This window comes from Ostrea edulis, chromosome 2 (genome assembly GCF_947568905.1).
Source record: "Ostrea edulis chromosome 2, xbOstEdul1.1, whole genome shotgun sequence".
NCBI classification, from domain to species: domain Eukaryota; kingdom Metazoa; phylum Mollusca; class Bivalvia; order Ostreida; family Ostreidae; genus Ostrea; species Ostrea edulis.
In genome coordinates, this window is record NC_079165.1 from 31,089,445 (window position 1) to 31,190,544 (window position 101,100).

A 101,100-nucleotide genomic window follows, 5' to 3' on the forward strand; every position below is an offset into this window, starting at 1 on the left:
TTCATTTTAGCTGATGTGTTTTGATTTTAGCCTGTGGAAGAAAAAGTTACTTTCAACCACTGGTTGGCAGAGGGAAAACAGAAGTGTTTCTAAAATGGCCTAAATTTTAAAGTATAATATTTTTACATAGTTTTCACCCCCACCCCCCACACACCCACTGATACTATTTATTCATTAGTCGACAGCTTATTTATGGTACAAAGCAAAATCATTATTAAAATAAAGTATGGTGAAATTAGCTTAAGTAACCAATACTTATTTATGATTTATTCACACAAACTTACCTGCACCGCCACCCTAATCCGAGATTCCTCTGACTCTTACCCCCGCTTTTATATTTGACATGTGCGGAGGAGAGTCAGAGCGGACTCCATATTGAAAAGTGGGAATTCAGCGACACCTGTTGGTGTCGCTGCTTTACCTACCTCTTACAACTTTATTTCGCGGATCTATCTTCCAAGACGTGAGAATTCAGTTAACGGAAGATAAATCTATAAATAGATCATGATTAATACGATGCTATCGCCGTTTAAACGGCCCTAACACCGACAAATGGAGCATCACTTGAATTAGGTCGCCGCCTCGCCATTTGATTTCTTTGCGCATGACGTCAGCACATGTAAACACAAAATTTCATCGTTTAAACAGCGATAGCATCGTATTAATCATGATGTATTTGTAGAATAATCTTCCGATAACTGAATCCTCGCGTCTTGGAAGATGGGTCCGCGAAATAAAGTTGTAAGAGGTAGGTAAAGCAGCGACACCAGCTGGTGTCGCTGAATTCCCACTTTTCAATATGGAGTCCGCTCTGACTCTCCCCCGCAGAAGTCACAAAATAAAAGCGGGGTTAAGAGTCAGAGGAATCTCGGATTACGCCACCCATACTGGCCATAGCATTTTTCCACAAGCATGTTGCTCATCCCAAATGTTAATGATATGTGCCCATATCCGGTTCGTATATCCAATACAACTGACCGAGTGATCTGGGAAAACACATGTAGTATTCCTCATCCACTCCAAAGAACTCTGATGATATGAAACAACCGTTCCAACGTGTGATTGTGAAAATAGACACAGGTGCAGGCGGGCCTTGCGTCATGGATTTCCCGCAATGTGATTTGTTTAAGGAGCATAAATATCTAGCTACCGATTTCTTATAGTCATTCACATAAATTGTCTTTGAAACTTCTTCACATGGAATATTTGTCCATAAAGAAATGTTACAAAACGGCATCGTCTGTCTTCAAACCGCCAACTCGTATGACATGTTGTCATGTTTCCCCAAATAATCGTATCTTTAACACTAAAGAGTTAGCAAAGGGAGATAATAAAATCGTCAATCTGCTAGATCGTACGTAGTTTTTAAAAATCTGTAACTAATTTGTAAACATGTTTCCAAATGATGTTTTTTTATTTCTTTTACTGTCCATACTATTGACTTTATGTATCTATTAATCTTTAATGACAGAGTGTCCGATAATTAATTTTTATGACCATTTTCATTAGTGCTCTTTATAAAGAAAACAACGGGAAAATATTTTTGAAACCGAATATCCTTTCAGCCGATTAAAAATCTTAAGAAGGATTCAAAGTGAAATTTTTTATTGGATCAAGTACAAAACATGATTTTCTTCAAAATCAGCAATTTTTCAAGAGATTTTAAATTTATAGCTGTGCCACTTATTTTTCATTTTGCATGATTCTTACGTGGACTGCTACTTAATAACAACAGTTGCGCTATCCTTGTATTGCTCGACCTCTCTGCGGCTTTTGATGTCATAGACTACAATATCCTATTGCAACATATGGACAACATGTTTGGTATCATTGGATCTGCATTGAAATGGATTAAATCCTAGCTTAGTGATATATATCAACGTGTTGCCGTCAATTCATCGTTGTCCGATGCTTGTCCCCTCGAATGTGGTGTACCGCAAGGCTCAGTCCTGGGTCCGAGACTCTACTGTCTTTTCTCAAAACCCTTAGGGGAAGTATGCAAATGGCATGATATAAAGTATCATATATACGCCGATGACACCTAGATCTATATCATCGTTGAACCTGGTGACAATTGGACCGATATGTCTATTCATCTTTCGTAAAAAAAAAATTAAAAAAAAATTAGGTGTATTCTTTGACAAACCCTTACCATGGAAAAACACTGTCTCTCTATTTCCCGCTCAGCATATGTGGACATTCGCAGAATTGGCAGTATTCGTCCATTTATCAATGATGAAGTATGTAAAAGTCTAGTAAACTCGTTAGTTACATCCAGATTAGATTACGGAAATGCATTGCTTCATGGTGTTCATTCTCAACACACCAGCAAACTTCAGAAGGCACAGAACACAGTTGCAAGATTTATAACAGGCTAAAAAAAATCCGACCATATTACTCCTGTTCTAATAGATCATAACTGGCTCCCAGTTGAATACAGAATTCAATATAAGATCCTTCTTCATACTTTCAAATCTCTCAACAACCTATCTCCAGTTTACATAAAGGATATCCTTACAGTTTACAACCCCACACGATCACGAAGATACGAATCTCTGCATCTTCTCCAGGTACCTCGGACACGTACGAAAACATGGGGATCGACTTTAATAATAATAATGTGCGGCATTTATATAGCGCATTATATAATTTGTAATTTAAGCGCTTGAACAATGTAAAATGTAAAACATGATAAGATTAATCAGAGCATAAAATATAACATCCAACTAAGATAAAACAATTTAAACATTACGAGTTCATGCGACAAACCAGCCTTTACTTTAAAAAAGAATATATTACAAAATATGGTTATAAGATTTCCTATAAATATATGTTTTGAGGTTTGTCTTAAAACTTTTGACAGTGCCACACGAACGGATGTCTATCGGTAAACTGTTCCATAGTGTGGCAGCTGTTACATCAAACTTTAGGATAAGGTCGCATCGAGCCTCTGAAACTCCCTGCCTTTTAAATTCAGACAGTGTATTTCACAGTCTAGTTTTAAAGCGGATCTCAAATCGCATCTTTTTAGATCAGCTTTTAATTTTTAAAAAATATTTTTTTACATACTTAGTGCTCTTACATTACAGCTCTTACAGTGCTGTTACAAAAAACCTTTAGATGGTATCTGAACTGTAGTTTGTTATCATACATATGTCCTTTCTATGCATTTGATTATTCCTAAGGGTTGTTAATATGTTATTAGGGTAATTATATCATTACGTTAGGCGCTGTAAATTAATGATGATAATAGTTATGCATTTTAATTCTCACACTATGAATATCTTATTCACATGTATGTGCACATCAATTTTATATTATCTTTTCGCTCACATTTGTAAAGCACTTTAGAAAACTAATGTTGATAGGGCGCTATATAAATCTTTTAATTACAATTACAAAGTCCCAGGTAAGAAAAAGATGATATAACGAAAAGTGATCAATCTCATAACTCCTACAAGCAATACAAAATAGAGAGTTGGGCAAACACGGACCCTTGGACATACCTGAGATGGAATCAGGTGGCTAGGGGGAGAAAGAATCCACTGTCGACTGGTCACACCCGCCGTGAGCTCTATATCCCAATCAGGTAAACGGAGTAATCCGCAGTCAAAATCAGTGTGCCAAGAACGGCCTAACAATCGCTAGATTTGTCGGTACAATAAATCACTACGCATACTCGAAGTCATTACATGTAGTTTCGTTTGATATGATTTTGATATTCGTTTATTTCGTCATACAGTTTTGGGATTCCATAATAAAGATATCATTCAATGAGATAACAATGTCCATTATCATGTTTTTGTTTGTTTGGTTTTTTTTTTCGGGGGGGGGGGCGATATACATGTACCACCTCGCCATTATTCAAACCACAGCGTAATGCTTGGACGAAGAATGGGACTATTTCGTTGGCAGGAGTAATTTATTCTACTTGTGAATGAGTCCGTAAAAATGTTTCTATCTAACGTTTCATTTACCACAGAAAAAGAAACAGAAGTGAAAGTCGTATAGGAAAGGTGAAGATAACGAACAGCGATCAATCTCATAACTCCTCTATGTCATGTAATGCCTCCAGGATATCTGGTTTTAAAATTACATATAATTTCAAAAGTAAGGAAAAGCGGTCCGTACTCTATTTATACAAGACGTGGAAGTCTAACAGAGCAATGAAACTACGTAGTACAGACTACCATTAAGTACATATTCAATCTCATACTTCAAACATAATAACTATCCCATGTCAATCTGGTTTTCTTGTAAACTGTTATGAAATTTGTTGAAATTATAAGATCTCGCCATCACCTGTGATTTTGTAAAAGTGGAGTATGAAGTTTTTTCTATGGAAATTTCAGAACATCATAATGTCTGGGTTTCTGTTGGTATGTACATAGCATGGTTTCCTGCACAGGCACCTGAAGTATGGATATTACTACCCCCCTTTAATATTTTTGGTGGCAATAATTTCTCTGAAATGTGTGAATTCTTGGTCTATCTCATCCCTCTTTCGATTCATGTAATCGTTTCACGCTTTTTGTAAGCTTTAGAGATTGACCTTCTACCGGTATAATAAAATACGCTTTTTGTAAGCTTTAGAGATTGACCTTCTACCGGTATAATAAAATACACCTGGATCCCCACGGGATTTTATACAAAAGAAAGGCATGCTGCCCTTTGTAAAAGTTTCCAAACAAAATCCTTAAATGAATTAAAAAAAAGACCCCATCTACCATCTGGAATTCCGTCTAATACCGGCGACTTTTTATCTTCCATATAATATCTGCTTCTTCACGTTCCTTAATAGACTCCCGAAATGGTTTTTCGTTTACAATTTACCTTTTCCTATCAAAACTGCTTGGTTGTCATCAAAGTGATTAGTGTCGTAGATATGTTAGTAGAAATTACACTCCATTTAATACATATAATATGTATATATATTGTTTACATTATTTGGATACATTTCATGAAAGTAAATACATAACATTCACCGAATTAGGTACCATAAATTAAGGGAAAATAAACAAAAGATATAAAACCAGTGTACAACACCAGGTGTGATAAACAATCAAAAGGTAAACCAAATGTTCCCTAACAACCAGGTGTGATAAAAACAAAATCAAAAGGTATAAACGAACTGTCTCCATGCAGACAGACGGCCTATGTTGTTAAAACTTCCAGTAGAGCAGCAAGTCTGATTTAGGTAGGAATGACATCACGTCCGAATGTAAGATCCAATTCATCTTTCAACATTTGTGCTTTTCTCTTGATTGTGTGAGGGACACTGGTTTGTTTTGCGATGTAATACTTCATCTTTTTATAGTAACCTTCTGCCATTTTAAATTCCCTCCGTTTTGTTTGAAATTCGGTAATTTTTTTGTCCAAATCGTCTTCCATCAAAAGCCAGTACAGACGCAGTGGAACTTGGTGGATGCTTGGATCGCTGATACTATTCGGACGAAGTGAGCGGAGGGTTTCTTTCTCCATCTGACGAACATGACTTAGTTTTGTGTTCATGTTATATTTCCTACATACATCCTTCATTGCGATATCATTCATCTTCTTGATGACTCTTTTCGCATCTTCTCTGATAGAACCATCGGGATGTCTTTCATAGTCTATAAACCGAGCTTTTGATCTCCAACTCAAAACAAAACTGTCTCCTTCACTGTCAAGTTTTTCTAAAAGTTCGTTCAGCTCTTTCCGGATGAGTTCTGTTTTTAAGCGGTTTATGAGCGGTGACATAGCAGAAGCATCACTGTAGTGTATTCTTTGCAGACCACGAATTTCATCTTTGTCCTCTTCAAAGTCATTTATGCTAGTGTTTGTGGAGTAAGTGGCATTTATGTTAGCACAAATGCCTTTTGCGATGGCATCAACTCTTTCTCGTCTCTGCGTTTTCATGCTTTGGTCAATGAAGTAGAATATCTCTTCGTGAACTCTGTCCTCGAACTTCTTTTGTAATTTGTTCTCTTCTAGATACCTTCATATAATTCATTTAAAAATTTACTTTTAAGATTTATAAAAATTACAAATATAAACATCCATTTTATAACGTGAAATATAGTTATTTCTAACTTGAAATGTGATATGCTGTTTTAAATGTCTAAATTGGTACTTTTTCTGGTTTTCATAGACTTCTGGTACAATTGCTGTGACGTCACCAGCCGCATACTGTATCATTTCCTCTGTCATTGGCCGTTTTGCCCAAAGATCGCCAGTCATTTTCATCCATTCGCTCTTAAATAGGGAAAATATTTAATTTTAAATATCAAGTTGTTTATCGGCGTACCTATTCATGTGTAGCCATTGCGTACAAAGATGCCATGCCAGAAATATATATACTGCAATGGTCTGAATTATTGATAAAAGAAATACCTTATTGATGCAGATTGCATACATTTATAAGTTTTATACCTGTAAATCTTCTTTGTGTTCCGACACGCCTTTCTTCCCTGAATATTTCTCACAAATGACATCCAATTTAAGAAGAGGCGCCAACTTACGTCCTTGGTGTTCTTGGATCACAAGATTTGCGACCTGTTTAGAAATAGATATCCTGCATTCAATAATATCGACGGATCTTTATCATGTAGCAACTGCGACCTAAGTGATCTAATTTCACCTAAATATTGAAAGAAAGATTTTAGACACCTGCAAGTTTCTTATTGAAAGTTTTCTCCCATATATCAACGGTGCCGATCCAGATACAGTATGAAATACGAATACTTCAAACATTTCCAATTTCCCCAAATTACCAGGCGTTCCTGACGTAGAGGGCACGTATCAGAGAGAGAGAGAGAGAGAGAGAGAGAGAGAGAGAGAGAGAGAGAGAGAGAGAGACTGAACAAAGGAGATACGTAAAGTGTGTACCTGTGTGTCAAAGACATTTTGAAGAGTCACATTGAATTGATAGTACAACGCCGCACTGTCATTTGCACACGACTGGATCACCTGAATAAATTAAACAATATCAGCTTCAGTAAAGCATTCCATTACTTATAGTAAAAATCACGAATACAGATATGTAAAGGAAAAAATAGGAAATCAGTTTTGCACTTTGTGTGAAGAAAAGACATGATAAGAAGAACATGCTTCGTGAATTTGGATGATTAAGGTCGGCAGATACACAAAATTCTACAGAAAGAAATATCATGGGATGTTTTCTCTAAAAACATCAAACGCACCAGTAACGTGAAGATATTAAGATTATGTGAAAGTTTTGATTGTTTTGTTTTACGTCCCATCGATAATTTTTCACTCATATTAAGACGTCACCAGCTGTAAGTGAAGTGTCACAAATTTAGACCTGTGTTGAGCGCTCAGGGCCGTAGCAGTGAGGGTTCGTTATCGTGCCAACGCCTGTCTGGACACGTGACCTACGTTTTTAAAGTCATATCTGAAAGACCCGTTATTCTCACCTCTAAATACCGAGCGTTTGGCGAAGTCCTGTGCAATCACTACCTATGTTAACGTCTTAGGTTTAACGCGACCATGGCACGAGCGGGGCTCGAACTCACGGCCTCCTGGTTACGAAGCGAAGTTTTGGGTGTTTTCAAAGTTTTCACGTTACGGATTTGAATTTCAATAGAAATATGAAGATTCAGGTTAGGATGTAGTGCAAGAATAAGAATGAAGTTCAGGGAAAATGGACATACGTTTCATCAATAATAAAACATGCATGTACACACAACTTCACATTTATCTATGAGTTATTTATATGGCGTATCTAATCTACTTAAGGTATTCAATGTATAACGAAAGGATAACGAACAATATTGAAAGATTTAAATCAAAATAAATGTTTATTGTTAAATAATGCTGAAAGTGAAGTAGATTCAATTCACATGACAATTTAATGATTAGAAGCTGCCTAATTTGCAACTGAGACTTTTTGGAAGAGTTATTCGCCCTTGGTAAAAATAAGAACAATATAATTTTCTAATAGATATGTGCGGTAAATGATTAATTTTATTTCATCTTTTCATAAAGAGAAAGTGTATATAACTTTTTACCAAGAGATGTGTATGAAAATATAATTTTAAGAAATATTTTAATAAAACATGTTCTTCCCATAAACTTCAATATAAAATTTTAGGTGAAATAAATCAAGCAGCAATCCATATTTTGAGAATTTCTATGGTGGATTATTTTTATTTGATGAACCCTTCAAAATGATATCATGATTAGAACAATCCCTCCAGCCATTTACCAGACATGAAATATAATCATTATACATTGGATATATATTTTAAGGTACGTAACATTCCTCATTGCATTCATAATTAAAATGTATTGATTGATTGTTTAACTATGTTAACGCTCGAGAATCTTTCATACTGCACTTGATTGACACCTGTGACCTAGACCAGATTCTAGATGTTCTATTTTTAGAACGATGTTGTCATAGTGGAATAGAAAGATGATACCATTATACTCGACGTTCTAGAAAGGACGGCTCTTGAAGCTTCATTATTGTAGAAATGGACATGTTAATAAGCACTTGTTCAGCATTCTACAAGCACTATACGGAGTTACATTTGAGAATTGGATTGGGCTTAGCGACCGATTTTTTATATTCTCGATTGTGAATTCAGTTCGGTCTTAAACCAGCATCGGATAGTGTTTTTGTGAACTAGATCTACTGTAAGTTAGTAATATTTTTCATTGATGTAATTTTCTGTAAATAATCGTAAATAAAGTGTTAAATCTTTAAATTGTTTGTGATGGATTTCTGCTGACATTCTGTTATTTTGATACATAACACAAATAAGTAATACAATTACCTTCACAATAGCAATCGACTCCAGAAGTTGTCCCAATTTCCCCCCTTTCAACAGATCTTTATTACGTTGAATATCGAACAAATAGACGTCCCCGGAATAAGTACCCACTTGTACCAGAGTCAGAGGACCGTCTCTGCCTAGTGACACCCCTTCGCAGTCCACAGCCAGAACCTCTTCACGTGACAAGATGTCAACTACCTGACGGCAACGACTGATGTCCTCAATCACTTCCGGTTTCTTTGCCATGTTTTTCTGGTTTTAGGACATGTATTGTTTTAGAAACAGATGAGTAAATAACAACATACATGTACATGTAAGAATATTTTGTTCCATAAACCATATACACTAGTAAATGCAGGCAAGTGAATAAAGATAATATTCTCCCCCTCATCTTTTATAAGCTTGTATCACTATTCATTGCACCGGAAGTTTTGTAAGTCTTGTACCTTGTATAAAATCATATTTAAAAGAGTATATGTTAGTGCTAATCAAAATATAACAATTATATGTACTATCTAATTCACTTTTATAATTTCAAGATATTTAAAAGTTATCGTAACACACTAGTGATCAACTGGATTAAATCATCGGTGGTCATATAGTTCTGTTGGTAGAACATCTGATGGATTATATTTCGTATAATCATTTGACTATTATTGGGGTATAGGTAAGAAAAAGAACCTGTTTAGAAAGAATGTTTTACGTAGAATTCTTCTAGTAAAAGAAAGAGAGAGGATTTTGTTTTACATTTTTCAAATGTAAGGTGGTTTGAATACGATTTTAATTGATGGCACATATATCAACGACTGATTGATAATTAACAGTAGATATAAAAAGAGCACATGAGTAGAGAATGCAGGGACCCGGGTTCGAATTCTGGTTTGGTTTGATGCAATTTTTCATTCCTGTTACATTTCGTGCCATAGACCTGTCCCTGAATTAGGCAGATGATAAAGTTCTGATGGGTAAATACATTAACGGAGGGAGAAATACGGCGGTCAACTGGGTTCGATCCCCGGAGGCCAGACAGTTGGTAGAGCAGATGACTATATAATGCAGAGGACCAGTCTTCGACCCACTGGATTTCCCCCATCCTGTTAGACAGAAATTTATCAAATGAAAGAAAATGAGCAAGCTCACATACCCTACTCCGCCACAATAAATGACAATGCTATGCATAAAATGCAACCCTTTACATCTTAGTGTTTATTTGGATGGCAGCATTTTGAGAATATGGAATTGGCATTACACGTACATCATGTCTTTTTTGTCGTTGAACGTATATGTGGTTTGTACAGGAGCTAAATGTCTATGTTCAAAAGGAGAATAACTCCCAGAAAAAATAAATCAGAATTTCTTGTAAATAACTACAAAGTTTCCTAAAATTCTGTTGAGCGATTTCAGAGGATTTTCGCTGACAAGAACAGGACTGACGGACTGGTCAAAAACATTATATTCTCCGCAACTCGTTTGGCGGGGATATAAATACAGTGTGCTTAATGCTATTTCATAGATGGATTAATCGTGCCATGTGCTGGCAACTAAATTATAAATTACTTTTGAAACGTTGCTGAAGAAAAAGATTTGAAACTTCATTTTGCTAACTTTGATTGGAACATGTTACTCCTTATGCACACGGCTTCACAAGTTTTATATTATATGGTATAAATTGGTCAAAAACTAGCTTGATTTCTTAAATAACGAAATTCTATAATAGACCATAATTTCCTTTATGGCATTGAATTAATAGTGCAGATTACTATACTTTTAATTACGCAATTCATTATTAAATAGGAAATCGCTACAAATGTTGTATATTTACCTTGCTCTTTCATGAATAAATAAGATTTATTTTTAGAATCGAGTCATAAATTTTTCAGACTATTTTCTGAAAAGGTCTTTTCATACGAGTTAAATGACCTGAACCATCATAATGCAGAAGAAAAGTATCTTCAATCTATAATCTGAACAACCTAGCAACCTAATAATCTTTGGTAATTCATTAATAAATCGTTCTAGCCGATAATTATAACAAACCAGAAACGTGAGATAAAAATAGAACACTCCAAATACATGTACCTACCGTAATTCCCAAAAAAAAATGTCGAAATATATCTGTAAATGTTTTATCAGTTTGGGTGTATTCAGTTTCCTAACCACTGATTACACCTGAAATATAAAATCACTTTCATTATCACTTTCTTTATATTTACCAAGGATTCGAGGTATTTTTAGACAACAGGATTTTTATTATTTATCTACGTGCAATCAAGGTTGCACAGGGATGTTATACACATCCTGGGTAACGACTTTATACCTATAAATCTTTCATATCGCAACACCAGCTTTTTTTTCTGTTGACCTAAATATGTTGATTAATTTTACACTATAAGATATAGACAGTTTTCATTTTTATTAGCATTACATGATCTCTAAATACGTAAAAACACCACCAGTAAACGATCATTCAAAGTCATTCTTTTCCGAAGATAAAAAGACGTGATAGTTTGCATTTTTTTCAACAGTTAAATACCGGTAACCATGCCTCTCTCTATTGATTAAAGAGTTTTTTTTATAAATGAAAGAAAGGTACTTAAGGTTAACATGGTGTAAACTTCAAACTAGACAGGATTTTTTCAGTATCTAGTGTGACTTGCGTTCACATGAATGAAGGACTGTAGGTGTCTTTGTAAGCCCCTAATCAAACGTTGTATTTCCTGCAGTGCCTGTGTCAGTTCATCTAATGTTTGAATTGACGGTGTCCTTTGACAAACTCGGCGACCAATGATGTTCCAAAGTTTGGCCAGGGCATATTAATGTCGCAACTGAGTCTCTACGCAAGTAACCCTGCACAGCACGATTACAATGTGGTAGGACATGTCATACATGAAAACTGGGCTTGGTCGAAGGTGATTTCAAAATTAGACACAATACATGTACATGAAGAAAGAGTTACCATTGGGGCTACATGTAGGTTCCAACGTTGGCGAACTTGACACCATTATATACACGTTGCTTTGTGGTTGAATGTAAGTAAATGTCTCTCTTTATGGGTCTTCTTGCACCATAGCCAAATGACTTCAGTAGAGTCTGAACTTTTCTCGTTGAAAGCAAACGATGTGGCAACCATTTCCTTTTTAAAATTGAGCTATTGATTAGAACGTCTAACCATCCTTGTTTTTTTTCTCCGGAACAGATTTGTTTTACAGGGTTTTAACACGATCTTTGATGTCATTTTGTTAACTGCCACTTTCCGACAAATCTACAGATGGTTTAGGTTGATGAGGGTACCCTCTTCATGGCCAATTTGTCTCAATGACATGTATACATATTCCCTCATTCCAATAATCTGCCATCGGATTGGATTTGAGACTTGCGGAGGACCCATTTCGATCTGCAAGAAAAGTAAACCTAATTTGTCAAACTGTACAAGTTAAAATATAAATCATAGCATAATGTACAAAATTTGCAATTCTGTAAGTGATTACAATAGCAGCAAGGGCGATTCTCGGCCAACAGAGTGGACAACAGACAATTAAATACAGGTATACTGTAATTCAAAATTATTGCTGTTTTCAAAATTGTTATAAAGGATTCAATTTCGTGTTGCAATGCCTTTTCCCATGTGTATGTTTCAAAGGTAACCAATTCCGTGGGGATCCGGGTTAGAATAGGTCCTCAGTACCCCTTGTTTGTCGTAGAAGGCGACTAAATGGGGCGGTCCTTCGGATGAGACCGCAAAAACCGAGGTCCCGTGTCACAGCAGGTGTGGCACGATAAAGATCCCTCCCTGCTCAAAAGCCATAAGCGCCGAACATAGGCCGAAATTTTGCAGCCCTTGACCGGCAGTGGTGACGTCTCCATATGAGTGAAATATTCTCGAGAGGGACGTTAAACACACAGGCACTCGACGTTTAGCTGCATTACTTAAAATATTCGGAGAAAAGTTCGATATAATATAATAATTAGACCCCTACCGTTTAGAAACAACTCTGTCAAGGTCTTACCTCTCGCATCGTCATGGTGAACTGGAAATAAAGTCCATTTATCGGCTACAATCAACCGTCAAACATCGTCTACTGCTTCTCAAATGCGAGAAATCGCTGAAAGGTGGACGTACGTTGACATAATTTTGGGATAGCCCTTTTTTCATTGGTCAATAAAATTAAAAATAGTAAATATTATAATTAGCAGTAAATATGTACTAGAGAGCGAGGTAATATATCTTGAACACTATTCTATGAATATATACTTTATTTTATTTTTTAAACGTTAAACATGATAACTTCACTTATTCATGCATTCGTTGTATTAAAATTAGCCTAGTTGAAAGTAAATGTCATTACGTATTTAAAAGAAAACTTCAAAATTGAATTCACACGCACGTGCGCCTACACGTGGGTATACTCTCAAACGTACACAGTGACATTTATACATCTAAATGTCCTGTCCTGCTTATCTGTAAATTTTCAGTGTTGTGACTATGGGTGACAAAACGTGGGTCATGAGCATTTCCAATGTTATTTGGTAATGTGATAAATTTCCCGTGCCAGCCTGTTTGCAGGACTCTGCAACTACCCTGCATAATGTAGTCTCGCTTTCCCCAGACTCTCGCCCTCGAGACTTTGCACGAGCGAGAGTCTGGTACGATAGCTATTTAATTTTTGCAACCAGTAGAGGGCGCTAAACAAAGAAAATAATGACAACAACAATGGCGACTCCCAAGAAAGAACATGACCGGATTTACTTTTCTAATAAGGATATTTGCGTTTGTTGTTCCTCAAAAAGCAAACAGAGATATTTCGTTGTGAAGATTGACAAAAGTAAAGGTCCGGCATTTGATTTAGTTAGTTACTTCTACCAGAAAGACATTAGCTTGGAAGAAAACATCGGGAACTTCACCTGTATATCATGCTTCAAGTTGCTGGAGCGAATCAAAGATATGGACTGCAGGCGCTCACATTTACATAATAAAGTTATGTCAGCCTCTCAAACTTTCAAAGTGATTACGGTGAAGAAACGTACTATTAATGAAAAAGAAGGTCACACGCCTCGGATGTCAAAGCTTCCGGATCTGAAATCCACCCCAGTCTATTGTCAGAGACTTGAAGTTGAACTGCCAGGTAGGCTAATCTACACTGATACAAAATGATATAATTTATCGTAGTTATAACATATTTCAGGAATGTAGACTATGATTTGAAGAGCGATGTTTTGTAACATTCATTACTTTGGATATTGCCAAGTTCATTGAATTTATTTGCTCTTAATTTTCAGTATCCCCCCTATTACAGAACCATATGATAACATTGGTTAGTAGTATGATGTCCATGGCACTATACTAAAGGTTTAGGCAGAGTCAATATGGCCACATGCTGAAAATTTACTTTACATTCATGGGAAAAACTGAAATGCATGGTTTTGCTGTCCCGGCTCATGGGTCAGGGGTTCGTACCAGGGTTGGGCGGTTAAAACCGCCCCTGGTTTTAACCGTCACGGTCAATACTCCCCAAGTGATCAATACTGGTCAATAATGGTCAATTGTGATTTAAACTGTCCATTTTCCTATTTTTGTACATTTCTTGCAAAGATATAGATAAATTAAGTCTTTTGCATTATATGGATCAATTGTTGATTATTAATATTTTTCATTAGATAATCAAATGTAATTTCATAATTTAATATATTTGGTTTGCTGAAACTGACCGAAATATCTACAGTACCTACTAGAGGGTCACAGTTCTATAGCAAAGCTTGACAATTTGGAGACAGACCTCTTAATACATGTACCTGGACAGATTAAGAATAAAGGTAGCTGGGCATTACCTGAGCACAGGAAGCAGAGTAGACAGGTGTTAATAAGCATAGGCTGGGACCAGTGTGCCTGTTATTGTTATGAAAACATCACCAACCCACCCCCTCAAATCTTTATTCAACAGTTAAAATGAAGATTGATGAAACAAAACTTATAGGTAGTTCTTGTTAAACTAAGGAATTAGAACAGAAACTTTGACATCATCCCTAATTCAACAGTCATTTGTACATTATTTATTTAATATTATGACTTATAAGTATATTATAAACTGATAGTGCATGTTATGAATTACAATAGTTACCATAATGGTCACTTTATTTAAAATAAATAACACAGACTATAATGACAAAATAATTTTCAATCGACCTGTAGTGACCGGTTATAACCACCTGCCCTGTCAATACTCATATTGACCACTTTTTTGCCAACCCTGGTCCGTACCTGGGGGGGGGGGGGTTGTAAAAAAACAAAAACAGTGTCTGTAGTGTTGGTAAAATTTAATGTCCCCTTTCTCCATATGAAAAAAGTAAATTATGTCCTTTTCTTTTTCAGGCTCTCTTAAAAAAACACCCAAACCACCAGCTAGGAGTAAGCTTGCGTCAAGGTCATTATTTTCTCCCACTACAAAGAAAGAAACAGATAGTCTTGCTGTGCCTCTCTCACCTTTAAGGAGCAAACAAGTACATGATAAAAAGAACGTGCAGATTTCTCGTAAAGCAAAACTCAAACATACAGTGTCATTTCGTTCATCAAATCTTGTTGAACAGCTGCTGCCATTTACAAAGGCTCTGGCCAATGGTAGTATCAGAAAGGCGTGTGCCTTACTTTTGAATTCTGATGATAAAGCAGTGAAAGAAAGTGCACAAAAGGCATTTCAAATTGTGGTAGATAGAGAGTGTAGTAGCTTTTCTAAGCATGATATGGACATTAACCTCAAGAAGACAGAAACCAGTGATTTGGAGACTTTTGACTTGAAGAAACTTCAACAAGATTTTGAAATCCATGCACCCTTTTTATGGGCTTGTGCTTCTCAGGCAGGAACATCACAACACAGCAAATCATTTGACTGTGTTAAAGTTTGTGCAGCTTTGTGTGTCCTGATTCAGGGGAGATCAAGAATTTTGAATTCTCTTCAACATGCTGTAGCCATAGCAATGTATAACAATCAGTTGCAAAAAAATGGATTCTTAGTGTTATCAAAATTAGGATTTTCTGTATCGCATGCAACAATGAATACAAAGTTGAATCTTGCTAAAACACAAAATGAGAAACTTATGAAAACTTATAAAGGAAGTTTGGAGAACTCTGTTGTATGCAAGAGCAATGTTGATAGGATTGTAGCTGAGCACACATATGCAACTGAAAGCTCATCAACTAGTGGAGTGAATGAACATTCATATGCAATGTACAATGTAGAACCACAGGAAGACAGTGCACCTCTGGGTTACAGATTCAATCTTGATAATCTGGACTTTCATATCCAAGTTCGAGAAATGACAAAAGAGCATCAAAATGTTTCTCGACATTATACACAAATTATGGCCTTGGTAGATCGGGTAAACTGTGAACATTTGTCAGATGAGCCAGTTGGAGATTTGTTGAATGTGGACAACAGTGAATTTTTTCCCACAGTGGAAGATAACTACACCTTGAGAAAAGACATGATACATGTTGTTTCAAACATTCTTGTGGAAAATCTACCATCCTTTGAAGTGTTTAAGAACATTTACCCTACACACTTCTCGCACATTTATTCCAACGAAATGGCAAAGAAATCAACAGTGGTATATCCCTCACTAAACATTTTTGTTGAAAGTTCATTTAGTTCATTATTTACAAGATTTGAATTCGTTTTGATGTTGTAATATAATTGGTAAATAAAAACACATATATTTTTACATTCATTGTATTTCTCATCATTGAAATACATTGGAAATCTACACGAGTAATACACTCGAAATCTTGTCACAGCGTATGAATACACAACAGTAGTCTGCTACATGTAAACACTGTAAATAGAAAATACATGAAGTTAAAATGGATGATGGATTCCAACCTGATTTCATTTCAAATTTTGAGGATATGGACACCTTAGAGCTGTTATCTGAAACAGATTTTGATTCCTTGCTGGTGAAATTACCAAAAAGCAGTAACTTTTAAATATGTAAATCTACATGTAGAAGAAAAACCTTAATTGCCTGAAATACCCAATTCCTCTGATCAGCCACAAGCAAAATTACAATTAAAAGTATCTTACTTCGATTTAAATCTTTTGAGAGTGAAACAGTCTAACACCATTATCAGACACTTTCATTCCATAATTTTAAAATTTTCCTTTTCCAACTTTTTGAATAGAGAATGTAAGTGAAAATGAATTGAAATGTAATTAAAGATACTTGACTTTTTAAATTTAGTAAAGATGCATTAAATTACTTGTAATCCCCCCTACCATCTCATTATACATACTTGTAATTGAAAGCAAAGTCAGTTATAAATATATTCAATTACTTTTTTAATTAACCCATCCCTGTTCATGTTTGCTGTGGTTTAATTAGAAATCAGTCCTTTCCTAACCCTGAGTAGTTAATTACTAACATATTGAGATGTCTAATACAAAATATTTGTTATTTTGCAGTATTTTGATGCATGTTTTTGTTAAAATGTTTCTTGTTCCTTGTTGCAGTTCCTTTCTTTTTTTTGATGTAGAATCAGCAGTGTTTTATTGCAGTACTTCTTGCATTCAGTTAGTAACATGCAGTCGGTAAGCATTTATAGTTAAGAAGTTTCAATGTAAGTACTATTATGGGTACACTCAAAATGTATATTGACACATCCATCAAAATAAAACTTAATTCAACTGTTTCATCATTATTAATGTAAGTTATTAATTTCATTTTACAAACTTAATGTAAACATGGTAATTTAAGGAATATTTTGCTTAACATTTACTGCTAACTGTTGATTTCATTTTTTAATATTAACTTTATGGAATTTGTAGATTCCACTGGGCATCTTGCTTAAGAATGAAAATAAAACCAATGATATGATTGAGATCCTTGAGCACCTGCAACAGTATGTCCCTGGAGCCAGATCAGATGCTGAAATGGAACATATTCATGAAAGGTTAATGGTTTTGTTTTTAACATGTTTAATAATGTGGGAAAAATTTATTAGCATGCAGTAAGTATTTATATTTTATGACAAATTGATAATTGGTTTTCAGAGAGGACAGAAATCCCCAAATGCGGGCAATTCCAGTTGGAGGTGACCAACTAACTTGTGAGAGGATAAGAGGTGCTCATATGGCCCGTCTTGATGCTGATAGCCAAGAGGAAAGATTGGAGGGATTGATAACGATGGTTGAAGACTTTCATGAGAAGATAAACTTTCTACAGGTAATGCAATGAAATTTAAAGGTGCAATCATATGTCTTTTTCATTTGAAACATGTCTTTCACTTTGCTGATACTGCATAAAAGCTAAATGAATATGTTGTAAAAGCAGAATGGGCTGCACCGAAATTGTGAATTTTGCAACCCAAGGGTTCTGACTTGAATGCAGGACCAGAATTGTTATATAATGTTGATATAACTTATATACAAAGGTAATATTAGGATTTAGCTTTGATATGTACAACAGGAAATTTTTTTATAGGAATTTCTTGCTTAAAACATTACATTTTTTCAGGCAATGATGGATAGATTCTACAAAACAGCCAGTGCAAGAGAAGCAGGAACGTTATACCAACTAAGAAATACCATCAATAGGAGAAATGTGGTCAAAAACGTGAGTGCCGATTATCATGCTGTTGGATCTTTCATTGATTTAGTGACAAGTGCACATGTGATTGCAGCAGCTTTGAAAGCATTTGGCATGTCAAATATTGAAGACCCATGTCCAAAAATCCCTATGTTTACTGATCAAGCTGATGAAGGTTCAAGGAAGAGACTTTTGGATAAAATAGTTGGGGATATGGTGGACACGTTTTTCTTGAACAGCCTAGCAGTAACAGTGAATAGAATTGAGGGTAATGAGAATGGCATTGAGGGGCCAGTTACTGATGATGGTGTGTATAATTATGCAACAAATGTAACCAAATACGGACTTTTGAGAAAAATTTCTGTTTTGGCCACCAGAAGCGGAGATGGCATTCGACAAATAAGGCACTGGAAATATGCCCTGTTAGTGTATGACCTATCACACAAGATAAAATACAGACTTGAATCATTCCTTCTTTTAGCTGGTGTGAATGCAGTCTTCACAGAAAAGCAAAGACATCAGGTTATTTGGAACCGTTTTGTAAATTTGTCTGGTGGAAAGGATAAAAATCTAGATGGCGATTACGTGATGGAGTTGCTCAACAAGTACGCAAAAGGCCGAGTTAAATTACTAGGACCAAATCAAACACCGGAAGTTGTAGACAGAATAGGCAAAACCATGATGTTTTGTCATAATGTGAATGAAAAGCTGGAAAGAGAAATTGGTGTCCATCCAGGAGGAACTGCTCATGCACAAAGAGATAAAACACAAGATATCAGAGCTGTTGTGAACCAGTTAAAAAATGCGGACGTATTTTCTGTTATTAGTGGTAGGCGACATAACTCTTTCAATGAACAGTTTGACATGTTCCACAATGTAGATTCACAAGTCCTTCATAAGTGGTTAAATGACAAGAAACTGGAGTATTCAAATGGAAAGTATGCATTTTAACTGACTTGATACATGTAAATGTGCTGAACACTAGTGAAAAATTGTGTAGAATTATTTTTTCACTTTAGAGTAAAATTAGCTCTAAACATGTTAACTCTGAGAATTTTGCTTTGCTGTAAAAATATGTTCTTATGAAAAAGAATGGCTGTATATCCACAATACATTTTGTTCTTTTGTATGGGTAAATAAGTTTGCATATTTAAATGCCTTGCTGATGTTTGTTCTAAAATTATGTCCGGGTCTGGAGATAATATAAAACTTGTACCATACTCATACTTAGCCATGTTTGTTTTGAGTACACTTCCTGTATACTTGAACAAATTTGAGCATGACTCCATTTGAGTATGATTTTATAATTTTTTTTTATAACTTTCACTTTTGAGTACGATTTAGAGCACTGAGTTTGAGCTTGAGTATGAAAATGTGCTCCAAAATGTTTTATAACCTCCAGGCCAGATCAAACTATGTACGAACCCAATATAAGGAATGTAAGCCTCTCAAACAATACACAGACATTTTTTGATAAGAATGTTTATTGAGACAGTGCTTTGTGTCACATGTATGAAAATGGGGTGTACAATCAGGAATAATACCTGAAGTTATGAAAATCATCAATGTTACTTCTCTGTTTACTGTATACATATATATCAGAGATAAAGACCTTCTAAAGCACTTTGAATCAACATCTACTTGGACCCTTTACATATTAATCTGGAATAAATGTAGACCAGTTATTTCATCATCATGTATTAAATGTTGGGGCCAGATGAAAATGAAACTATGGTAAATAAATCAATCATCAAGTATTTCATCAATAATATCCATCACTGATCTTGCAAGATGTCTGTCAAATATGTACTCTGACAATAAATCGTCAACACTACCTATATAGTGAACATTATTTACAATGGAATCAATTAATGAATTGCTCAGTCCAGTTAGAATGCCAACATTCAGTAAAGATGGAACATTATCCTCTAGACAGGTTTCTCTATACTCCTTAAGTTGTGCATGTATTTGGATGCGCTGCGATTCAGCCACAGTACGACAAATCACTAAGTCACATTTTGAGGCTACGGAACACAAAGCATTATCATCTTCCAAGTCAGAAAGAAGGGCATCATGCAGTGTTGGACAATTTAAACAATCACATGTACGAAAACAAATATCACAGCACAAATGTTTTGGAAGTACTGGTAAAGTTTTGGCAACATCAGGTGTGAAGTATTCTTCCAATAGAGCTCTCCTACATGTGTCAGCAGTTGCATATGACCTCAACAGGCCGACTGCAGGATTCAAACATATTTGATCACATTAATTTTTTGACCAGCAGGTAAGTTTGAGCTTCTAGAACACGTTTATGATAAAAAAAAAAATTTTTAAAATTCTTAAGATTTTGGGGGTGGGGGGCCATTTTTCAACTTTTCTTTAACAAACCTTACCAACTTAAATCGGCCGTAAAAAATTTATTCCGCGTGATATTTTAACCAACTTGGTGTCAAAATGTAGGTAATTATGTGTACTATAGATTGAAAATAAGTTTCATAACATTTTTTAAAGGTTTCGAGGAGACGCTGGGTCGTTTTTACACCCACCCCTATTTTTTTTTTTTAAAAATTCACTTTTGACCGTCTATAAAAATTTTATTTGGTATACTACAATAAAAAACTACATATCAATGGATAGATATTTGTAATACCTATCCAACAACACCAAGTTTGTAAAGATCGATTAATAAATACGGAAGTTATAAGACCGCAAAGTCCGAATTTGTACGAAAACCGAAAAATTTCATATCGATGTCACTTTGAGTGCCTGTATCTCAGGTATCGGATGCGACAGAACAATGGCACCTATTTTCCTGTTTAGGTACATCCTTTGGACATTTTATGTTAAAATTGGGAGGAGATAAAGTTCTGATTTCAAGGAGAAGCTGGGTCATTTTTAAACCCTACCCCCCTTTTTTTTTAAATTTTCGGGTTTTGACGCTTCCTCATCATCTTTGCATGTAAAATTTTATATTTCTTTTTTCATAATTAGGTAGATCTATTCAATACCTATCGTTTGATACCAAGTTTGTTTATTTCTATGCATAAATACGATCCCCAGAGCCCGTGATATCGGCGCTTCCGCGCGAAATTTAATTTTTGAAAAGAAGTCCCTTTTCGCGCGCCTATATCTCCGTTCAATAGGCCCCCAAAATGATCTACTTAGTATCAAAAGTTGCTAAATTTATTAGGCAACATTGTATTAAAATTGCAGGCCAAAATATTTTTGAATTCAAGGCGAGGGCGGGTGATTTTTGTAACCTACCCCCAATTTTTTTTCCCGGTAATTATTTTGACCGCTTATAATTTGAGCTAGGATGCTTGGATTTTATTGAGTATTATATCAATGGAAAGGCCTTGTCAATACCTACAATTAGACACCAAGTTTGTATAATTCCATTGATAAATGAATATTTTATAAAGGATTGAAAATGGAAATTTTCGAAAAATTAACGGAAGTGTCCTATATAAATCTACTCTTTGTCTGATGTTTGATATCATATTGGAAACAAATTAGCATGCAATTATAGCCCAATAATGTATGTTTGTGGGAAAAAAAAAATTTTGAAAATCGGTTAAGAAATGGAGGCACAAATTGAAATTCATTACAGCGAACAAATCGCAAAAACGAATAGCCGCGGAATTCCGGCTCTGTGCCATATTCAATCCCTTCTGGTACCCATACCAATTAAGATATCGTCATTTTGAAATTTCTAATGGAAAGAGCACCCCATTTACTACTAAATAGCAGTTCTAAACTTTATTTTACTATTAAAATTAAGAAATCGCAGACGCCCGGAAAAGGGGACAAATTAACGGCGATTTTGACCAAAAGGATTTTTTTCGCATTTTTGACACGAGTTAAAAGGTTCATTAATGTAATTACTAATAATGTTTTGATATTAATCAAGAGACAGGAAACATGTAAACAGATTAGGAGAATTTCAAAGACTACTTATAAGAAATAAAAGTTTAACTGCCGTTCAAAATAGCAAATACATCAAAAATTCAATGAAAAAATGTTTATGGGTACCCCGGTATTTTAGCTCTAGGGAGATTACCCAGGAAGGTAGAGACATGTTCTACCCCTCAAAATACTCTAAAAGAATGTATCTATTTGGGAAAACTAAATTAAAGTCGATTAATTAACCCTCCGAGGCAGAAATCACCGTCCAATTTGCCGCATCTACCGAAAATACGGAAAATGCTTTCCAGGTCCGCAGGGGGTCCCGCATTCGCTCCGGGGTGCCTATACGGAGCTAGATAGAGCACTGCTGATATTTTTGTTAGAAAGAGCATGAAATTCTAAGCAGGGTACCATGTTCGATTGCTTTTTTAAAGCCCTTTTAGGGCCATAGAAAGGGCGGCTCTATATAGACTCTAAAGCGGATTTCTATATGAAAGGGGTAGCCCTCGGTATTTTAGCTCTACGGGGACTATCCTAGTAAGTATAAACATGTTCTACCCCTCAAAATACTCTAAAAGAATGTATCTATTTGGGAAAACTAAATTAAAGTCGATTAATTAACTCTACGAGGAAGAAATCACCGTCCAATTTGCCGCATCTACCGAAAATACGGAAAATGCTTTCCAGGTCCGCAGGGGGTCCCGCATTCGCTCCGGGGTGCCTATACGGAGCTAGATAGAGCACTGCTGATATTTTTGTTAGAAAGAGCATGAAATTCTAAGCAGGGTACCATGTTCGATTGTTTTTTTCAAGCCCCTTTAGGGCCATAGAAAGGGCGGCTCTATATAGACTCTAAAGCGGATTTCTTTATGAAAGGGGTAGCCCTCGGTATTTTAGCTCTACGGGGACTACCCTAGTAAGTATAGACATGTTCTACCCCTCAAAATACTCTAAAGGAATGTATCTATGTGGGAAAAATAAATAAAAGTCGATTAATTAACCCTCCGAGGCAGAAATCACCGTCCAATTTGCCGCATCTACCGAAAATACGGAAAATGCTTTCCAGGTCCGCAGGGGGTCCCGCATTCGCTCCGGGGTGCCTATACGGAGCTAGATAGAGCACTGCTGATATTTTTGTTAGAAAGAGCATGAAATTCTAAGCAGGGTACCATGTTCGATTGTTTTTTTCAAGCCCCTTTAGGGCCATAGAAAGGGCGGCTCTATATAGACTCTAAAGCGGATTTCTATATGAAAGGGGTAGCCCTCGGTATTTTAGCTCTACGGGGACTACCCTAGTAAGTATAGACATGTTCTACCCCTCAAAATACTCTAAAGGAATGTATCTATGTGGGAAAAATAAATAAAAGTCGATTAATTAACCCTCCGAGGCAGAAATCACCGTCCAATTTGCCGCATCTACCGAAAATACGGAAAATGCTTTCCAGGTCCGCAGGGGGTCCCGCATTCGCTCCGGGGTGCCTATACGGAGCTAGATAGAGCACTGCTGATATTTTTGTTAGAAAGAGCATGAAATTCTAAGCAGGGTACCATGTTCGATTGTTTTTTTCAAGCCCCTTTAGGGCCATAGAAAGGACGGCTCTATATAGGCTCTAAAGCGGATTTCTATATGAAAGGGGTAGCCCTCGGTATTTTAGCTCTACGGGGACTACATAGGTAGGTACGGACATGTTATACCCACCAAAAGAATCATAAAGAATGTATCTATTTGGGAAAAAGAAAGTAAAGTCGATTAATTAACTCTACGAGGAAGAAAAAGCCGTCCAATTTGCCGCATTTGCTGAAAATAGCGAAATTCGCGTTGTGGGCCGCAGGGGTCCTGCATTCGCCTCGAGGTGCCTATACGGAGCTAGATAGAGCCACGCCGATATTTTTGTTAGAAAGAACATTAAATTCTAAGCAGGGTACCATGTTCGATTGTTTTTTTCAAGCCCCTTTAGGGCCATAGAAAGGACGGCTCTATATAGACTCTAAAGCGGATTTCTATACGAAAGGGGTAGCCCTCGGTATTTTAGCTCTACGGGGACTACCCTAGTAAGTATAGACATGTTCTACCCCTCAAAATACTCTAAAGGAATGTATCTATGTGGGAAAAATAAATAAAAGTCGATTAATTAACCCTCCGAGGCAGAAATCACCGTCCAATTTGCCGCATCTACTGAAAATACGGAAAATGCTTTCCAGGTCCGCAGGGGGTCCCGCATTCGCTCCGGGGTGCCTATACGGAGCTAGATAGAGCACTGCTGATATTTTTGTTAGAAAGAGCATGAAATTCTAAGCAGGGTACCATGTTCGATTGCTTTTTTGAAGCCCCTTTAGGGCCATAGAAAGGACGGCTCTATATAGACTCTAAAGCGGATTTCTATATGAAAGGGGTAGCCCTCGGTATTTTAGCTCTACGGGGACTATCCTAATAAGTATAGACATGTTCTACCCCTCAAAATACTTTAAAAGAATGTATCTATTTGGGAAAACTAAATTAAAGTCGATTAATTAACCCTCCGAGGCAGAAATCACCGTCCAATTTGCCGCATCTACCGAAAATACGGAAAATGCTTTCCAGGTCCGCAGGGGGTCCCGCATTCGCTCCGGGGTGCCTATACGGAGCTAGATAGAGCACTGCTGATATTTTTGTTAGAAAGAGCATGAAATTCTAAGCAGGGTACCATGTTCGATTGTTTTTTTTCAAGCCCCTTTAGGGCCATAGAAAGGGCGGCTCTATATAGACTCTAAAGCGGATTTCTATATGAAAGGGGTAGCCCTCGGTATTTTAGCTCTACGGGGACTACCCTAGTAAGTATAGACATGTTCTACCCCTCAAAATACTCTAAAGGAATGTATCTATGTAAGAAAAATAAATTAAAGTCGATTAATTAACCCTCCGAGGTAGAAATCACCGTCCAATTTGCCGCATCTACCGAAAATACGGAAAATGCTTTCCAGGTCCGCAGGGGGTCCCGCATTCGCTCCGGGGTGCCTATACGGAGCTAGATAGAGCACTGCTGATATTTTTGTTAGAAAGAGCATGAAATTCTAAGCAGGGTACCATGTTCGATTGCTTTTTTGAAGCCCCTTTAGGGCCATAGAAAGGACGGCTCTATATAGACTCTAAAGCGGATTTCTATATGAAAGGGGTAGCCCTCGGTATTTTAGCTGTACGGGGACTATCCTAGTAAGTATAGACATGTTCTACCCCTCAAAATACTCTAAAAGAATGTATCTATTTGGGAAAACTAAATTAAAGTCGATTAATTAACCCTCCGAGGCAGAAATCACCGTCCAATTTGCCGCATCTACCGAAAATACGGAAAATGCTTTCCAGGTCCGCAGGGGGTCCCGCATTCGCTCCGGGGTGCCTATACGGAGCTAGATAGAGCACTGCTGATATTTTTGTTAGAAAGAGCATGAAATTCTAAGCAGGGTACCATGTTCGATTGCTTTTTTGAAGCCCCTTTAGGGCCATAGAATGGACGGCTCTATATAGACTCTAAAGCGGATTTCTATATGAAAGGGGTAGCCCTCGGTATTTTAGCTGTACGGGGACTATCCTAGTAAGTATAGACATGTTCTACCCCTCAAAATACTCTAAAAGAATGTATCTATTTGGGAAAACTAAATTAAAGTCGATTAATTAACCCTCCGAGGCAGAAATCACCGTCCAATTTGCCGCATCTACCGAAAATACGGAAAATGCTTTCCAGGTCCGCAGGGGGTCCCGCATTCGCTCCGGGGTGCCTATACGGAGCTAGATAGAGCACTGCTGATATTTTTGTTAGAAAGAGCATGAAATTCTAAGCAGGGTACCATGTTCGATTGTCTTTTTCAGCCCCTTCAGGGCCACAGAGAGGACGGCTCTATAAAGACTCCAAGGGGGATTTCCATATGAAAGGGGTAGGCCTCTGTATTTTAGCTCTACGGGGACTACATAGGTAGGTACGGTCATGTTATACCCACCAAAAGAATCATAAAGAATGTATCTATTTGGGAAAAAGAAATTGAAGTCGATTAATTAACTCTACGAGGAAGAAAAAGCCGTCCAATTTGCCGCATTTGCTGAAAATAGCGAAATTCGCGTTGTGGGCCGCAGGGGTCCTGCATTCGCCTCGAGGTGCCTATACGGAGCTAGATAGAGCCACGTCGATATTTTTGTTAGAAAGAGCATTAAATTCTAAGCAGGGTACTATGTTCGATTGTCTTTTTCAGCCCCTTTAGGGCCACAGAGAGGACGGCTCTATAAAGACTCCAAGGGGGATTTCCACATGAAAGGGGTAGGCCTCTGTATTTTAGCTCTACGCGGACTACTCGGGTAGATAGGGACATGTTCTACCTACCAAAAGATTTCTAAAGATTGTATCTATTTGGGTAAAATAAATAAAAGTCGATCAAATAACCCTCCGACGAAGAAATGGCCGTCCAATTTGCCGCATCTACTGAAAATACGGAAAATGCTTTCCAGGTCCGCGGGGGTCCCGCATTCGCGCCGGGGTGCCTATACGGAGCTAGATAGAGCACTGCTGATATTTTTGTTAGAAAGAGCATGAAATTCTAAGAAGGGTACCATGTTCGATTGTTTTTTTCAAGCCCCTTTAGGGCCATAGAAAGGGCGGCTCTATATAGACTCTAAAGCGGATTTCTATATGAAAGGGGTAGCCCTCGGTATTTTAGCTCTACGGGGACTACCCTAGTAAGTATAGACATGTACTACCCCTCAAAATACTCTAAAATAATGTATCTATTTGGGAAAAATAAATAAAAGTCGATTGATTAAACCTCCGAGGCAGAAATCACCGTCCAATTTGCCGCATCTACTGAAAATACGGAAAATGCTTTCCAGGTCCGCGGGGGGCCCGCATTCGCCTCGAGGTGCCTATACAGAGCTAGATAGAGCCACGCCGATATTTTTGTTAGAAAGAACATTAAATTCTAAGCAGGGTACCATGTTCGATTGTCTTTTTCAGCCCCTTCAGGGCCACAGAGAGGACGGCTCTATAAAGACTCCAAGGGGGATTTCCATATGAAAGGGGTAGGCCTCTGTATTTTAGCTCTACGGGGACTATATAGGTAGGTACGGTCATGTTATACCCACCAAAAGAATCATAAAGAATGTATCTATTTGGGAAAAAGAAATTGAAGTCGATTAATTAACTCTACGAGGAAGAAAAAGCCGTCCAATTTGCCGCATTTGCTGAAAATAGCGAAATTCGCGTTGTGGGCCGCAGGGGTCCTGCATTCGCCTCGAGGTGCCTATACGGAGCTAGATAGAGCCACGTCGATATTTTTGTTAGAAAGAGCATTAAATTCTAAGCAGGGTACTATGTTCGATTGTCTTTTTCAGCCCCTTTAGGGCCACAGAGAGGACGGCTCTATAAAGACTCCAAGGGGGATTTCCATATGAAAGGGGTAGGCCTCTGTATTTTAGCTCTACGCGGACTACTCGGGTAGATAGGGACATGTTCTACCTACCAAAAGATTTCTAAAGATTGTATCTATTTGGGTAAAATAAATAAAAGTCGATCAAATAACCCTCCGACGAAGAAATGGCCGTCCAATTTGCCGCATCTACTGAAAATACGGAAAATGCTTTCCAGGTCCGCGGGGGTCCCGCATTCGCGCCGGGGTGCCTATACGGAGCTAGATAGAGCACTGCTGATATTTTTGTTAGAAAGGGCATGAAATTCTAAGCAGGGTACCATGTTCGATTGTTTTTTTCAAGCCCCTTTAGGGCAATAGAAAGGGCGGCTCTATATAGACTCTAAAGCGGATTTCTATATGAAAGGGGTAGCCCTCGGTATTTTAGCTCTACGGGGACTACCCTAGTAAGTATAGACATGTTCTACCCCTCAAAATACTCTAAAAGAATGTATGTATTTGGGAAAAATAAATTAAAGTCGATTAATTAACCCTCCGAGGAAGAAATCACCGTCCAATTTGCCGCATCTACCGAAAATACGGAAAATGCTTTCCAGGTCCGCGGGGGTCCCGCATTCGCTCCGGGGTGCCTATACGGAGCTAGATAAAGCACTGCTGATATTTTTATTAGAAAGAGCATTAAATTCTAAGCAGGGTAGCATATTGGGTTGTTTTTTACAGCCCTTATGGGGCCAGAGAGAGTGCGTCTCTATAGAGACTCTAAACAGAGCAGAAGGGGTAGCCCTCCATATTTTAGCTCTACGGGGACTACCGCGGTAGTTAAAGACATGTTCTATGCACCAAAAGATTCATAAAGAATGTATCTATGTGGGAAAAATAAATTAAATTCGATGATCTAACTCTCCGAGGAAGAAATGACCGTCCAATTTGCCATATCTACCGAAAATACCGAAATTCGCTTCCTGGGCTGCGGGGGGTGGGGCGCATTCGCGTCGGGGTGCCTATACGGATCTAGATAGAGCAATGCTGATATTTTGGTTGTAAAGAGCATTAAATTCTAAGCAGGGTAGCATATTTGGTTGGTTTTTTGGCGGCCTCTTTAGGGCCATAGGGAGGAGCGGAGCGGCCATCGAGGACAGCTCGCTTTCTCGGCAGCAGCAAAATCAGAGACATCATTTGCCGAGGCGAGGAGGGGAGCGACCGTTGAGGACAGTTCGCTTTCTCGGCAGCAGCAAAATCAGAGAAACATCATCTGCCGAGGCGAGGAGGGGGGCGACCGTGGAGGACAGCTCGTTTTCTCGGCAGCAGCAAAATCAGACATCATCTGCCGAGGAGCAGGGCGGCCGTCGAGGGGAGCGCTGATCTCTCAGTGGTCTACTGTGTTTTTCGTATTGTAGGTGTATTTGTATTATTAACAAAAATTTAATTCTATATTCGATTGAATTGGTATATTAATGATACTGTAAAAAGTGTTTCCTCATCTAGGCACGAGCGGGACGATCTTGGCACGTGCCAGGTAATTTACAGGTAGCGTTGTTTATTCTGAGGCACGCGCCCTTGTGTATTCCAGGTAAATCCACCTCATGCAGGCACGTGCCAGGTAATCCAGTGGTAAACTTTTATTCTAAAGCACATGTCCTCTTTTATATCATGGAAAACAGTACGAAATACTTTTTAGATTAAATAGCTAGAATAATATATAGCTTCACATATTTCTATTCATCTTTTTATTGAGAGGGGTAGACTATCCCCACTGAAAAATCGAATTTTTTATTTATCAAGGTATGTTTAAGTTCTTTATATCATTTTATTCCACGTGAGAAGACGAGAAAAATGATATCAATATCATAATTATATCTTTAAAAATAAAAGTTCCAGTTCTCAATATGTGTGGAGAACCTGGAGTCGGCCTTTTTTTTTTATGTGGCAAATTCTGACACAAAAAAGGCCGTCTCCAGGTTTTCCGATCCAAAACCCAGATATCTATACATTAAAGTGTTCGTCTCGACGAGACGAGAAAGAATATGTAATTAGAATTTCAGTGGCTCCAAAAATAAAAAAGTTATTGACTGAAAACTTTAGGAATTGGACTTAGACTTTTTGTCGAGGAGTAAAATGCAATCCTTATAGGGGGTGATTGTCTTATTATACACACTACAGCATTGTTTCTTACACCATTTTTCTCGTCTCAACGAGACGAAGACAATGGTATCAAACACAAGGAAATTGAACAATAAATAAGAATTTCACAGGCAAATAGGTAGTCATTTTTATCGTTCCTAGCAGAATATCCTCCTGTCAAAAATCAAATTTTTTATTTATTAAAGTATTTTAAAGTTCTTTATATCATTTTATTCCACGTGAGAAGACGAGAAAAATGATATCAATATCATAATTATATCTTTAAAAATAAAAGTTCCAGTTCTCAATATGTGTGGAGAACCTGGAGTCGGCCTTTTTTTTTTATGTGGCAGATTCTGACACAAAAAAGGCCGACTCCAGGTTTTCCGATCCAAAACCCAGATATCTATACATTGAATTGTTCGTCTCGACGAGACGAGAAAGAATATGTAATTAGAATTTCAGTGGCTCCAAAAATAAAAAAGTTATTGACTGAAAACTTTAGGAATTGGACTTAGACTTTTTGTCGAGGAGTAAAATGCAATCCTTATAGGGGGTGATTGTCTTATTATACACACTACAGCATTGTTTCTTACACCATTTTTCTCGTCTCAACGAGACGAAGACAATGGTATCAAACACAAGGAAATTGAACAATAAATAAGAATTTCACAGGCAAATAGGTAGTCATTTTTATCGTTCCTAGCAGAATATCCTCCTGTCAAAAATCGAATTTTTTATTTATTAAAGTATGTTAAAGTTCTTTATATCATTTTATTACACGTGAGAAGACGAGAAAAATGATATCAATATCAAATTTATAGCTTTATAAATAAAAGTTCCAGCTCTCAACATGTGTCGGAAACCTGGAGTCGGTTTTTTTTCCATGGCATATTCTGCCATAGTTGAGGCCGACTTTAGGTTTCCCAATCCAAAACCCAGATATCTATACATTAAAGTGTTCGTCTCGACGAGACGAGAAAGAATATGTAATTAGAATTTCTGTGGCTCCAAAAATAAAAAAGTTATTGACTGAAAACTTTAGGAATTGGACTTAGACTTTTTGTCGACGAGTAAAATGCAATCCTTATAGGGGGTGATTGTCTTATTATACACACTACAGCATTGTTTCTTACACCATTTTTCTCGTCTCAACGAGACGAAGACAATGATATCAAACACAAGGAAATTGAACAATAAATAAGAATTTCACAGGCAAATAGGTAGTCATTTTTATCGTTCCTAGCAGAATATCCTCCTGTCAAAAATCAAATTTTTTATTTATTAAAGTATTTTAAAGTTCTTTATATCATTTTATTCCACGTGAGAAGACGAGAAAAATGATATCAATATCATAATTATATCTTTAAAAATAAAAGTTCCAGCTCTCAATATGTGTGGAGAACCTGGAGTCGGTTTTTTTTTTTTATGTGGCAGATTCTGACACAAAAAAGGCCGACTCCAGGTTTTCCGATCCAAAACCCAGATATCTATACATTAAAGTGTTCGTCTCGACGAGACGAGAAAGAATATGTAATTAGAATTTCAGTGGCTCCAAAAATAAAAAAGTTATTGACTGAAAACTTTAGGAATTGGACTTAGACTTTTTGTCGACGAGTAAAATGCAATCCTTATAGGGGGTGATTGTCTTATTATACACACTACAGCATTGTTTCTTACACCATTTTTCTCGTCTCAACGAGACGAAGACAATGATATAAAACACAAGGAAATTGAACAATAAATAAGAATTTCACAGGCAAATAGGTAGTCATTTTTATCGTTCCTAGCAGAATATCCTCCTGTCAAAAATCAAATTTTTTATTTATTAAAGTATTTTAAAGTTCTTTATATCATTTTATTCCACGTGAGAAGACGAGAAAAATGATATCAATATCATAATTATTGCTTTAAAAATAAAAGTTCCAGTTCTCAATATGTGTGGAGAACCTGGAGTCGGCCTTTTTTTTTATGTGGCAGATTCTGACACAAAAAAGGCCGACTCCAGGTTTTCCGATCCAAAACCCAGATATCTATACATTAAATTGTTCGTCTCGACGAGACGAGAAAGAATATGTAATTAGAATTTTAGTGGCTCCAAAAATAAAAAAGTTATTGACTGAAAACTTTAGGAATTGGACTTAGACTTTTTGTCAAGTAGAAATTAGTCCCTTCAGGGGCTTCATGTCATTTATACTCGACCTACAACAGTGTGCTTTACATCATTTTCTTTGTCTCATTGAGACGAGAAAGAATATGTAATTTAAAAATATGTAGGGTGGATAATGAAAATTTTATGCCTCAAACCTTTTACAATTTGGACTTAGTCATTTTACAGCGAGTGATAAAAAATGCTTTTTGGGGCTGATTTCCTTATTTATTGTCACACCTTAATGTTTCTTATATCATTGTTTTCGTCTCAATGAGGCGAATCAGGTGATATCAGGGTCTTATTTCTAGCTTGATAAATATAATGATGAGACCCCAAAAGCATTTTCAGTCATTCGTCGGAAAAAGTCTAAGTCCCAAATCAGGTTATCTGGGGTCAACATTTTTATTATTCATGTTACATAAAATATGATTATATATTCCTTCTCGTCTCCTCAAGACAAAAAAAATGATGTAAAGATCTTTTAAATATCCTGAATAATAAAGTTTTAGGACATGAATATGTTTTTCTTATTTACCCTCCTAAAAGGGACATAATCTCAATAGGAATGTCAAATATTTCAGGTGGCAAAATTTTTATTACTTGAGCTATGACATTGTGCTTTATATCATTTTTTTCGTCTCAAAAAGACGAGAAAGAACATGTAATTAAAATAAATGTAGGATGAAAAATGAAAATTTTATGCCCTAAACCTTTTACAATTTGGACTTAGTCATTTTACAGCGAGTGATAAAAAATGCTTTTGGGGGCTCATTTCCTTATTTATTATCACACCTTAATGTTTCTTATCTCATTTTTTTCGTCTCAATGAGGCGAACCAGGTGATACCAAGTTCTTATTTCTAGCTTGATAAATAAAATTATGAGCCCCCAAAAGCATTTTCAGTCATTCGTCGGAAAAAGTCTAAGTCCCAAATCAGGTTATCTGGGGTCAACATTTTTATTATTCATGTTACATAAAATATGATTATATATTCCTTCTCGTCTCCTCAAGACGAAAACAATGATGTAAAGATCTTTTAAATATCCTGAATAATAAAGTTTTAGGACATGAATATGTCTTTGTTATTTACCCTCCTAAAAGGGACATGATCTCAATAGGAATGTCAAGCATTTCAGGGAGTAAAAATCTTATTACTTGAGCTATGACATTGTGCTTTATATCATTTTCTTCGTCTCAAAAAGACGAGAAAGAACATGTAATTAAAATAAATGTAGGATGAAAAATGAAAATTTTATGCCCTAAACCTTTTACAATTTGGACTTAGTCATTTTACAGCGAGTGATAAAAAATGCTTTTGGGGGCTCATTTCCTTATTTATTATCACACCTTAATGTTTCTTATCTCATTTTTTTCGTCTCAATGAGGCGAACCAGGTGATACCAAGTTCTTATTTCTAGCTTGATAAATAAAATTATGAGCCCCCAAAAGCATTTTCAGTCATTCGTCGGAAAAAGTCTAAGTCCCAAATCAGGTTATCTGGGGTCAACATTTTTATTATTCATGTTACATAAAATATGATTATATATTCCTTCTCGTCTCCTCAAGACGAAAACAATGATGTAAAGATCTTTTAAATATCCTGAATAATAAAGTTTTAGGACATGAATATGTCTTTGTTATTTACCCTCCTAAAAGGGACATGATCTCAATAGGAATGTCAAGCATTTCAGGGAGTAAAAATCTTATTACTTGAGCTATGACATTGTGCTTTATATCATTTTCTTCGTCTCAAAAAGACGAGAAAGAACATGTAATTAAAATAAATGTAGGATGAAAAATGAAAATGTTATGCCCTAAACCTTTTACAATTTGGACTTAGTCATTTTACAGCGAGTGATAAAAAATGCTTTTGGGGGCTCATTTCCTTATTTATAATCACACCTTAATGTTTCTTATCTCATTTTTTTCGTCTCAATGAGGCGAATCAGGTTATATCAAGTTCATATTTCTAGCTTGATAAATATAATTATGAGCCCCCAAAAGCATTTTCAGTCATTTGTCTGAAAAAGTCTAAGTCCCAAATCAGGTTATCTGGGGTCAAAATCTTTATTATTCATGTTACATAAAATATGATTATATATTTCTTTTCGTCTCAAAAAACCGAGAAAGACTATGGTAACAAAATATTTTTTGGATGACAAATACAGGACTGAGGGCTAACCCTAATTTTAAATCTCGCAGAGCTAGGGTTATGGCCCGTGCCTAGGTTTGGGGGTACCCTTTGGTCGGAAAAAATATTTGATGGCATATTCTTTTTCGCCTCATTGAGACGAAGAAAATGGTATAAAGCTCAATGCCATAGCTCAATTAATGAAAATTTGGCTTTCAAAAATCTACTAATTTCCTTATAAGGCATAAGCCTTAATACTCTTATAAGGAAATTAATAGATTATTGGAAGCCATATTTTTATTTATTGAGCTATGATATTGAGTTTGATATCATTCTTTTCGTCTCAAAAAGGCGAAAAAGACTATGGTAACAAAATATTTTTTGGATGACAAATACAGGACTGAGGGCTAACCCTAATTTTAAATCTCGCAGAGCTAGGGTTATGGCCCGTGCCTAGGTTTGGGGGTACCCTTTGGTCGGAAAAAATATTTGATGGCATATTCTTTTTCGCCTCATTGAGACGAAGAAAATGGTATAAAGCTCAATGTCATAGCTCAATCAATGAAAATTTGGCTTTCAAAAATCTACTAATTTCCTTATAAGGCATAAGCCTAATACTCTTATAAGGAAATTAATAGATTATTGGAAGCCATATTTTCATTTATTGGGCTATGATATTGAGTTTGATATCATTCTTTTCGTCTCAAAAAGGCGAAAAAGACTATGGTAACAAAATATTTTTTGGATGACAAATACAGGACTGAGGGCTAACCCTAATTTTAAATCTCGCAGAGCTAGGGTTATGGCCCGTGCCTAGGTTTGGGGGTACCCTTTGGTCGGAAAAAATATTTGATGGCATATTCTTTTTCGCCTCATTGAGACGAAGAAAATGGTATAAAGCTCAATGTCATAGCTCAATCAATGAAAATTTGGCTTTCAAAAATCTACTAATTTCCTTATAAGGCATAAGCCTAATACTCTTATAAGGAAATTAATAGATTATTGGAAGTCATATTTTCATTTATTGAGCTATGATATTGAGTTTGATATCATTCTCTTCGTCTCGAAAAGACGAGAAAGAATATGTAATTAAAATAAATGTAGGGTGGATAATGAAAATTTTATGCCCTAAACCTTTTTCAATTTGGACTTAGTCATTTTACAGCGAGTGATAAAAAATGCTTTTGGGGGCTCATTTCCTTATTTATTATCCCATCTTAATGTTTCTTAGATCATTTTTTCCCTCTCAATGAGGCGAAACAGGTTATATCAAGTTCATATTTCTAGCTTGATCAATAAGATGATGAGTCCCAAAAAGCATTTTAAGTTAATTGTCGAAAAAAGTCTAAGTCCAAAATCAAGTTTTCAAGAGTAGAATTTTCAATATTCAAGCTACAGCAGATCTGATTACATGTTCATTCTCGTCTTTTCAAGCCGAAAAAGATAGTATAAAGATCTATTACATTACTTGAAAAATAGAGGTTTTTTTACTTTAATAGGATATTTCTTATTTCACCTGTTAATGTCAAAGTATATGCATAGATATTTGGGGGTCAACTTTTCATTTCTTAAGTTATATGAGTGTGCTTTATATCATCGTTTTCGTCTTAAAAAGACGAGAAAGAATATGTAATTAAAATAAATGTAGGATGAAAAATGAAAATTTTATGCCCTAAACCTTTTACAATTTGGACTTAGTCATTTTACAGCGAGTGATAAAAAATGCTTTTGGGGGCTCATTTCCTTATTTATTATCACACCTTAATGTTTCTTATATCATGTTTTTCGTCTCAATGAGGCGAACCAGGTGATACCAAGTTCTTATTTCTAGCTTGATAAATAAAATTATGAGCCCCCAAAAGCATTTTCAGTCATTCGTCGGAAAAAGTCTAAGTCCCAAATCAGGTTATCTGGGGTCAAATTTTTTATTATTCATGTTACATAAAATATGATTATATATTCCTTCTCGTCTCCTCAAGACGAAAAAAATGATGTAAAGATCTTTTAAATATCCTGAATAATAAAGTTTTAGGACATGAATATGTCTTTGTTATTTACCCTCCTAAAAGGGACATAATCTCAATAGGAATGTCAAGTATTTCAGGTGGCAAAATTTTTATTACTTGAGCTATGACATTGTGCTTTATATCATTTTTTTCGTCTTAAAAAGACGAGAAAGAATATGTAATTAAAATAAGTGTAGGATGGATGATGAAAATGTTATGCCCTAAACCTTTTACAATTTGGACTTAGTCATTTTACATCGAGTGATAAAAAAAAGTCCCCCACACCAGCGTACTGGTGCAGAGGACAAGTTATTGGGAGAGAAAAAAAGTCCCCCACACCAGCGTACTGGTGCAGAGGACAAGTTATTGGGAGAAAAACTATCTTTAACAGGAGACTTAGTGATATAAAGCAGTTCCTATTTGAGCTATATGTGCATTCCGGAGGCTAAAGTCCAAAATCAATTATGGCCACCTAAAATTAATATTCTTCAAGATACCCCAAATCTGATTGTATATTATTTGGGCCTCTTTTGAGACGAACAAATTGATATAAAGAACTCTGATGTACTACAATAAATAAAGAAAAAAAAAATTTTGTGTCAGATTTTGCCACGCTCAATGAATTATATAGGAAATGCACAGTTTTTGGTATGTGAAATTTTTATTAACTACTCAATAGTAAAGTACCTTATAGCCCCTTATTCGTCTCAATGAGACAAAGAGAATGATATCAACTTTGTTTACCTAAGTCTATGTATAAGTAAACCACAGTCCAGAAATTGGTATTTTTCCCTCGTCGGAAAAAACTCTAAGTCCAAATAACAAAGATTTTGGGGTGTAAAATCTTTATTTATCACCCTAGCAATTATTTGATGACATATTCTTTCTCGTCTCGTGAAGGCGAACAACATGATATAAGACACTATAGGATAGGACCATTAATAAATATTTGGTCCCCCAAAAGGTATGTATTCTCTATATAATTCATTGTGCGTGTCAGAATTTGCCACTTAGGTCATATTTTTTTTATTGATGGTCCTATCTCAAAGTTCTTTATATCATTTTGTTCGTCTCGTTGAGACGAAAAGAATGATATAAAGAACTTTGAGATAGCTTGATCAATGAAAGTTTTTCCTATTTGGCTTATATATGTCTCGGACGCTAAAGTCCAAAATCAATTATGGCCACCTAAAATTAATATTCTTCAAGATACCCCAAATCTGATTGTATATTATTTGGGCCTCTTTTGAGACGAACAAATTGATATAAAGAACTCTGATGTACTACAATAAATAAAGGAAAAAAAAATTTTGTGTCAGATTTTGCCACGCTCAATGAATTATATAGGAAATGCACAGTTTTTGGGGGACCAAATCTTTATTAATGCTCCTATCCCATGATATCTTATATCATTGTATTCGTCTCAACGAGACGAGAAAGAATATCTAATCAAATAATAGTTAGGGTGATAAATAAAAATTTCGTCCCCCAAAAACTTGTGAATTTGGACTTAGAGTTTTTTCGAGGAGTGAAAAATACAGGTTTTTGGGTTGTGGTTTTCTTATACATAGACCTAGCTATATGAAGTTGATACCATTCTCTTCGTCTCACTGAGACGAAGAAGATGATATAAGATACTTTAAGATAGAGTAATAAATAAAGATTTCACATCCGAAAAACTGTGCATTTTCCTGCATTTCTGTCGGCGTGGCCAAATTTCCCTCATCGGCCATATTTTTTTTATTTATTGCCCAATCTCAAAGTTCTTTATATCATTTTCTTCGTCTCAACGAGACGAACAAGAATATGTAATTATATTTCTGATAGGATAAGTATTGAGCGTTTTCTGACCGAATAAGTGAGATTTTCCTCGGTCTCCGGATTTCCCGGACTCTGCTCCGGATAGGGCGGGGGCATATAATGGGAAACCCCCTCTCCAAGGTGGGAATAGGCTCCCCTTATGATACATACCCATAATAATGCTCAACACCCTCGTTAAAGGCCTCCACGGGGCGTGTGGCGGATTGTGACACGAAGTTTTTCCGATTTTGTCCGGATCATTTCCGGTCCGGGAGAGGAAATTTCCGAAAACCAAGACCATGGTCCGATAGCCCACCTCCAAGTCTCCCCATGTACCAAATTGCATTGAAAAATAATAACAACTACTATGTTTTTTAGAGGGCTGAAAATGGCTATATTTTAACTAAAAAGCCCCACCCCCGGGGCGGGGGTGGGGGTAGAAAATCGAAAACCCCCCTCCGAGGTCGGACGAAGTTCCCCTAACCATATATACCCATACCAATACCCTAACCCATATAACGAGGCCTCCAGGGGGCGTGTGTCACAATCCGCCACGCCAGCGTGGCGAAATCCGCCACGAAAAAGGCTAAAGACGGCCTCATTTTATCATCTGTTGCAGTTTTGCTGATGTCCATTCCATGGTAATATAAAATGGACATGGCTTCCCTACCATCCCGACCACCTCTCCCAAATTCTTGCATAAACTCCTCAATAGACCTTGGTGCTCCCCAGTTTATTACCATATCTATATCAGGAACATTAACTCCCAAGCCAAAAGCAGATGTACAAACAACTACCCTAATCTTACTCTCAGGTTTTGGGAATTCACTCATGACTATTTTCTTGCATTTGTTTGACGTTGAATGGTGATACATAGCAAATAGTCTGTTTTTAGCACATTTAACACCACAATATGCATTGTCTTTCAGAAGATCATCGAAAAGTTTGAACAACACTGAACATGACTTAATACTGCGACAATAAATCACAGTCTTTGGGCATTGTTGCTTTTGAATCTTCAGGCATTCAATTAGCCACGAAAAAGCAGTTTTCCCTTCGCGAGGTGCTTTAACACAATTCAGAAGTATGTTTTTCCTGTCACAATTTCCAACGATGACATTTGCTTTCTCCATGCAAAGTTTTTTCATTATTGACAACCTGGAACTTGGTGAAGCTGTTGCTGTCAATGCAAGCATGTTAGCAGATGGCAAAATGCTCCTTAGCTCTGCTAACCTCCCATAATCTGTGCGAAACTCATCTCCCCTGTAATAAAAGAGGGAAGCATTGAATGATCAAGATGAATTGTGGAAAGCTGACAAAACACTATTCCAAAATCTACATAGATATAAAGTAAAACGGCTAGTTGTATGAAATTACCTAACATATCCTCATTCTTTATGTTTATAACATTACCAAAGAATTATTTATCAAAGTAAATACATGAATTCCACATTTAAGAATAATTAGTTTCAGTTACCATTGTTCCACGCAATGTGCTTCGTCCACAACAATGGCTGCTACTCTGGATTGGTATATGTCAGTGGAAAATAGCTGTCTCCATTCCCCATGAAAAAGAGACTCCGGGCTCATCATGATGATAGGAACTGTTCCACTTTCCAGTTCTTTCAGAGTTTCTGAAATATCAATTCAAGTATACATTCTAAACTGATAAAAGTCTAGTGTGATTTTTTTAAAAAAAATGAGGCAAAGCATATTTAATCGATTTTACATTTTATACAGTCTGGGTGATTTTACATATACAGTATAATCTGTCTAAACCGGCTATGTGTGGTTCCAAAGAAATTGGCCGGTTTGCACAGAGTCCGGAGTGCAGAATGTTGACAAGAATGAAAGTTGCTTCCCTTGTATTCACTATCTATACATACGTGTGTAATGATTGCTAACGTTTTAATATATCGCAAAAGAATTCAAAATGTAAAAATATAAATGTCAGTGTTTTATGGTCGTGCTCATTTGAAAAAGTTGACAGGTTGGTCATCGTGGGGTGGCTGGTTTAAATGCGATAATTAGAGCTAATTACGAGCAGTTGGGACCTTGTGTACACCGAATACAATTGACCGCAACAATTAGGGTGGTGTATCATCGAGGGGCCGATTTACACAGGATAATTAAAGTTAATTGATAGCAGTTGGGACTGTGTAAGCCGGCCGATATACAGAATACGCAGTATCCGGAGTACAGGGAATTATTAATAAAGGATTTGTTAAAGAAATGTTAGGGACTATATTTTATGGCCGGAATTGACAGAGCGCCGGAGTACTCAGAGGCCGGTTTGGACAAATTATACTGTACCATAACTTGTGTAATGATGTTGTGTGTGTTTCAAAAATCTAAGAGATATCAATAAAAAAACACCCCAATAATTTGGTGTCCCAAAATGTTGATAAAATTGTCAGGAGTGAAACACAATTTGTGGATTGGCAATCAGGTTACACATTGTAAAATCATCATACTTTTCTATGCTTCAACACACACAGGGACGCTGACAGGGTAGTAGACAGTGAACAACAAAAAGGAATTCTCTTTTCATGAGAAATCTTAAAATGTGGTATTGTAACGTGTAGCGGTCACCCAGCCAAGTGCTGATCACGAGACATTCTACCACATTACTAGAAAAGCTAGCTTACTAACGAGGTAGTACAAGTTCCCTCTTATACTGTCCGCTACAGTATTGTTATGAACTCTAATTAAAAAATGTTGTTGTGGTTACTTCAAGTATAAAGTTTAAACACATTCAAAAGTAATGCAACTTTTTGGCTTTACTACTGCACTTCAAATTCAACCTAGAGTTGCAATCAAGCTATTTTAAATAGCTTAATAAAGCTATATAGCTAAATCAAGAGATTGTGCTGGACCTGTGAGATGTTCACAATGATTCAATGTACATCATAAATTGTTCAACACAGAATTGAACTCATTGAGGAGAAATTTATTCAGTTATGGAAAGATTTATTCACAATAATATCAAAAAGTTCTCATAATGAGGAGGAAAGAAGTGTTTTTAATTATATGAATTGGTGAATAACTGCTGTAAGAAATTTTGTAACATTAATAATGATAAAAAGTTGATATGGCCCATGACAAATGAAAATGCACAAATACTCAAACAAATCGGTAAAATGATTTTAAAAACAGGAATATAGAATACTAAGGATTGTATAACTATACTTCTGTGTGTAATTTACTCCTTGTCGATTTCAAATAAACACATCTAGAAATAAGCTGTCTCGAATACTTAGGGTACAAGACTGTCAATCTGATTGACTTGGCAAAGGCACCGTCCCTTGGTACTCCCTGTATTCGTGACAACATTTTATAATATTGTTTTATTTTCCTACCCATATAACATGATCCTTGTTGTACAGCGCATTTTCAATCAGTATTATAAGCCAACTCCAAGACCAACATCAATGTAGAAACCCTTAACATGTATATATAGTATACATCTGTATATTGTATTGTGTAGTTCTATTTTACTGTATACAATACTGTAAGTAAGCTGTTTTGAATATTTAACATGTGTATATGGTATGCATGTGTACATATTGTGGTATCATGTATTTATTTTTGTGTATGTACTATAAATAAACTGTCTTAAACACTTAGGGTACAAGACTGTCAGTCTGATCGACTTGGCTCAGGCACTGTCCCTAAGTATGTAAACTCTCTGTGTTTGTGACAACATATCTTTTATAATAATGTTTTACTTTACTTCCCATATAGCAAACTTGTTGTACAGCACATTTTCAATCAGTATTGTGATGAGAACTCAAGGCCTATGTCAATGTAGAAACCCTTAACATGTGTATATGGTACACATGTGTAAACTGTATCATGAAGTTATAATGTTTAATTGTTAAAATTGCATATGCCCCCTAAGGGCTCTTGATTGGTGAATAAATAAATATAATCTATCTATCTATCTATCTGTATGTGTGTGTGTGTGTGTGTAGATGAGATGTTTAGTTTTTAAATACATGATTAAATTTATGAATACCCATAATAATAGGGTGTTAGCCACTAACAGGTGAAATAAAGTGTTCTGATTTTTACCATAGTCCATACATATGATTCTACTCTCAATTTCAATAAGGATAATCAGCAAAATCTACTATGTAGACATCCCGCTGATGACAACACACACACTGCACTCTAGTCATAATAATAAAGGCCTATTTGTGTAACACTCACCTTGCGTTTGTGCATTGCCAGCGTACACACAGCGTATCCCACTCTCTTCAATGTTGACAACCTGATCCTCCATCAGCGCTACCAGTGGCGAAATAACAATGACCACTGTGCATGAAACGTCTTTGAACTCGTCGACAAGAGTTGGTATGAGAGAATAAACAATTGTCTTTCCGTATCCTGTTGGTAATACCGCTAGTACGTCTTTGTTGTATACAACGATGTCTTTTAGTATCGATAACTGAAGAGTTTTCAGTTGAAAATTCAAGTTTCGCCTTTGTAAACACACTTTCACAGCTTCTCCAAACTTCTGTTCCTCCATTTTTCTCAATCAGCCAATCAGAAACAATACCGAATTTTCAGTAGGCCTCGATTTGAAATCACAAAAATTAAATAGCTATCGTACCAGACTCTCGCTCGTGCAAAGTCTCGAGGGCGAGAGTCTGGGGAAAGCGAGACTATGCATAATGCAGTGCCCTCCCTCCCCCCCCCCCCCCGCACAAGCGTCAGAGGGTACATTAGCAAGGGAATTCTCATTTGCATAATTATGTCAACTTCCGGCCACCTTTTAACGATTTTTCGCGTTTAAGAAAAGCAGGTGACCCAAGAGTTACTTGCCCCTGATCATAGATAGAAAGATAAGTCGTACGACTAATGTGTAATCGATGTCGAATGAGAGAAACTTACAGAAGTTTTACCACCCCCCCCCCTCTTAACTATTTGAATTTGAATTTTATCCGAAATCAATCTTTTGATCTCGCCTTTTACAGTTTTTGATATAAAATTTCTTACTGTTTTTAACATCTGAGAGAATTAGGATTTGATTAATTATGTTAATTAAATAATACTCTGTACGCTTTCTATCAAATCGCATTTCTCTCCATATTGCGTTCATTGCTTCATTTATTTCTTACATTTTTAATATTTAAGCTAATTCGGGTTTAATTAGTAATCTTAATTAGCAAAAAATCCCAACTATTTTCTTGCCTTCTTCATCGTAAAGGCATTCCTTTACGAAGTATTATTCGACGTACGACTTATCTTTCTATCTATAATCAGGGGCAAGTAACTCGTGGGTCACCTGCTCTTCAGGGATACTATCTAAGACAACTGAATTAGCATCAATTATTGCCAAATTTGCACAGCAGGTGCTTGTGTCATTAATTAACAATATATCCCAAGCAGACACGGAGAGGAGTAAGATAACTGACGAAAATAAGCGTTTAATTCCCCTTGGAATTATCATGATTTCTATTGAAATCTGTGGCAAAATATGCATCACTAGTGGTACTTTTTAAAATGATAAAACTTTGCAGAAAATTAAAATATTCGCATTAAAATGGTTTCATTAGTAAGGGGAAAGATGAAACTTTACAATACAGCTAATTATCAATTTTAAATTTACGTGCGGTAGTTTTGACATTGCTAATTATTCAAATTTTCAGGTGTATTAAACATTAAATTTCATGAAAATAGTATATTTTTAGTACTTTACAGGTGTCTGCATTTGGTCAATTTGGTACCACAATATAACCCATTAATTATACTAAGCAGATTAGCCAGAGTTGAAACTCACTGGTGATTAGTGATTAAGAAAACGGTCCTTTATTCTGCCTGGGGTTGTGTACATTTGTCCACTCTTCAAAGCAGGGGGTGACCATTTACGAAGATCAAATGCTGTATAAAACAAATAAATAAAACTATAATTTTGGGGAGTAATATTAAGTGTTAAACATGTTTAAAATTCACATCTACAATAGCTATCTAACTGTTCATTACAAGAAATTATGGGGAAGAATAACTTAAAGAATCTGTCCAAATTTTACTTCAGAAAAGGAAATACTCCACATAACAAAGGTGGAAAGTGCAGTGATTCTCAGTTACGAGTATCCAAAAGGCCCAGGACAGTTAGACTATCTCATGACAGATTTTCAGAGATGGTGACTTCAAATAATTACGAACAAACCATGCGACTTATTGATGCAGAGGGGAGGGACACCAATATGATGATTTTACGACCCAAAGGAAGGGACTCAAATTATTGACACTTACACGAGTGTAGTAGCAGGAAGCACCGAAGCTGAAAATTATAGACTTTTACATAATAAGAAAACGTCCGATCTGTGGAACATTGCCTTTCAAGATCACCAGAAGAAAAAACCAACCTGTGATGCTCATTTGGACTGGGACCACACAAAACAGGAGAAACGGGGCCTGGCCTGGATTCTGTGTCTACGTTGCACCAACTGTGGGTACCAGAGTCCTCGCCAAAAGTTGTACAAGGAAGTAGAGTCTACTAGGCCGGGTAGAAAAGCCGCCCAACTTAATGTAGCAATGTCCCTGGGGCAAATGGGCACCAGCCTTACGACCGAGGGAATGCGGGGAATGTTCCTGACAGCCAACGTCCTTCCTGCTTCAGCCAGCAGCATGCAGGAGACTGCTAATAAAGTAAGCAAAAAAGTAGCCCAGGTCAACAAAATGAGTATGAAGAAGATTAGAAGTGAATTACAAGAAAAAAATGTGATATGCGGACTTCCTGATACTACACCGATTCGTGCCGAGGGGGATGCCAGATACAACTCCATGTTTAGTGGGGTGGGGAGAACGCCGTTCCAGGCGGCGACTCAAGTGACATACACAATGTGTGAAAATGTTACAACAAGGAAAAAAATTGTTTCTGTATATTGTGGAAATAAACTCTGCAAACAGGGTGAAGTTTTGAGGAGAAGGGGGATCCAAGTAACTTGTCCGAACCATGATAATTGCACAGCAAACTTACCAGCCGACACAAATATCGGAGATGAGAAGAAGTGGGCCGGTGAGTGTATTGATGAAATGAGGACCGATTCCAGTCCTTTATCCGTGTCTTACCTGACAACCGATGGGGACAGTTCCGCATCCCTGGGTGCAGTTGAAAAACAGGGGAAGCCCATTGAAAATTTAAAAGACTTGAGACATTTTTTCGAGTCGCAAAGAAAACAAATATGCAAAGCTGCATTCAGTGCTACAATGTTTCTAGGCCGGACCAAAGTTGATCGCGAATCCATGAAAAAAAGATTTGCACAAGATTTGAAATTGAGATGCAGGACGGAATATGAAAATGGTTACCAACACTTTGGAGGCGATCAGCAAAAAATGGTGAGGGCCATGTCGTATGCCGCCGACGCGATAATATCCTGCTACAAAGGGGACTGTGGTAAACCGTGCCAGAGGCATTCTTTTGCGTGCCGGGGCCTGAAAAAGAATAAATGGAAATCTTCCGTATTGCCAAAAGACTTCAGTGTGCATATGAATGACAGTGATGAGCAGCTACTTAGAGACTGTATAAATTTAACTTTAGGGCCTAAACATTTATGTCGAATAAAATTTCACACCTCAACTCAGAAATGTGAATCTGTAAATAGGGCTTATTTAAAAACAAATGCAAAATGTATAACCTATAGTAGAAACTTTGAACCAAGAATCCATAGAGTTGTACATGGTATTAATGAGGGTCATGGGAATTCTACTTTGCAGTTGTGCGAGGCTGTAGGAGCACCTGTTGTCAAGGGAAGCCGGGCGGCACATCACCTGAAACAGCAGCAAAATAGGCAAAATTATTTCCGGCAAAGGGAATGTTCTAAAATCTATAAATCTAAAAGGAAATATAACAGAAAATTAAAATATCAATTGTATGATCAGAGACGAGAAAATACTTATTGTAAATCATCAACAGACCCAAAATTACCTCGGAAAGCGCAGAAGCACCGTGAACATGATTATCATAAACGTTAGGAACTTTTTTAAATGCATAATATACATGTACTTACATCTATTTAGAATATACAGTCTGGATATAGACCATGTTTATTACAACGTTTCGGGTGTAACATTTTACATTTTTGTCTGTTGTTGTTTATACGCTGTGGCTCGTAAGAGAGATGCTCAAAGCATATACAATGTGTATTGTGACAGAGGTGTGAAATATGCATATGTCTTTGAAATATATCTAAATTGCCTGTGTGTGCTATGTAGGACAATCTGTGTACATATATTCTTGATTTCCTAACTGCACCGGGCATTAAAACGGTTGTTTGTATGTATTTACATCTAGGACTACTGTGATTGAAAAGTCGACATTGTGTATTGCGTAATATCTGTGAATTATGTAATAAAAATCGTTTTTGTTCTTCAAACCACGTGTTTTGATCTACAGCAGCCATGCTACGAGCATAGAAAGGGAGAGCAGTCAGAAAAACAGGAAATAATGAAATTGACAATTTCCTTCAAGGTATCACACCGGTAATTATTTTCACTATATGTTCCTATGAAGGAAAAAATTTTATTAAAAATCAGTTTATCAAATTCGTGTCCAATAATTCAGCAAGGATTGTTATATGTTACCTGTCACATCTGCCGACACCAGAAAAATGATACCCTACGCGGCATTTTCTCAATTTTTTTCTCCGCAAACACGACCACCCCCAAATCCACGTGTTTTCCATGTGCTTGTAAACAACCTGTGTGCGCCCCAGGAAGTCGTCTTATCAACTCACAGCAAATAGTTCCCTTGTAAACAAGTGATTATTTCTACAAATTAGATAAAATTTCCTTATCAGGGGTACAAAATGTAAGAAAAACAAATAAGGGGAAATGAAAAAAATCGCGCACGGAAAAAAATATTTCTTTTAAATGTATGGAACTACAATTGACTAAGTTCATTTCGATTGGTCAATTACCGGTGTGATACCTCTAGTCATCACCGTTTATGAAGCAGTAGACGATGGTTGACGGTTGATTATAGCCGATAAATGGACTTTATTTCCAGTTCACCATGACGATGCGAGAGGTAAGACCTTGACAGAGTTGCTTCTAAACGGTAGGGGTCTAATTATCATATTATATCGAACTTTTCTCCGAAATTTTCAAGCGATGCAGCTGGTAAAAAAGAAAACCAAGATGTCGGCGTGATATACCTTGTGAATATTATGTTTACAGGAAGACAATTTTTTTTTATCATAGATATTTAAAACGTCGAGTGCCTGTGGTTAAACAATATTCAATCAAAGGTAACCAAATGGTATTACATTTAATTACCGTCCGCCAGCAGGCGATCGGTTAATGGTATGAAAGTTTTAAGTGGCAGTGTGTTTGTGCGAGGCTGAATTTGATACAATAGTAACAATGATATCGTGTTTTTAGGTTTTTATATCAATGGAATAATTTGTATTTTGGAAGTATGTCACCCAGTGCTGTAATAGAGTTTGAAGAGCTATCATTAAATACCTATGTTTTTATTTCATTTTTTTGTAGCACTTTTTTAAAGAATTGTCATGAAGTTATATATATGTATACTTTGTCTTTAGCAATCTTTTCAAAATATGTTTGATTTGAGTTTGTACACAAAAAAAATACTACGAAATTTCGGTTTTAGCAGGCACGCATGAAAACGCGTTTTACATTATGCCAAGGGATCCTGCCCCAGAAATGGTTTGCGGCCGATTTTAACGCCTGCGTCAATAATATTTTGTTCTTTAGTTATTAAGATAAAAAAATTCATGTCAGAAATTTTAGGTCTGCGATTTTTTTTTGTTTTTTTAAAAATAAAATTGAGGGGGGGGGGGGGGGGGTACTTTTAGTAAATTTGAAATCACAAAGTTTTCTCAACTCAATTACATGAAAACGTATGACATTTCAACACTTTACACGACCATTCCTCACGATAAATTAAAGAGTAGACTTTTAGACATCATAGACAATTGCTTCTTCAATAAAAATGAATAAAAGGAATTCAAAACTTACTTTGTTAAACACCCTTTTGATTCTACACACAAAATATTTTGATGTTGATATTAAAAAGAAGCTAGAGTTCCTCATTGACAATATCTCCGTAGACTTTGGTGGTAAGGTCTTTCAACGGTCTGTTGGAATTTCCATGGTCACGAATTGTGCTCGATCCTTTATTAGCTGACCTGTTTTTATATTATTACGAGTCATAATTTATTGAAAGCTTTTGAATGAGAAGAAAAAACCTCGTGTTGTGGCCTTCAAATCGACATTTAGATATACGATGTTTTATCTATTAACAATTATCATTTTCATTCATATGCCAATTCGATATATCGAAGTATATTCGAAATAAAAGACACCACAGTCTTCCACGCCTGCTTCATACTCAGATATTTTATTGAACATTTATGTTAACAACAAACTAACAATTCAACTTGATGACAAACGGGATGACTTCAGCTTCAGCTAAAATTTAAAATGGAACTAAAAAAGAGGGGGTTGGAGACCAAATATTTTAATTATTGGCGAAAATATTGAATTTTTATACCAAATTTCGAGTCAATTAATTTAAAGTTCTTTAAGAATCGTTGTTCTATTTGGAAAAATTTATCAACCAAATTAGTAAATTACAACATTTGATCAAGTTCCAAGTCTCAACTACTTGTATCATAAATTATAAAACTGAAATACACGTATAGGAGTGTAAAAATAGATGATATATTAGATAAAACAGGAACTGTAATATCACACAGATTTAGAACTTTTTGATTAATCAATCCTTCCGCCACAAAATATAGTCCCTGCAAAACCCTTTCATAATTTGAATTGACACAATTTTTTTCAACTGAATAGGGTTCAGTAATATATGTGTAATATGTTTGCACCAATGGGATCAGCATTGAACCAGTAAATACTTAGTTGTAGCATGCAAGGTGAAGATAACGAACAGTGATCAATCTCATAACTCCTACAAGCAATACAAAATAGATAGTTGGGCAAACACGGACCCCCGGACACACCAGAGGTGGGATCAGGTGCCTAGGAGGAGTAAACATGCAGTTGTGCTCAAAAGCTCAGGAGCTAACTTCCTTAATTTGATGTGCGCAATAATTTAATTGATGCACACATCAAATTCAATTCATGCGTGCATTAAACCAATGATTTGATGGTCTCTTTAATTCAATTGAGGATATATTTTTAATTATTTACAGCGATATCGTACAAGGAATTAATGTGGGCAACAATGCTATTAAAGAGAGCAACAATAATTCAATTGTGGGTATGTTGAATTAAAGATTTACCATATTAGATTGTTGCTCTCTCTAAAAAAAAAAATTATTCTGGGCATCAATTGAATTAATGATATCAGAGAGCAATAATTGAATTACTCCGCGCATTCATTGAATTGATGCGGGCAATAATTCAATTTAATAGATCGCATTGGGTCAAATGCTGTCCGACGTGTTTCATACCGAGCCGTTCTTGGCACACTGATTTTGACTGCGGATAACTCCGTTTACCTGATCAGGAAATGGGGCTTACGGCGGGTGTGACCGGTCAACAGGGGATGCTTACTCCTCCTAGGCACCTGATCCCACCTCTGGTGTGTCCAGGGGTCCGTGTTTGCCCAACTATCTATTTTGTATTGCTTGTAGGAGTTATGATATTGATCACTGTTCGTTATCTTCACCTTGCATCGATAATTCAATTATTGCCTGGGTTAGTTAAAATTATTGCTCTCTTCAATAGAACTGCAGCGCGCATCAATTCGATTGATTTCGATATATTTGAAGAGCGCAACAAATCAATTAATGCGTACATCAATTCAGCAGAATAATTAATGCTACCAATAATTCAATCAGTGCAGACAAGGATTAAGAATTGAAGATATCATTCATTGATTTAATAGATCTTTACTTGAATTTTTGCGCCCAACAAATGAATTATATATTCAAATTATTAAAGCTATCTTCATTATTTTAGTTTATGTTAATTTGGCACTTCCTACACCTTTGACAGACAGACTGACACCGCGCATTACTGGGTGAGCGTAGAACCGGAAAATATGGTTTTTGACTGTTACAGTAAGGTAATTTCTGCGTAGTTGCTTTTTTTTTTGCTGATTGTGTTGAAATTGGCGTGTTTTGTTTTGTTAGGGGGGGGGGGACATACAACTCCATGTAGCTTTAAATTCATTACAGGGGTTCCAACAGCCTCGTTTAAAATCAGCATTTCGCAAATTCTATGGTCGTTATAACGATCTAGTTTGCCAATACAACCTATCATTGGGTCAAATGCTGTCTGACGTGTTTAATGCCGATTGTTAGGCCGTTCTTGGCACATCGATTTTGACTACGGATAACTCCGTTTATCTGATCAAGATATAGGGCTTACGGCGAGTGTGACCGGCGACAGGGGATGCTTACTCCTCCTAGGCACCTGACCCAACCTCTGGTATATCCAGGGGTCCGTGTTTGCCCAACTCTCGATTTTGTATTGCTTATAGGAGTTATGAGATTGATTACTGTTCGTTATCTTCACCTTTCATGTATCCATTTTAACGTACACGCAATATGTACTGTTTAAAGGGTAGTATATCCATAATCCATATATGGTAATACCTTTTATTATATAGCTAATAAATAGTCTATTATAAAATCTGCGTAAAATCTAGAGAATGTTAGCGTTCAATATCCTGAGAATTTATTGAACGCTAACTTTGCATTACATAAATACGGAACTTTCGGGATGTGCCGGAACGACCGATTATATTTGACTTTTATACACCACGGTCACGTGATAATAACCAATTGTAGGGCAAAGTTGACATTGATACAAATTGTGTTTCGCTAGCAGTCGGTCCGTAAAGAGCTATAGCGATGTCCTATGATGACGATCCAAGTCACTATTTGTGCTTAATACCTGGGAGTAAGTTAGATGAAAGGGAAAAGGCGTATTTAGATGCGTATCATTGGATGCAAGGCGTGAAGTTTTACCGACATCCTCAAGATATTTTTTATTTCCCTCGCCAACTCACATAATTTAATCAAATGCATTTTCCTATAAAATGGTTGTAGTGATTCCTTACTTTCGAAGATAGCATTTAAATGCAGGAATTTGATAGTAAATGAAGTATTCCATGCTTGTTTACTTAGTTGTTATTGTAATCCGGAAGTGACATGCCCTACAAATTACGTTCAACGCGCGATAAAAGTCAGAGTGGATCCGTATCTCGAAAGTCCCGTATTGTATGCGCCCGAAACATTCCGAGTATGAGCGTTCAATATTGACGTTACCGTAACGACGTAAACAAGCCAAAATGGCAGACGACGGTCCTCCGAATCTGACAGAGCCGGTATTTGATATTTACTTACTGTACATAAATTATGATGTCCCCATTTACAAAATCAGTTTGCTTTATGCATTAATGACGGGTTAAATATTGAACAGTTAAGAAATGCATGCTGTTATTGCACAGCTGCACCTTCACCTTAGATGCCAATATTGATGAATTCTCGTCTATTTTGGAGTAGTTTGAGTGAAAAGGGATATAATTAAACAACTAAATACTTTAGCTATATAATAAAAGGGTTATTGAACTTATATAGGTGAATATTCGCAAGCTCGTGCAATTTTACAGCCAACTCGTGCCAATATTCACCAATATAAGTTCAATAACCCTATAGTATGTTTTAGTAAAACCATCACGGTAAAACCAGAAGACTGTTCTGTGGGTTGCAAAGGAAAGTTGTATTTTTCAAAACGGCTACATAAAAGAAAACATGTTTTCCGAAAATGATAACATTTTAAAGTGGGTTTTTTTCTGTACCTGGGGTAACGATGTCCTTTAATGCTGACGTCAAACATACAAGTAATAAGCAACTTAAAATAGAAGTACAGATAAGAGTTGGTATATATACATATATATTTCAATTTTCTCCAACCGCCTATAGTGGGTGAAAAACCAAGGAAAAGTAAGTTTATAGATATATTTAAAAAAAAATGAACCATGCAAAAGAAAGTTTGTAGAAGTAGTTTTAAAATATTCCACTCAACTCATTTTGTTTTTTAAATGGTATATATAGGTGTGATGTGTAGACCGAATAATTATCAGGTTTACCATTTAAAAAACTTAGGTATATGCCCAATAAAATATTCATTTTCTTGCTATGAATATAAGATCGGTCGCAGTAGCCAAAAGTTAGGACAATCGTTTCGTAACCAGGAGGTACCGGGTTGATTCTCGCTTTCGGCGCCATGTCAAACCTAAGACCATTAACATGGATAGTGACTGATTCTTCGCCAAGTACCCAGCATTAGAAGGGAAGCGTCAATCGGCTAAAACTTAAGAGCGGGGGTCCTGTGTCACACAAGGAATCCTTACTGCTACGACGTCGAGCACCTTGCTTAGGTCAAAATTTGTGGCACGTCACTTACAGTTCATGGCGTCTTTGTATGAGTGAAAATTACTTGAATGGAAAAAAACATGAAGGAAACAACAACACAGAACTGAATCGTTTAGTTTAGACCACATCAGATGTGATGGCAAAACAGTAATGAAAGGTTTTAAACGAATTAAACTATTAGTTAATCTTTCACACTGTTTCCTAACTAATAATACCGGTTAGCCAATAAAGATATTCAAAATAAGGATTTTAAATAGGTTGCACACAGTTTTTAATGTATTAAAAAACACCTTGACTTTTTGTGTGCGAAAAGTGGTATGAACAAATGTTAAAGTAGTTCTTTCCTTATACATGTAATATTCTTCGTATGTACAATCGTCAAATAACTAGTTTTGATACAAAAATGATATTTTCATACAACCAACCTGTCATTACGTTGAATACTGTCTGACGTGTTTCATACCAATGTTAGGCCACTGAGACCTAAGTATAGGCCTAACTTTGTGGAACTCCACCTGCAACTGGGGACGTCTCAATATGAATGAAGATTCTCGAAGGGATGTAAAACAAACAAAAAGGTTTTTTGACTTGCCTACATGTAGGTGGTCTAGCGCGCTGCTAGGAGATTTGGATCAGCTCAATCCCAGGCAGGGGAGGAAGTGGGTATCCATATGTAGTGAATTTCTCTGCGCTTTACTTTGAAATATTTCTTTATATAGAACAGTTATATTTATTTAAGAGTTCATTGCAATATCTGTGCTTTATACAGTATTTCAAATGTAGCGTGTATCTTGTATGATCCTCTTTAGGATTCCAGATTCTACAACTGATTTTAGAAAATGTACACCGTTAATACTTTGTAGCTTTATGTTCAACACAATAGGAGTATAAACATCAGAACATTCGCTTTGTTTAAGAACTTGCATAATGGAAACAAAAGTATTAATCTATTAATTACAACGAAAATAATCTACAGTGTTTGAACCTTTACAAGCTATCTTTCCAGTTAAAAATCGCCAACGCGTCCATTTACAATTAACAGCGTAATATATTTGCACATTTCTTATAAAAGTTTGTCGTTCCAATTCTGAAAATATTCATTGTTTCTTTCCGGATTTTCATTTATAAAGATGGCTTCAATTTCCATGGTTTCAAAAATTTCACAAAATTGATAATTTTTTTCAGTATCAATGTTATCAATTTCTATGCTTTCTAGTTGGAGCTTTGAAGTCATCTGCTAGAATAACACGTTTATCATCAGAAGCTAATTACTGCATGATCAGCATTTCTAACTCAGTTGTACTAAACGAATATTTGGGGGATGTAACAAATATCTTGTTAATTTTCATAGTTATAATTTATTTTAAAAATTAGAACGTCTATCTGAGTCTTCTATATAAAATCACAGCTAAAGGACTCTAAAATCTCCTATTTGCAAACAAAACATATTAAAAACACAACAACAAATATAAATTCATATACAATAAGTGACAGCTGGTATCCCTCTTTCGATGGTGAAATCATACTCCATATGAGAGGCTTTAATAAGCCATTAATTTAACAGAATCTGGCTTGCGTTTACGGAACATGTCCACTAGTTAAAGTGTGAATTGCTTCCGAGAGCGTGAATGACACACAGTGAATAAGTGTGGATGATGATTATAATTACAATGGAAACAAGTCCAACTTTCCATTGTTTAATATACGTACTACATGCCAACATATTACATACAAAGTTTCACCTGTCAGATAGCACATCACAATTTCACCAAAAATACCATTACATTGGCGCACACAACAGTCTAAGTGGAAGCGTGGATGGTATGGCCGCATTGTGAATCCGAACCAGGGAAGATAACCGGATACCGACTAAACAGCGTAAAACAGGCAAATCGGTGGCCCCGTGGTACTCACTGGCGCCGGAAGTCCAAATGTGTGGATGACATAAAGGACTTGGAATGGTTTTGGATCTATCTGATCTCCCTGTTCGTCTGGGGGATTGCTGCTGGGTAATAGTGCCGGTACTTCCACGTACCACACAAGGCACTCTAGACACAGTCTCCCCTCCGTTTAAAAGAAGTGGAGAGAGAAACCAAGTCATGCTGAGGCTAGTGATTCACCAATCCATATTTTACATTGTACCGTAGACAAATTCACTGACTTAGAATGGCGATCAGCTTCGCACACTGACAGCCCTCCGTCGTAAAAGACAGATGGGGGAGGAACAACAGGCCAGATGAAATCCTAATATTCCTTTTTTATCTCCCTGGTCCGCAGCACGTCGACAATGCGACGGAGAAAGCGGTAAGAAGAATGGCAAGGTCTTCCTACAGACTGGATCGGGTATCTAGCCAAGTACCAGAGGCGTTGAATCTATAAAGATAAAAAAGGCTAAGCGCAGATTATTGCAACTATGGAAGTGCAAACTGACATGTAAAGTAGTAAGATGAAAAAAGGGGGTTGGTGGGTGAGTTTATGGCTGCTGATCTCTTTGTTGATGATGACGGAAAAGGAAGTACAGGGTGATGCAAGATGAAGATAACGAACAGTGATCAATCTCATGATATGAAATTGGCTGCACGAATATCAAGTCTTATCAGGCCTCAGACAAAATTGTTGAAATCTAATTGGTCAGATCTTGGTCACATGACGCCGTGAAAAAAACCGTATCATGCGAGTAAAATCCGTATTGGGCGAGTAATTTTATTTATCGTCGGGTTCGACTTGCAGCCGTGTCAAAAGGAAAGACATTTGACTAAGTTGTATGATATAGACCCCCACATATACAGTTAGAGGTCTTCGACGTGATAAATTCGTTACACAGTTAGTTAGTGACCTGATACGGAAAAATACATGGCGTGAAAAGAAAACCCGTATCGGGCTCGGCTTCGCCTCGCCCGATACGGATTTTTTTTTCCACACCATGTATTTTTCCGTATCAGGTCACTAACTAACTGTGTAACTAATAGTACTTTACCAAATTCTTGTATTGGTATTATGTAAAAAGGACTGCCTGTATGACAAGAAATACCCGTGTGATATCGTAAATTAAAATTGATTATTTTGATATGGGAATAAAATAATCAACATTAAATAAAATGTCGGCGTAGCGATCCACCTTAAAGCTGATAACGTCTTGAAATGGGTGAAAATTTGTTGAAACTTCAATCAATCAACTACTGAAATATAAAGTAATTTTCCAAACTAATCGAAATTTGCTTTGCTTCTGAATTTAAAAAATTCTAAAAATTACTGAAGGTGTTCCCAGGAATTGGAGATATAAATTTCCAGACTAATTTGAATTTTATATCACAGCAAAAGTTCTTCCAATTCAAAATATTATACTATGGAGAATTGAAATTAAGATAATTCAGCTCTGAACAATTACAACATTTGTAAATCACTCAATACCAAAAGAGACGTAATAAATGAAATCGTAATAAATAAAACCTCTCATTTTCTTATCATTGTAATCAGATGACAGAAACAACGCCAAAAATTGTCGTGCAAACCAGCCACTGTCGTCAAGTTGTTTCCACCTTGTCACGTGAGAGTGTGCTGGCGGTGGATTGCGAGGGGATACAGTTGGGCGTGGACGGTCCCTTGACTCTAGTGCAAGTGGGAACCTACAGTGGAGCCGTATACCTTTTCGATATACATGAAAACAAAAATCTTCTGATTGATGGTCGCCTGAAATCTTTACTGGAATCAAGCGAAATTGTAAAGGTATAAACTAGAAGTAAATAGATCTGTTTGACTTTTAACAACTCACACATCCCTATAATTCTTTATATATCATTTCACACATTTCTACATAATAACCGATACCAAGGGCTCTTTGCATCAGACAAACAATACCGGTATTGCTTCAAGTCGCATTCATCGCATTATTCAAATGAACGTTGCCAACTGGCAATTTTTGGCATCCTCTTTCAATTGGCGGTAACGTGGCAACGTACATGGAAGCGCCCTAAAACACGATGACGTGGTATAAGCCCCATTTTGAGACTTCACCTATTGTCAAATTGTCAACTATTGCGCTACTTTATAACAAACCATATTCTCTCTCACTCAATCTAAAATATTTTGATGAATGCGGACTAACTAATCCAAGGAATTGCCACAAGAGGAATATTAAACCTTATTTTAATATACAAGTACTTTTAGTATGCGTCTAAATATTTTTTACTCACAAAGTAAATCTATATCACTCAGTCTTGTTAACACATGGTAATGAGCAAAACGAAAATGCATCCCTCATTAATACAACATCAATTTTACAGGTGATGCACGCCTGTACAAGCGACAGCGCCGCATTGTTTCATCAATTTGATGTGACTTTACAGAATGTGTTCGATACTCAGGTATAACTGAAATAAAGTATGTAGTTCAATGGTCACGTCTCCAGTAGGTACAGGTATATACGTAATAATGTGTGTAATTCATTGTTCAATGTCACAGGCAATTATATCACTTGAGATCGAATTTACCATAGTAACACAACTCTGTGAAGGTGCATCATACGAAAATAATATCACCGAATGAGTTCCTATAAACAACGTTACTATATATATAAGTATCGGCTCAATCCCTGACGGTCGACTTATCATCCTCTGCCTGAGTTTTACATGGAACTGTACTTAATTACCCAAACAGGATTAAAGGACCCATAACGATTTAGAAAATCAAATACTAATTTCCATCAATGAAAGGTGAAGATAACGAACAGTGATCAATCTCATAAATCCCATAAACAATACAAAATATATAGTTTGGCAAACACGGACCCCTGGACACACCAGAGGTGGGATCAGGTGCCTAGGAGAAGAAAGCATTCCCTGTCAACCGGTCACACTCGCCGTGAGCCCAGAGAATTATCCGTAGTTAAACCAGTGTGCCACGAACGGTCTAACAATATTAATTCATTATAGTACATAAATTATGCTAATAACAATTCTCTTTAAAGATACGAATGTCTTATTATGTCTATTTTACCCAAACCACATTAACACAGGTTTTGACAATTTATAATAATGAAATTAATTTGGGTAGTTAGTGGCACCGGTCAAAATGGCTGTGATAATTCAGTGACTTGGAGGTAATACGGACTTGAGTTATTTATTCAAATAATTTGATGGGATTTGGCAGCAGGCTTAGCCTATATAAGCCATCTCCCTAATGATTGAACAGGATGTACATGTACTTCAATTTAGGAATTGGGATAGGAAATTCAACTTAGAAATGATATCTTATGCTGCACATTCTATGTAATAGCGTGTTGCAATGCTCAAACATTCTGTTTAGTCGTATAGTGCCAGGTGCCAGCTAAAAGTCGACCAAAAAAGAATAGGCAATTTTCCGAATTTATTTCTGCACATCTTGGGAAGTATACGGAATTTCGGGATGAACTTTGGTTGTTATGTAGATTGATTGTGTATGAATATATTAGAATACAGAGTAGAATTTTATACCATTTCATGATTTGGTTGATCGTTTTTACATCGGCGAACTTGGGTATCCTATATTTAGAGTTATATATCTTTACTCTTTAATAATTGATTCGAATCCAAGCGATACAATTGGCTGTGTTCAATAAAACACGTTCTATTTGTATTCTTAGCGAAAGTGTCTATAAATCTTAAATACCTATAAACTTCTACCGATAGCAGCACTCTGTTGGCAATGTTTGACTAATGTTTGTTTTTTTTGTATACCTGTACCCCCCAAGATTGCAGATATTATCCTAGAAGAAGAAAAAGGACGCCTTCTTGCCCCAGTGCTGAAATTACAAACCTTGTGTGAAAAGTATTCCTCAGGTGAAAAAGTGTCCGAAAATAAAGAAGAACTAAAGGTGAAAATATAAATCAATCTGAGGTATATTCATGATTAATAAAACGTTCTGTCGTAATATTTTCAGTTCTCATCCGCTTAATTTATTTCTATTTTTCTCAGACTAAATGGACGAAAGGACAAAGCGATTTTTGGGCGTTGCGACCTTTAACAGACGAAATGATTTCATATGCGGCTGGTGATGTGAGGTCGCTGATACCGGAAGTTTACGAAGAACTTAATCGGTAAGAGACAATAGATAAGTATAATGGAGTTTCCCATGAATATTTTGATTTTATACCAAGTTATATGTTCTCTCTATATGTACTTTCATTTTATATCAGATTAAATGTAGTGCTAATAATATATCTTAGCATGGTCGAGGAGAAAAGACTATTGGAAACTTTTCGAGAACGAGTTTTGGAGAACATCAACATTACCATAGACAAAGAAGCAAAGACAAAGAGACGAGAACGAGTAGAGAACTATACAATGCAAATCATCGATTCCATCATTGAAAAATGGCACCCAAGCACCAAACTCGAGGACTTACCAGAGGATGGTGACGAGGTACGCGCACTGAAAAGGATTGACATTGTTAAAGCGAACAAGAAGGGAACATTTATTGATCGGCTGAAAACGGAGAGCGTTCGAAGTGATCTGAACAAATTAGACGATGAACTTTCAGCACAGGGAAGCGAGTACGTCGTGAGCATATTTACTCAGAAGTTTCTTGCCAGCGTTACATGTCATCGAAATAAAACTATAGCAAAGCAAGCAAAGAACATTGAAGGAAGAATACACGAAATTATACTCGAAGATATTGCAACAAAGTGCAGTATGGATACAAGTCTTAGCCATATAACAAAGAGCGAGAAGGCGGTGTTGAGAACTCTGAATCCAGGGAGTACATGCGATGACAACTTCCACCCTATAGTCCTTCGGCTATACTGGAATTTAATGGAGGAGGATTTGGATAGGAACAACAATGTACTCGATAAAAAGGGGAAGGACTTCAAAATGAAAGAAAAACATTATAAAAAAATTAAATTCTTTATAGCCAGCGGGACAGATGTGCCCAAAGTTTTGAAAGAAAAAGGCCGAAAATTAAAGCGTAAACTCGACTCTACGTTCGGAAAGAATGTAGTACCTCGCTGAAAAAGAAAGGTTTTAAAACGATTCATCACATAACATGAACAAGAATTATTCAATGTCACAATTCATCTCAATTATTTCCGGTTTTGATATTGTTTTTATTTGTTTGATTTTTTTTATCTTGAGTTTCAAATAACAGGAACAAAAGCAAAAATAATGAAATAAACATGGAACAATATGAACAGCACAAAGTATACAATGTACATGTACATACATGTAATCAATTGTACATACATATCTACAGATATAATTTATTATGTAATTGCATTATGAAAGCAAATCATCTTTTGACCTTTGATACCTTTGTTTTTTCATTTCTTGAACATTATCATATGTAATCAACTGTCATATAGGAGAGGGCGTACTAAGTTTTAAGAACTTGTGCTCAATCCTTTTGTTAAAACATCTAGACATTACGATATGTTCAAATCAAATTGTTTGTGTTTTGTTGATTTTTTTTAATCTAGTGTTTCAAATTACAGGAACAAAAGCAAAAATAATAAAATAATCATGAAACAGTATAAACATTACAAACTATACGGTGCACATGTATACACCAAGACTGGAAATCACTAGTGAACATCAAGACTAAAAATCACCAGCGAATACCAAGACTGGAAATAGCGAACAAGACTGGAAATAGCGAACAAGACTGGAAATAGCGAACAAGACTGGAAATCACTAGCGAACAACAAGACTGGAAATCACTAGTGAACACCAAGACTGGAAATCACTAGCGAACATCAGTGAACAAACTCATCGTCAGTCGTATCAAGAATTCTAGCCACATATGAAATGTTTTTAGATATGTTAACGTTGCTGTTTCTTAATTTTTGATAGTTTTCTGTTTGTTTGTATTTTGTTTCATGTCTCATCTGAGAATGTTCCACTCGTGTAGAGACGTCACCAGCCTCTGTGTGTGAGAATGCAATGACTAATTCCAAGACGTTTAAGTATACTATAAGAACCTGAAGTTTCTAATGTACTCGATTAATATGATTCATGTTATCCATTTCATACGGTGCATAAAATGTATTGCTACTAAAATACAATTGTTCCAAATAAACTTTGAGACCAACACACCAAATAAAGCTTTTTCATAATTCCGTCTTATATTGGTATATTTTATTCACACTGTTCGCCATAATTCCAAATGTGCAAACTTCACTAGAAACGAAAATCTCTTCTACAGTGAGACCCCCAATTTTAATAAAAAAGAAAGTATTTTAGTGTATTTTTTAGTTTAATTTGACACGAAAAATACTTATGAAATTATAATTCAGTGAATTAATGGTAATTTATATTATAAATCCAAAATAAAGTTCAACATTTCTCTCAAAATTTCATGCGCATTTTTACATGCTGATGACAGTGATTATGGATCTCAAAAAAAGTGGTGGGTCTGGATTTCATATTTAATTAAACAGTCTACGTTTCTCAATAATACCTGTATTTATCTCATACGTGTGGTGTATATTGCAAGTGAGATAAAGAATTAGCTTCCGGTCCGAACTACTTTTGACACTGTCCCTGCTTGGATGACATATATTCTGTGTTTATGCATATCGACGCATGAAATAAAGCGTATAACTTGTTATTTTGTATTTATTTAGAATTTCTTTTATAGCAAAATTAAAATGATGTTGCCCCCACTGACATATAATGCAAGTTACCGGCCATAAAAATGTCAACTCGATCAATAACTAGGCCTACTCAAAAATTACAATCAGAAAACAAAAAGATGTCCAAACTAATAATATCGACAAGGAATCAACCGCCTACTGGACAAGCCTAATCGAAAGTACTTCGACATGCTGCTGTACCAAGTATCCACAAGCACAGTCTCTTTTCTCTGGAGCCATATTGAATGTGCTATAATCTCAACAGCTTTACTTACTAGGGTTAAAGTGCCTCAGGATTTCCTCTCGCCCTCAGATCCAAAGAAACCACGTGAATAAAATCCAAACACTTCTACTTTTCATTGTAAACTGTTGAACATTCTAATAACGCTGCATTAAAATATTACTTTCCTTGATCGTTGTTAGCCTACACTTGTTTATTTCAAAAAGACGCCGACATCAAACTTTTATCAGAAGGTCAGGCCTACGTCAAAAAATAAATACTCGGTCAACAGTTGTTATTTTGTTGGAATGGCAAAACCATTATTAATTATAAACTATAATCCCTTCTAAAACAATTTTCATCCATGATTTCTTTTATAAAAGTGCCCCTTTGTACTGTATATGAAAGGATTATATGCGCACTATTTTTTCCCGCGTAAGGAAGACTGATAAATCAGACGTCTGAGCCACGGATTCAAAACAAATTCAATCAGCTGTTTTTACAATACTGGGGATCATCTCAAAATTAAGCGAAAAGAAGACGTATGAGATAAATAGAACATCTATAATTGCGTGTTTTGATATTTTGATTTATCCAACTCGCGAATAAATACACTATATCAACTCGTTGGATAAACCAAATATCAAAACACGCAATATAGATATCCTCTATATATCTTTCGTGACATTTCACGTACAATTCACTTTCATTCTATCTCGTTTCTACACAAGATATTGTCGTACATTAGCATGCCTGATTTAGAGTTAGTATATTTTGATAGTTCCTAGTTGTTGCAAATGAAAATATAAAATCAGCTCTCATGCATTGCAACAGTTTGTAGATATGGAAATTACAAAGTTATTGTAGCAAAGAAGGGCGAAAATGCTTGGGATCGAACCCCAGGCCCTTGCATTACTAGTTAGGTTAATATAACCACTGATCTATCCAGGCTGACATATGAAGTATGGTAATATTACTACATCGTAAAATTCAAACCTATTTCGGAAATCATACAAGAATTTTTCATATCGAGATGTCACGCATCTCCTTAAACCCCACTGAGAAAACCGGTTTCTTATAGTATTTTGCAGAATTATATATAAAAATGGAGAGCATAAAAACTTTTTCGTTATCATTTAAGCTTTAAAACTCACAGGTTACTCTTGAGGAAAGGACTGGAGGTAAGAAAACTTGCTGGCGTCGAGTGTAGGTCCGCATAAATTTATAAGACTTTAAAAAAAGATCTGTAATGAAAATTGGTAACTTGCGGTCTACCATATCCGCTAGCCAAGGCTTTCTAATACGCTACTATCCTCCTTAGTTAGCGAAAATTTAATAAAACTACGACAGATGCTTTGTGAGTAGAGAGTAACTAATACATGTAATATTTATCGTATCAACACCTACCGCGAAACAGGACCTCCGATTTAAGGTCATATCCAAAAGAGCAGCGAGACATATATAACCTATCCATAATAATTCTTTCACATCATAGGAAAAGTTCTCTAGTTTAGCCAATCTGAATTTATCGCTATTAGTCAAATTATTAAGTTTTTAACCTGTGAATGAAAAAATTACGTTTTATACATGGTTTTAGCAATCTTGAGCTAGAATATAAACAACATGAAGATGTTTGCATGCTCTTTTGACATTTTGTAACATTTTTGTTCGTGTTCGATGATTCTTATTTTTTTCCTATAATGTTATTCCTTTTATAAACATGTGGCTGTACCCTAACCCGGGGGATCAAGAAACTTACATCCACACTACAATAGACAACTGACAGAATTAATAATTTCCTCTATAATTCTGAATGTAAAAAAAGTATACCTATAAATAGTGACCCCCATCTAGATCAAAGCACTTAACTCTATCCTACCTGAAGATTTTGCATATTGTTCAGATAAATTATATTCTTGTCCTTGTGAAATTTGTAAAATATTTGTCTAATGTTAGTATTATCTATGTTAAAAAGTGGACTCCATTTGAGGGTTTAATATGAAGAAAGTAAGGCCCTATTTTAGCCTTACCTTGACCAAAACTCGAAACTAATACAACCCCCAATGGTTGCTGCAAGTATTTCTATAGCTAACAGCATTATAGACAGGAAAACGTGTTTTGACGTCACTTATTACATCATTTGAAAATTTGACTCCAAAAATAAAATTTTTCTAACAATTCTAAACAATTGTGATAACATTCCTACAATGAAATGTCCAGATTATTTTACACATCCTATTCTCTTACTCCTGTTCACTTTTGATGATTTTAAAATTCTAAATAGCTTTTTAAAAAAATCCAATTCCAAACCCCAAGAAGTATGAATTGTAATAATTCTAATGATGCATTGAAACCTAATCCACGAACTGTATTACGATTTCAGAATTCACCACATATCTGATAATGGAAAATAAATTCATCATGATCTGCATGAAAACCAGGAATATTTTGGCAAAAATTGCTACATTATTTTCCCTACTCATCTGAATTTAAAATCATTGAAGTTAGCTGAGTACTTCATTTGCCATGACATATAAAAGTACACAGATATCTTAATTCATGTGTTTTGAAAACAAAACGGTGCAGTCAGCATTAACATGGTTTTTTTTCTCTCTCCATAGAATTTTATAAATGTGTAAGTAACAAGAGTGAAAATATAGTTTTCCGTAGATTTTCATGTATTATTGAGTATCTTTTTGTGTAAACCACGAAATCTCAAGCACTGAAGAGGAATTAAAAGTGTATCAATTCCCTAGATATTGTCCGTATGATCTTTAGACGGAAATTAATTTAATTCCATGGTAAGTTTAATGGTAACATTCTGTAAATCTGATTTTATTCTGATTTTCACGGGAGGTAACTCTCCAATGTCACACCTCTCTACTACTTTGACATTTAAAAAAAAGGTTCCCTCTATTAAGATTTCGCTAAGTATGAAAAAAAATTCATTGACAAATAATTTGTTCGTGGCACGGGTAGAATAATTTTGTTGACAAGAGGATAGTATTTACTCCAGCTGTGAATCATCAACAAATACCTACCAAAATTATTAAGAAATTAAACCGAAAGTGAATGTGGCATAGAAACACATTTTAGGCTTGATAGATTGTGTTATCGGTCTAGACTTTAAAAATACACAAAACTAGAAATCTGGTCACTTAAGAATTTTAATTAAATTTAATGGTGTTTTTCATCCATATTTACCCAGTATTCAAACGCATATATTTATTGTGCGTTTTGTTTCACGTGTATATGTTGTAATGAATAATTCAATACAGGAATAAACTAACTTTTTCTATCGAGATTTATCATTTCTTCACCCAAGTTTAAATTTGTTATTAATATTTAAATTTGTTTTCAAAATTCAAAATGTTGAGTGTCTATACATTCGTTCTCCTTTGTATATTTTAAATGGGTAAGGAAGAGGTAGCTGCCAAACTTGATAAAGCGAAACTAGGACGTGTTCAATGGGTAAACAAAAGGACAATCCTGTAACATCAAGAGATATGAAGATTTCAGAAAATAAATACCTGTATGTAGTTAATATAGAAAGTCATTACACCTAGAATAACCCGTGATTTAAAATAGAAATTACGATCAGGTTAATTTTGTTTGCGATAAGAATGCTGGTATATAAGTTTCTCCATTTTAAATACATGTAGTATTCAGAATTTATATACATGTAGTGAATGGAGAATCAAGCAACAGTAAGTCAATAAAAATAAAAATACTTTGAAAATATTTCACTTAAAAAGCTAAAATTTGTATCACAAATATGCGGATACATATTCCTTTAGAAGTTATAAAACTAAAACTAAAATCATAAAATGCAAATCAAATTGAACTAATTCTTTATTTTTTATTTAATCCGAGTTACAACTACTGAAGATATATATATATATATATATATATATATATATATATATATATATATATATTCTTTCACTGTGAAATATTCATATGAAATACAGTGAATATATCTATATATATATTCTTTCACTGTGAAATATTCATATGAAATACAGTGAAATGTGTTTCTTGACTTTTATTGTTGGGTAGATTTACTGTATCAAATATTGAATTTTTAAAATTTATATATTGTGATTTTTTTCTATGCTATAGATAAACAACATTTTAATTTATCTACCTATTGTTAACGTTTTAATTTTTCGATAGTTTTATTTTTTGGATTCAATCCATCACTCCAAAATTAAAGTATATCGTTTTAAATTTCTTCAACGAAGTCAAAAAAATCTATCCGCTTTCTTTCTATAATTTTCCGCACTTATTAGTGTTAGAGAATATTTTACCAGTGTTGAAAAGATCTTTTAAGTTTTTTAAGATTGAAAAATAAAATGATAGAGGAGTTGGCTTTAAATTACATGTGTGTGCATGTATTCACTCGTTATTGTCTTTGTTCGTGTGCTTGATACACATGTACGCATGTACATATTGGAATAAAAATGCAAATATTGTCATACGCCTTTATAAATATGTTATCAGTTAACACACGAATGTCAAGTAAATAGGTCCAAATCTGTATCATCTTTAAAAAAAAATCTATCATTGATATGGCTATACACATTTATCCAGTAGGTTGTGTTCACTAAGCCTTGGGATTTTGAATAAATAGCTTTTCTTCTTTAGAATTTAGATACATTCAAATAATTTCCCTTACGCCTCTTACAGAATGTTTCACTTGTGTATGTTTATAGACTCGCCAGGTATTGAGTCACTAATATAGACAGGTATAATCATAGACCGTTATCAACCATGCCCATTGTCCCCAATTGTGGATCCACAAAATGTATCTTGAATTCCCAATGTCACAAGAATTTTGTCAAAAATCAATTTTCAAAAGCAGTTAAATTTCGCTTTATAATTGAAAGTGAAAGAAATAAAAATTTCGGGAATTTTTTAAAAGCCAGTTTTGTTGTAATAAATTGGAGGCAATTCATTAGATTTGAATGTTTCAGAATATGATAATGGAAACTAAAGTAATTATAATTAATTCTGAAATATCTATAAACAATATATAATCTATATAAGCATATATAATTTCATTATAACCTCAAATAAGATAGGGCATGATTAATAAAACCATGATCCTAAACATATAATTTACCCTAGATGACACAACCAAATACAGAAATTATCGTACAAACCAGCCACTGTCGTCAAGTTGTTTCCACCTTGTCACGTGAGAGTGTGCTGGCGGTGGATTGCGAGGGGATACAGTTGGGCGTGGACGGTCCCTTGACTCTAGTGCAAGTGGGAACCTACACTGGAGCCGTATACCTTTTCGATATACATGAAAACAAAAAGCTTCTGACGGATGGTCGCCTGAAATCTTTACTGGAATCAAGCCAAATTGTAAAGGTATTGTGTGTGTGTGTGTGTGTGAAAACGTATATTGTTATACCCCTATAAAACAGTTCCTATATAACTCCTTACCAAAAACGTCCAACATTTCGACTGTTCTGGCAACTGTTGGACTGGGAACTGTTAAAATCGACTGTTGACCGATGACGTCATATGGCGCTAACTCGAGTTATCTTTTCGTGCCGTTTGGATAAAGAGAAATGATGGGTGCACATTTTGTGACAGCAACGGAAGATGAAATTCATTTAATTCTTCAAAGTAGGGACAGCAAGAACATAGAACAATTATTTGTTCATTTTCTAGAATCAATTGTATCAGATGAAGTTTACTTATTTTCATTTTATTCGTGTTAAGGCTATACGCAAGTCACATGATTCTTGGGTCTGCTGATTTGTTTACGTTATGGCGAGGTTCACCGAATTGACTGGTCATGGAATACAGAATTTAGTTGATGAAAAGCAGAGCAGATACACGAAAAATATAATTATTAATTAGGATGTTGGGTTAACACATGGTAATGAGCAAAACGAAAATGCATCCCTCATTAATACAACATCAATTTTACAGGTGATGCACGCCTGTACAAGCGACAGCGCCGCATTGTTTCATCAATTTGATGTGACTTTACAGAATGTGTTCGATACTCAGGTATAACTGAAATAAAGTATGTAGTTCAATGGTCACGTCTCCAGTAGGTACAGGTATATACGTAATAATGTGTGTAATTCATTGTTCAATGTCACAGGCAATTATATCACTTGAGATCGAATTTACCATAGTAACACAACTCTGTGAAGGTGCATCATACGAAAATAATATCACCGAATGAGTTCCTATAAACAACGTTACTATATATATAAGTATCGGCTCAATCCCTGACGGTCGACTTATCATCCTCTGCCTGAGTTTTACATGGAACTGTACTTAATTACCCAAACAGGATTAAAGGACCCATAACGATTTAGAAAATCAAATACTAATTTCCATCAATGAAAGGTGAAGATAACGAACAGTGATCAATCTCATAAATCCCATAAACAATACAAAATATATAGTTTGGCAAACACGGACCCCTGGACACACCAGAGGTGGGATCAGGTGCCTAGGAGAAGAAAGCATTCCCTGTCAACCGGTCACACTCGCCGTGAGCCCAGAGAATTATCCGTAGTTAAACCAGTGTGCCACGAACGGTCTAACAATATTAATTCATTATAGTACATAAATTATGCTAATAACAATTCTCTTTAAAGATACGAATGTCTTATTATGTCTATTTTACCCAAACCACATTAACACAGGTTTTGACAATTTATAATAATGAAATTAATTTGGGTAGTTAGTGGCACCGGTCAAAATGGCTGTGATAATTCAGTGACTTGGAGGTAATACGGACTTGAGTTATTTATTCAAATAATTTGATGGGATTTGGCAGCAGGCTTAGCCTATATAAGCCATCTCCCTAATGATTGAACAGGATGTACATGTACTTCAATTTAGGAATTGGGATAGGAAATTCAACTTAGAAATGATATCTTATGCTGCACATTCTATGTAATAGCGTGTTGCAATGCTCAAACATTCTGTTTAGTCGTATAGTGCCAGGTGCCAGCTAAAAGTCGACCAAAAAAGAATAGGCAATTTTCCGAATTTATTTCTGCACATCTTGGGAAGTATACGGAATTTCGGGATGAACTTTGGTTGTTATGTAGATTGATTGTGTATGAATATATTAGAATACAGAGTAGAATTTTATACCATTTCATGATTTGGTTGATCGTTTTTACATCGGCGAACTTGGGTATCCTATATTTAGAGTTATATATCTTTACTCTTTAATAATTGATTCGAATCCAAGCGATACAATTGGCTGTGTTCAATAAAACACGTTCTATTTGTATTCTTAGCGAAAGTGTCTATAAATCTTAAATACCTATAAACTTCTACCGATAGCAGCACTCTGTTGGCAATGTTTGACTAATGTTTGTTTTTTTTGTATACCTGTACCCCCCAAGATTGCAGATATTATCCTAGAAGAAGAAAAAGGACGCCTTCTTGCCCCAGTGCTGAAATTACAAACCTTGTGTGAAAAGTATTCCTCAGGTGAAAAAGTGTCCGAAAATAAAGAAGAACTAAAGGTGAAAATATAAATCAATCTGAGGTATATTCATGATTAATAAAACGTTCTGTCGTAATATTTTCAGTTCTCATCCGCTTAATTTATTTCTATTTTTCTCAGACTAAATGGACGAAAGGACAAAGCGATTTTTGGGCGTTGCGACCTTTAACAGACGAAATGATTTCATATGCGGCTGGTGATGTGAGGTCGCTGATACCGGAAGTTTACGAAGAACTTAATCGGTAAGAGACAATAGATAAGTATAATGGAGTTTCCCATGAATATTTTGATTTTATACCAAGTTATATGTTCTCTCTATATGTACTTTCATTTTATATCAGATTAAATGTAGTGCTAATAATATATCTTAGCATGGTCGAGGAGAAAAGACTATTGGAAACTTTTCGAGAACGAGTTTTGGAGAACATCAACATTACCATAGACAAAGAAGCAAAGACAAAGAGACGAGAACGAGTAGAGAACTATACAATGCAAATCATCGATTCCATCATTGAAAAATGGCACCCAAGCACCAAACTCGAGGACTTACCAGAGGATGGTGACGAGGTACGCGCACTGAAAAGGATTGACATTGTTAAAGCGAACAAGAAGGGAACATTTATTGATCGGCTGAAAACGGAGAGCGTTCGAAGTGATCTGAACAAATTAGACGATGAACTTTCAGCACAGGGAAGCGAGTACGTCGTGAGCATATTTACTCAGAAGTTTCTTGCCAGCGTTACATGTCATCGAAATAAAACTATAGCAAAGCAAGCAAAGAACATTGAAGGAAGAATACACGAAATTATACTCGAAGATATTGCAACAAAGTGCAGTATGGATACAAGTCTTAGCCATATAACAAAGAGCGAGAAGGCGGTGTTGAGAACTCTGAATCCAGGGAGTACATGCGATGACAACTTCCACCCTATAGTCCTTCGGCTATACTGGAATTTAATGGAGGAGGATTTGGATAGGAACAACAATGTACTCGATAAAAAGGGGAAGGACTTCAAAATGAAAGAAAAACATTATAAAAAATTTAAATTCTTTATAGCCAGCGGGACAGATGTGCCCAAAGTTTTGAAAGAAAAAGGCCGAAAATTAAAGCGTAAACTCGACTCTACGTTCGGAAAGAATGTAGTACCTCGCTGAAAAAGAAAGGTTTTAAAACGATTCATCACATAACATGAACAAGAATTATTCAATGTCACAATTCATCTCAATTATTTCCGGTTTTGATATTGTTTTTATTTGTTTGATTTTTTTTATCTTGAGTTTCAAATAACAGGAACAAAAGCAAAAATAATGAAATAAACATGGAACAATATGAACAGCACAAAGTATACAATGTACATGTACATACATGTAATCAATTGTACATACATATCTACAGATATAATTTATTATGTAATTGCATTATGAAAGCAAATCATCTTTTGACCTTTGATACCTTTGTTTTTTCATTTCTTGAACATTATCATATGTAATCAACTGTCATATAGGAGAGGGCGTACTAAGTTTTAAGAACTTGTGCTCAATCCTTTTGTTAAAACATCTAGACATTACGATATGTTCAAATCAAATTGTTTGTGTTTTGTTGATTTTTTTTAATCTAGTGTTTCAAATTACAGGAACAAAAGCAAAAATAATAAAATAATCATGAAACAGTATAAACATTACAAACTATACGGTGCACATGTATACACCAAGACTGGAAATCACTAGTGAACATCAAGACTAAAAATCACCAGCGAATACCAAGACTGGAAATAGCGAACAAGACTGGAAATAGCGAACAAGACTGGAAATAGCGAACAACAAGACTGGAAATCACTAGCGAACAACAAGACTGGAAATCACTAGTGAACACCAAGACTGGAAATCACTAGCGAACATCAGTGAACAAACTCATCGTCAGTCGTATCAAGAATTCTAGCCACATATGAAATGTTTTTAGATATGTTAACGTTGCTGTTTCTTAATTTTTGATAGTTTTCTGTTTGTTTGTATTTTGTTTCATGTCTCATCTGAGAATGTTCCACTCGTGTAGAGACGTCACCAGCCTCTGTGTGTGAGAATGCAATGACTAATTCCAAGACGTTTAAGTATACTATAAGAACCTGAAGTTTCTAATGTACTCGATTAATATGATTCATGTTATCCATTTCATACGGTGCATAAAATGTATTGCTACTAAAATACAATTGTTCCAAATAAACTTTGAGACCAACACACCAAATAAAGCTTTTTCATAATTCCGTCTTATATTGGTATATTTTATTCACACTGTTCGCCATAATTCCAAATGTGCAAACTTCACTAGAAACGAAAATCTCTTCTACAGTGAGACCCCCAATTTTAATAAAAAAGAAAGTATTTTAGTGTATTTTTTAGTTTAATTTGACACGAAAAATACTTATGAAATTATAATTCAGTGAATTAATGGTAATTTATATTATAAATCCAAAATAAAGTTCAACATTTCTCTCAAAATTTCATGCGCATTTTTACATGCTGATGACAGTGATTATGGATCTCAAAAAAAGTGGTGGGTCAGGATTTCATATTTAATTAAACAGTCTACGTTTCTCAATAATACCTGTATTTATCTCATACGTGTGGTGTATATTGCAAGTGAGATAAAGAATTAGCTTCCGGTCCGAACTACTTTTGACACTGTCCCTGCTTGGATGACATATATTCTGTGTTTATGCATATCGACGCATGAAATAAAGCGTATAACTTGTTATTTTGTATTTATTTAGAATTTCTTTTATAGCAAAATTAAAATGATGTTGCCCCCACTGACATATAATGCAAGTTACCGGCCATAAAAATGTCAACTCGATCAATAACTAGGCCTACTCAAAAATTACAATCAGAAAACAAAAAGATGTCCAAACTAATAATATCGACAAGGAATCAACCGCCTACTGGACAAGCCTAATCGAAAGTACTTCGACATGCTGCTGTACCAAGTATCCACAAGCACAGTCTCTTTTCTCTGGAGCCATATTGAATGTGCTATAATCTCAACAGCTTTACTTACTAGGGTTAAAGTGCCTCAGGATTTCCTCTCGCCCTCAGATCCAAAGAAACCACGTGAATAAAATCCAAACACTTCTACTTTTCATTGTAAACTGTTGAACATTCTAATAACGCTGCATTAAAATATTACTTTCCTTGATCGTTGTTAGCCTACACTTGTTTATTTCAAAAAGACGCCGACATCAAACTTTTATCAGAAGGTCAGGCCTACGTCAAAAAATAAATACTCGGTCAACAGTTGTTATTTTGTTGGAATGGCAAAACCATTATTAATTATAAACTATAATCCCTTCTAAAACAATTTTCATCCATGATTTCTTTTATAAAAGTGCCCCTTTGTACTGTATATGAAAGGATTATATGCGCACTATTTTTTCCCGCGTAAGGAAGACTGATAAATCAGACGTCTGAGCCACGGATTCAAAACAAATTCAATCAGCTGTTTTTACAATACTGGGGATCATCTCAAAATTAAGCGAAAAGAAGACGTATGAGATAAATAGAACATCTATAATTGCGTGTTTTGATATTTTGATTTATCCAACTCGCGAATAAATACACTATATCAACTCGTTGGATAAACCAAATATCAAAACACGCAATATAGATATCCTCTATATATCTTTCGTGACATTTCACGTACAATTCACTTTCATTCTATCTCGTTTCTACACAAGATATTGTCGTACATTAGCATGCCTGATTTAGAGTTAGTATATTTTGATAGTTCCTAGTTGTTGCAAATGAAAATATAAAATCAGCTCTCATGCATTGCAACAGTTTGTAGATATGGAAATTACAAAGTTATTGTAGCAAAGAAGGGCGAAAATGCTTGGGATCGAACCCCAGGCCCTTGCATTACTAGTTAGGTTAATATAACCACTGATCTATCCAGGCTGACATATGAAGTATGGTAATATTACTACATCGTAAAATTCAAACCTATTTCGGAAATCATACAAGAATTTTTCATATCGAGATGTCACGCATCTCCTTAAACCCCACTGAGAAAACCGGTTTCTTATAGTATTTTGCAGAATTATATATAAAAATGGAGAGCATAAAAACTTTTTCGTTATCATTTAAGCTTTAAAACTCACAGGTTACTCTTGAGGAAAGGACTGGAGGTAAGAAAACTTGCTGGCGTCGAGTGTAGGTCCGCATAAATTTATAAGACTTTAAAAAAAGATCTGTAATGAAAATTGGTAACTTGCGGTCTACCATATCCGCTAGCCAAGGCTTTCTAATACGCTACTATCCTCCTTAGTTAGCGAAAATTTAATAAAACTACGACAGATGCTTTGTGAGTAGAGAGTAACTAATACATGTAATATTTATCGTATCAACACCTACCGCGAAACAGGACCTCCGATTTAAGGTCATATCCAAAAGAGCAGCGAGACATATATAACCTATCCATAATAATTCTTTCACATCATAGGAAAAGTTCTCTAGTTTAGCCAATCTGAATTTATCGCTATTAGTCAAATTATTAAGTTTTTAACCTGTGAATGAAAAAATTACGTTTTATACATGGTTTTAGCAATCTTGAGCTAGAATATAAACAACATGAAGATGTTTGCATGCTCTTTTGACATTTTGTAACATTTTTGTTCGTGTTCGATGATTCTTATTTTTTTCCTATAATGTTATTCCTTTTATAAACATGTGGCTGTACCCTAACCCGGGGGATCAAGAAACTTACATCCACACTACAATAGACAACTGACAGAATTAATAATTTCCTCTATAATTCTGAATGTAAAAAAAGTATACCTATAAATAGTGACCCCCATCTAGATCAAAGCACTTAACTCTATCCTACCTGAAGATTTTGCATATTGTTCAGATAAATTATATTCTTGTCCTTGTGAAATTTGTAAAATATTTGTCTAATGTTAGTATTATCTATGTTAAAAAGTGGACTCCATTTGAGGGTTTAATATGAAGAAAGTAAGGCCCTATTTTAGCCTTACCTTGACCAAAACTCGAAACTAATACAACCCCCAATGGTTGCTGCAAGTATTTCTATAGCTAACAGCATTATAGACAGGAAAACGTGTTTTGACGTCACTTATTACATCATTTGAAAATTTGACTCCAAAAATAAAATTTTTCTAACAATTCTAAACAATTGTGATAACATTCCTACAATGAAATGTCCAGATTATTTTACACATCCTATTCTCTTACTCCTGTTCACTTTTGATGATTTTAAAATTCTAAATAGCTTTTTAAAAAAATCCAATTCCAAACCCCAAGAAGTATGAATTGTAATAATTCTAATGATGCATTGAAACCTAATCCACGAACTGTATTACGATTTCAGAATTCACCACATATCTGATAATGGAAAATAAATTCATCATGATCTGCATGAAAACCAGGAATATTTTGGCAAAAATTGCTACATTATTTTCCCTACTCATCTGAATTTAAAATCATTGAAGTTAGCTGAGTACTTCATTTGCCATGACATATAAAAGTACACAGATATCTTAATTCATGTGTTTTGAAAACAAAACGGTGCAGTCAGCATTAACATGGTTTTTTTTCTCTCTCCATAGAATTTTATAAATGTGTAAGTAACAAGAGTGAAAATATAGTTTTCCGTAGATTTTCATGTATTATTGAGTATCTTTTTGTGTAAACCACGAAATCTCAAGCACTGAAGAGGAATTAAAAGTGTATCAATTCCCTAGATATTGTCCGTATGATCTTTAGACGGAAATTAATTTAATTCCATGGTAAGTTTAATGGTAACATTCTGTAAATCTGATTTTATTCTGATTTTCACGGGAGGTAACTCTCCAATGTCACACCTCTCTACTACTTTGACATTTAAAAAAAAGGTTCCCTCTATTAAGATTTCGCTAAGTATGAAAAAAAATTCATTGACAAATAATTTGTTCGTGGCACGGGTAGAATAATTTTGTTGACAAGAGGATAGTATTTACTCCAGCTGTGAATCATCAACAAATACCTACCAAAATTATTAAGAAATTAAACCGAAAGTGAATGTGGCATAGAAACACATTTTAGGCTTGATAGATTGTGTTATCGGTCTAGACTTTAAAAATACACAAAACTAGAAATCTGGTCACTTAAGAATTTTAATTAAATTTAATGGTGTTTTTCATCCATATTTACCCAGTATTCAAACGCATATATTTATTGTGCGTTTTGTTTCACGTGTATATGTTGTAATGAATAATTCAATACAGGAATAAACTAACTTTTTCTATCGAGATTTATCATTTCTTCACCCAAGTTTAAATTTGTTATTAATATTTAAATTTGTTTTCAAAATTCAAAATGTTGAGTGTCTATACATTCGTTCTCCTTTGTATATTTTAAATGGGTAAGGAAGAGGTAGCTGCCAAACTTGATAAAGCGAAACTAGGACGTGTTCAATGGGTAAACAAAAGGACAATCCTGTAACATCAAGAGATATGAAGATTTCAGAAAATAAATACCTGTATGTAGTTAATATAGAAAGTCATTACACCTAGAATAACCCGTGATTTAAAATAGAAATTACGATCAGGTTAATTTTTTTTGCGATAAGAATGCTGGTATATAAGTTTCTCCATTTTAAATACATGTAGTATTCAGAATTTATATACATGTAGTGAATGGAGAATCAAGCAACAGTAAGTCAATAAAAATAAAAATACTTTGAAAATATTTCACTTAAAAAGCTAAAATTTGTATCACAAATATGCGGATACATATTCCTTTAGAAGTTATAAAACTAAAACTAAAATCATAAAATGCAAATCAAATTGAACTAATTCTTTATTTTTTATTTAATCCGAGTTACAACTACTGAAGATATATATATATATATATATATATATATATATATATATATATATATTCTTTCACTGTGAAATATTCATATGAAATACAGTGAATATATCTATATATATATTCTTTCACTGTGAAATATTCATATGAAATACAGTGAAATGTGTTTCTTGACTTTTATTGTTGGGTAGATTTACTGTATCAAATATTGAATTTTTAAAATTTATATATTGTGATTTTTTTCTATGCTATAGATAAACAACATTTTAATTTATCTACCTATTGTTAACGTTTTAATTTTTCGATAGTTTTATTTTTTGGATTCAATCCATCACTCCAAAATTAAAGTATATCGTTTTAAATTTCTTCAACGAAGTCAAAAAAATCTATCCGCTTTCTTTCTATAATTTTCCGCACTTATTAGTGTTAGAGAATATTTTACCAGTGTTGAAAAGATCTTTTAAGTTTTTTAAGATTGAAAAATAAAATGATAGAGGAGTTGGCTTTAAATTACATGTGTGTGCATGTATTCACTCGTTATTGTCTTTGTTCGTGTGCTTGATACACATGTACGCATGTACATATTGGAATAAAAATGCAAATATTGTCATACGCCTTTATAAATATGTTATCAGTTAACACACGAATGTCAAGTAAATAGGTCCAAATCTGTATCATCTTTAAAAAAAAATCTATCATTGATATGGCTATACACATTTATCCAGTAGGTTGTGTTCACTAAGCCTTGGGATTTTGAATAAATAGCTTTTCTTCTTTAGAATTTAGATACATTCAAATAATTTCCCTTACGCCTCTTACAGAATGTTTCACTTGTGTATGTTTATAGACTCGCCAGGTATTGAGTCACTAATATAGACAGGTATAATCATAGACCGTTATCAACCATGCCCATTGTCCCCAATTGTGGATCCACAAAATGTATCTTGAATTCCCAATGTCACAAGAATTTTGTCAAAAATCAATTTTCAAAAGCAGTTAAATTTCGCTTTATAATTGAAAGTGAAAGAAATAAAAATTTCGGGAATTTTTTAAAAGCCAGTTTTGTTGTAATAAATTGGAGGCAATTCATTAGATTTGAATGTTTCAGAATATGATAATGGAAACTAAAGTAATTATAATTAATTCTGAAATATCTATAAACAATATATAATCTATATAAGCATATATAATTTCATTATAACCTCAAATAAGATAGGGCATGATTAATAAAACCATGATCCTAAACATATAATTTACCCTAGATGACACAACCAAATACAGAAATTATCGTACAAACCAGCCACTGTCGTCAAGTTGTTTCCACCTTGTCACGTGAGAGTGTGCTGGCGGTGGATTGCGAGGGGATACAGTTGGGCGTGGACGGTCCCTTGACTCTAGTGCAAGTGGGAACCTACACTGGAGCCGTATACCTTTTCGATATACATGAAAACAAAAAGCTTCTGACGGATGGTCGCCTGAAATCTTTACTGGAATCAAGCCAAATTGTAAAGGTATTGTGTGTGTGTGTGTGTGTGAAAACGTATATTGTTATACCCCTATAAAACAGTTCCTATATAACTCCTTACCAAAAACGTCCAACATTTCGACTGTTCTGGCAACTGTTGGACTGGGAACTGTTAAAATCGACTGTTGACCGATGACGTCATATGGCGCTAACTCGAGTTATCTTTTCGTGCCGTTTGGATAAAGAGAAATGATGGGTGCACATTTTGTGACAGCAACGGAAGATGAAATTCATTTAATTCTTCAAAGTAGGGACAGCAAGAACATAGAACAATTATTTGTTCATTTTCTAGAATCAATTGTATCAGATGAAGTTTACTTATTTTCATTTTATTCGTGTTAAGGCTATACGCAAGTCACATGATTCTTGGGTCTGCTGATTTGTTTACGTTATGGCGAGGTTCACCGAATTGACTGGTCATGGAATACAGAATTTAGTTGATGAAAAGCAGAGCAGATACACGAAAAATATAATTATTAATTAGGATGTTGGGTATGTTTTCTTTCAAACTAGTGGAATCGGTGATAATTGTACGCAATCACACCGTCCCGTTTAAAGTCAACAAACCAGACCGTGCACCTAGTAAAAACAACCTTAAAAATGAGGGTGTATAACAAAACAGTTATTAACTGGGTCCTCGGACAACAGCTGTTTTGTTTGACCCTCGAACGGATCGGTTACCCTCAGCCTACGGCCTCGGGCAACAGACCCGTTCTCGGGTCAAACAAAACAGCTGTTGTCCTCGAACCCAGTCAATAACTAACTTTATGGTCATACTGAAGAAATTTACATCACTTTTACAGGTGATGCACGCCTGCACCAGCGACAGCGCCGCATTGTTTCATCAATTCAATGTGACTTTACAGAATGTGTTCGATACTCAGGTACACTATCATAACACTGTATATAATTGGTAACATTGTACAGATTAATTCCATGCTCAGAGGAAGTAGTTTTTTATCCTTGGGAAAATACAGTAGATAATCGTGGATTTGTGCATAACACACACTCACAAGATGTTATGCATTGTCATTATCGTTATAACGATCAAACCTGTCATTAGGTCGAATGCTGTCTGACATGTTTCATATCAATTGTTGGACTGTTTGTTTTATATGTAAAGTAATTCTGACATGGATAACTCGGTTTACCTGATCAAGATGTAGGGGTTACGGCGTGTGTGACCGGTCAACAGGAGATGCTTTAGGCATGATGTGTCCACAGGAGTCCGTGTTTGTCCTGCTGTTAATTGTTTATTCTTTATTGGAATTGTAAATTGATAACTGGACGTTATTTTTACATATACATTAGAACCAGTAGATCACGGCAGTTCTAGTAATGGTCAATAGTCTTTGATTAACAAATCTATGTGTATATGTTAGGTTGCAGATATTGTCATAGAAGAACAAAATGGACGTCTTCTTGCCCCAGTCCTGAAATTACAGACCTTGTGCGAAAAGTATTCAGATGGAGGCAAAGTCTCAGAAAATAAAGATGAACTAAAGGTAGATACACATTGATATATAACGCGGGTTGATAAAAGTTGTGTGTGTTGTATATTCCTTGTAATCCCGAGCCCGAGGCGCACAGTACAGTCAATCCCCGATATAGAATAAAGAGAAAAATCCCAATAACTGTTTCTTTCTTTGCTGTTTTCATCAACACTGTGACAATTCACTCGTTAATTGTGATATTCAGAGAACTAATAGTAAAATTCTTGAAATGAGACAAAGAGGCATTTGGGTGACTTGTTGAATTTAAAAATTGAAGTCACAAAACAAAATGTTCAAATCAATATCTGAGAGTAGAGAGTGCTGCAAAGATGATAATCTGGTGGTAGAATGACAAGAGGCTGAATAGTCCTAGACGAGATTCTCTACTTTTCAAAGCCATACCCATCTGCAACTTTTGTCTATCTGACACCCGTTGATAAACAAAACATACACTTTGAAGTCTCGTTACAGCCATGATTTGTGACTCCGCACAATTTTGACGTAATAAAATGGTTACACCAGTCACTCGATGTGATTAGTATACGCACTATTGTTACAGTTTTGTCATAAATCAACAGAGCAAATCTCCCTACTGGCTTACATACAAACCGTGCCTCATCACAATAGGAATGCCTTGGGTATTGCCACCTACGACCCGACTTCATGTCAGGTTTGGATACATACTTCTCGTGCGAAGACACGGGACAATACATTGATCCTGGTTCTTCAGGTGTAACACAGATAAATTTTCTTTATCCTTCTTTGTTTTTTTCTCTCGACAAGTAATATAATCGCATTAGAACGCTTAATAAACCAATCAAATCAGTAGTGTGGTAAATACCAGTATCAAACTCCCGGTACCTCAGTGGTAGACCGTTCGCTTCGTAACCGTGAGGTCGCGTCAAACCTATGACGTTCACATGGGTAGTGACTGCTTCTTCGCTAAACGCTCGGCATTTAGTAGTGAGAATCACAGGTCATTCGGATGTGAGTTTAAAAACGGAGGTCCCTTGTCACGGCAGGCATTGGCACGTTAGAGAACCCTCACTGCTACGGCCCTGAGTGCTAAGCATATATCTGATTTTGTGGTACATATACTTCACCTACAGCTGGTGACATCTCCATATGACTAGTGAAAAATTATCGATGCCTTTTGTCGACATGTTGCTCAGTTCTGATCAATTTATTTCTACTTTTTTCAGACAAAGTGGACGAAAGGACAAAACGATTTTTGGGCATTGCGACCTTTAACAGATGAAATGATTTCATATGCAGCTGGTGATGTGAGGTCGCTGATACCGGAAGTTTACGAAGAACTAAAGCGGTAAGAGACAACAGATAAATACAATGGAGTTTCCCATGAGTATTTTGATTTTATACCAAGTCATGTGTTCTCTCTATATGTACTTTCATTTTATATGATAATCAGATTAAGTGCAGTACAAAATATTATTTTAGCATGATCGAAAAGAATAGACTATTGGAAACTTTTCGAGAACGAGTTTTAGAGAACATCAACATTACCATAGACGAAGAAGCAAAGACAAAGAGACGAAAACGAGTAGAGAACTATACAATGCAAATCATCGATTCCATCATTGAAAAATGGGAACCAAGCACCAAACTCGAGGACTTACCAGAGGATGGTGACGAAGTACGCGCACTGAAAAGGATTGACGATAGAGATGCTCGCAAAAAGTCAGAATTTATTGACCGGTTAAAAACGGAAATTATCCAAAATGATCTGAAAGAATTGGATGATGAACTTACATCTGAGGGAAGCGAGCATATCGTAAAAAGGTATACACTTCCATTTCTTTCAAGAACTGTAAACCATCCAAACAAAGCAATGGGAAAGCAAGCAAAGCAATTGAAAGACAAAGTACAGAAAATCCTTCTGAACGACATTGAGTCAAAATGCAGCACTGAAACAAGGCTTAGCCATTTAACAAACAGCGAGAAGGATGTGTTGAGGTCCTTGAAACCAAGTAGCACATACGATGACGACTTTCCCGAAATCGTTCTTCGTTTATACTGGATTTTAATGGAAGAAGATTTGGAGAGAATGTATGACTTGTTGGCGGACAAAGGGAAAGACTTCAAAATGAAAGACCACTATTATAGAAAAATTAAATACTTCATTGCCAGAGGGACAGATGTACCAGTGGTTTTGAAAGAAAAGGCCCGAAAATTAAAACGAAGACTCGATTCAACATTTGGACGCGACGTAGTACCGCGCTGAGAATATTTTAAGACTGTTATATCATTTTGATATGTAACACATTATACTCCTTTTAATTAAGATGTGTTATAATTATTATTAAGATAGGGCAAAACAGTGACTTGAAAAATAAATTGATAAATACTTGGTAAATCTTAAATAGCCGACCCTTATTACAAATGCGTCAAAATCATGCGAGGGTTCTTTTCATGGACAGGGAAATGTTACCTTCCTAAAAATCAATGATACCAGATGATGATTACCTCATAACCCTGTTCATATTTCGCTGAGATTAATTCATGTCTGAAATCCAGTGTTTTTAATAGTGATATCAATGTTTTAAGTAAAACGTGGGATTACTACGCAAAAGGTGAATTTATGAAAAAACAACGAGTAAAAAGTTTTGTTTTTCAAAACGCTTAAAATGCAAAATTTTTATGGACTTAATACGTCATGGTAATATGAAGTCCGGAAACTTACCTCAATATTACTCCTTTGTGCTCTCGCACTAATACAGACGCATTTTATCATCATATACACTTACACAGATCTTCAATGCTTAACCCCCCCCCCCCCAAAAAAAAACCCCACCAACCATACAGATGAAATTCATTCTGAACACGTTTTTGGAATTGAACGGGAATTCGAAAATGAAGGAAATTATCTATTTGATCATAATTTGTAATATATAATGGACAGATACTATGTTGTGTACTAGGCCTACTTATATTCAATTGACACCTGTGACATAGATTGTTCTAGAGAGTTGGATTTTACTTCTTGTTGTATGCTGCTTGCACTCGATTAACACCTGTGACCTAGATTGTTCTAGAGCTCATGTTTAGTAGAAATATGACGTAATGGTTGCACCATTGTCTTTCAAGATTGTACTAGAAAATTCATTCCTACTATAAGTACAATGAAAAACTCTGATTTAAAAAAACTCTTGGCATGTTTGGATTATTTCATACCTAATTTTGTGTGTGCATGGGTTTTCAAATTTATTGTTTACCTACCGTAAGTTAGTATTTTGCTATTGTTACAAATTTCTTTCAATTATTCATTGTAAATAAATCTTATTAATTGTTTGATTACCTTTGTTAGTAAATTCTGCTGCTGTATTATCAAGGGTAATTCTGATCCATAACCGTTTGCCTTGGCCTCTTGTGTACATCGTGGGATTTCCCGGCAGATATCATACACAATGAACGCGTTATTTGTTGAAACAATAAAATAATTATCATATACACCCTCAGATATCCGGACGCTTCAGTTTCCTCACGATTTGTTTGGGAGCGGATATTTTTAACGTTATTTTGTCTGGTTTTCCCCGGAATTCCGCGTTTCGGGCGGTCTTATTTTCAAACCTCAAAAAGCATTTTTACAGTATATATTTGGTTTATTTATCTTTAATTGGTTTTCAACTCTAACCATCTTTGCGAACTTTGGTGTTAATTGTTGTAAACATACTGATCCGTGCGTCTGTCTTTCTCTTTTAATAAGATCACCTATTATCCATTACTCATTGCGAAGATATTAGGTACACTAGACTCTCACTTGTCTTGACCTGTCTTCTTGTCGAAGTAAATTAACTTAAATTAATTTCAATCCTTTAATTTCCATTTCAAAGTTTGACCAGTAAAATCGAAAATATTCTGTAACAGGAAGGGAGAAAATGCAACGGACCAGACCGGGATTCGAACCCGGATCTCCTAAATCTCTGGTCAGGTGCTCTACCAACTGAACAATTTGGTCACCGGCGATCAAACCCGTCTGACCACAACATTTCTTCCCCTCAAATGTCCCCAGTCTCCACATATTGAAGACATCAACCTAGGATTTTCACCTGTCAGTTCCAGGGGATGGTCGGCATCAGAAAAAGAGAAAATGTAAATCTCCCTTTCTGTCACATTATTTTCATAATGCTGTTTGTAGACCTGACACCGTAGTTTCATAACGATGACTCCCTATACACTATTTTACATATACTTCATTATTTGACCACATGTATTTTGATGATATCATAATACTACAATCGATGAAAACTTGAATCTTTATAGTCACTAATGTGATTAGCGGAAGTATTTGGGTTAGTGTGGATGAGTGTTTAAATTTAAGCTGTATGGTCCGATGTAACTTATCTATTATATTTTGTACAAAATTACTTTAAAACAGATTAATTAAATTATTTTTGAAAGTTATTAACATTGATAGGATTATATGAAAAGTAAAAATAGCGGGTACGCCTTTTACATTAGCCGCTCGTTAAGCGTCCATAAATAGCCCCAGTCGCATCAAGGGAATTCCAAGGTAATGTATATGACGCCTAAATTTAGGTCTGAAAGAGCATAAAACAAAACGAACTACTAAGATGTATTTGATATTTTTATTTCGAAATTTGGACGGTCCAACCATAACAACTTTATGATGACGGTCTTCACCCTAATGACAGCTTGCTGGGGATAAATTCAAACCAGTTCCAGACTGCTTTTAAATAGGCTTGGCGAGTTTAGTTATTAAAAAAAAGACATGATTATAATCTGTTGATCATAAAGTCTCCCCAACCGATAACTGTCTCTATTTGCATTATCTTTAAAATACATGTAGCAGTTTTATTGACAGTGAAACACACACACACAAAAATATTGCCATTGAAAAAAGTGAACAAAAAGATATAAGAAGCTGAAGGTGAGCTAAAGCTATTACCTCATTCCGTTTGACACATAATAGTGAAGGTTTAAATTGAAAATTTTGAGATATACGTTTTCACATGCGCAAGACACAAATGTCATATAAGAAAGGTCACAGGTTAAGGTCATTGCAGTAACTTGACCTTGATATTAGTTGATAAATTCCATCATCCAATCATCATTATTGGTGATCCAATGTCTCTATCAGTTAACGTGCTGAAGTTATACAACTTTTTAAGATTAATGTGACTGTCGTCACTTGATCTTAAAACCCATTTGTTTGTTTCTTACGTCCTGTCAAGAATTTTTCACTCATATGGAGACGTCACCAGCTGTAGGTGAAGTACCACAAATTCAGACCTATGCTTAACGCTCTGGGCCGTAGCAGTGAGGGTTCTTTATCGTGCCAATGCCTGCCGTGACACGGGACCTCCGTTATTAAATTGGTATCCGAAAGATCCGTGATTCTCACTTCTAGATGCCGAGAGCACAAACGGGGCTCGAACTCAACCACCCCCAGGTTGCGAAGCGAGCGCTCTACTACTGAACTACCACGACCGCTTGAACTCATTTGTAGGTATCCTATATACCGGTATCTCATTACAAGTATGTAACATACATTGTCATGTCAAGGGAGTCAGTTAACCCCAGAAAGCCATTTATAGGCCTCATCATCCCTCACTGTTGAAGATCCCATGTCTCCATTAATCCAGGTTCTGAAGTTATACCAGTTCGTATGATCAAGGTCAGAAGTCAAGGCCACCGGAGTTGGTTAACCTTGAAACAAGTTTGTTGTTGCTACCACCCCTTGTCATTGCTGAAAATTGCGAGACTATTTTTCTAGGTACATCTACATGTGTATGAAATTAAATGTTTAACCATAAGAGTTCCCCGTTACACCCCATCCCAATTGATCCCATCAAAAGGTGCCTAAACCCCTTCAATCTGCCTCAGTACCCCTTCCTTGTTGTAAGGGGCGGATGAGACCGCAGAAACCGAGGCCCACAACAAATGTGGCACGATATAGATACCTCCCTGTTCAAAGGCCATAAGCGCCGAGCACAGGACTACATTTTACAGCCCTTCCAGTGGCGGATTTAAGACCCCACCCCCCTCCCCTCTAAAATTTTCAAACTTAAAGTAAATCGTGGTTTCTTGTTTAGATTGATTGAATATTGTTTAACGTCCCTCTTGAGAATATTTCACTCATATGGAGACGTCACCACTGCCGGTGAAGGGCTGCAAAATTTAGGCCTAGATGCTCGGCACTTATGGCCATTGAACAGGGAGGGGTCTTTATCGTGCCACACCTGCTGTGGCACGGGACCTCGGTTTTTGTGGTCTCATCCGAAGGACTGCCCCATTTAGTCACCTCTTACGACAAGCAAGGGGTACTAAGGACCTATTCTAACCCGGATCCCCACGGGACTCTTGTTTAGAAAAATGTACTAAACAATAAAATCTTGTTTAGGGGAGATCGGATCACGTGATGGAGTAGTACTGACACAGGTGAAAGAGCTCCGCTTATTTCATCAAATTTTGTTCTATTTTTGACGTTCATAAGCCGGATTTTTTAAATATTTGGAATCTGATTGACACTACTGTGATACTTTAAAACGCATGTGAGTATTTTGGATACTTTTTGGAAGATATTGTGAATCTTTGTGTCTATCGTGATTACTACTCAATGGCGGACAATAAGCAAAAGAAAGAGAAAAAAGCAGATAGAAAGCAAACGGAAATTCTGAAAACACCGGAGAGAAAATTGGTGCAGTTAAATCTACACAGTGTTCCTCAAGCCGTTAGAAGTTCCACATTGTCTGAAAAAGCGTCGGCTAAAAAACAGAAGAGAACAGACAGCTCAGATATGGACTCTCCATCAGGCGGGGCCCATCCAGGTGCATTAAATATTTCAATGGACTTGAAATTGATTCAGGACAGTTTGTCGGAAATTAGAGGCAATATGGTGAACAAAATAGAAATCAAAGACATTGTGTCCTCTATTCTATTGAAATTTAATAGGATTAAATTATTATTTATAAACAAGATGTACTTTCTACCTTACTGTTTGCTTGTCTCTGTATAATTATTATTTACTAGTAATTGGTTGTATAACAAGACATAATTAAAAAATCTTGTTGGGCAGTGTTTCTAATTATAGATGTTTTGGTCAGTAGGAGAGATAGAATTGACCAATGAGATAAGAGCAACCAGGGGCATTGATGCCTAGAGGGGGAGTCTGTAATTGTTTCATTTCATACTTAAGACGCTTGTGTTTGCAGCTACCCACCCTCCGTCCCCATCAGCATCCCTGGTTCTCTATGGGGCTACTTAATTCTAGGCGTTCATTCCAGGGGAATTCTACCCCCAAGTCTTTGTTTGGTTTTGCTTATTATTACGGTATATACCACAGTTTTATCATCACATATAACTTATTGTACATAGGTAGTTTGTTAAATGTTTAATAGAATTTGACTAGTAAGTAGTGTTTTCTTAGACTAACAGTTTTATGCCTACTGGGAATCAGTACCAGGAATACGTTATCGCTCCTGGGTTCAGCTCAGAGTACTTCTTCCCTTTCGTTGCCTGCTGGGATCAGCCCCGGGCATGGTCCGCTCGTTCTCTGATGCCTGCTGGGATCAGCCCCGGGCATGGTTCACTTTCTTTGATGCCTGCTGGGATCAGCCCCGGGCATGGTTCACTTGTTCTGTGATGTCTGTTGGGATCAGCCCCAGGCATACAATCCTGGGATCAGCCCAGAGTGCAGTCTGCGTGTATTGACCCTAGGCAGGGTTGTTAACTCTTTTACTTCAGACAGTTTTGATGATAGGATCAAGCCAGATATTGTTATTAATAATAGATTGCTAAGAAAGAAATGAGTAGCCCCCAAGACGCCAAATTATTAGTTATTGTAGTTGTAGTATGTGTATATGTACAAACATTATATGGCAGCATTGTTTATATGTAGTGATGTTTGGGTTTGTAAAGACCCAAACAAATTTTTTTTAAACTGTACTCTTCTGGTTGATTGTTTATAAAGAGGAGATAAAAAAGGAAAAGAAAGAGGAAATCATTGCAGTCGTGAAAAGCACAATTCTGACAGAAATGAAAGAAAACACCACAAAAGAAATCAAAGCCGATGTAAAGAAAGAATTTGAACAAAAACTTGAGAACAATACGAAAAAATTTAAAGGGCACGTTAGAGAGATCTCAGACGGCTTCAACCTTGACTTTGAGACGCTACGTGAGAAGTTAGGTGACCGAGCACGGGAGCTACGAGGTATGAAAGAAAATCTTAAAATACTGCAGAGTAGAGCAGACAGTGCGATTAGCCTTGCAAATCAAAATCAGCAATACTTTCAAAAAAGTAACATAAAGTTCCTGCGGTGGGAGGAAAAACAGGATGAAAACTTGCGTGAAGACTTGTACAAAATCCTCAGAGTCGGTCAATATAGATTTGGCACCTGCAGATATTGTGGCCATTCATCGGGTACCAGGTGGAGTGAGGGACGGTCCAATACCGGTAATAGCCAAATTTCGTGACCCAGAGACAAAAATAAGAGTGATAAAGAATTGGTCACAGGAAAGAGTGAAGAAACACTTCATTATGCACGATCATATATTCATATTACACCCATGAATGCCAAACTCATACGGGACCTAAACGAAGACTCTAGGATTCATTCAGCAAGGTACTTCAATGGTAAATTGTTCGCCATCGATAGTAGCGGAAACAGACATAAATTCGACATTTTGGATGATGTGAATGAGAAACTTAAACACCGGCGCTAGTGTGTTTATTCTTGCGGAGACAAACCTAAAATCCGCGCCTGTATTTTGTCATCGGGATCGGGACTCAAACTAAATACATTCGGGATCAAAGTTAAGGTTTTGTTTACAAGTGTGGAAGATGTGTGAAAGTGGTCGAGAGTATTTTTTGTTTACAAATAAAGATGCTAACTTTTTTTTTTAAATGTATGCAAGGTGAAGATAACGAACAGTGATCAATCTGTCTGTAAATGTCTGCTTACAATATCCATTAGCAATTATGCAATGCTTTATGTTATATATTAGTCTTTTTTACTTTAGAAAATGTTGATTCCATAAAAATTGCTACTGTGAATTGCCAGGGCTTGGCTACATTATCAAAAAATTTATGGTCCAAACATTGATAGTCCTGAGTTTTATGAATATGTTCGTGAGGTATTTTTAGAACTGGATAATGAGTATTATATACTTTTAGGAGATTTTAATCTTGCACTAAGCCCAGATATTGATACAAATAATTATACTTCAATAAATAACCCAAAAGCAAGGAAGAAATTATTAGAAATTATGGATGACTTACAACTTCTAGATTATTTTAGAATTTTGAATCCTGATAGACGGGTTTATACATGGCATAAAAAGACACCCTTAAAACAGGGTCGTCTAGATTACATTTTAATCTCTGAAAGTTTGTCCAATTCTGTGGAAACATACTTAATTAAACCTGGTTATAGATCAGGGGCCCGTTTTACAAAAGGTCGTAAGTCTTAAAATTAGTCGTAAGACATAACTTGCGATGTGAGACCGTTTTACAAAGATTTAGGATTTACGAGTTACGATGAAATTCGGCCTTAAGTCTACGACCGCCCGGGGGCGACCCTATGTCCCAAGTTTTGTCGCAAGTGCTCCATAAAATATTTGTTACTATGGTTATTAAAATAATTCAACATGGCTGCATTTCTAATGTTTAATGTTATGAATGAGACTCATAAAAAACGTGTGCTGCGGGTGTTTCGCGATAGAAATAATCCGTTGGACTACCTCAGTGATGTTGAGGTAGTCGAGATGTATCGTTTGCCTAGGCGGTATCTCTACGAGTTAGCAGATTTAGTGCGGGGAGACGTAGAGCATCCTACAAACCTAAGCAAGGCTGTACCCGCTGTTATTCGAGTACATACCATGATTCATTATTGTCTGCACACATAAAGGCCTGTACTGCCTCCTTTGTTTACTACAATGCGTCACTTCCTCTAATGACTGCGTCACACAAAATGTGGTATTTCCGTCAGTGCGCGGATCAAACAAATGTAGCAAGTGTGTGCCATAGGACCCATTGCAATGTTTTTTACAATGTTTGTATATTCCCACATAGACCATACTTTTTCCAATGATCATGATGATGTTGACTACTTCAAGCATTTTAAAAAAGAATATGCATGTCATATCAGATCTTATTTCGACACACCCATCCACGTAGGTCTAGTTATGTACGCCTATATTATACATGTATGCACTTACATGTACTAGTACATCATTTATATGCACGGTGTTATCCAATATCATGGTAGATTTATACCAATTATTAGTATGTATGAGAAAGACACTGTATTGGGGAAAAAATTGTGAGTGAATTAATCCCTAACCCTTTTCCACGTCCGCCCCCATCCATTAAATTATCAGTTAGGCCTATTAGTATGTTTGTAATGTATTTCAAATGGAAAAAGAAATTGTGAGTGAATTAATTAATTAATAACTACATTCCCCCATTATACCAGTTATTAGTATTTATGAAAAAATAGACGGTGTTGCATTTTTTTTTAACGTGTGGTTGAATGCCCCCCCCCCCCCCCCCCCTTAACAAGTACCATCATCCATCATATTGCTTGTTATATAGCCATTAACGAACTGCAAAGATTCACCTTTCCGTCCTATATTAGACCACTTGATACAGCCACGTACCTGTAAAATTATGATTTTATATCGCCTAGTATATCATGTATATTATAATACACAAGAATAACTCTTATTTAAAATCTAACTTTTAAAAAATCAAGTTAATTTCCTTGATATTGGAAATCTGTAACTAATATTAAGATAATTAGGAATATATATAATTGGAGATCAAATAATAAGTCTAATTATTCATATAATATGCATGCAATAGCACAACTAACTTATAATTAGCAATCTGACACCACCCCCCTCCCACCTTAGTCTTGTAACTCGAATATAAATGTATGTGCATTTGTATATACACTGAGTGGCCAAAAGTATTGCAACAAACATGGCTGACGTCATCACAATGTAAATAACAGCTGCATGGAAAAAACCAACTTTCAATGAAATAAACATTATTTATTTACCATTTTTTTCTAGTATTTTGTTTGCAAAGTCTTTCTGAATAATAACTTGTCGTAGTCTTGAAGATATCGAAGCATGGAAGCTACGGATATATGTTTGAGAGAGGTCATCCCAAATTTTTGTCACTGCAGCCATTAGGTCATCCTGGTTTTTAATATCATCAAACTCACGGGACAGTTTGATTTTGATACAACGCCAGACATTTTCAATGACATTAAGGTCCGGGGACTGTGCAGGCCAGTTGAATTTTGGAATACCGTTTTCTTATTTTCAAGTACTGGTCTGTCTAGAGGAGTGGGGGTGGAATTATCGTCTTGGAAAATAAATTGCTGATTTCCAAAAATTTTGCTAACAACAGGCCATAAGTGATTATCCAGCAATTCAATATGTCTTGCTGAGTTTAGATTTCTATCAACAGGTACACGAACACCAATACCATAATAGGTAATACACCCCTAAAACATACAACTTACTCTCACGGGCGTTTTGCGTTAGTTCAGATGGTAAGGTTTCCTCTTCTCGGACGATTTTCTCCACAAACTTACAGAGTTATTTTGTCCAATGACTACCCGTGTTTCGTCTGAGAAAATAACTTTCTACCACTGTTCAGGTTTCCAATGTCTTTTCCTCGGCACCATAAAATTCGGCGTTGTTTGTTGACTTTAGCGATTGTAAGCGTTTTCTGAATGTTGCCCCTCCTGTATCCTTCCTGGTGTAACTTACGACGAACAGTTCTCATGGACACATTTGTACCTTCATTCCTATTAAAAGTTGATGTAATGTCTTGAAGAAATTGTCTTCTGTTAGTTTTCAGAAAGCGATAAAGTTTCCGATCACCCTTCTCATCTATCACTCGGGGCCTTCCTCTCCGGGGATCGTTTTTAACACTTTCTTTTTGTTGGAATGTTTTCAAAACTCGTCCAGCAGTGCTTCTATGGATTCCCAATGATTCACTAATTTTGTTGTCATTAAATCCCTTTGAATTTAGAATTACAATCCTTTCCTTTAGGTCCTTTGACAATTCTCTCTCATTCTTCGACATTGTTTTCATTCGATACCTTACCGGAAATCGTCTGCTACTTTGAATTACAAACGGTTCCCCATATAATTCGTACCCTAGTTAATTCGCATACCTGACATCACGACCCAAGCTTACTTTGTTACGCGTCAGCAATAAAAATAAAATTTGAAGCGAGTAAACTTGTGATGACGTCAGCCATGGTTGTTGCAATACTTTTGGCCACTCAGTGTACAATGTATGTAAAAACAAAATGCTTGCTCATAACATACTATGCAGTAATTAAGAATTGTTTATATGTACATGTATTGATCAGCTTCAAATGGTTAACATTCAATTAACAGGTTTTGGCTACAGTAAGGTGCCTAACTACCCCCCCCCCCTTGATTTATTTTGGCGATATTTTCTTTAAAGTGTGTGGATTCCCTGTCTATCCCATCCCAATTTAGGTATCGTTTCACTGTTAGTATGAATTAGTAGTTTATTAACTAATGTATCAATTAAGATTGTATGCCAACATGTTTGGTAAATCAATAGATTGAATTGAATAAATTTATTTCGCTTAATTAGCAATGCAAATATATAATTCAAAGTTAATTTGCTCCGATTTTCTTTCCTCCCCAGTGTCTGCGCGTCAAAGCGTCGGGTTTCGCGCGATATCTATGTTCAATTCTACAACTTCATGCGCTGAAGAGTTCCATATACGACTTGCGACAAAAGAATTTACGATAATACGATTGCGATACGTTTTGTAAAACGGTCCTACGATCTGTCGTAAGTTCTTCAAATTTAGGACTTAGGACTTAAGATTTACGACTTTTTGTAAAACGGGCCCCTGATCACTCCATAGTTGTAGAATTAAAATTTAACTCTTTTAAAAGGGGATGTGGACTTTGGAAATTCAATAATAGTCTTCTTTCAGATAAAGAATATGTGCAGAAAGTCAAAGAAACTATTCATAAAGTCTGTAGACATATAGTAAAAGTGACACGGATAACACAAGATCTATTGATGATAGTATACTATTGGAGGTTTTACTTATGGAAATAAGGGGTGTTACTATTTCATACTCTTCCTACAAGAAAAAACAAAGGGAAAAGCAAGAAATATCTCTACTTGAAGAAATAGGTCACTTAGAAACTGAGGAAAACATAGACTTGCATCTTATTGAAGAAAAGAGGTTGATTTTAGAAAACTTCAGAAAAGAAAATATGGAAGGTCATATCATAAGATCTAAAGCTAGATGGATAGAGGAAGGGGGAAAACCCACAAGGTATTTCTGCAATCTGGAAAAACGCAATTATTTAAATAAAACTATTAAAAAAGTTGAAGGAAATGGTATGATCTATGAACAGGCGGATATACTAATGAAGTTAAATGTTTTTACCAAACTCTATATACAAATAAAGATTCAGAACTTTTAGATTTAGATCTTAACAAAATTATTAAAAATTGTGTTCCAAAGTTGGACAAAAATATTTCAGAGTCTTTGGAAAGAACAATATCTGAAAAAGAAGTGTTTGAAGTATTAAAAAATATGAAAAACAATAAATCTCCAGGTAGTGATAGATATAGTGTAGAATTTTTCAATTTTTTTTTGGACAGATATGAAAGAACTCATATTAAAATCTGTTAACTGTATTTTCTCCAAAAAAGAGCTTCCCATCTCTCAGCAATTGGGGATTATTTCATGTTTGTCTAAAGGTGATAAATCTAGACACTTTTTAAAAAACTGGCGACCTATTACATTGTTAAATGTCTTGTATAAACTTATTTCAGGTTGTCTTAGTAACAGAATCAAGTCTACTTTAGATCATCTTATTTCAGACACCCAGTCTGGATTTATAAAAGGAAGATACATTGGAGAAAATACCAGATTTATCTATGATCTTATGCATTATACAGAAAGTAAAAATATGCCAGGACTATTTGTTTTAATTGATTTTGAAAAAGCTTTTGACTCAATTTCATGGTCATTTATATATAAAGTATTAAGATATTTCGGTTTTGGTGAATACATTATTGAATGGGTGAAGATTCTTAATACAAATTTTAGGGCTGCAGTGTTACAGAGTGGGTTTTTATCTATTCAATTCAATATTGAGAGGGGCTGTAGATAAGGCAACCCTGTTGCACCTTATTTGTTCCTCCTTTGTGCAGAAATTCTTGCAATTTTAATTAAACAAAATAAGGATATAAAAGGTATTGTGATATGTGATAAGGAACACAAAATAAGTCAATATGCAGATGATACATCACTTGCTCTTGATGGGACACCTAAGTCACTTTTTACAGCATTAGATACCTTAGATTTTTTCTCTAAACTTTCTGGTTTAAAGGTAAACAACTCAAAAAAAAAAACTGTTTGGATCGGATCTAAAAAGTTTTCAAATCAGGTCTTTCATCACACTAGATGGAAACTTGACTGGGGTTCAACAACTTTCAATTTATTAGGTATTAACTTTTCAGTAGACTTACAACAAATTACAGATTTAAACTACAACATACAGATTCCTAAAATAAAGAGCATGCTACAACATTGGAAAAGGCGAGTTCTAACACCATTTGGTCGGGTTACAGTGGTTAAAACATTAATTATTCCGAAAATAAACCATTTATTTCATGTAATAAAATCCTTTGACAAAAATTTCTACAAGGAAACCTATCCCAGCATTCCTGTGTGGTATAATTCAAATATTAGAGTGGGTATGAAAACACTGTTTATCAAAAGCTGGTATAAAAAAGGTGTAAAACTCATAGACGATTTCCTAGATGACAAAGGGAATCTTTTATCACATAACCTTTTTCAACATAAATTTGATATCCAAGTTTGTATATTACAATATAACAGTGTATTGAGTGCAATATCAACTCATCTGAAATTGTTTGAAAACAAAGGTTTATTCAATAGATCTTTTACATCTTATATTCCATTATATTATAAACCTTTGATTTTGCAAACTAAATGTACTAAATCTGTTTACAAACAGTTAAATGTAAACCATGATATACCTACTTCTGTTTCAAAGTGGAATTTAGATCTGGTAGCTTATGGAATAGAGATATGTGTTAAGGATGTTTTTACTGTATGTTTTAAGACTACCAAGGACTCTACTATCCAATGGTTACAATATAGATTACTTCATAGAATTCTGCCTGTCAATTATTATTTTAAAAAAATCAATGTTGTGTCTTTTGATTGTTGTACCTTTTGTAATGATGAAGTTGAGACAATTCAACACGTTTTCATTGGCTGTGAAAAAGTATCTATATTATGGAGCAATTTGAGCATGCACATTTATAGAACAACTTCCAAAAGAATAGGTTTTAATGTACTTTTAATATTTTATTAGGTGAACTCCCATTGTCGAAAGGCAACAGAATTATAAACTTCCTTATCCTATATACAAAACAATATATTTTTTCTTGTTTAAAAAAACCCCCCAAATTGCCAAGATTCTTGGACTTATTGTTCTATCTATACACCAAATACAAGGTTGAAAAATGTATCGCGTATCAGAATTTAGAAATACAAAAATACCTGGCATGTATGGAAAACACTTTTTGACAACATAAAAAAATCATAATTTTGCTATTTCTAGCAATATTTTTCTCTCTCTACTTTTGAAGCCACATGCACTTTTATCTATTTACTCGAGCTCTGTATTGTTATCATTTTTCTCTTACAATTATATTAAAAATGTAAGCACTTACAGGTACCAACAAAAGTATGAGTGTGAGTATGAAAGTGTGGGAAAGTGGTTAGAAAAAAATGACAAATTTTCTTCTGTCTTATGTCAATATTTGTGAAATAAAAAATTTATAAATAATAATTAAAAAAAAAAAAATCTTGTTTAGAAAAATGTACTAAACGATAAAAGAAGCAATGATTTCTTCCACTCCCGGAGAAATAAATGACAAAATCTTTTGATTTCGTGAATTACTTTATTAAGAGAAGTTAATTTCCCCCAAAAAATCTTTATAATTTGCGTCATTTTATTATTTTCACCTTATTAAAAACAAGATGTGTTTGTGAAACACAAATGCCCCCGATAATGGCCAATTCCAAAGTCACAAGGGCAAATATCTTGGTACCAGTAAAAAGATCTTGTCAAAAGAAATGCTCATGTATAATATGAAATCTCTAATATTTACCATTTAGAAGTTATGACCAATGTAAAAAAAAAATTAAAAGTAAGTTAAATGTCAATGTCAAAAGGTTTAATACCAACGGAAAGGTCTTGTCACAAGGAATTGTCATGTGAAATATCAAAGCTCTATCACTTATTGTTCAAAAGTTATTAGCAAGGTTAAAGTTTTCAAAAAGTAGGTCAAACTCCAAGGTCAAGGTCACGGGGTCATAAATGTTGGTACTCACGGAAAGGTCTTGTCACAAGGAATACTCATGTGAAATATCAAAACTCTATCACTTATTGTTCAAAAGTTATTAACAAGGTTAAAGTTTTCAAAAAGTAGGTCAAACTCCAAGGTCAAGGTCACGGGGGTCATAAATGTTGGTATCCACGGAAAGGTATTGTCACAAGGAATACTCATGTGAAATATCAAAGCTCTATCACTTATTGTTCAAAAGTTATAAGCAAGGTTAAAGTTTTCAAAAAGTAGGTCAAACTCCAAGGTCAAGGTCACAGTGTCAAAAATGTTGGTATCCACGGAAAGGTATTGTCACAAGGAGTACTCATGTGAAATATCAAAGCTCAATCACTTACTGTTCAAAAGTTATTAGCAAGGTTAAAGTTTCAGACAGAATGACAGACAGGACAAAAACAATATGCCCCCCGATCTTCGATCTCGGGGGCATAATGATAGAAAATAGTACAATGACTAAATAGGAGACACATTTTAAGCCCTATAAAATCAGTAAAATGCAGGACCTTCCGGGGGCTTTGCCCCCTGGGCCCCCACCAAGGCTTCGCCCTGGACCCACTGGGGCATCAAGGCGGCCCCCAGCCTCATAAAGTGGCGTCCCCGTAACCGCAATTCCTGGATCAATAGTCTCGGTTCTAAAAGAAAGGTCTTGTCATGAGGCATCTATGTATGTAATGTCAAAGCCCAATCGTCTTTGGTTAAAAAGATAGAGCTGAGGTTAAAGTTTATCCATTAAAGTGTGACACCCACTCCGCTGCCAACACCTGGGTCTTCGGACATTTGGCCCGGCGAGCTAACAAAATTATTCCAACGTTGTCACTAAAGGTGTAAGTTCTTTCATAAACCACCTACATTAGCTGTAATAACAAATTCATTCTAACAATGTTACCTATAGAACAAAGTCTGTATTTCCGGGTATGGCGGAATCAAATTGATCACCCGACAAAACATGGAAAGAATTTTAATAAGATCGCACTCTTCCATTATGAAAGGCTAATACTCCCCATTCCATAGAAAATCTACACCCAAAGAAGCTCTACAAAATCTAATTAATATTGAATATCAATCACCTGGACCAGCTTTCTTTCCTTTTCAGCTCACACGAGCTTTTCTGATCAAAATTTACCTGTCGCCTGTGAAAGTGAAACATTTATTTACTTGGAAGCACGGGGAGTTAGTCGATGATGCCACTCATTAATAGCTTCAATAGTTCCAGCAATGTTGACAAAAACCGAGCAGACATTTCCTGTTTATTCATTGTATGTATATCATTTTCACTCAACTGTTCTCTGCATTGTTATAATGCACATGCGTCATTTGGTCTTCAGAAACCATATTTGTGAATTACAAATATAAGTTCATAGCATGCATAAATGTACAGATGTTTGTCATAATTTAACAGCAAAACCCCAAAACGGTGTCGATCAAGCGTGAAGCGTAATGTAAACACACTCAATATAAAATATTGATTCTTAGGGGAACACGTCTATTTTGGCTCTTATGTATATGCTTTCGTTTTCAAATTGAAATATGTCCCTGGAAGATATCTTAAGTTATGTCAGTTATTCATGAAAGGTGAAGATAACGAACAGTGATCAATCTCATAACTCCTACAAGCAATACAAAATAGATAGTTGGGCAAACACGGACCCCTGGACACACCAGAGGTGGGATCAGGTGCCTAGGAGGAGTAAGCATCCCCTGTCGAAGTAGAAAACCGTAAACATTTAAACGACATAAAAATGCCATCGCAGATTTGCAAGAAATGGGATATAAATTACAACAGATTGCTGTTGCATTGAACATTCCCAGAGGAACTGTGTTTTGGAATACGTGTCTCAAAGCGGACGTCCTCGTTTACTATCAGCGACAGATAGTCGTTCCCTTGCTCAGACCAACAGGAATTCTTCACTGATTATTTCACGTCCTGTCGAATTGTTTCAATCATGCTTGTAATATTATGACAGAAAGTGTACAACACCATGTTCAAGTTTTTAATACAACTGTTTTGCATAACAAAATTGATGATACATCGGATTTGCTAATAGAAAAACAATGGTTATACTAATAAACGAAATCATGGAAAGGTAGGTATGATTGTAACCAGGAATGTAATGAATTGACCCGGCTACCTCAGTTACGCACACAGACGTTCCACCTTACTGAATTAGCGGTACAGACTTGACTGATCAAGAACTCGGGCTCCTTATAGTAGTCGTCATCTCCTCCATGAACACGAGTTTTGTCTCTCCGCTTACAGTACCTGGTAAGGTGATTTTTCCTTTGCATTTTTTACAAGTCTTACCATACGTCGGACATGCTTCCTTTTTCCATCCACGAGTGCCTCCACAGGATTTACCACTGTTGATCTGTCTCGGAGTCTGTCCTTTGTGTAGTTGTTGTGACGAGCTCGAGATAGATCCTCTTTGTGAGCCTTGAGAATGCTTAGCATTATGAGTAGCTGCAGAACTGTAGCTCTCTGAAAAAATATTTTGACATAACAGAGAGCTACAGAGCCACCCCTTATAAAAACCTTCGATTTACGGCGCACAAAAAGCTGCGCACGGTTGAGGCCTTATATCGTTGTATTCTTGAGTTACTGTCTCATAAATTTAATATCAAAAAATTCTTAACATATTTTCCTACTATACTTGTGTCTAAACATACCTTCAAATATTCATTAAAGTCCCACACGACCTGAAATCTCCCAGCTTCAAATGATTTCGTTTGTTGACGTAGCCATGTTAGGTAGCCAGTCAATTCGAATCCTGGTTAATTTCCATACTTGCACAATAACGTCTAGATGTGAACTAATATCCCCACAAATATTTTAGCTAAATATTTTAAATAATATATCATCCCAGTGCCTTTAAATAATAATTATTCAAATAGCTAAACTCACGGCAATGCGGCTTTTATTATTCTGGTCCGGTCTCCATCCCTGCCACACCAGTGTTAAGGACTTTAGTAGCATTTTCATGAATCAAGAGCTTATTTTACCTTTAGAAAAACTTTATTTTTTTTAATTTCTATAAATTATTCGTATTGATAATAAATGAAGAGCGAATACATAACATATAACGAATTTTATGAATATATACCAACAACAAAAGGGTACGAATTGACCCGGCTACCTAACATGGCTACGTCAACAAACGAAATCATTTGAAGCTGGGAGTTTTCAGATCGTGTGGGGCTTTAATGAATATTTGAAGGTATGTTTAGACACAAGTATAGTAGGAAAATATGTTAAGAATTTTTTGATATTAAATTTACGAGACAGTAACTCAAGAATACAACGATATAAGGCCTCAACCGTGCGCAGCTTTTTGTGCGCCGTAAATCGAAGGTTTTTATAAGGGGTGGCTCTGTAGCTCTCTGTTATGTCAAAATATTTTTTCAGAGAGCTACAGTTCTGCAGCTACATTATGAGAAGTTTTTACACTAAATGGAGTCCTTCGCGCCAGTAGATTTGCCTATTTCAGATGCTTGTTGTATTGCTGACTCATCAGCTTTACAAATGATGATAGCTTTTGCCAGGTTCAGTTGAGTCTCTGAACTATATCTTGCTTAACGTCTCGCTCGAGAATTTTTCACTCATATGGAGACGTCTCTGAAAGGAGTTTACGTCGAGTGTGAACCTTGATAACACCACACACTATCTTGTCACGTAAAAGATAGTTTTCTAGTGCTCCAAAGTTACAGGACTTTGACAGTACTCTCATTACCCCTAGGAACGTATCAAAAGTTATACGTTTTTTCTGTGAATGAATTTTAAACGTACACCTCTCATAGGTTTCATTTGTGAAAGCCTATGAAGTGTGACTCTAGCACTGTGAGAATACGGTCAACATCGTTCCTGTTCTGTGTCCTCGAACGGGAGAGTTTATAGGTGTTCCAGTTCCTCAGCAGTCAGGTATTACTAGAGTATAGAGGCTCGAACCGCCTCGTCCTGTTCCTTAACGCGGGATCCGACCTCGTATACATTCCAACCACGCACAAATGGACGGAAGTTGAGAGCAGCATGATCTTTTAACAAGAATTTTCAGGGTCCTGGAACACTTTAATATATCATTGGGGGTTCACCCATATCGAACAAATATCTTCGGTAAATTAAACTTCCAGAGAGCTCAAATGTCATTTAAGTGTGCAACCTGACGCATTCCGTGTTTTGATGTCCGATAATGAAAGGTGAAGCTATCGAACAGTGATCAATCTCATAACTCCTATTAGCTACACAAAATAGATAGTAGGGCAAACACGGACCCCTGGACACACCAGAGGCGGGAGTAGGCGCTTAGGAGGAGTAAGGATCGCCTGTCGACCCGTCACACCCGCCGTGAGCCCTATATCCTGATCAGGTAAACTGAGTTATTTTCATAATTTCCGTGGTTTCCAGAATATCCGTTTTAAGAAAATAAAATATACAAGACCCGTCACCACTTACTGATTGACCATCCTTGTGTTTACCATGTTATATTATGACAGAAAATATATAACACCATGTTCAAGTTACCACTTTTTTTTTAATACGACCGCTGTCTCGCATATCAAAATTGATAAAACATCAGATTGGCTAATAATAAGAAAAGAATGGTCATACTAAGAAACGAAATCATGGACAGGTAGGTATGGCTATAAACAGGATTGTAACAATACTGAGATGTCACCAGTTGTAGGTGAAGTACCACAAAGTTAGACCTATGATTAACGATCAGGGTCGTATCAGTGAGGGTCCTTTAATGTGCCAACGGCTGCCGCGACACGGAACCTCTGTTTTTAAGGTCATATCCGAAAGACCCGTGATTCTCATTTCTAAATGCCAAGCGTTTGGCGAAGGACCAATCACTACCTATGTTTACGTCTTCGGTTTGACACGGCCATGACACGAGCGGAGACCCCCGATTACGAAGCGAACGCTCTACCACTGAGCTTCCACTATAATAAGCTACCGAAACCGACCCTCTGAAAGAAATCAATGCGATTAGACTCCGGAAGTATCTAAAAAGAACTCTCCCAAAATATCTGTACCGGGAAGGTTATGTTAGAAACAAGGAAGTCCGTGTGAAGGAGGTAAACTGTAACAAATAAAAACAAGATGTGTTTGTGAAACACAAATGCCCCCGATAATGGCCAATTCCGAAGATGGCCAAGGGCACAAGGACAAATAGCTTGGTACCAGTAGAAAGATCTTGTCACAAGCAATGCTTATGTGTAATATGAAAGCTCTAACATTTACCATTTAGAAGTTATGGCCAATGTCAATTTTTTAAAAAGTAAGTAAAATGTCAAGCTCAAAAGGTTTAGTACCAACGGAAAGGTCTTCTCACAAGGAATACTCATGTGAAATATCAAAGCTCTAGCACTTACTGTTCGAAAGTTATTAGCAAGGTTAAAGTTGAAAAGTAGGTCAAATTCCAAGGTCACTGGGTAAGAAATGTTGGTACCCAAGGAAAGGTATTGTCATAAAGAATACTCATGTATAATATCAAATTTCTATCACTTACTGTTCAAAAGTTATTAGCAAGGTTAAACTTTCAGATAGAATTACAGAATGACAAAACAACCCCCCCCCCTCCCCCGGGATCTTCGATATCAGGGGCATAAAAATGGTGTGTATGGTGCCAAGGACAGCTCCACCTTTTCCTTATTCTTATGTAAACCTTTGATCCCTTATCGTGGCCCCAACCTACCCCTGGGAAATAATTAATTTAATAAACTTGAATCTACACTCTTGGGATGGTTGCATATTTATTTGTCTAATCATGACCCTGCTGTTCTTGGGAGGTTTTCCCGTTAGGAGTTACGAGATTGATGACTGTTCGTTATCTTCACCTTTTCTCTGATACTTTTTATCCATTCTGACAAGGTATGTTCTTTTTCATAATTAGTCCATCGTCATAATGTGGCATAATGTTCCACAGAATTCATAGTAGAGTGAAGTATAGCCATGTTATTCTTGGGAAGATTTTAAAACCCGAATTCCCTTTACCCAAGGATTGATTGATTGATTTTAAATTGTATAACGTCCCTCTCGAGAATATATCACTCATAATATGAAAACGTCCCAAGGATGATTTGAATGAAGTTTGATTGAAATTGACCTAATTCGTCTGGAGATGACGAGTTTTCAAAGTTGCCACCATATTTTCACTATTTCTAAATCATATCCCGTTGGAAAAGGTCACTTTGTATTATCGACATTAGAATAT

The 101,100-nt window shown here is 35.8% G+C and overlaps 6 protein-coding genes and 1 long non-coding RNA gene across 22 annotated transcripts; 4 read left to right on the top strand and 3 right to left on the bottom strand.

The window, feature by feature from the left end:
- Positions 1–4,884: 4,884 nt before the first annotated feature.
- On the bottom strand, positions 4,885–11,036 carry LOC125682402 (uncharacterized). Of its 6 annotated transcripts, none has more exons than XM_048922941.2 (7): positions 10,864–10,989; positions 9,754–9,874; positions 8,781–9,032; positions 6,868–6,948; positions 6,412–6,534; positions 6,113–6,234; positions 4,885–5,977 (listed from the first exon to the last, which is right to left on the bottom strand). In XM_048922941.2, the coding sequence occupies exons 2-7, from the start codon at positions 9,871–9,873 to the stop codon at positions 5,194–5,196; spliced, it is 1,482 nt and encodes a 493-aa protein (XP_048778898.1). In that variant the 5' UTR covers position 9,874; positions 10,864–10,989; the 3' UTR covers positions 4,885–5,193. The 6 variants fall into 6 exon arrangements, with proteins under 6 accessions (XP_048778898.1, XP_048778899.1, XP_048778900.1 ...); XM_048922942.2 differs by having other exon boundaries at positions 9,693–9,874; positions 10,864–10,984; XM_048922943.2 differs by lacking the exon at positions 9,754–9,874 and having other exon boundaries at positions 10,864–11,036.
- A 2,313-nt stretch (positions 11,037–13,349) lies between these two features.
- On the top strand, positions 13,350–20,189 carry LOC125679870 (uncharacterized). 5 transcript variants are annotated; one of them, XM_056153746.1, is made up of 6 exons: positions 13,765–13,903; positions 15,148–16,379; positions 17,279–17,356; positions 17,594–17,718; positions 17,819–17,990; positions 18,282–20,189. In XM_056153746.1, exons 3-6 carry the CDS (start codon positions 17,348–17,350, stop codon positions 19,302–19,304), a joined length of 1,329 nt encoding a protein of 442 aa, XP_056009721.1. In that variant the 5' UTR covers positions 13,765–13,903; positions 15,148–16,379; positions 17,279–17,347; the 3' UTR covers positions 19,305–20,189. The 5 variants fall into 5 exon arrangements, 3 of the variants coding, with proteins under 3 accessions (XP_048775282.2, XP_056009721.1, XP_056009720.1); XM_056153745.1 differs by having other exon boundaries at positions 17,302–17,356; XR_008799878.1 differs by lacking the exon at positions 18,282–20,189 and having other exon boundaries at positions 13,350–13,903; positions 17,279–17,718; positions 17,819–17,842.
- A 13,015-nt stretch (positions 20,190–33,204) lies between these two features.
- Positions 33,205–42,523, bottom strand: LOC130051609 (bifunctional 3'-5' exonuclease/ATP-dependent helicase WRN-like). The gene is made up of 3 exons (XM_056153747.1): positions 42,070–42,523; positions 39,335–39,491; positions 33,205–39,120 (listed from the first exon to the last, which is right to left on the bottom strand). The coding sequence occupies exons 1-3, from the start codon at positions 42,386–42,388 to the stop codon at positions 38,364–38,366; spliced, it is 1,233 nt and encodes a 410-aa protein (XP_056009722.1). The 5' UTR covers positions 42,389–42,523; the 3' UTR covers positions 33,205–38,363.
- A 1,149-nt stretch (positions 42,524–43,672) lies between these two features.
- On the bottom strand, positions 43,673–45,681 carry LOC130051610 (uncharacterized). Its single transcript, XR_008799879.1, has 4 exons — positions 45,504–45,681; positions 44,846–45,300; positions 44,232–44,506; positions 43,673–43,743 (listed from the first exon to the last, which is right to left on the bottom strand). It is a non-coding gene; the product is annotated as an uncharacterized LOC130051610 (long non-coding RNA).
- A 1,089-nt stretch (positions 45,682–46,770) lies between these two features.
- Positions 46,771–60,328, top strand: LOC130051611 (uncharacterized). Of its 3 annotated transcripts, none has more exons than XM_056153750.1 (6): positions 46,771–46,894; positions 55,719–55,967; positions 56,525–56,605; positions 57,970–58,092; positions 58,194–58,315; positions 58,445–60,328. In XM_056153750.1, the coding sequence occupies exons 1-6, from the start codon at positions 46,880–46,882 to the stop codon at positions 59,226–59,228; spliced, it is 1,374 nt and encodes a 457-aa protein (XP_056009725.1). In that variant the 5' UTR covers positions 46,771–46,879; the 3' UTR covers positions 59,229–60,328. The 3 variants fall into 3 exon arrangements, with proteins under 3 accessions (XP_056009725.1, XP_056009723.1, XP_056009724.1); XM_056153748.1 differs by having other exon boundaries at positions 46,787–46,894; positions 58,415–60,328; XM_056153749.1 differs by lacking the exon at positions 46,771–46,894 and adding an exon at positions 51,757–51,809 and having other exon boundaries at positions 58,415–60,328.
- Positions 60,329–64,651: 4,323 nt separating this feature from the next.
- On the top strand, positions 64,652–70,823 carry LOC130051612 (uncharacterized). Of its 4 annotated transcripts, none has more exons than XM_056153751.1 (6): positions 64,652–64,774; positions 66,198–66,446; positions 67,017–67,097; positions 68,462–68,584; positions 68,686–68,807; positions 68,907–70,823. In XM_056153751.1, the coding sequence occupies exons 1-6, from the start codon at positions 64,757–64,759 to the stop codon at positions 69,718–69,720; spliced, it is 1,407 nt and encodes a 468-aa protein (XP_056009726.1). In that variant the 5' UTR covers positions 64,652–64,756; the 3' UTR covers positions 69,721–70,823. The 4 variants fall into 4 exon arrangements, with proteins under 4 accessions (XP_056009726.1, XP_056009727.1, XP_056009728.1 ...); XM_056153752.1 differs by having other exon boundaries at positions 68,937–70,823; XM_056153753.1 differs by lacking the exon at positions 67,017–67,097.
- A 4,346-nt stretch (positions 70,824–75,169) lies between these two features.
- On the top strand, positions 75,170–81,753 carry LOC130051613 (piRNA biogenesis protein EXD1-like). Of its 2 annotated transcripts, XM_056153755.1 has the most exons (6): positions 75,170–75,269; positions 76,689–76,937; positions 77,755–77,835; positions 78,334–78,456; positions 79,647–79,768; positions 79,903–81,753. In XM_056153755.1, exons 1-6 carry the CDS (start codon positions 75,252–75,254, stop codon positions 80,684–80,686), a joined length of 1,377 nt encoding a protein of 458 aa, XP_056009730.1. In that variant the 5' UTR covers positions 75,170–75,251; the 3' UTR covers positions 80,687–81,753. The 2 variants fall into 2 exon arrangements, with proteins under 2 accessions (XP_056009730.1, XP_056009731.1); XM_056153756.1 differs by lacking the exon at positions 77,755–77,835.
- The last annotated feature ends 19,347 nt before the right edge of the window (positions 81,754–101,100 follow it).

What these genes read in the sequence shown, in the direction of transcription:
- LOC125679870 (XM_048919325.2), top strand. Translation starts at nt 13,480, where the DNA reads ATGACAACAACAATGGCGACTCCCAAGAAAGAACATGACCGGATTTAC. An exon ending in ACTTGAAGTTGAACTGCCAG is followed by an intron (nt 13,904 to 15,147) that starts GTAGGCTAATCT and finishes TTTCTTTTTCAG; the next exon opens with GCTCTCTTAAAAAAACACCC.
- LOC125682402 (XM_048922941.2), bottom strand. Translation starts at nt 9,873, where the DNA reads ATGGGGGAAATCCAGTGGGTCGAAGACTGGTCCTCTGCATTATATAGT. An exon ending in AACACAAAGAAGATTTACAG is followed by an intron (nt 6,235 to 6,411) that starts GTATAAAACTTA and finishes TCCCTATTTAAG; the next exon opens with AGCGAATGGATGAAAATGAC. An exon ending in GTCTATGAAAACCAGAAAAA is followed by an intron (nt 5,978 to 6,112) that starts GTACCAATTTAG and finishes AATTATATGAAG; the next exon opens with GTATCTAGAAGAGAACAAAT.
- LOC130051609 (XM_056153747.1), bottom strand. Translation starts at nt 42,388, where the DNA reads ATGGAGGAACAGAAGTTTGGAGAAGCTGTGAAAGTGTGTTTACAAAGG. An exon ending in TGGCAATGCACAAACGCAAG is followed by an intron (nt 39,492 to 42,069) that starts GTGAGTGTTACA and finishes TTGATATTTCAG; the next exon opens with AAACTCTGAAAGAACTGGAA. An exon ending in GCACATTGCGTGGAACAATG is followed by an intron (nt 39,121 to 39,334) that starts GTAACTGAAACT and finishes CTTTTATTACAG; the next exon opens with GGGAGATGAGTTTCGCACAG.
- LOC130051611 (XM_056153748.1), top strand. An exon ending in AATCAAGCGAAATTGTAAAG is followed by an intron (nt 55,968 to 56,524) that starts GTATAAACTAGA and finishes TCAATTTTACAG; the next exon opens with GTGATGCACGCCTGTACAAG. An exon ending in AAAATAAAGAAGAACTAAAG is followed by an intron (nt 58,093 to 58,193) that starts GTGAAAATATAA and finishes TATTTTTCTCAG; the next exon opens with ACTAAATGGACGAAAGGACA.
- LOC130051612 (XM_056153751.1), top strand. An exon ending in AATCAAGCCAAATTGTAAAG is followed by an intron (nt 66,447 to 67,016) that starts GTATTGTGTGTG and finishes TCAATTTTACAG; the next exon opens with GTGATGCACGCCTGTACAAG. An exon ending in AGAATGTGTTCGATACTCAG is followed by an intron (nt 67,098 to 68,461) that starts GTATAACTGAAA and finishes GTACCCCCCAAG; the next exon opens with ATTGCAGATATTATCCTAGA.
- LOC130051613 (XM_056153755.1), top strand. An exon ending in AAAATAAAGATGAACTAAAG is followed by an intron (nt 78,457 to 79,646) that starts GTAGATACACAT and finishes TACTTTTTTCAG; the next exon opens with ACAAAGTGGACGAAAGGACA. An exon ending in GTTTACGAAGAACTAAAGCG is followed by an intron (nt 79,769 to 79,902) that starts GTAAGAGACAAC and finishes ATATTATTTTAG; the next exon opens with CATGATCGAAAAGAATAGAC.